This window comes from Camelus bactrianus, chromosome 24 (genome assembly GCF_048773025.1).
Source record: "Camelus bactrianus isolate YW-2024 breed Bactrian camel chromosome 24, ASM4877302v1, whole genome shotgun sequence".
NCBI classification, from domain to species: Eukaryota; Metazoa; Chordata; class Mammalia; order Artiodactyla; family Camelidae; genus Camelus; species Camelus bactrianus.
In genome coordinates this window covers 14,645,640-14,778,668 of record NC_133562.1, presented here as the reverse complement: position 1 = coordinate 14,778,668, position 133,029 = coordinate 14,645,640, and the positions used below count along the sequence as shown (strand labels likewise).

Below are 133,029 nucleotides of genomic sequence, written 5' to 3'. Positions count from 1 at the left end.
GCTGAAAATTAAAATAAAACAAACAGAGGACTGCAGATTGTTCAAATTAGGCTACACGAAAGCCAGAGGAACAGCCTGTCATTTAGCTGTTAAATAAGATTGCAGCTGCCCCTGACCTGGGATGTCGGATGACTGAATGACAAGTGTTAACAAACGCAGGAAAAGGTGCAAACGAAGCCACCGGGAAGCAAGGAGCGCAGAGCAATTGGATTTGAACAGAAGGAGAAAAACGGAATTTGGGGGTTGAGTGTCTTTTTAAAAGATCGCAGTAACGCCTATTTCTACAGATGTGCTTACTCCTTTTCTTTCTGGAAGATCTTTCAGGCTCTCTCATTCCATTTGCTATCAGAAAAGAAGGGATGAGGCTGCTGGTGAAATGATACAGATAAGAATCCTGGATGTTTTCCATAAATCTCAGAAAGCATTTGTCACTTGGTACATTGAGTTACAATACAATACATCAGCATTTTATCAGACTCTCCACCCAAATCCATGTCAATGAGATTAGTCCATTTACAAGCCTACCTTGGGTGTATTGTAACACGAAAGAACGATTCATTCTCTGCCATTTGGAAATGAATTACCTAGGTGGCAAATGGTGTCATTTTAAGAACCAAAACTTGCCCGTTTGAAACTATTTGTCGAACGAATGTAGGAATGAACAAAGGGATGGATGAGATGGGTTGTGTGGTTGCGTTCAGAGGCAGACATTGAAAATAACTGCAGAGCGGGGGAGGGTATAGCTCAAGTGGTAGAGCGCATGCCTAGCATCACACAAGGTGCTGGGTTCAATTCCCAGTATCTCCTCTAAAAAATAAAGAAACTTGATTACCTCCCCCCAATCCCCGAGAAGAAAAGAACACAAAATAAACAAAAACTAATAATAATGACTTCTGGGAGTTACACTGCAGTGTTACAAAAAGGATCATATCCTCTGCAAACATAGACAGTTTTGCTGCTTCCTTTCCAGTCTGAACGCTGTTTATTTCTCTCCCTTGCCTGGTTGCTCTGGCTGTGACTTCTAGCGCTATGCTGAATAGGAGTGGCTGGAGTGAGCATCCTTGTCTTGTTCCCTGTGTTAGGGGAAAAGCTTTCAACCCTTCACCCCTGAGTATGATGTTAGCTGTGGCCTTGTCATAACATAGCTTTCATTATGTTGAGGTTACTGTTAACGAGACCTTAATTTTACTGTCCAGGCCAGGGAAATGCATGTTTCATAGGCTATTCTGTTTTCTTCATATGTTTGTTAATGGTTCAGCCTCTGAACAGTTTCAGATTCATTGCAGTATATAGAATACGTATAAATCTAAATTAATTTTCCCTATCCTAATATCCAGTTACCACAATCATCTTTATTTGGGAATGACTCGGGAAGAATTTATACTGGGTTTATATTGTAGTAGAGTGGGGGGGGGGCAGGAATTCCCAAATCCACCTGTCAGCCATATCCACCCAAGACTTCCCTTCAGGCTCCCAAAAACTCTACTGTAAGAAACAGCAAATAAGAAAGCATCACTTTGACAGAACTGAGTTAGTAGCTGATACTAACAGGGTTTCCCTGTGATGACACCGGACTGCAGCAGACAACTTGGACCTCCCAGCTGAAGTCTGCACCAAAAACCTGAGATAATGCCACTCGCTAGCCAGATATAGGGGACAGGAACATAGTGATCTGCACCTTCAGACGTGTGTGCAGAGAAGCGACAGGCCTGGCAGGCCCTGAGTCCACCCAGCCAAGTGCGTGGAAGATGCTCAGACCTGGGAAAGGGAGGAAGAGAAGCAGCTGAGGACAGAATTACCCTCCAGTCGTCATACTGCATCCGTCCTGTCAGACGTTAATTTTATAATACATGAGCAATGGAATAGAATCCCCTGGGCAATTTATCTTCTTTTAACTCAGTACCATGGTGTTTTGGTTTTCATTACTTTCTAAAGTGTTTCAGATTTGATCAAACAATTTCATGTAAATATGTACATATTTATAAATTCTTACTGAGTCCTTTAGTCCTCCATGTGACCGCCAAATTGTCCAGTGCTGTTTTCTGTTCTAACACCCCTCCATGATGTATCAATGATGCATAAACCCCTGTATGATATTTAGTTAGGAAATTATTGTCTCCTTTATTTAAAATTCTCCGCAGGGAATATTATCTATCTGTCCATTTAGCCTTGTCCTCTTTTATTTTTCATGTTAAGATTTTATGATTTTCTTAAATGCTATGTGCCCTGAGTTAATTCTCAGTAATTCAATATTTGCACAAACAAAAAAAATTTCATTATTATTGTATGTTTTAGCCTTGTGGCACACATACAATAATGAATCTTCTGTATTTATTTTATTGTATTTTTAAAAATTATTATTCATTATTATTTTATTTATTATTTAATGGAGGTACTGAGGATCAAACCCAGGACCTTGTGCATGCTAAGCATGCACTCTACCATTGAGCTATACCCTCCCTCCTATTATATATATACAATTAGGAAAACTTATTACCTCTGACAATTTTTGAAAGATTCTTTTGAATTTTCCAACAATTGACTGATAAAACCTACACAATTAAAACGTTTATTTCTTTATTTCCATTATTTATAATTATCTTTTCCTTGTTAACTATCATCAGAATTTTTAAATGGTAACTGAGGCTTTTTTCTGTCTAATCAGACTATCTCTACGGCTAAACTCAGCAACTCTTTTCATTTCTACAAATCTTAAAATATGTGATTTTTAAAGCCAGATGGAAAGAACAACATGGGATTAAGTGTAAGAAATTCAAGTGGCAGTCTTTTAATGAATTAGAAAATGATCTTGTCTTGTGGTGGCTCACAGCAAAAAAAAAAATGTGACAATGAATATATGTATGTTCATGTATAACTGAAAAATTGTGCTCTACAGTGGAATTTGACACAATGCTGTAAAATGACTATAACTCAGTAGAAAAATGTTTAAAAAAGAAAAAGAAAATGATCTTGAAAGAATAACAATTTGGGGTACGAATCACCAACCTGGTGGAGCCATCAGCTACTTTCTTTTTACCTGAAGTCTTCCAGAATAATGCAGCCTGTGAATGAGGGTGAGGTTAAGAGTGCTGGGGTGGGAGGAAGGCAGAACTTGGTGGAAAGAGGGATTCTGACAGCCAGGGCTGATCGGGTCCAGCAGAAGGGTATGGAGCAGGAAGTCTCCCTCTCGACTGCCTCCCCGGAACCTGTGTGTGGTTTTTTGTTTTTTTTTTTTTCTCTTTTACTGTACAATTGGATAAATCATTTTTAAGGGGTTTGTTTGTTTAAGTATAAATGACATATAAGGCTGTATTAGAAGCTTCTTCAAGTAGAAAAGAGGATAATTAGTGAGTCTACTTCCATGGTCAGCTGCTTAAGGAATGAAAACTGGCCTGAAGTGTAATTGTGTAAAACAGAATCGTACCCTTTTTTTTTTTTTTTTTTGGTCATCCCAACAGCCGTCACTTGTAGCAGGCACAAAATAGAGTGGGCATCCAATCCACAGAGATTTCCCAGCAGCCATTTCACCACCCCCCAGGCCACTAGGCTGGGCACCGAGCCAAACCGGGCCAAACAGGACTCTTCCCCACTGTCCACCAGAAAGCACCACATCCCGTCTGTGGCAGAGCTGTCAGGACCTGCGTCTGGCAGCACCTGCATCACATCCCCTTCACAGAGGAGCTGGGTTGGTAGAACGAAGCCAGCACACACACAGAGGTGGAAACGGGACAGCTGCGGATGAGGCTCGGCGGCACGCTTGTTTCTGATTCCTGTCATGCCTGGAGCCACCTCCAGCCCCAGCCAGCCTTCGCAAAATCAGAATTTGCAAGCCAACAATGTCCCTGTTTGCTTAAACAAACTTGTCACTTCTCTTATCAGCCAAGGAATCCAGAATTATACAACCCAAAGTCAAGTGTCAACTCAGCTGTTTCTGGAGTTTATCTTTCTCACTTCTCTGCAATTCCATTGGGATGTCTGTGACTACATAGCAGTGATGGTGCTTCCTTAAAGCCAGCTGCAGTTTCCTTCTCATTTCTCAGACTCTGCCGGGTAGCGGTGTCTAAATGCCTGGGCTCTTGATTCGGAAGGTCCTGGACAAATTGTTACCAGAAAACTGATTCAATCCTTGGTGGCTGTCAAGCCAAAAGACATAGCCAAGCCGAAGATTGGGTGAAGGAAGGATTTATTACTTGCAGCAAGTAAGGAGAACACCAGGAATCTTTCCCAAAGCAGGGTCTCCCTGAGCAGCAGAACTGGGGAAGTTTTAAGGCGAAGGTATATGCATATTCATGAAGGAGGTTGGTCTGTGTATGCATATTCATGAAGGTGCTCAAGCAGAAAAGAATTCAGCATAGAATTGGGGCAAAGATTACCAGAGTCCACGCTTTAGTTGACTAAAGTCAAGAGGGTCAGAAAAGGTCAACACCATCATCTCTTAAGTTACAGTCATTCTGGGGTCTCAGCCTGAAGTTACCATTTTCGACCTGGTTGGGGCTTTAGTCCCTGCAGAGCTCTTGCTAGCTAAGGGATCAAAGCCTAGTGGTGACACCTGGAGGAAGCAGTCTGTTTCAGTGGGTTCTACTAATGGGGAGTCTATTTTGTGGGCTACTGGCAGGCTGGCATATCACAGAGTTTATGAAAGTCACTAGTCAGTGGACACTCATAGCATTATCTCAAGAAGACATTCCCATCTGTCACTTGGCGCCATCATTCTTTAACTTCTCCTTCCTCCCCTGTTCCTTCTTATATTGTTCTTACAAGTGATCCAAGAAATTATAACCAGAGGCAGCAGCAGCCAAAAGAAGACACAAATTGGAGGGAGACTAAAAAGGTTAAGAATAGAAAATAGATAAGTTTCCTGGGACTGTTAGCGTTTCCAAGGAAAGAAATGTGTTCAGTTCTTTTCTGATATTAACTACCTCTTTTAGAGTTACCTTAACATTAGCTTTGGAGCTTTTAGACTCTGAAAATTAATCCATGAACTACGGCCAAACTATGGAAGCCGAGAACACCCTCGTGAGTAGGGTGCCCCTGTGGCCAAGGTTTACAGATAAGCGAGTGTTTGCTGTATGTGGTGATAGTGCAGCTGTCAGTAATGCGTTCTTACACCATCCTGACAAGTCCATGTGCTCCTTACACGTGACAGTTTTCCAGGGCTCCACGTAAAAGGAAATGTTTCCTAATCGTTGATGCTTTGGGGGTGTGGGTGGGGAGGGGTACCACTTTTTATTAAGGTTTATGATGACTGAGTCATTCCCCAGAAACGGAACGCCTATGACCTAAAGCTACTCATCCAGAAAAGGTAAGTTCTTGAAGACTTTGGTTTTATTTGTTATACAATTATCAGAAAATGATGACAAAGAATTCAATCTTTTGATGGTGACCATTAGAGAGTCAACCTGAAAAGAACATGTAATATTTGCAAATACTTGGAAAAGGAAAAAAACAAAAACAAAACCCAGATATCTAATTCAACAGGTTATCTGAACTATACACACCTGTGGTAGTTATGTAAAAGATGTACAAATAAGATTCCTTTTTAAAAAATTCTCAGTTTAGATAGAATACAAACTTGTGGTTGCCAAGGGGGCGGGGGGTGGGAAGGGATAGACTGGGATTTCAAAATTGTAGAATAGATAAACAAGATTATACTGCATAGCACAGGGAAATATACACAAGATATTATGGTAGCTCACAGAGAAAAAAATGTGACAATGAATATATATATGTTCAGGTATAACTGAAAAATTGTGCTCTACACTGGAATTTGACAAACATTGTAAAATGATTATAAATCAATAAAAAATGTTAAAAAAAAATTCTCAGTTTAGGAGGAGGGTAATAGCACCCTGTCCGTGCTTAGCATGTATGAGGTCCTGGGTTCAATCCCCAGGGCCTCTGCTAAAATAAATTATTTAATTTAATTTAATAAAAAAAAAAAAATTCTCAGCTTAGATGTCCAAATGTAGTGGCCGGAAACCTATAAGCAATTTAACCACTTACAAAGTTAAAAAGAAAAATATTGTCCTCTGCCTCTCCTTCCGTTCCTGCCAGTGCTTCTGTTTGTGTGGGGGTCCACATGCGTGGCTGGAAAGGGAGCAGGGAGAGGATCTCAAGATATTCTTGGACCCTGTTATGGCCACCAGCTCTGGAACAGAAGGGCTTCCTGAATTTCAGAACCTGGAACCCAGGCCTTAAGTGTTAGGGAGGCCAAGAGCCGTGAAAAGCAGAGATGAGGAAAGGCCTTAGGTCTGAAGCCTGGTCTGTGGATTTGGCAGGTCAAATAATAAGTTCCTCTCTCTCTCATCTCTCTCTCTCTCTCTCTGGGCAAAATAAAAATAAAGTGAAACACATTAAATTTAAAATTCTTTAAGAATCTCATAATTTTAAAGCTAGTGACCCACATGAACTGAAATCTGTGATTACGCTGTAACCCCAGGGTAGTGTCATTTTAGCTGGCTTCCAGAAATACCCCGTGTCCCTTGCCAGTCAAAACTGGTAGAAGCAAATGGCATCACAAACTTGCAATCACAGGCCTCCCATGTGGGACTTGACGGCCGTGCCGCACGGCGCCGTGGAACCACAGAATGATGGTTCTTCAGATGATCACATCCAATCCCCCCGTTTCATAGGGTTGAAACATTCCATTAAAGGGACCTCCTCTCTGCCCTCAACATTCTTGAACTCCACCCACCGGAGAAGTAGTAGGTTAATTATTACCTCAGGACTTGTATCTAAAATAACCACAGGGAACAGGGGCCATAGAAAAAGTAATTAAAGAAAAATGCCCTGCTGTGAGAATCATGGCAGGTACTGGATCATGACAGACTGGTTCCATTTCCCCTCTCACTTTAAAGAAAACTGGGTGTGGGCAGGGAGTTTTTATATCACTGAAGAAGAGGAAACATTTATGTAAACTCTTATGTGCTCCAGTTATAATCTTTGGAAACCACCATAAAACAAAAATCCATTTACTATTAAAAAGCCTAACGTCTGAGACTAACAAGTGCCAAAATTTGGACCCAGGATGGCTACATGATACCAATGAATGACGTTTTACTGAAGTGTAGACATACCTGCTCATTCCCTTGTTCTTACGATCTATGTTCATGTACGACATATGAGTAATTCGTATATAGGAAACTGGAGAGGTTCGTGTCTACTGGTTCTAGAATTAAAAATATAAAATTCTCAAAAATGTATCTCAACCTCCATTTGGGGATTCCTGATTATCAAGCAGTAAAAGCTTGTCCATCACTTGGCGGTGTTAATCATCCAAGAACCACCCTGTGGGGCACTAATAACGTTTGCAACACAAATGGTCATGACCCTGCACCGAAAATAAGGGTGAGATCAGCTTCTGAAGGGCGGAATTTTCTTCACCGGGGTCTTTATTGCAAACCGCCATGAGCACGTGTTGCGGGGAGACACACATATGCTGTTACAAAATACCTGCTTTAAACTAATGCCCCGATCCTACCCCTGCCAGTTGGGAGCTCCTCCTCCTGCTTTCTTACCCTCCCTTTCTATCTCCCCTTTGTATTTCCTCTTACAACAGTCGCAGCTGTAACTTACACAGTGGTTGTGATGGCCCAGGCACTGTTCTAAGCACTTTGCATATATTATGTAGTTTGCCCTTGCAACACCGTTACGAGCTAAGTGTTGTTGCTGCTCACTATAGAGATGAGGAGATTAAGGTTTAGAGAGATTAAGTAAGTGGGTGGCGGGTTGGAACCTGCAGTCTGGCTCCAGGGTCTACACTCTTAACCACCAGAGTGTGGAAAACAGCTTCTCTTTGGTCACTAAAGTGACTTACTTCCTACAACTTCCTTTTAGTAGACTGACCACACATCCAGGTTTGCCTGGGACAGGCAAATCCTGTAGTCATTAACAATTTGGGGGGGGGGGGGGTCAGGAGAGGGAGGCAATTGGTTTATTTTTATTTATTTATTTTTAACAGAGGCACTGGGGATTGAACCCAGAACCTTGTGCATGCTAAGCATGCAGTCTACCACTGAGCTATACCCTCCCCCTCATCTAGAATCATTTTTGACAGCACTCTTTTCACCTTGAAAATTATCCTTTGTTTAGAGAATAAATGAGGTCACACTTATAATACTACTTCCTTTTCATAGCTACCATGTGTTGAATGCTCACTATGTTTATGCTCCCAACAACTTACACTAATTATCTTATTAAACCTCATAAGAATTCCATGAGGTAGTGATTGTCCCATTTTATAGCTGAGGACACTGAGGCTCAGATATGTTAGGAAACTTGGCCAAAATTACCAACTAGTACTTACTGAGGAAAGATTCAAATCCAGGTCTGTCTGACACAAAAGTTCACGGCCTTAATCACTACACCACCTTTGCCCTTATGAGAGGCAAGCATCCAAGAAAACTCATCTGAAATGTTACTAACTGGGTAAAGAAAAGTTTACCCTTACTGCTTGCATCCAGTTCAAGTAGGGCAGCTATTCTCAAAGGGTGGTCCACAGACCCCTAGCAATCTCCAAGCTCCTTTCATGGGGCTCACTGAGATAAAAATATTTTCACATTCATACTACGATATTATTTGCCTCTTTCTATGGTGACGTTTGAACTTACAGTGCAAAAGTATTGGTGAGCCTATGATGAGATGCTATTTCACACCCACTAGGATGATTTTAATTTTTTTTAAATGGAAATTAACATGTTTAGGGGAGGGTGTGGAGAAACTGTTACCCACATTTATTGCTGGTGGGAATATAAAATGATGTAGCTTCCATGCAAAGCAGTTTGGCAGTTCCTCAAAACGTTAAGCAGAGAATTACTATGTGACCCAGCAATTCTACTCCTAGTTATTTTCCCAAAAGAATTGAAAATAGGTATTCAAACAAAAACTTGTACATAGTAGCGCTATTCACAATAACCAAATGGTGGAAACTACCCAAATACCCATCAACTCTTGAATGGATAAACAAAGTGTGGTATATTCATTCGGTGGAATATTATTCGGCTTTGAAAAGGAATGATGTACTACAAAATAGATGAATCTTGAAAATCTCATCTTAAGTGAAAGAAGCCAGATATAACAGCCAGACATTATACAGAATGTCCATCATAGGCAAACCCCTCGGGACAGAAAGCAAATAAGTGATTGCCAGGGGCCAGTGGGTGGGGTGAGAAGGGTGGGCAATAACTGCTTAATGGATAGAGAATTTTCTTTTGGGGCTGATGAAAATGATCCAGCACTAGATGGTGGTGGTAATTATATAACATTGTGATGTCCTAAATGCCACTTTAAAATGATTAAAATCATGAGTTTTATACTTTTAAAATGTTTACCACAATTAAAAAAAATTAGAAAAAAAAAGTAATGGTGGTTAGAACTGTGGATGTCAGCACAAATCAAGGTGGTGTTACCAAACTGTACGAGTAGGCATTGTAACCTTCACTGTCACATACTTGCAGTAAATAAATGAGTGAATAATTTTAAAGCCGGTTTTATTTATGAATATCCTTAGTGAAGCAGTAAACATTATTAACTTTATGAAATCTCAACCCTTGAGTATACATTTTTTTTACATTCTGTGTGATAAAAGGGAAAGTCCTAATAAAGCACTTCTACTGCGTAATGAAGTACGATTAACTTAAGGAAAAGCACCTGTGAGATGTTTGAGTTGTGAGATGAAGTGGCTGCTTTTTTCATAGAACACCATTTTTATTTTATTTGTTTTATATTTTTGTTTAGAACACTATTTTTACTTTAAAAAGAACAATCGAAGGATAAATAATGGTTATTCAGACTTAGCTATTCAGCAGATTTTTTTCAAAATTAAATGAAGACTATGATTTTATATACACATATAATGTAATATATAATATATATAAAGTTTGATGTTATAGATGATTTTTAGTGTGTCTGTATGGCTTTTATAGTGGCTGCTCTATATATTAACATTAGATACATGATTGTAAATTAATAGATTATTACAGTATATATAAATTACTCATAATTATATATATAATAATGTGATACAACTCAATAGAGGAAATATAACCTCTTCAACACATAGTGCTGGAGCAATGGACATCCACAGCCAAAAATTTAACTTCAACCTAAACCTCATGCCTTTTATAAAAGTTAACTCAAAATGTATCACTGAGTTAAATACAAAACAAAAAATACCCCCAAAAAAATTTCTTAAAAGAGGAGGAAATATTCAGGATCTAGGGCTAGGCTCAGTTCTTAGACTTGACACCAAAAGCACAATCCATTAAAAGGAAAAATTGATAAATTGGACTTTATCAAAATTAAAAACTTTTGCTCTGCAAGAATACCCTTTTAAAAGAATGAAAAGACAACCTGTGGAGTTGGGAAATATGTTTCCAAACCACATATTCAGAAAAGGAATAGATTTAGAAATACACAAAGAAATCTCAAAACACAACAGTATAAGAGCAAAAAAATCCATTTAGAGCACACATAAAAGATATAAAGAGACAGACCATTGAAAAGGACATACAGATAGCAAATAAGCACATGAAAAGGTGTTCAATATCATGAGTCATTAGGGATCTGCAATTAAAACCACAATGAGATATCATTATATACCTAATCAGAATGGCTAAAGTAAAAAACAGTGACAAGTGAAAGACGCCAATCTGGAAAGGTTACTTACTGGATGATTACAACTAAATGACATTCTGGAAAAGGCAAAATCATGGAGACAGTAAAAAGATTAGTGGTTGTGGGGCGGGGGGAGAACGGGCAGAGCAGAGGATTTTTAGGGCAGTAAAACTATTCTGCAGGACGCTGTTGTAGTAGATACATGTCATTATACATTTGTCAAAACCTACAGAATGGATGGGTGAACCCTAATATAGACTGTGGGCTTTCATTGATAATAACATATCAATGTAGATTCATCAGTTTAAACAGTAAAAAACAAATTTACCACTCGGGTGGTATGTTGATGGTTGATGGGGATGGAGAGGCTGTGTGTATGTGGGCACAAGGGATATTTGGGAAATCTCTCTAAGATCTGCTCAATTTTGCTGTGAACTAGAACTACTCTATACAATAGAGTCCATCACACACACACACACACACACACACACACACACACACACACACACACACAAAATGACAACACCAAAAGTTAGCAAGGATGCAGAGAAACTGTATCACCACTGCTGGTGGGGATGCAAAATGGTACAGCCACACTGCAGATCAGTTTGGCGGTTTCTTAAAAAACAAAACATGCAACTACTATATAACCCAGGGCTATCCTGGTCATATATCTCAGAGAAATAAAGACTTAACGTTTATATGAAAACCTGTACCTGAATGTTTATAGCAGATTTGTCTGTAATAACCAAAATCTGGAAATAACCCAAATGTCCTGCAGCAAGTGAATGATGAAACAAACTATGTGCATGAATACCACAGAGTCCTATTCAGCTGTCAAAAAGGAACAAACTGTTGTACACACAACGAGAGCCTTTTTAAATGAGACCAGTGGTGATATTAACCAGCGTTACGTTTTGATACCGTATAATGAAATTTGCCAAAATTTTTAAAGCTACGTAACTCAGGGAACCAATATTTTCTAAATAACCCATGCACAAGATGACAAAATCATGCATAAGCATTAAGATCCATTCAAAATATAAGATAGACCAATGGATTTACTGGATGGAGTACCCAAATTCATTGATATGGTTTCAGACTCCAATTGAATCTAACGTTTAAGAAATTACCATTTGTCGACTTTTAACAAAGGATTCAAAAAGAAAATCCACAATCACTTGGAAAGCTATTCAGCTATGCCTCCCTTTCCAGCTATGTATCTGGGTAAGGTTAGATTTTCTTCATATTTTTCTACAAAAATAATATATCACAACAGGTTGAATGCAGACACGTATGTGAGAATTCAGCTGTTTTCTATGAAGCCAGACATTAGAGATTTGCAAAAAATATAAAACAACACCCCCCTTATTGCTAAATTTTCTTTTGGTTTGGAAAACAGTTATTTTTCATTTAAAAATTGCATTTATAAGATGAATAGGTTTATTATTTTTAAATGATTGATAAAAACATAGTTTTACATTTTCTTTCTTTTTTTTTAGTGAGGGGAGGTATTGAGGGTTACTCATTGATTTATCCTTAGAGAAGGTACTGGGGACTGAACCCAGGACCTCATTCGTGGTGAGCATGTGCTCTACCACTTGAGCTATACTCTCCCCCTACACTTTCTTGGTTTGAATTTCTAATTCAGTAAGAATTGGTCAATGTAACATCCATAAACAAAAGCTCTCAGGGCCCTCAATAATTTCTAAGAGTTTTAAAGGCTCCTGAAACCCAGAACTCTGAGAACTGTTCTCGGAATTTAAAGTTTTCTTGTTCACTGTAGTTGCATGTTCTAACAAACTCTAAAGCAAACCCACATATCCAAGGACTTCTGTAAGAAAACAAGAGAGTGGCCACTTTTGGGGGGAGGAATACATGCCCCCAGGGAGAAAAGGGGTGGTCCTCTGCTCCTCCCTACATCAGGACAGGACAGCCTGGAAATGCTGAGATTCCACATGGAAGCTCGTTCCCACTGGCTGTTTCCAGTGAGAGTCTAGGGAATCACTTGAGAGGCCACTAAGCTTGGCCCCCAGAGAGAAAGATCAGTAATTTGGGAAGCTAGCCCTAGTTTTTGCTCTCCATCTTATAGACAATATTATGCTTCCAGAAGAATCTGAATTGCCTGCCCTCCTTTATATATTTTTATCTTTAATTCCCCTCCTTTAAAAACAAAAACACAAGCACCATTTCACCAATCAGACTTTTACCAAAATAATGATTTCCAGTATATCCAGCTATTTAGAGAAGACCCACGGAGAGAAGGATGAGGTGGTTGTAATATTTTGCAGGTGAAACCACGATGAAGACTCTTTCGTTTCTTTTGCCGGCCGTATTGCTGAGTTAATCTTCAAAGTGCATATTGCTAAAAGGGGGAAGGACAATTGATGACTTAATTTCTAAATTTAAAAACTGTCATTGAAATGAATCACAATAAAACAGTCTGATTTTTAAATGAAGTGCCATTTGCGGTCTCCTGGCATTCCTCCCAGCTGGCAGGCAGCCCCAGCCTCCGTCTCCAGGAAGATGCACTCAACTATCCAGTTATTCAGATGCTAAAACATTAGGGTGAACACACGTGTCAGCCTCAGAAAGAAGGTCATTCTGGCTTAAGATCTAAACGCGATCTGAAGGTTCTGCTATCAGTGAGTTAGCTGTAGAAATGCCTCAACTAAGGAAAATGTAAGTTGATTCCTTGCTCTTGGGAATGTGTTTAAACGACCCAGAGGCGAACAGTTATGTTGTGATATTACAGTGGGTGTGGGTGTGGGTGGCTGTTTCCACTTAATGGCCCTACCATGTCTAACAGTGCACTCCTTTATTAAATTAACTGCCTTCTCTTCTCTTAGTTTTATCATTTTCTTTAACTCCAATTTTAGCTCGCTAAGTCAGCCTTTGTAATAGCACTTACATCTTCCAGTTTCCAGGAATATCCTGGCAGTCCCATCCACCAGCTAACTGGTCCTCTCTTCCCTAACTACTCCTTCATCTTCCCTACCCCAGCCAGATATTAAATACAGTCCCCTGTGCTATACAGTAGGACCTTGTTGTTTATCTATTTTATATATAGTAGTGTATATCTGCAAATCCCAAACTTCCAGTTTATCCCTCCTCCCCTTCCCTCCTTGGTAACCACAGATTTGTTTTCTATGTCTGTGAGTCTATTTCTGTTTTGTGAGTAAGTTCATTTGTGTCATTTTTTTAGATTCCACACATAAGTGACATCATATGGTATTTGTCTTTTTCTGTCTGGCTTACTTCACTTAGTACAATAATCTCCAGATCCAACCATGGTGCTGCAAATGGCATTATTTCGTTCTTTTTTATGGCTGAGTAGTGTTCCATTGTGTATATATACCACAAGATCTTTATCCAGTCATCTATGAATGGACATTTAGGTTGCTTCCATGCCTTGGCTATTGGGCATGGGTTTTTTTGTTTGTTTATTCTCTCTCTCTCTTTTTTTTTTTTTTTTTTTTGGGGGGGGTGGTTATTAGTTTTATTTGTTTGTTTGTTTAATGATGGTACTGGGGATTGAACCCAGGACCCTGTGCATGCTAAGCATACGCTCTACTACTGAGCTATACACTCCCCCCAGGCATGTTTTTTCTTCAGTTTTGCTAGTAATTTTCAGAGACTCTATTTTGAATGAAATAGAACTGAAAGGATTTTTAAGTTTCACTTTTAAGTAATCAGATTTTATGCTGTTTTCTTCATGCTCTTTTGTGAGTGAGAATATGAATCTGCTTGTGGAACTGCGCTCTGAGACTGGGGTATGCAGTGCACCCTGGGGCTCTCTGCTTAGTCCTGCCCTTCAGGATGAAGGCTTTCCTGTAGGACATGCCCTTCCCACACAGCCTGCTGCCTTGCTTAATCTTCTCCTCCCTCTCTGGGGATAGCCCCAATCCAGTGGCTGTTGATGTGGGAAGCCCCCTTGCTTCAATTCAGGACACCTAAGGGACCATCCCAGCCCCAGAGCTCCCTTAGGGGGTGCCGAAGTGTCAGCTACAGCCATATCACAGTCCAGTCTCACCCTCTGCCTGCCAGCTTCCCTCACTCCATCACAGGTGTTCCCAAGAGCACGTCCAGGTAAACATCTTGCATGCAAATATTCATCTCAGAGTCTGCCTCCCAAACCCATCTGAGATAGAGTACTTTCAAGAGTCTGTTGCTGTTGTGGGGGAGGGTATAGTTCAGTGGTATGTTCTTAGCATGCACGAGGTCCTGGGTTCAATCCAATAAACAAACAAACAAACCTAATTACCTCCCCCAACAAAAACTCAAGAAAAAAAAAAAGTCTATTGCCATTATACAGAACTTCTGAGGCAAGACTAAACCTTCTACTTGAAAATCTTGCCTTAGATAGCTACCACGCCTGCAGCCAGAATAGGTTGGAATCTTCTTTAATGGAAAAGCCCTACACGTGCCTAGCACTCCCTTCCTACAAGCCTGAGCCCGACCTTTAGAACCAAAACATTTACAGGTCACCTCTCTCCTTAACCAGGAAGGTTGAAACGTGTAGGCAAAATCAGGTTAGACTTCAGGAGGGTCAGGGACCCCTACCCCAGAAAAAAGTGCACACTATACACAATTCTGGATTCAGTTCCAAGAGGATAATAAACTTTCCCCCCAAAGCCTCCATGGACCCCAATTTAAGAACCATTGATTTGTAGTAAGGGTTACAGGCACTCATAGTCTCAAAGCCATTGTCCCCAGCATAAGAAATAAAGAGTTTGTTTTTGTTTTAATGGAGGTACTGGGAATTGAACCAAGGTCCTCAAGCATGCTAAGCATGGGCTCTACCAATGAACTATACCCACCCCTCCTCACAAGAGTTTTTGTTTTTTTTTTAAGATATAAAAAAAATCCTGGAGGATGGGAAGGGACAGACTGGGATTTCAAAATGTAGAATAGATAAACAAGATTATACTGTGTAGCACAGGGAAACATATCCAGGATCTTGTGGTGGTTCACAGTGAAAGAGAATGTGACAATGAATGTATGTATGTTCATGTATAACTGAAAAATTGTGCTCTACACTGGAATTTGACACAACATTGTAAAATGACTATAACTCAGTAAAATAAAAAAGTTTAGAAAAATAAAATACATAAATAAATATAACAGAAAAAAAACTTTTTAAGTCCTGATTTTTCATCAATAGGTATTGAATAACCAGATATCAAATTCAACTTACATTTTCCAGAGTCGTATTTGCTGTGTTTGAACTTGTCTTTGTATGATACTTCTTCCGGGTAAAGTAGACACTGATGAGGGTGATTATCAGCATCAGGGCAAACATAGCAGCCGTGGAAGAAACAGCAATAATGATGGTGTCTCGTCTGGAGCCTCTCTGTTCACACCTTTCTCCCATGTACCACCAGTCTTCCCCCGACGGACACCTGCACATTCAGAATGTGACCCACAGTTATGCGTTGATATTTAAACCTGAAAATCTCCACAGCTGAAGGGGTGGGTCAACACTCAGGTCATGAACAGATGGGATTATTTGTCACCGACTCTGGACTAGAGGGGTTGATTAGTCTAGCACAGGAGGCCAGGCAGGGCCAACAGGAAGGAACAATGGAATTGCTCCAATTCTGGGACTTAAAACTGCAGCTCCAAGCTGGGACAGGAACGGAGCGTCGGTAGTGGAGAAAATTTGGTCCTCAGTGTCCCAGTCCCTCCATGTCCCAGCTATGACCGTGGCCAAGCTCTTCTCAAAGCTTAGGCATCTCCTTCTAGAAGATGGGGACAGTCCCACTTAACCGCACTAGACCTTTGTGAGGACTTAATAAAACAGGTAACTCATGAGGACTGTTTCAAGCAATTAGAATATGACATGCTACCTGTGCATAAATAATTTCATTGTTCTGTGGCTACCCGAAGTCTCACATGGAGAGCAAAAAATAAATATCCTATGAATGGTTTTGAGATGAAAATCAACTGATTTCATTCAAGTGGAATATCAGTACTGAATCCTACATTGTGGGAATGGCAAAAAGTCGAGCAAGTCTGATCCTTACCTGCACTCAGCATTGCCTTCTCGGACAATGCAGATACCGTCATTCTCACATCGGAAGCTTGCACAAAGATCATCGCTGCTGAAGGTTGGGACTGGCTGGCTTTGTGTAGAATTAAGGTGGGATATGTCTACAGAGGGCGGGAGGAGAGCATGAAGGGAGATCAGTTTGGACGTTAACAAGCATTTGATCTTTAAGTTTCAAAATAGATGCCCAGGATTCAGGCTTGTGAGAAACTCAAGTCATCTTAAAGCATCATTCGGCAACATTCATAGGCAGTGAAATAATAAATAGGCAGGTTGAAATCTCGACACAGTTGGGAGCTGGGTGAGCCCAGGGGGCTACAAAGGAACACATGCTTGCCTGGGCCTGGGCTTGCCTCAGCTTGCAGAAGGGGTCCACACCCACATTCCCAGCCCTAAGAGACCGACAGGGAAACCAAAGCTCAGAAATGCGAGGCACCCGAGGGGCTTGCCCAAGGTCACGGGTCTCTTGCCTGGTGGAGCCGGTTGGTGGATATTTGGTCCCTTAACAACCAGGGTTGCACTCTTGGTGGTGTTTTCTGTTACTTCTGGTCCAAACACAGTCCAAAAGACTTGATGAGTATATGACTTTGTCCCTGATACATTTTTTCCTCCCTTGGCAAAAGTTATTTCTGAATAATTTTTTCCAAGATGTATCGCCTAGATTTACTCTCATTGACACTGACGTCAAAATTTCATGGGTTTTATTCACACCATCTTTCATCACAAAAAAGATTCTGATTTACTGAGATGCAAGTGGGTCTCTAATAGGAAATGAGTTAAAATCCTACCACATAAAAGATGAAAAGCCACCAGCATTCCTGGAAAATGTGTTTTGCGGTTGCCACGGCTAAGAAATTTTAGAAGGCAATAGATTAATGTTATTACAGGCAAGATATATGTGTGTGCACATCTGTGTATGTATACATATTTGATAAAGACTATCCATTTCCAGTTTAATTTTATGTGCTTGTGCGATATTTTTACTTCTGGAATCCTAAATTCTAGGGTAAAATGGCGATACTTTTTTCCCTTTTGTTTTGGGTTTTTTTGTTGTTGTTTTGCTTTTGTCTTTTGTCAGGGAGGTGGGGGAGGGAGGTAATTAGGTTTATTTCTTTTTAGAGGAGGTACTAGGGATTGAACCCAGGACCTTGTGCACGCTAGGCATGGGCTCTACCACTTGAGCTATATCCATCCTCCCCCACAAAATGGCTATACTTTAACTTATTTCTAAAGAAGTTTTCTGGGCTAAAGGTTTCCACTATTGCTCTATGTAGTGATAATTAAATTCCTTTTCCTGGAGCTGTCACTGTTTCCATTTAAATTATTTTCATATTGTTAATGATTCATACCCAAAAAAAAACAAAACCCACTCATACCCATTTCTTCCCACATCGCTAATATATCTAAAAATAGAATCCAGAAAAACACAGAAAATAATCAAGGGTCACCAAAAAAATAGCTTAGATAAAACTATTTTTATTGACATACCTTCCACTGTCAGTAGGATATAAACATCATTTCCTTTTATAAAATCTCTGCTTTTCAGCTGCTCCAGGGTCATAAAGGTGCTGGATCCATAGCCCCCACCTCTTCGAAACTGAGTTCCATTAGAGAAAAAAGCTTTTCCTCCCACTTTGGAAGGCCTGTCCCAAAAATAGTTTCCATTACCTGAAAAGGCAATTTATATTAATGGATTGTATTTAACGTCATCATAGCTTTTGGTGGTAGGAAAGCACAGGCAATGTGAAACACAATTAGGATGGAGCGCAAAATAATTAAATGATGCTATGGACCTGTGATGTATTCCCTGGCCAGTCACAGGAGCTTGTTCACATGTTCTGTCCTAAAGGAAATGAGACTGTGTGGCAGCGAGGACCACATTCTGGAATACGAGTGGAGTGGTACCAGAAGTTTCCTAGGTGGTGACCGACCAGTGTAGAAACTCTTCTGCCCATTAGAATCATTCTTTAGTGGCCTTCTGAGTTACAGAGAGTCTTTGCAACTGAGTTAAATCAATGTGTTACTGAGAGAGTTTTTAATATTAGTGTAGAACAATCTATCTCATTAACTGAATTACTAACCTCATAGAGCAAAGTCCTTCAGGGGTAGAAACAGTGAGAAGCAGTGCTTCTGAGAAAAGGGGCGACCCACCCAACCCTGAGCGCTTCTCAATGTCATTCAGGGAGAAATGTTTTGGAAAAAAGTAAAGAAATTCTGAACATCAAGTCCCTACAGTCCTCTTTGTCAATATATATATATATTTTCCTATCAGATTAGGGCTTTTTTTTTTTTTTGCCCATGTCACTTAGGTCCATTCTTTTCATATACAGAATTCAGATTTGGCAATAATGTTCACCTTGCCATAATTCTATTTTTTCCTTTATTAGGTGCCCAGAGGGCAAAGGATTATTACAGTTAGAAATGTAATCATTGCTTTCTGTTTTGAGACTGGAAAGACGGGGAGTGACGTCATCATCAGCAAGCCCTCCAGAGCTTTTTAATAAGAAGTTATGGCCCATTCTCACACCCTTCCCAGCACTACAGAGCATCTATTCAACATCTTCCTTCTGATCACAATCCACCCCGCATGACAAAAGCTGAACTGTTTCTGACCATTCCAGGGGCAAGACCAGGACATTATGGGTTAGGAAAACTCAACATCTGAGGGTCTCTTCACATCAGACCCTTGCACAAGCTTCCATACTTGATCTGAAGAGATATTTAAAACACATCTGTGGGGTTATTACTACTGCCTCAATTTTACTGCTGAGGACACTGAGGTTCCACGGGATTATCTGCTCAAGTTCACAGAGCTAATGAGACACCAAACTTGGACTTGATCCAGGTGTGTCTCTTTAGAGCCTTGATCAGGCTCTAAAGCCAACCCTCCTTGCAAACCCTGGGAATTCAGGTACCGCATCAATCCCCAGGAGTACAGTCAATATCTTCCCAGTGTGTTGGCATCCCTGCTGGCTTTCCTGACAGTCTCCTGCCTGGGAGACGCTGTCCACAGCTGCTGAAGCCTTTCCCCTAGCTATCTTCTGATCCTAAGATTTGGAGCTCAGAGTTCCCTAGGTACTGACTATGCAGCCTTCCATGCCCAAATCACGCATCCCTCTTAGAGCAATGATTGTGTGTGAGCAATTAAGAAGATGAGTCACGAACCGCTGATCATAAATGGGTCTGTCGTGATACTCAGCTCCCTGGACATACACCGTCGAATGTCAGGGTTTTGATCCAAGATTGTCATCGTGGCTTGTTGCCAAGGACATGGCCACTGTAACTGATCATCGTTGGCTCCAGAGATCAAGTGGAAATATATTCCTACGTTAGTCAAATTCGTTAGTTTCAGGGAAACCTGAAAGGCATAACCTTTAGAAGAATAAAATGGAGGGCTGAAGAGAGAGCTATTGGAACTGTCGAGGAGCTGAGTGAAATTCCTTATATGCCAGGTGTGATGGGGGCACTGTGTTTCCGAAAGATTGATGTCATCAATAGACAGGCCACCCAGTGAGGCCCCAGCACCTCTGACCCCTCCGAACACCACTCGAAATTTGTTGGTCACGTTCAGAGTTACGTGGCGAAGTTGCCAGCTCCCAATGGGTATATCTGCAAAAGAGACATAATTATTTCAAAGAAGGCAAAGGATGATGAATCATGTGCCAATCAACAGGCTCTAACTTCACGGACAAATGACCTTCCTGGGGCTACTGCTTCCTGCAGGTGCGAGGGGTGGATTTCTCACTCCTCCAGCCCAGGCCTATTTACTTCGAGGTACTTCTGTGAGGCGGGGCCGCTCCCTGGAATATCTGGATGTTGTTTCTCAGAGAGGTCACCCTTTCCCAGAGAAGGGTGAGCAAACAAGAACACCTAACTCATGAATACTCCGTGCCCTCCTGACCAGTTACCTCCCATTCAGTTAGTTAAACAGACAAGCAAGCTCAATACTCTACCCTTGTGGCCCAGATTCCTGTAATTCTCAGCCAAAGCCGCCTTTAAACGATTTATACTTTGATGGCAACACTTCCTTCACATGCAAAATTCTCAATCAGCTTTTGGGCAGTATTAAGCAGGAATTCATCAAACCCTAGAAAGTCCACATCCTCCAATTTACTCTTCACGCCTCTGGCCAGGGACTCAACATTACAAATATTTATCTGATATTTGGTACCACCTCCTTTCTCCCCAAACCACACTTCCCCCTCCACTATGATCCCCTACCCCTAGCTAGCAGCACGTGGCGTGCCACCTTGTGGTATTTTCTTATACCATGTACTGTGGGAGCCCATGACTGGGTTAATAAATTGTAACAGACCCCAGCCACTTGTGACCTTTAGGAAAAACGAATGTGCTTTGCTAGCCGGCGCCTGTGTGTCCGCACTCCTGTCTCCTTGCTGTAAAAAGCAGAAGCAATACCTTGCTTGTATAGTTGAGGTTCTAGCTTAGGGCTGCTTCCAGTGACAAAACCCACAATGTACCTCAACAAGAAGCAGTCCATTTAAAATTTTTCAAAAGCCCCCCACTCTGGTAGAGAATAGCTCAGGAATCCATGTCAAACTAGTAGTTAACACAAGGGCTTAAACATACTGGTGCTCAATGAGAAATGCAATTGCTTTTGAAAATAAGTTAGAAATATCCAAATTACAAAAAATGCTGTTATTGTCCATGGAAGGACTCTAGATTGAACAAGAACCTTTCATGAGAGCTTCAACTTCATCTTATCGGTACTTTCAGTTTAAATTCTGAGCTCCTCAGTAAGTTTCTTAAGTACCTTTTGTGCCACTGTCAATCAGTAATAACACCCACAGATTGCTAATGCAAAAGGTTACACATGGTGGGGAGGGTATAGCTCAGTGGTAGAGTGCAGGCTTAGCATGCACGAGGTCCTAGGTTCAATCCCTGGTACCTCTGTTAAAAAAATTAATTATCTAAAAAATATAGTTAATTATTTTAAAAAGAGAAAAATTAAGTTATTTTAAAGAATAATAAAAAGATTATATGTGTATAATCATATATGTGTATATGTAATAATTTAAAATACAGTCTTATAATCATATATATTATATGCATTAGATACATATAACGCTAGTATATAATGTGTGGTATTTTATAAATGTATATATAAAACAAGATTAAGAGCCTCAGCTTGTAGGTTTTCATGAAGGAAACTATCTATGTTTCTCATTGTTAAACGGGGGGAAATGGCAGGACATATGGCATAAAGTGGATGGGCTTTATAACAGGTTTTAGTCAATTCATTCAAACCAAGAGGACCATATGTGCAGCAGACAGTGATACAGTTGCCACCTCACAGCCCCTCCCTTCCTCGGGGAACCTTCTGAACCAGCTGCTTGAATCAGTGGTCAGCCTGAGCCACCTCCCTGACACGTGACTGGAAGGAAGGACACGCGTCGTCCAGTCGCAGTGGTGCCCTCTCTCCACTCAGCACCTTCTCCAGAGCCTGCATTTGACCCAAGTCACAGCAATGAGAATCCTTCACTGGGGTTTTTTTTTTTTAAGCCAAATATTAGAAGAGTCCCTTCTCCAGTCGGATGGCACATTCGGTAAAATGTAAGCTAGGAAGTGAAGCAGCCAGAGCATCAGTTTCATGGACCAAGCCCATCTGAGATAACAGGGAAGGTCCTGCCTGAGGCCACGTCCTTTCTTATCTTTTCTACAATTTAGTTACATTCAGCCAGTAACTCTTCCAATTTTGCCTAAGCTAGTTTCCATTGTATATTTTTTTAAATTGAAGTACAGTCAGTTATAATGTGTCAATTTCTGGTGTGCAGCACAATGTCTCAGTCACACGTATACATACATATATTTGTTTTCATATTCTTTTTCATTAAAGTTAATACAAGACATTGAACATAGTTCCCTGTGCTGTACAGAAGAAATTTTTTTAAATCTATTTTTATATATACTGGCTAACATTTGTAAATCTCAAATCCCATTGTATTTTTATTACTCTCCAAGAACTGACCTCCTCAGTGCCAGAGACTGATCTAAAGTTTCTTCAGCGAGTGTCACATATTATGTAGCACAGAAGGGACTCTCATTTTAGCTTCCTAAACACAGCATAAAACAAGGAGGATCAAGTTTTAAGTTGAAAAGCGTAAGTCCATAGCCCCTACCCTGTCGTAAGTTGTTGCATTAAGTAAAGCGTTAAGACTGCCTTGCTCTGAGCCCAACAATAAGAATGTTGACATTGCACCTTTTATTTCTTCCACGAGGGTTAGAGTGCCGTTCACACTGGCTGCAGAATACTCCCTGACATAGATGTTCAGCTGGTCACCTTCACTCCCACTGTTATACACATAAAATTGCAAGCACTGAAACCCTCGTTTGGGGTATAGGATCCTGCTTTCCAGCAGTGCTCTGGCCCCCTCATTTACGGAGCTCCTGTTGAAATGCATGAAGAAGCCAGCACCTGTCAGGAAGACAAAAGCAGACCTGAGAAAACAGAGACTGGCTGTAGGAGAGCGTGTCTTTGGACACTGTATTTCCACTTACTCCCCACTGTCTGCAGGGCACTGTGTGCAGGGCATTTAAATGCAGTTCTTGGAGTAGGCAGTTTATGAAAAAAGCAACACTAGATAACCGTTTTCTTACTATAGACGTTAGTTTTCAAGCATGGAAAAAAGTGTCACCTGTCTATCCTCTCCCTCTCTCTCTTTCTCTCTCCCCTCCCTCCTTCCCTCCAGCCTTTCCTCCTTCCTTCAGGACCACTATCCCCTATTCAAATCTACATTTAAAAATATATATTTTATTGAAATATATTTGACATGTACCACTGTGCAAACTTAAGGTACATAACATGTTCATTTGATGCATTTACATAATGACATGATTGTCATCTAGTAATGATTCGCATTTCTATCACGTTACATAATTATTTCTTTTGTCAGTGGGATTAATTAAGTCTAGTCTCTTAGCAAGTTTGATGATTATAATACAGTATTGTTGTCTATGTTCACTGTGCTGTACATTAGATCTCTAGGGCTTATTTACTGCTTGTTGCAAGTTTGTACTTTTAAACATCTGTCCTGTCCCCTCAACCCCCCAAAAAATGAAAAAGGAAAATCGTACCTCCTTGCTATTAGAGACTTCAGCTCCTGCCCAGACCATCTGAGCTGTTAAGCAAAAGCCCTGAGTTCTGAAGTCCTGTTTTACATATTTGCTGCCACAAATGTGCATATAAATAAACATTTGGCCCTTGTAGCAAAATAGATGACTATTTAATTCAAAACAAAATTCCAGTGGAAAAGGATACTCCTCTGAATAAAATTAAATAAATTGTACTTTCTACCTTCCTTTTTAAGCATTTTTGTGACAAGAGCAACCAGCTGAAATTCTGAAACTGATTAAGTCACAGCCTGGTGCTGTTCACTGGCAAGTCTCTGGGATTCCACAAGCTTCCAGAAAACCACCCCACTGCTCCAGAGACAAGAATCCTTCAGGGAGGGGCAGTCCCCTCCTGCTGTGGGCACCTACTATGGGTGGAGGCTTCACACAGCCCAGTTCTGATTTGTAGGAAAAAAGCAAACTCAGAGAGTAAAAGCAGAGAAATGAACCACATCCTTCTAACACACAGAACTGATTCCTGAGTAGCGCCGGATGGGTTAACCTTAATACTTCTGATAGAAATGAGCACTAACATCCCAGGATTTCACAGGGGAAAAAACAAAATGCCAGAGCCACTGACAGTAAGATCTGGAAGTATGTCGTTCCTGTTACCTTTGCACTGGCCCATGTTGGAATAATCACTCTCTGGGCCCCCAGGAGCCTCGGAGACCCTTCGCCAGTCAGCACTGTCTTCTGAACTTTGAATCATACCACACACGTTTTCCAGTTCAAAATCACACGAGTCCATAAAGCTCAGGGAAGAGGCTGCGAAAGCAAAAATACAATCATCGACGTTCTAGATAAAAGCATGATAATCGAAGTAACAAAAACGGAGCTCATCTAGAGGAACTGGGAATTTCAGGCTGACAATACAGGGGACACCTCGCTGATTCTGGGTGGCGGTGGCTTGAAGACCTCTTGATCCCTGCGGAGCCAAGACACTGAGCAAGATTCTGTAGCTCTGAATAAGCTGCCTGCCCCAGGTCTTTTTTTTTTTTTTAAACAAATTAACTAATTATTGAAACCTAAATTTACACAGTGATTCAGACTAGTAAACCACAACCCACATTATCTGATCCCATTTATATTACGACTGTACCCCTCGTTTTGGGTGAATTAGTAATAGCTTCAAAAGTTTGAATGGGCATGGAGCTACAGGACTCAATCTGTTTGCATATCTGAAGGCCAGAACTTGTAAGAAAAACCCCTGTCATAGATTGGAATCAGGTGTGATTCTGCGTTGTTTTTATTTTTTCCTGAATATCAAACTATGATGATGAACCTATAATTTCAGAAAACCCAGCAAGGCTAGGCAAAAATGGCACAGAGCAGAATTTCTTCCCACATAGCAGAGAGAAACAGAAGTCATTTCAAAGAAGTCATTGTCACATACTACAGTTATACAGTCGATTCAACTTCAAGATATCCAAGTCACTGAAGTCCATTCGTTGGCCGATCACATCCATGAAGTCCGGGATTCTCGTTACAATTGTTGGCTCTGATCCATTTTTGAAGGCAGTTTTACTGTAGTGCATTACTGAATTGTAATCGTAGGGAACATTCAGGAAGTCCGATTCTTGGTCATTACGGATGATAAAATTGTGTTTTCTGTCTAAATGATAGAAAAAAATCTCTAATTACTTGAGGTTCACAAAATTTAGTTTATTTTAACATCAAAACCTCTTAACTTAGAAATAAAGACTATACTAACCATAGTGCAAACTTGCTACCAATGAGCTATGGTATTTCAAGAGTGTTTCATACATTTTTATCTTAGTTGTAATATTCAAGCTTAGAATTGTGATACCAGCCGTCATGCTAAACTTATCTAAGGTTTCATTACAGCCCGAAGTTGGACTTTAGAATTTGGCTGAAGGTTCTAAGAACTGCTAATGGAGAGAAGCATTCTGAAAGGTGTTGTTGAAATAGTCACTGTCATTGGCAGGCAGTGATGGAAGGTGGGGGCATCCACAGCAAATGGACATGAAGGCAAGAGGACCTTGGCAGATGTGCTGGGATGGGACCAGGGAACCACTGACAGTAAGAGTGAGTTTTTTCGTTGTCATACATACATGAACAGTCATTAGAAAGGATTGACATCATCAGCAATTTTATGGTTACTGGAGTATGTGTAGATGTATGTAAATAAAGACATTCAGAGAAGATTCCTGACCACTGAGCCTCATACTAATGGGCAACTGGTTGCAACTTGAAATCGAATGATTTTTGTGGACACAATAAGGTGGATTTGATCGTTAAAGGAATCAATGAGTTATCAAATCTAGGCAGAAGTTTCCAACAAAAATAAGATGTTGGGACGTCTAAAGAGTGAGTTTAAAGCTAAATATTTCTCTTGTTCTAGAAATCTTTTAGTCTGCTTCAGAGCTTCACCCCAGCTGACATCACCAGACTGAGTGTGGGCGGGGGTGGGGGCAGGTAAGGAGCATGAGCAGTGCTGTTGAGATTGTGACGTCAGGGGGCCTCCGCACCTAGCAGCCCTCCCATGACAGCAATGCCACGCCTCCTCCCCCAGACCCTGCAGAGGCAGGAGAGATGGGGAAACTAAGTGTCTCTCTGGAAAAAGTACACAAAACATGGTTATTAAAACCTTTCTGACTTGGAGCACAAAGTCACAAAGAGTTTGGAGCCCTTCAGCCACTGCAGTGTTTCTCAATATGAGCTCTATGGAATAACAAATCTCAATACTCTACAAAAAGGGGGGGAAAAAAAAGACCATGATCAAGTCACATTGGGAAATGTTTCTCTTCTTGCAGATTCACAATTCACGTTAGTCTAGCAAAGGCGTCAAATGGTACAGCAGTGTAAATAATGCTAATTTCTTTTAACCTAGGATTTCCCAAACTGATTTGACCGTGGATTCCTTTCCACACATCTGTGAACAAACTGTGGGACGGAGCTCCACAAATCATTCTCTGGGAAACACTGGTTTGTAAGCTCACCTCCAGCTCCCACTGGGGCTCTGGAACACCCCAGCAACCTTCAGGCACTTCAACTCACACTGAGTTAGAGCCAACAGAAGTAAGGAATCAAAACATCAGCGTTTTCCCACTAGTAAGAGTCGGCGCAGATGGCAGAAGAGGGCACGCATTTAGAAATTCAGTATTTAAACCTAACAATCGTGTAAGAAAACAAGAGAAGTGTACTTGTCATAATTCTGTCCCAAATTATGCTGATGTAGTCATCCCGATCGGAACGCGACTGTTCGTGCCAGAATCCCAGCGCATGGAGAAACTCATGTTGAACTGTTCCTATTTTGTCACAGTTCTTCCCGATGGAGAGTTTTTGCATCCCAACACGCTGATTTCCCACTGAAGACGAGCAGCTTCCAGGAGAGTTTACAGGAGAAGGGGGAGAAGGGATTATAATGATGCAGGTTGAGGTCTTTGCGCAAAATCCCTAAAGCCTAATTCACTGAGTTAGCACCTAGATCCTTCACTTATGTCTGGACACCATGCATTTCTCTCATAACCCCGGTGAGGTATGAAAACAACCTTCCAGACCAGATCATCTTTGGAGAACTTGGGCTGACACCAAACATTACAGAGGTGTAAGTCATCCTCCAGTCAGCCAGTTCCTGATTTTTTTCTGGAAATTTCAAAAGTTTCCATATGGTCCTTGGTATGCTGATGAACATTAATAAGAGTCTTAGAGATACGGCAACCTCTCAGAATTGCTAAACTTGAGTCAAGTAACTATCATCTCCTTAACCCAAATAGTCAGAGTTCTGACATTAAAATAAATCTAAATACATTCACACGCACACGTGTGCACTCATGTTTTACTTGAAACAAGGAGTCTGTAAACTACAGACAGGCTGAAGTTCACAGAGTCGTGGGATGGATGGCACATGATCCCACCTTCCTTGTCTTACCATTGGCAGTCTGGTTGCATGTGAGAAAACACTCTGTTTTATGGCTAGAGAAACTAGACCCAGCAAACAGCCCTGGAAGCCCTCACTCCCCTCAAGGTCAGGGTCTCAGGCAGTTGCTGGCCTATCACGCCCCAACCGCAACAGGTCTCATCGGGACACAGAAGACGAACTCTTCCATTTACCCACTGCCGTTGTACACTGATACATAGTTGGCTTCTCCAGACCAAGGCTTGAAGTCAATGCATGTTTTCAGGCGATAGCGTTCAAACGCTTTGAGGATAACTCCCTTGGCATTCATTCCTGAAGGAAGAAAGCAAACACAAATACACTCATTAAAATTCTCACCATTGAACTCTTCACCATGGAAACAGGCCATGCCATATATTACTTATTATGAGTCAGTCTCTTCATGAATGTTTAGTGTTTTATTTTTATAAAATGTAGTATTCAGCTCCAATTAAGTATCACGTGCAAGTCGTTCTTTAGATGTCTTATTTCCTCCATATTTATTTCTTCAGAGCCATTAGAGGTGCTTTACCAAACAGCCAAAGGGAGTTTCCCTACCTCAGAGAACAAATATATTGGTTTACAGGCAACCAAAATGAACATCAAAACATCCAAGCTTTCCCATTATTAATAGTCAGCTAGTCAGCTTCACCTAAGAAGCTCACAGTAGAGTTCTCAGTCTGAGGAACTTGAGATGAGACGGCCCTTGAATGGGCTAAAATAGTATACACAATGTTATGTCTGTATCTATCCCTGCGGAGTGCATTTTCTGGGGAGAGTGTTCATAAGATTTGCAAGTGAGTTCAGTGTCCAATATAGGAATAAGAACCATTACTTTGAAATTGAGTGATGCTAACAGGTTAGATAGACATGGAGCTCAAAAAAGGCAGAGGCATGAGAGCAACAGAGACGTGCAGGAAAAGAAGCTCAGAGAGCGACCTCTAGAGGAAGGGGCTGTATCAGATGCCTGTGGAAAGATGGTCACAAATGCAGTCAGGTACCCGTGAAGTGAAGGATGGTGGGAGACAGTATGGCAGAGTAGTAGGCGTGTGGACTTTGGAGCCAGACACACCTAAGTTGTCCCCTATCCTCACCACTTACTTTTGATGTACAACCTTTGCCAATTTAAGTCACCTTTGGAGCTTTAGTATTATCATCAGATCCATTGCGAGGGGAATCGAGATCAGCTTTGCAGGGATGTTGTGAGAAGCAGAGAAAGTAGAGGTGAAGTCCCCAGGACCGTAGTCCCCCTTATCTGTGGTTTCACTTTGTGCAGATTCAATTACTCACAGTCACTGAGGTCCGAAAGTATTAAATGGAAAACTCCAGAAATAAACAATTCATAATTATTTAGTTGCACACTGTTCTCAGCAGCCTGATGAAATCTCATGCCATCCTGATTGATCCCACCAGGGACACCCAACCGTGAACATCTGTCATCTGCTCCTCATACCCAACCATCAACATTGTCACGGCTCCATGACCGGGTGTCACCCGAAGCAGATGGTCCCCCTCCTGACACTTCGTCAGGTCAGTGTAGTCCTAACGCTTTACATCCCAATGCCTACGTCATTCACCTCATTTGAGTTCATGATGTGGGCATTTTATCGTCTCATATCATCACAGGAAAAGGGGTGAGTATAGTACAGTAAGATATTCTGAGAGAGAGGCCACCTTCACATAACTTTAGTTACAGTTTATTGTTATAATTTTTCTATTTTATTAATTACCGTTGTTAATCTCTCACTGTGCCTTTATCCCTTTCCTCCTCTCCCCATCCCTCACCTCAAATCCGGCACCCAGGCAAAGAATTGTAATTCATTCACAGGAAGCTATTCATGGACACTTCTAGTGTTATGCCTCTCAGGTAGGTTGCATCTAACAGCCAAATGACATCCAAGGCTTAAGCTAAAAGTCTAAAGTCCTGCTGGTGGAATTTCACATGTTGGCTCACCAGAATCTGAGTAACAGTGATCTCTGATCTTTCATGGAACACAGTATGAAAATAAAGCTGATCTATGGATCACCTGTTAAATGCAAGGCACTGAGTGAGAAGTTCATCCGTACCCATGGCTTCAACCATCTCCTCTATCTTGAATAACTCCCTGTTAGATTTCATCGTGAATGGCCACACCAGACGCCAAGCTGTTATATATTCCCGCCACAGTGAGCTTGCTGCTTTTCAAATTCTGCGTGGCACATACTTCTCTAACCCACCGTCTTCCAGACACATCCCCTGTTCCTGTTAAAGGCACTACCGTCCACCCATTTGTCTAAGACAGAACCTTGGGCGCTAGCAGCTCTTTCCCCAGACCCACCTTCTTCCTGACCTCTTGCAGTCAATCACCAAATCTAATCACCTCCTGAGTCTCTTTTAGCATTATCCACTCTGTCTATCCTCACTGAGAGAGCCTTGGTTCAGAAACTTTTCAGTCCTTCCCTGAATTTCTTCGAGAGTCTAACTGATCTCCCTGCTTTCTTGTTGCCCCACTGACAACACATCTTCTGTACTGCAGCCAGAGGGGTAGCAATGCCATTTCTGCATTAAAACTTTTGGTGGCTCCACATTACCACCCGTATACACACCAAGTTCTTTAACATGGGAAACACTCGAGTCTTTCCCAGTCTGGATTCTGCCTGCTTGTTCAACTTCATTATCTCCTCACTCTCAACCTAAGTCCAGCCAGAGGGTTTCTCCCTTCCCCGAGCCTTTGCACATAGCGATCCATCTGCCTAGAGCACCCTTCCCCTGCTGTCCGAGGCTGCACTAGCCCACGTGGTACCTTCTGTGAGTCAGAAAGAGCCACCTCAACTGGCAGACACTGCAAGTGCTGGCTTGGCAGGTGGATAAATAGAATTTCATGCAAAGAAATGAATGTCTCCTGATGAACAGAATGCAAACTTCATTTCAGTCCCACTTGTCCCCCTCCCAGGCACCTATGTGTGGTATACAATTTACACAGCCTCATGGCAGCCCTACCATATAGTATCCCCTGCTCCCTAAGGCATGTGACTTTATATCTAGGCTGAGTTAAATGTCCTCCACCACGCTCCCATAGCTCTTCGAACATATCATGAATCATATCGTTTATATAATTCTATTATAATTAGATTTTTAAATTAAATTTTTAATTTTATTTTGGGTGGCTGGGGGAGGTAATTTGGTTTATTTTTTTTTTTACTTATTATTTATAACAGAGGTACTGGGGATTGAACTGACATTGGTCAGTGATATCGTTTCTGTCAATCCACAGGTAAAACGAGGGCCATATTTAGAGTTTTCTGTTACAAAAAATTCCTAATATAGAAAAGCTGTCCTTTCTTTTGGATGAGATTTTTCTGACTTTTTAGAATTAAAAAGATCATTTATTCTATGAAAAGAAGATGATAAAAGATAATGTATTCTTGTTTAAGTTCCTGACTTGGTAAAGTAAAATGCTAGTAAAACAACGCCAGTTTCTAAAGTTTTGTTTGGTTGTTCTTTGTTTTTACCTCATGTGTAAAATCTGAAAATATGTGAAATTACTGCTTTAAAATAAAGACCAGCTCCCTAGTCTTTATGTCCCACGCATCCAATACAGAGTAGGCTCTCTCCCATAAATGTTGGTTGAATTAATCCTTTTATTGGTCAAAACTCAGCAAATATTTCAGACGAAATAATTTAGATTCTTTTCATTGTTCATTTTGCTTTTTTTTTTTTTTTAAGGAAGTGTATATAGCCACACAAAGCAACACACAAATAAAACCCTTAGAGACCGTATGAGTCTACCCTTGGAAAGACTGTCATCACATTCTGCCAGGACATACATGAGTTGTGGATATTCCAAAGTGCATACGAACCCAAGCTGTCATCCAGGACATATGGAATAGTATGAGGCCACCTGTAGTTTTCTCCGATGATGGAATTTCTTTCTTGCACCTGTCAAAAACATATGAGAAAGGGTTACCTGAATGAATCAGGCAAAAATTTATGAAACAATCAATAGTTATTCTAGAAATCAAGAAAGTAAAGCTCTCCTAGCCAGCATGTGTGCATCCATGTACACATTGCGTACCCCTACTTTTATATTATAACAAAGGTTTTGTGAGGAAATCACCAATTTCTATCATTAATTTTGTTGCTAACGTTGAAGAAGGAATCATGCAGAATCATGTACAGAATGACTGTTGGAAAACTGAACCATAGACATGGTAGAAAATATACAAGAAGAAAGTGATACCAAACCTCAGTGACATTGGTCTCATAACATCCGAAAAAAATCACACATGAGCTAGGCCAAAGGTTTCAAAAATTTTTTAAGTATTTGAAATTTGTATAATAGAAAACTAATAATATTTCATTAATGCATTCATCCAGCCAATGCAATGAACATTGTTCAGGAGAACAGAGAGCCACTGCTAACAAAAGGACCAAGGCCTGTACATTCCTGGAGCTCATGTCTAGTGGAAGAGACAAACAGCATGCAAGAAGCAAATACGATTAAACAGAGTACATGTAATAATAGTACAGGAAATTTAAAAAGGGAGATGTGGACAAGAATAAAGGGACGGGGGAGTGCATTAGATCAAGGGGTCAGGACAGGACTCTGAAAGATGACATTTAATGTGAAATGGTATATTCAATATCTTGTAGTAACTTATGGTGAAAAAGACTATGAAAACAAATATACGTATGTTCATGTATGACTATAATGCATTGTGCTGTGCACCAGAAATTGACACAACATTGTAAACTGAGTATACTTCAGTAAAAATATATAGAGAGAGAAATTTAAAATTTGAGAATTGAAAAAAAAAATAGTCTTTCTAATGGAAATTAAAATGCAAAATAAAAACCTTTCATACAAAAATAAATACATAAATAAAGCGAAATGGGAGTGATAAGAAAGAGTCAGGACTGAAAGGGGCCCTGGAAGGGTCATTCCAGACAGAAAAAAAACAGTAGTTGTTCACCTCTGAGGTGGGACTATGCTTGGTCTGTTTTGAGCATGTTTTGAGGCCAGTGGCCTTGTGAGTTGGGAGAGAACAGAGATGACATAAAAGGAAAGAGGACCTGGGAGGAGAGGTAGGCAGGAGTTAAATGGTGCAAGGTCTTGAAGGCTAAGGGTAAATCTGGATATTATTCCAAATGCAATAGGAAGCTGTTGAAGAGCTTCAAGCCAAGAAGTGAAACGGTGGCATTGCCTCAGTTGAGGACATGTTATACTTGATGTATCTCGTAAACATTCCAAGGAAACTAACAGACTGGCATCGGGCTAGACCAGCCGGGAGCTCAGAGTTCCACTTTGGCGTCATCAGTATAGAGATGATATTTAAAGCCCTGGCACAAGGTAGGATCAGAAGGAGATGTTCATAACAGCACTAGTTACAGTAGCCAGTACATGCGAGAACCTAGATGTCCATTGATAGGTGACTGGATAAAGAAGTTGTTTTATATATATATATATTTATATTCACAATGGAATACTACTCGGCCATAAAAAAGAATGAAATAATGCTATTTGCAGCAATGTGGATGGACCTAAATATGATCATACTAAGTGAAGTAAGTCAGACAGAGAAAAACAAATATTATATGATATCAGTTATATGTGGAATGTAAAAAATTATACAAAAGAACTTATTTACAAAACAGAAACAGACTCACCAACATGGAAAATGAACTTATGGTTACCAAAGGGGAAAGGGGGTCAGGGGAAGGGTAAATTAGGAGTTTGGGATTGGCTGATACAAACTACTAGATATAAAATAGATAAACAACAAGGTCCTTTTGTGTAACACAGGAAACTACATTCAACATCTTATAACTACTTATAATAAAAAAGAATATGAAAAAGAATATATATATATATATGTATAACTGAATCATTATGCTGTATACCAGAAATGAACACAACACTGTAAATCAACCATATTTCAGTAAAAAAATAAATAAATAAAAATTTTTTAAAAGAAGGAGAGAAGAACAGACTTAGGACTAAGTCTCAGACAGTGCAGTTTTGTTTCTTGAGTTGAAGTTCACAGTGGGGGTTTAGAGGTGTTTAAGCTCATTTAAGCTATATGAAACGTACCGGTGTTCACCTGCGTGCCACGATGGCTAGGTAAGAACCGGTACTCTTTATGAATAGTTTGGGACAATCTTTACTTGGCAACACTATTTTCAGCTGTCAGGATAGAAGTCACAAAATCTATCTCTTATGGTGAAAACCCGGATTCGCTGAATTTGCAAATTCAGTTTAATTTTGCTTCAAGTAGATTTAATCAGTGAGGTTCTATCTAAAAATGAGAATATCATATTGTTCCAATAATGGAAATCAATCAGATCAGTAAGACCAAAGCCTACAAGGTGAGTGACAATGGCTTTAACCACACAGACATCTGAGTAATGGCTGGAAAACATTATTATATGAGTCCCTTAGTGTATAATGTACTCATTGAATAAATGTGTCAACCAGGATTCTACACCCTTAGAGACAGTTGAGCTTAAGAAAGCCCATGCTGTCTGATCGTTTTCAGATACTCTGTATTTTCACTTGCAATCGTTAATAGAAAGTTCTTCCTTGCATTATTTCTCACCTCATCAAGGCTGATGTCTCCCTCAAAAAGATCCAGTCCCAGCTCTGAGAGGGAAGGTAAGAATTTATATTAGCAAATTGGATTCAATCTTCCCACTTAAAAAAGAATGTAAAAAAAAATCCACAAACCTTCATTGATATCAAATATATCCCGGTCCATTCCACCATCTATATCTTTAATAAAAATAACAAAGAAAAACACATTGAACATTGTGTTTATGCAAGAAGGAAATCTTTATCAATTACTGATTAGAAGTAAGCAAAGTTCTTTTGCCTCAGAAAGTGAGTACCAGGTTGATTCAATATACACTGATTGATTGATCGATCAACCAATCGATCGATTGATTGATTGAGCACCTCCCATAAGCCAGGCGTGGGTCTCTGGGACTTTTGCATACATTCTCTTGTTTTATCCATGTCCCTTGAATGCCAAATGACTTCAGGGATAAGAAACTGATCACCCCATATAATATTAAGATTAATTTGAAAGACTAGATTAAATAAGAAGAAAATATTTAAATCTGGTTAAACCAGCCCGATCTACCCATATATGTATATCCCTTGCTAATAGCGTACCTTGGACATCTCAAGGAAAATTCCTCATCTATATTTGAGTTACTCTTTTAAATTGCAAAGGGGTGGATAATATGGCCAAGTCTCTAAGTGAACAACTGAATAGGACAGACATCAGGTCCATCTGATTTGGCACAAAATAGCAAAAATAATAATAATAATAGTAGGCATTTATGGGATGCCAACGTGTCAGTCACTGTTTGGACTTTCTTACACTGCCATCTATTGTTTTTTTGCTGAGTATGTGGAATCCTAGGGCAGAAACAATAAAACACTCCTCAAGAAATCGAAGGAAGCCAGTGTTTGATCAAAGTTCAATGCAATTATGCAATTATGCATTGTGCTTAGCATTAAATGTATCCTAAGTTCTTCTGTTCTGTTGTTCTACTCTTCATGTAACTTTCTTTCACTATGACATAGGGCAAAACTCAAAGTAGACTCACCAAAGTTTTCCGGAGTTGGCTGGGAAACAAACACATAAAAAAAAAATTATTAAGATGCCCATGACATAAATGTTCTTATTGGTTCCAATTTATATCTAACCATTTGAGGGGGCTTCTTTTTTTCATTAATATTATGGGTTACATCCTGGCATATATTCAAGAGAGCTAAATTGGAGTCTAAGATAACTTTTTGATCCAAGGGTCTTCTCACTTCATATTAAAAAAATGAAACCCTGTTGTATGAATTCGAAGAAACAAAAAACCAAATTCACAGATTTGAAAAGAAGGCAGAACCTAAGACTCATACGTTCAAATAAGTCATCCCTTTAAACTTGATTTTCTAACGGATTCATGGTTTTGTGTTTGAAAAACCTAATTTATTCTCAACCTTGAAATAATATTGTAATTTATAATTTATTATTGTAATGTATAATAATATTTATAATCATTTTAAATATTATTGAAGACCTCATGAACCATGGTTTACTTTCATATTTCCCTCAAGGCTCTGCCTTCAAAGACAACAGCAAATGTTTAAAAAAAAATCAATGGCAATTAAAAAAAAACTTCTGAAAATAGATTCTCTATAGGTGACCAAATGAAACTCAGACCACATGCACAATGGAAAACATTAAGTAAACCTGAGATTTCTTAGTAAAGTCTAGTTTCAAAGCCCACGGGACTGACAGTTGGTCTGGGTTATATTCCTGGTTCCACCAGCAGACAGCAAGTCGGTCTCCTTCCTGATAATCTGAGTGTCTGTGCCATATGGTCAGTGCCTGCTTTGCCTGAGTGTTGTGAGGGTTACGTGACGTAACCTGAAAGAACTTGGTTAACTATTAAAAAAAATGTCATACAAATGTAGGATACAGTCCTACTAAAATATAGCTTACGTCTCTAAATGCTGGAGTCAGCTGGAGTGTTTGGCAAGCAGTGGGAACAAACTGGTTGGATGGCTACCATCCTGTTTGATGTTAATCAGTGCCATGATTGTCTCACACTCCAGCCACACACAGCCACACACTCACAGAGGAATGCCGAGGCTCCTCCTGAAGAAAGTTGTCGTGTATTTGTTCACAATTACAGTTTCAATACGTCTTAAATGGTATTCCCCTTCTCACTGCTCTAGCTCTGTTCACACATGACCAGCTCACCATGATAATTGTTATTTTAAAAATTCACAACTAAAGGTTCCCCCCAAGTATTTGAAACTTCATTTAAAACCTCGGGTTGGTGTGTGATCCAAGCTGCCTGTCCCTGTAGAAAGGTTGATCTAACCTGATGAGGAAGCAGAAGGGAAAGCCCCCGCTACAAAACTTGGTGTTTGCTGTGCCCGACATTCACCCCTCACTCCCCTACACCTCATGCTACGGTAACAGCAGTATGCATCACATTTCGCAGTAAAAATGGAATGATTTTTCAATTTCACGTTTTCCATCTTATCCAGAGAAAACTTGGGGGGAGAGTACAGCTCAGGGGCAGAGTGCGTGCTTAGCATGCACGAGGTCCTGGGTTCAATCCCCAGTACCTCCATTAAAAGTAATAATAACAAATAATTCTAATTACCCCCCCCCAAAAAAAAAACAGAAAAAAAAAGAAACGGAAAAAACAAATTAAAAAAAAAAAAAAGAAAACTTGCTACACAACAATGAAACTGAAGGAAAAACATGACCTCATGTCACTGTCCCTGACTTTTCCTCTGGTGGGACTTCTCACGCCCCGTGCCCTGCCTGTCCCTGTCTGCCCCTACTCGCCAAAAAGAAACGCTTCTGTCATTAACATTATTCCTTAAAAAACAAAAATCATACATTATTTTCCATACATTGTTTCCTTACCAAGCCAGAAACCAGGAGGAGAACACCAAAGAACAGAAATGAAGACAGACCCCAAGAATCCATGCTGTCCCTTCCAGCTGAAAGTTGCAAACTAGGAAATTCAGAGGCGCATTTACTTCTTAAAAGGCAAACATCATAACGTATAGCCTTTGATCTCAGCCATCCACCTGGCACATCAGCTCCCTGCAGCAGTAAAACCTCCAATCAAAAAGTTAAAGTCCAGGATCCCCAACACATTCTGCAGAGTTCATTGGCTAGTTTTTGTGTGGATCTTTTTTTTTTTTCTTTCCTGTGTCAACATTCAATTGCCAAGTGCCTGGTTGAGACTTGTTCATGAAATAAGTTCTCTAATGTATAATACTGGTCCCCAACATTATTAAATGACACTTAATAATAAATAATAAATAATGTAAATATTTGGGAAGCTCCTTCTGCTCATCTAGCCCTGAGCTGCTTTAATATATCCACTTATGTCCCTGGCTGTTTATTGTTCATTCATTTAATAAAAATGTATTGAGTTACAAAATCCAATAATGTCCTAGAAATCTGGCCTACTTGATAGTCACATACAAAGTAGCAAAGCTGCAATGTATGTCACTCCTGAAAACTCCCGCCAAGCAAAGTCGAGTGAGAGTTAAAGGCGAGGCATGGTCACTGATTTTTCCGAAACATTCGTCTATCTGTTCCCAATCCATCTCTCAATTTTTTCTCACTTTATCTTTCTTTCCTTAGGATAATTTCTCTTTAGAAACAGCCTATTCTCTCACTTCCTAGGGTTTCACCCTCAACTTAAGTGTGATTGATCCAGGATTGTGTTTTTGAAAGACTCATTTTTGCCCCCAGTATTTCCTTCCCCACCCTGGACGGGTCTTGGTCCCATTCCATGCTAATGGGAAGATTGAAAAGACACGTCGCACAGACCGAGGACTTGGGAGGATGCTTCGTGAAGATAAGCAAGTCAATCCTGCCCTCTGAGGACAGAATGAGAGTTAAAAGGGAAAGTTAAAAATGGCAGGGGTGATGGATTTCTCACCTGCTCCCTGGGACCCCACAGATAGTTTATAGGATCCAAAAGCAAACACACCTATTTCCTGGCAAGAGATCCAGGGAAACAACCACACTCTACAAAGGAAAGCATGTCTTCGGAGGAGGAGAAAATCTCCTATGAGGCCGGGAGTGGCCCGGAAGTATCACAGAAAGCCACCAGGCCTGAGGGGCCATGTGGATAGTGATCTTCTCCACAGCAGTTGCACAGACTGACAACCACGGGCCAGACAGAGGGATGGACGTTTCCGAGGATGCTTGTGAGGACAGATGACACTGGGATGAGCTAGGGCCTCGGGCTATTAAGCTAGGGCACGAGCCTAAGGGTAAAAGATGGAAATCCTGAATTGGCTGCAGTTAAGTTTCTCTGACTTCTGTGGATAGGGACCCAAAATAATAATTACGGTCACAAAGGTATTTATGCTGTACAGTGGCTTTTGTGAGCTGAGATGTGGAACTGAGACTCCGGACTGCATTCGATGTGCCAGGACAAACAGCTCACATTCGAAGTTAGGGAATTGGAAGCAGGGAGAGAGGAAGTACCAGTTCCTAGGACAGGCGGAGCCTGTTTGGAACCCTAATTACAGCATACGGACAGAGCCTCACTCGGAATCTCACGGGGAGGCACTGAGGCACGGCTGAAATCCAACCATAATGTGTTCTGACTACAGTTAATAGAGAGCTTGACACGTCCTTCTTTCCTGGTTGTCAACGAAGCTCTTTAAGGCAGAAGATACACTGGGCTGGTCTAACATATCCCTAGGCCCCGTCACTGTACCCCAGCCCTAGGAAACTTTTTCAAGCCTCATCGTGGAACCTGGAGCTGGATCCTAGGAAAATGTCTCTGCCTCTAGTTGCTGGTCCTCCTCTGGTCGTCCTTTCTCCCAAGAATTCATGAACAGGAAACCCAGTGCTTGAGATTCTAAGCCTTAGGGATTGCTCTGAAAGCCCTTAAACCATCAGGAAAGCACAGTTCACTTAGGAATGTGACTCTCAAGATCTCCATGGAATAAGCACATTGTAGAGCTGAGCGTAGCAGATCATGAGTGTAAAAAACTTTCTAACAGGAAACAGTACAGAGATTGCAATAAAGATCTGAAAGACTTTGCATCTTCCTTCTTGTAGTGCCTGTTTCCTTCGCCTCATTCTCCTTCCAAAAAAAGGTTTCAGAAACAGAGTTATAGGTACAGAGAACAAACAGGTGGTTCCTAGAGGGGAGTGGGTAGGGGAAGAAAGAAATACGGGAGAGAGATTAAGAGGTGCAAACTTGCGGTTGCAAAATAAATGAGTCATAGGTATGATGCACAGAGCTCAGGGAACACAGTCAGTAACCATGTGATCCCTTTGTATGGTGACACATGGTTAGACTGATAGTGATGATCACGCTGAAATATATAGAAGCATTGAATCACTATGTTGTGTAACAGGAACTAACTCAGTGTTGTACGTCAATTATATTTTAAAAACAAACAAACAAGCTCATAGAAAAAGAGATCAGATTTGTGGTTACCAGAAGCAGCGGGTGGTGGGGAGGGGGAATTGGATGAAGGCTGTCAAAAGGTACAAACTTCCAGTTATAAGATAAATAAGTACTCAGGATGAAGTGGACAACATGATAAAGATAAATAACACGCTGTATGTTATATATGGAAGTTGTTAAGAGACCATATTCTAAGAGTTCTCATCACAAGAAAAAAAATTTTTGCTACTTCTTTAGTTTTGTATCTATATGAGAGGATGCATACTGTGATAATCATTTCATGATATATGTAAGTCACATCATCATGGATGTAGTCAAATCACCTTAAACTTACACAGAGCCGCGTACCAATTATGTCTGAATAAAACTGGAAGGAAAAAGAACTTTTGTAAGTTATTTCATTAGTTTCCCAGTACTAGCTTTTTATGAAATCTTATAAGCTCTTCTATAACATATTGGGGAGGCACATATATTTAAATTAAAATTAAATTAAATGGATCTATGAAAAAGGGAAAATGAGGGGTGTGTGATAACTAAAGGGATCCCTGAGCAGCTAGGGGAACACAAATTCAATAGGGGTCCAGCCAAGTGAAGGGCAAAAAGAGCCCCTGAGACATCTGCTTCCCTGGCATTGAGCAGATTAAATCACATTCTTCACACAGATCGTATAAGCCTCTTTTCCAAATTACCATCTATTACCCCATTTTTCAAAATTGTGGTATGTTACTGTATCATTCAGAGTTCTCCAGAGTAGCAGAACCAATAGGACGTGTATATAGATAGAGAAAGAAATTTCTTTTCAGGAATTGGCTCATGTCATTATAGAGGCTGACCAGTCCAAACCTGGGCCAGCAGGTTGGAGACCCAGAGAAAAGCTGAGGCTGCAGCTTGAGTCCAAAGGCAGTCTGCTGGCAGAATTTCCTTTCCTTTTGGGGAGCTCGGTCTTTTGGCTCATAAACCCTTCAGCTGATTAGATGCGGCCCACCCACATTCAGGAGGGTAGTCTGCTTTACTCAAAGTCTACTGATTTAAATGTTAATATCATCTAAAAAGTACCTTCACAGGGACATTTAGACTTGTGTCTAGATGTCTAGATACTGTGGCTTAGCCAAGTTGACACGTAAAATGAACCATCACAATTAACTTTTTTGCTCTTCTTTTATCTGCAAGACTCTTCACGGTCACCTGTTTATGGGATGGTCACAATAGAGGTGGCTGCTGTTGCCACTTCATGCAACTGGCTTGACTGTCAGCCACACCCCTGGCTGAAGACAAAGATGCAATCTATTATAGTTCTCAGATACCGGGAAAATATCAAAGGACCCAGAGTAACCCTCCACATTTCAAGAAGCCAATTGGCTGAATCAGTGAGGAGCAACTCTAGTCCCACATAGGATGATCTGCAAAGCTCTTCTGCAAAGAGGCAGCCCACAAAGAAACAGTAGGGGGGAAACTGCTGCAGCATGATGAGATAAACATCTTCCTCCCACCACGACAAAAGGATCTCCTGGTAGCTCCCAAAGTTTTGCAACCCTACTCTAGCTCCACTGGCGATGAATGAAGAATTCACTCCAAGCTAGGACAGGTCCAGAGTGGGCATCTGCTGACTCTGTGATGGAAATGGTCACATTTGAGACGGTACCTAAGTTGATATCTGTACATCTACTTCATGGGCCTGTTCAAGAGTTTTAATGCCCTCAGACTCAAGTCCAGTTTACGACCCCTGTAGTTCAGCCTACAAACACCTGGAAGAAGGGATTAATCACTATTCTGTGCTTTGGTTACTCTTCTTATGGTACTCATCACCCCAGCTTATAGTTATTTTTTCTACATCTTCCTCTCCCAAGTAACTAACAGAAACCATGGGAATTTGTAACTCTAGTTGTCATGGGAATTGGTAACTCCAGTTCTTGGCACTTAATAGGTGCTTGGTAAACGTTCGTTGGAAGAAATGGAAATGAACTATTGAAAACCAGTATCTCGAAACGGCTCCAGTTGCTATAAGCCTACCCCATCTATCCACTAGGCACATAGCTTTTCTTTTTTTTTTTTTTGGCACAGAGTCCAATAAAACCACATGGTTGTGTCCTGCATATTTTTGTCCAGTAAGAACTAACATTTCCCACTGGAAAGTAACGCAAGGCTTTGTTGTGCTCTATTGTTCTGGGTTTCCCGTGTGCACATCAGTGCTTCAAGGTTTCTTTGGGCCAAATCAGACTTACGTGCAGTGACAAAGGAGACTTTCCAGAGGGTGGGCTCATGTACACCCAATACTAACATGGTTTAAAAAGTCACTCACTGATATGAACATATTCAGCATATGCTCACTCCATTCATTTTCAGGAAAATTTCTGCCAAATGCCTAATAACCATAGTTTGTCGGTTGTTCTTTAAGTAAATATGGTGTTGTTTTGTTTTGTTTTTTTTCACGGAATGAGAAAAGCAGCTAGTTCACTTCGCATCTCAAACAATCACATAAGTGCTTTTCCTGAAAGACGTGTAAGTTGAGAGCATGCATCAGTGGCTCTCTGGGTCAGTTAAGGTGACACTGTTAGAGGCCCTTACATGCAATCACTGAAGCTTAATTAATCTCGTTTAACAGCAAGCAGGTGGCCCCTTCTAGGTGCCCAATACAACGTGCGTCATCCAGCCTGTTTTCCCGGCGTTGGCTTTTTGCTTCACTTTGTTTTATAATGTGCCTGCGGAGGTAAGCCACCCAGACGTGTGCTCCAGTGACAGATACTTTACAAAGACTGTGTCAGCGACACTACCTGCCGCAACAACGGGAAGAAAGCGAAAGGTAAACAGGGTCCCGCGCATCACACAAGACTGGGCTGGCGCCTCCGGGGATGAACTTGACTTTGCTGTGGCGTCGCTGAAGTGTCTGGGCACCAGTGGCCCTGTTTAAGCATTTGCTGCTTCTGGGAGGGGAAAATCTGCTTGACAGAAGCAGATTTGAGAAGTTATTCTTTTCCTTTCCTTCTGTTTTCTGGGCTCCAGGTTTTTTGTTTTTTTTTTTTAATTGAAGTATAATTGAGTTTACAATGTTAGTTTCTGATGTACAGCGAGGTGATTCAGTTTTACATGTATATATTCTTTTTCACGTTCTTTTCCATTATGGTTTATGACAATATATTAAATACAGTTCCCTGTGCTATATGGTGGGACCTTGTTGTTTATCTATTTGATATATGGTAGTTTGTATCTGCTAATCTCAAACTCCTAATTTATCCCTCCACCCCCTTTCCTCTTTGGTAACCATAAATTTGTTTTCTATGTCTGTGAGTCTCTTTCTGTTCTGTAAATAAGTTCATTTGTATCATATTTTAGATTACACATATGTGATAGCATATGATATTTGTCTTTCTCTAGCTGACTTCCATTAGTATGATAATCTCTAGGTCCATCAGAACTTTGGGTTCCAGCTTTTCACTCTCAGTAACATTCAGCCTGGGCCACATTAATCACGGAAATTGTTGAGAAAGAAAAGACTGAGTGTAGGATTCACTTCATTGTTGTCAACTGTGAATAGAGAAGTTCTCCGAAGCACTCGGGTGTGTGTCTGGGTCTCGCTCCTTCCCGTAATGTATGTGTTCCTCCGCAGCTGTCACCAAACTTTTTGCCTTGAACCCCTTTTCATTCTGAAAAATGACTGAGGGACCCCCCACAAAGAAATTTTATTGTTCTGAGTTATCTATCAACATTGACCTTATTAAAAATTAAAACTGAGAAAAAATTTAAATAAACATAATTCATTTAAACATAACAATTTAAAACCTAGCACATGTTAACATAGATGATACACTAATGAAAGATTAGTACATATTAAAAAACAAAAATAAATTGGTGAGAAGGGTGGTATTGTTTTATATTTTTGCGGGTCCCTCAATGACTGGCTTAATAGCAGACAGGTGGATCCTCAGATGTGCTTCTGCACTCAATTTGTTGCAAATATTGTTATGATTAAAGTATAAGAAGAAAATCTGGCCTCAAACAGAAATGTGGTTGAAAGAGGAAGGAGTGTTCTCATAGCTTTTTTGGATCATTCTAGCTGTTCTTTTCAAATACTGCACCCACTTGACAAGCTGTAGTTTCTTAAACCACGTCAGTGAACTTTTCGCACTCTCTCGTACTAAAATCCATTGCTCTATCTTGCATTTCAAATGGGTCCTTTATCTGTATGTGATTTGTAATGTCATTCGTCTTTAAGAAAATCTAGATCTTCCAAATGTTAACACTTTTCATTTTACCTTATTAGATGAATCTCTCTGTTAATGTCACCATCAATCTCATCAGAAACGTTTATAAGAATTTGGGAAACTGTCAAATTCATGATGGCAAGTTAGGGGTTTACCGCAATTCTAAATTTCTCTTGAAAGCTCAATTTTTTATCATTGGCAATAAATACTGTTAGCTGGTTTTCTGGACATTTTAGGCTTGTCCCATTCATTTTCCAACAAATTCCATAACCACACTTTTGTCTGTCAGTTGTTCTTTAAGTAAGTATGGTGTTCCAGGAAAAAAGCAAGCTTGCTCAGCTCACAGTACAAACAATCACACAAGTGCTTTTCCTCCAGACAAAGATCATGTTTGAAATGGAGCAGAAGTGCTCTGTGTGAACCTCCGTTTTTGTCACACATAATATTAAAAAGATGTGCACTCAAGGGTCTAGACTGAATGAAGTTACTTTTTATAGCTTCATCAGGACATTTTACAGGGAGACTGTTTTGTTGAGGCACATGGTTTTTATAAAACAAAACAATACAGAAAGGTTTTCTACTCAGTTCTGCTGTGAACCTGAAACTGCTCTGAAAAATAGTCCATTAATAAAAAAAAAAAAATAAAGAAAGGAATGGAAAGCAAAAATATTCCTTAAAATTTTTTTTTTAAATAAACAATTAAAAAATTATATATAGGAAGCCACAGTCTGGAATATAAACCAAACTAGAGTACATACTGGAGACAAGTATGTAAGGAAGTTCATGAACAGAGGAAATAACTGAAGAAAACTAAAGTATTCTTTCATTAACACATCCATGCATCTGTTTCAAAATATCAACAGAGAGCCACAGCCAGACACTGTGCTAGATGTTGGAAATATAGAAACAAATGACATGATCTCTGCTCTTAAATAGTTTACAGGGGCACTTAAATCAACTGTAAGGATTCAATCTAATGACGGTTATAAAAGAATGCACGTACCAAGTGCCAAGGTCACGCAGCGAAGTACTTGCTTAGAGCCGACACCTGGATTTAGGAAGCCAGTTTAAGAGCTAGCGGAGATGGGCTCTTGGGCCAGTCCTAGTGGAGAAGACTAGAGAGAGCCCGGTTTTACAGGGTTTACTGGTCTCCAAAGTCACACTAAGAGGGGGAGAAGGAGCCCCATCATTCTGAACTACAGACTACGCCCTCGGGTGGGGAAGAGAGTCACGGCGACAGCGTCTGAGCACCGGATGCTCAGGTCCCTGGTGATGTCATCACACCGATTCCTCACACACACACGTCGTGGGAACCTTCGGATGTGGGTCCGTAATGCTCCGCTGTTCTATGAGCAAGGACTTTGGCTTTGACAGCTGTCGCTGTGGGTTCCAGGCCCTTGTGTTGTTGCGAAAGGGGCCAGAAGGGGAAGATGTGCCTGGAGTAGGGGAGAGGCGATTCATTGCAGGTTTGGGTCAGAATAAAAGGAAAGAACAACATTTGCTTCAAGTGTCACAATTCAAGTGTTATAGTGGAAGCTGCTGGTCAGCGTTTCCATGGAGATGGCTCCTCGGATGAGAGTTCTGAAGGGTTGTGCCCAGACCAGGGACACGAATGAGTGACACCTCACAGACGCAGCAGGTTAAGTCATCGTGGTTTTCCCACAAAGCAGATGGGATGTACAGGCTACTGTTCCATCTTCATTGGAGGAAAGAGAGAGGAAAAAGAGAATGAGCTTAGTTGTGGGAAGAAGTGTCATCTTATCGAGTTGTCACCCTCCAGATCCACAAAATCTCCCAACCCTTGGGAACCCTAATCTCCTTTCTGCCTCTATGGATTTGCCTATTCTGAACTTTTCATATAAATGGAATCATACAATACGTGGTCTCTCGTGTCTGGCTAACTGGCCCTTCAATTCCCAGTCACAGTGCATTGCAAACCACTGCCCTGCTGGTCGCAAAGAGCCCCTTTCAAAACCCAGACTCTGCCCTCAGCACTCTAGGTGGGGTTTGGAATGTGACTTCTAGATAAAGTCAGGGTCCTTTTTCCTCTTCACTCCTGATCCACTCCCCAGTAACATCTTAGTTAAAAAATAGTGTATTTAAAATAGCATGGGAAGACTCTCAAGTTTATTTTGTCATCCCATTGTAATTGTGCCATAAATCAATTTGCTGTAATATGTTTGAACATTTATATATGCATGAGAGCTACAGATTGTATTTTACGGTATTGGCATGATCTAAAAAAATAAATAAAATGCCATCTCAATCTCTCATAACCAAACCAATATACACTACACGGTATTTCAAAAGTTCAGCCTCCACCAGACCTTCAGTGCTTTGAGCCTGTCTCCTAGATTAGACTCTTTGAGGCGGAAAGAACAGACTCCGTGAGCTTGGCTCCCAGGAAGGCTCCCACTTCCCCATTGGAGTCCTTGTCTTATCACCTGCCACACCCTCCATAAACTGCTCTGTCTACTCTGCTCTCCTCACCTCCTCCGGAACACACCTTCCTACGCCTGTTTCCTGGCACTCTGCCCTGGGAATACTGCCCCCCTCCTATTACAATCGAGGTATAACTCACCTCCAAAGACCAAGTCAATGTCTGTCTGCTCTTCCTTGACTTCCACAAGGTGATCTCTCCCTCCTCTGAGACGCATCAGAATTTATTTTGCCATACACCTCTGGAGATGTTTTTGTGGAAGTCTGCCCCTTCCTCTTCCTGGTAACTTTATCTCGGTTTCCCTTCAGTTCAGCTCAGCAAACGTTTATTGAACATCTACTGTATTTGAGGCAGGATGGGACGCACTGGTTCCTGATTTATCAGTATATGTTTTATGTCTTTATAATATATGAGATAAATGTTATGTAAAACATATAGACATTTATATGTGTATATTTTTATAAACAGAGTAGAGTAGCCTTTATTAAGAGGATTAGGTTCAAAAGTAAATAGGTGAAAAACCAAATAAAAGAAAATTACCCCCCGGAAGTGCTCAAATAGTCTATAAACCCCACAGTAAGAGGTACAAAGCCCACCTGAGAAAACAGCCAACTTGTGCTTGAAACACCTCAGACTCCGTGGGGTTTCTTGAGTGACCCATGTGAAGTGTGAAGGTGATGAGACTTTGCTGTGTATGAGCATGCACTTGCATGTGCCTGTCCTTTTTTCTAGGAAAAACAACATTAGAAAGATGTGTGCAGCAAGTACTACAAATCACAGCCTCCTTCTCCCTTCCCTGTTCGAATTGCCCCAATATGACTGTCTGGCCACATATATCCCAAGCAACTGGTCTGTCAAGGTTCTATCCATAATGTCATGGTTCTAGGCTGCCACCTCGTGGCTGTTACAGGTATGTGTTTTCACCAGCCTTATTGTGCCTCTTGTAATTTGATGCCATTTCCAACACCTTCTACATTTTCATCCCTACCACTAACTCCACCCTGCTTTTAGGAACAGCGTGTTCCTTATGTGACAGATGAAGAGTAGAAATATGTCCTTCCTTCCCCAGAGCTGCCAGTCTTCCTGTCATAGACTCATAAAAATGGATTACAACACTTTACATCTTTCAGTGTCCCAAGGGCTTAAAATCATGGCAAGGTTGCATGTTACATTAGAGTCTGGTTATAATTATGGTTTTCTCCCCCAAATTTCCATGTCATTTTTTATTTTAGAACTCCAGTATCCCACGAGCCATAACAAATTCCTTCCATGAGAATTTCTGGAGCGCCAGTTAGCCACTGCCTGGAGGACCCCAGCCCCATGAGGAGACATGAGGGATCGCAGGACAGTGCTGTGATGCGATCTTCTTACATTGAAGATCTTCATCCACTGGGAGCCTGGGAAAGAGCATTTGAATCTCTCTGAAGGAGTAAGGGATGTCTTAAGGCTGAGGCTTACGCCAGAAGGTCAAAGGACCCAAGGTCAGGCGGAGGTTAGACATTCCAGGCAGAAGGAAGAGCAGCACTGTTTTGATGCGAAGCACTGGGACTGTATTCCCAGCGTCTCCAGCCCAGGCAGCACTCCAGGATTTTGTTTTTAGCAGACTTGTTCAAGCATTCCTAGGAGAACCTTACATATTTTTATTCTTTTCTAAACAGAATCTCACACTGAACCATAGGGTATTCCTGAGATACAGTTTGACCAACCACCGCATCACCCGATGTTTGTTCTCTCTTTCCTTTACGCGAGCATCCCATTTCACAGTCACTTATTCAAAGGTCTTTTTACAGCTCATTCATCCCTTGAAACTGGACCGGAAACTGGCTGAGACTGACATCTCCAAGAAGTTACCAAAAAATCACCTTCACTACCTAGTAGGGGATGGAAAATGGGGAAAGAAAGTCCTGCTTTCTCTTCTCCCAGTAGAAGTGTAAGCAGATAGGTCCCCGGAGAAAGAGAACCAGGCATGGCCCTCTTGACATGAGAAGCCATTTTTGGCCTAAGCCATCTTGGGATCTTTGCCTGCCTTTGAACAGGTTTCATCATCAATGGTCTTACAGGAGTGAGGGAATGCAGGAACAAAGGAAAAGCAGTCAAGAAATGATATTTCAGCATTCTAGCTCCTCCTCGAGGGATCTACCTCACAAGCTGATGCAGTCTTTGAGTTGCAGGGAGTAAGGCCCCCACTCAGACGGAGGATGGACTCATGATGTTGACTTTCCTAACTTTAGTCAACTAAAACTTGGACTCTCTTGACCTTGGGCCCTATTCTATGCTGTGTTCTCCTCTGCTCAAGCCCCTTCATGAATATGCATATATCCTTAGCTTACAACTTCCTCAATTTTGCTGTTCAGAGGCACAGTGTCTAGGGAAAGAGCCCCAGTGTTCTTCTTACTTGCTGCAGGTAAATAAATCCTTCCTTCTCCCAGTCTTTGCCTTGGTTGTCTTTTGGCTCGACACCCACCAAGAGGTGAACCTAGTTTTTGGGTGAACAGCAGATGCCCACTAATTAGCTCAGAGATGGACAATCCACAGTGAGACAGGAAGGGGGCAGGGCACAGTCATTCATGGAATAACACAGCAATTAGCACCGAGATGGCGAAAAAGTCAACACCCAACAGACCCTGAGGCCCAAGACGGCGGGAGATTCGACCTGCAGGGGACCTGGGGCTTCATTACACACATTATAATGTACTAGCATGGTGAGTGACACACCCAGACATCATTACAGTTCCAGGCGAACCATGACAAGTCGGAGAGGGTGGTGGCCTAATTCCTGGGAATCCCTGCCCCTTCCCCAGGGTAGTTGGAATAATCCTCTCACTTGTTAGCATATAAAAACCAGCAACACAGCACCTTGAGGCCTCCAGGTTGCTCTCTTGCCTTCTGAGAAGACCTATGGAGTGTGCCTCTCTCTAAATAAATCTACTTTTACTCAACTATGGCTCTCTCTTGAATTCTTTCCTGCATGAAGCCAAGGACCCTCATTTGGTGGGGTGCATCCCAGGGACTCGACACAGACCTGGGACACAGCCATCCTCTCACGCCCCATTTTCCTGTATCAATGAGACAAGCCCTTAGGAGCCTTAGGAGATATATAATTAAATCTCTATCAAAAGAATTTAGGCTTCTAGGTCATTTCATTCACTATTGGGCTAGCTTCCTGTATATAAAAGACCTAAAGGAATCATGAGAAAGATTTTCTGAAGTACATTTCACGGTCTAAAGGTAAATCCTTTAGAGAAAAACGGTGGATCCCTGTGAAGTTCATTGGGTTATAAGCCAAGGCAATGTTATTTATTGAAGAGGAAACAAAAGTAGGAGAGAGAATTATTGAGCACAAAAAGCTAATCAAGTCTACCTTTAAACTGTCATTGGGGAAAGAGGGTACAGCTCAGTGGTAGAGTGGGTGCTCAGCATGCATGAGGTCCTGGGTTCAATCCCCAGTGCCTCCACTACATACATACATACATAAACCTAATTATCCCCCTCAAAAATAAACTGTCGTTAATTTATTTAGAATTTGGGGGAAGAGTGGGCGCAAATATCTTGTCCTTTGCAGTGAACACTGAAAAAGGTAAATGAATGAGTTAATGATTAGTCAAAAATAGACCTGAATGAATCATAGATTTATAATAAATCAAATTAATATATTTTCTTTCAAAATAGGCATAAATGGGATGTGATTATTCATTGATATTAAAAAAATTTTTTAAATGAGGAACCAGGTAAGAAAACAGAATTGATTGAAAAAATGCAAAATTCAATACTGTAATGGTGCAGGTACACGCAAGATTAGTGGGGGCAGGTCTGTATTTTACCAAGAAAGGACTTATTAAAGTGACCTATTTTAAAAAGCATTTGAATATTAACACAACAGTGTTCAAACGTTGTAAAAATAACTACTTTTTCAAAGCAAAACATGCCAACACAAATAAGCAAAAAGTGGATTTCCTGGGAACTTAAATCCACCTAAAGTAGTGTGAAGTATTTACTTATCTGCAGAATTCTTAAAGCACCTTTTGAAGTATCAAAAAAAATCTAAACCACCAGCTAGCACACAAAAATAAAGTTTCTCACAACAAACAGGTAGCTAGCTAGAGAGAATGGACAGATTTATGGATGAAAAGATCAAGAGAAAAAGACTTCTTTAAGTACGGAGTTTTTAAAAGAAACTGCATACAGTGTTGCTTAGGGATGTAACCTTTGTAGGAAGTTTGTTAGCAGTCTTTTTTACAGGAATAGATTTGCTAGGAAACAGTGCAAGAACTTGTTCATATTCTAGGTGAGCAATAAGCAACCCATACGTGGGAAGTGTGCTGATTCTTCAATAGTATTTTCTATGAATATTTTTCTTAATATAGCCCAACTATGTAAATGTTTAGAAAATTATTTTCTTACATTTAGTATTATATGCTGACAGTATATTTTTAATACCATACCATATTCATTATGGGCTCATTAAATGTTATATGAGATTGCTTTTTAAAAGAAGTTCTATATTTAAGAATGTACCACACTTTTGAGGGATAAAAATCATATAATCATTTCAATAGATGCAGGAAAAACATGTGACAAAATTCAACATTCATCAATGATAAAAACTCTCAACAAAGTGGGTACAGAGACGACATACTTGAACATAATAAAGGTCATAAATGACAAATCCACAGCTAACATCGCACTCAGTAGTGAAAAGCTGAAGGTTTTTCCTCTAAGATCAGGAACAAGACAAGGATGCCCACTCTTCCCACTTGTATTCAACAAGTAACAGCCTCTTCAATAAATGGTGTTTAAAAAAAAACTGGGCAGCTACATGCAAAAAAAAAAAAAACAAACTAGGTCATGATCTTACACTATACACAAAAATTAACACTAAGTGGATTAAAGATTTGAATTTAAGACCTGAAACCATAAAATTTCTAAAAGAAAACATAGGTTTTCTTGGCATGGGTCTTAGCAATTTTTTAAAAAAACCTGACTCAAAAGGTAAAGGAAACAAAAGCAAAAATAAGTAAGACTACATCAAACTAAAAAGCTTCTGCACAGCAAAGGAAACCATCAACAAAAGGAAAAGGCAACCCAAGGAATGAGAGACGGTATTAGCAAACCATATATCTAAAGAGGTTAATATCAAAAATATACAAAGAACTCACACAACTCAACAACAAAATAATTAAAAAGCAGGCAGAGGATCTGAATAGATATTTTTCTAAAGACGTACAAATGGCCAACAGGCACATGGAAAGATGTTCAACATCACAATCACGGAAATGAAAATAAAAAGCCGTAAGATACCTACCACCTCAGGACTGTTTATACTATAGCCAAGATATCAAAACAGCCTAAGTGTCCACCAGTAAATGAATGGATAAAGATGTGTTACATACATACATTGGAATACTGGCCATAAAAGACACACAATCTGAGACACGGATGGACCTTGAGGGTATTTTGCTAGGTGACAGACAAATACTGTATAATTTCACTTATATGTGCAATCTAAAAAAACAAACAAAATAAAAGCAAACTCATAGAACAGAGAACAGACTGCTGGTTACCAGAGGGAAAAGGAATGTGGGGGAAGGTGAAATGGGTGAAGGGGATCAACTGCATGGTGATGGAGTAACTAGATTTATGGTGGTGATCACTTTTGTAGTGTATACAAACATCGATTTTCAATGTCATAAACCTAAAATTTATATGGTGTTACATACCAATCTTACCTCAATAAATAAAAAAGAATGTACCAAAGGTTTTGCAGAAGCCAACAAGTAGATCCTAAAATTTATATGGAAACGCAAACAACTAAGAGTTTTGACAAAGAACAAAGTTGGAGGACTTTCTTATGGATTTCAATACTTACCATAAATTTATAATTATCAAGACAGTGTAGTGCTGGCGTAGGGACAGATACAGTTCAATAGAACAGAATTCTGAGTCCTAAAACCCTTCTACTAAGGTCAATAAACTGTTATCAAAGGTGCCGAGGCAATTATCTGGGGAAAGGCTGGCCAGGTGCTGGGTATCCTCGTAACTCTGTCCCATTTCCCATCTTCGTTCAGAATTGTACTGCATAATTACACTGCATCCCCAATGGTATCACAGAATGAGTACTTTGCTCTTATTTCTAAGTTTTATACTACATGTATTTACATGTATTCTAGGCGGCACCTTTTCTACACATTTCACTGCCTCCACAAAGGGTTTATTCTTTGAGTAGCCGCCTAAAGAGGTTCCTATAAAGTTATGATTCACTGAAGACTAGTCATTAATAGTTATTAAGCATGCAACAGGTGTTATGACACTGTATTTGGCAATATATTCTTCTAACCCTAATATCTTATTTAAGGGTAATACTTCCACTTTAAAATGTCTGTTAAACAGTTAACTAGCTTTCTGCCTGGCTGCTAGCAAGGCTTAAAAATCCTGCTGCGTGAACATTTGACAAAACAACTTTGTAAGTTGATTAACATTTGAAATAAAGATAAAATAGGTTTATAAAGTTAAACCCAACATACAGCATCAGCATGTGGTAGCTTTCGCCTACCTACTTTTTCAAGTGCAAGATAATGGGTTATCTCCTACATGTCTTTCAGGGTGAGTTACATGAGTTAAATGTTACCATGTTTGCCTCTAGACAAAATTTTAATTAGACACACAAGTAGGAGAAAACCACGTTTAATTGAAAAATAAAGCAATACATCTCAAATAAGATTCTGTTTAACAACATAAACTGTAATTTGTTGAGGGTAATAGCTTTCCTAAAAGTATTATGAAATTTAGGTAGAGTTATCAATACAGTTTCCCTCCCTTATCCTAACTCAGCTATATGCATATTAAAAACAAGGAATTTCTCATGAATTTAAACTATCTGTAAAGGCAATCCCTACTCCTAATTCATTGACAAAAGGATGGGAGGTTTTAAACAAACATTTGCATACTGAGGAGTTCCCAAATAACAGCAAATAAAGTCAGTATTTTCCTTATGAAAAAACATCTATGAAAGACACACGACTATTAATGATATTTAACTAATCCACAAACTTCAAAACACAATTTCATCAAGATGATCCCTACAAATTTCCTTTAAAGGAGTTCTCAGATCTCAGAATGGTTTTAACTTGACATACTGGAAGTACTAAATTTTGAAAGAAAGTACTAAAGTTATTGCTTTAAACTGGAAAACCTATGGTCAAGTCTTTAAAAAGAGTTTGTTAAACAGCTATCCTTACAATTACACTCACGTAACTGCAGAGAAATGTTCAAGCACATAGTAAACATCACTATTTTGAATGACAGAACCAAGGCATATGTTCACATGTATGGCTTTTTTGGTGACTGTTATTACTACCCATAAATAAAGTCATTACTGTTTGACTGAAAAAGGTTTTTACAAAACTCCACTTCCAAAATTAACATTTTTTATTAAATCAAGTTTAAAAAATGTTCACTGTAAAAAAGTCAACAAGGGTTTTAACAAAACCAAAATATACCTTTTTATACAATATATGTATATATTAGCAGCAAACTACTTCTGAGATTTTCTTTTGTTTAGTTATTTATTTCAAAGAAAGAATAAACATTGTATATTAGTATGGAATGTCAGCTAATCCACCTTTCATCTTTTATTCTGGGATTTGGACCTTCTAGTACAAGTTATTTTGTTTTTCAATGAATACTAAGAACAAACCCAGTTTTGACTAAAAAGCAGTGAGACAGAATGGCTGGTAGAACCTGTCCCATTACTGCAGTCATACATTATCTCTAAGATAACAAGTGAGCACCATATGAACAGGTAATTGTGTCGGTGTGTAAACTCAATTTTTAAGGTATAACAGTAGCCAACTGGACGACTTAGCGTGTTACTATACTTCTTAAAAATTTGGTGATATACAAAATTTTAATCCAACCAGATAATTACTTCAATCCTATATTGCTTGTCCATTTAAAAAATCTTACTAGAAATTCTGTATATGACCTCACAGCTGCATGCATACTTGTGTGTGTGTGTATACACATACAAAAGTGTATGTGTATACACATACATCTTTAGCTTCGAATGAATTTCTAAACTGAGATGAAGTCAAATCTCTCATCTAAATATATATGTAGAATGTAATATCACTAACTGAAAGCTTAGTTTCATCTTAGCTAACCAGAAATTCTAGCAACTGAAAATTCTGAGGCCAAAGAGCTGTAACTCAGCTCACTGTACTTTAGGCTTAAAAATTCTTTAGCCAAACAAAAAAGTTTTGAAATTATCTACTGCCCATCAAAGTAAAATTTTTCTCGATACTTCCTTCTAATAGCAAAAAGGAAATATCTATACAATGAGCTTTTACTTTTTAAAGAGTTAAAATTATTAAAGAAATCTCACTAGTCTTCAAAAATACTAAACGTTATATAAATACAATTTTCTTATAGTTCAATTCTTCGGCTAGAATCTGTATTAAAAAAGTTTCCTTTGGATTGTTTTGTTTAGCACTTCAAGTCTCCATTCTGCAACTCAGAAAACTGGCTCAGATTTGTTAGGTTTATATCCAACGCATCTTTCAGAATTTGGTATTGTGTTACCTGTGCACAATAATGTCAGTGGGAGGACCTGCACCAAATTTCAAAAGCAACGTAAGGTAAAATTCAAGAATATGTAATACAGAAAAGGCTAAGTACAACAACGATTCCCTTTCACCATTACATTAATGAAATATAATCCTTTTACTGCTTTTAAAGATAATGTCCTAACTTTCATTTCTTAACTTATCAAGAGGATGAAGTTTTTAGATGGCCCACCTTTATTTTTCAATTAAAAAACTAAAACAACACACTGAATTACTTTTATTAATATACATATCAAGTTACTGAAACGGTGACTTCATGTAGTTTTCTCCTTAAAGATGGCACTTGCAGGTACAAAGATGCAGAGATGTTTACAGCCTTCAGATGTTTACTTGAAAAGATTCTTCAACAGCAGTTTGATATTGGGTTTCCTCATCTAGCTGAAGATTCTAAAAACAGTAACATTAACATGTCAATAGGAAAAACATACTCAATTACTCAATACTTTGCCCAATAACTTACATATCTTGATCCACATTACATATACTTCAATTTGTTGCATTATATACTATCCTTTAAAATACAAGAAATTAAAGACCTGAACTTTAATAAAAAATTAAGCTCAGCTATAATTATTTAGCAATAACTGATAAACCAGAAAGGTCAGCAGAGAATGAAATGTGAGAGTTACAGTGCCTCATGATAAATCATTAGCTGGAAGTAGTATAGTGAAGGGTAACCCACAATCAGAAATGATAAATTTTGTGTCATCTCTAGAAAAGAATGCCAAATGTCTGAAGGTAAATTCATTTTAAAGAAAATAAGCATTTATTACATTAAAAGAGTTGAATTAACAATGTCTTAATCACAATATAAAGCTACAAACTAAAGCTCACTCAATCCGGTTGTACTACTACTCCTTAGCTTAAAAAATTCTATTTTCTTTCAATTAGGTCCATGGATTTGCTTTAAGATAGGCCTCCACTGGACAATCTCAAATAATTAAAATTATATATTCATCTATGGCAAGGTAAAACAATCTGACAATTGGATTAAAAGTGGTTCACAAAATATGTTTTATTTTTCCAAACACATAGTTCTGTTCTTACAATGAGAATTTAAGAATAACCTACAATTATGTCACAAAAATGATAAAATTATGAGTAAATCTGAATTTTACATACATATGAACTATTTTTAAATAGCATGACTAAAAATGCAAATTACACTATCAAGAATGATATAATTTCAACACCGGAGAGCAAAGAAAATGTAAATTGTTTATGCTGTTGTTAGATTTGCCTGTGCTAACTTAAACTGGGAAACAAGTATGAACCACTCTTTGTCAGGATTAATCTTGAATTAGACAAGGTTTTAATTCACTGAAGATAAATAAAAAGATGCAATTTCCCAGTTAATAAAACAGAAGTCATCTTTTTAATTATCATGACACATTTGGGAAGTAGGTATTAATTTAAGCTCATGCTTTGCCAAAGATAACCTATATTATACAAACAATAGAACATGCTCTGTAACCATCCAGTGTGATACAGTATCTCTCCTCAAAACTCAACTGTAGATTGAAAAAGTTAGTTTAACTTTAATATTTAAATGGTATTTTCTTACTTAATCTTGAAAAATTCACTTACCACAAATTCTCCATAATCAAACTGATGCCTTTGATTTAGATGACTAACGAAATTTCTGGTAATCTGGCTAGGATCTCCCCAAGGAAGAGACACACAAATAGGACATGTCTATGAGAAACAGAATGTTTTAAATAGAAGATAATGAAAATAATCAAACACTGTAATTATTGAAAGTATTAAAATAACATGGGTTTATGTTACTGAAAACATCTACATAAATGCATTTTCTAAGGGCCAAATTTCATGACTAGAGAATTTCTAGACCAAATTACCTTAGAGAAATCACACTAATAAAACACAACACAATAAAAAGAGCGATCTTACATATTCTTCTACTTAAATCTGATTATTATATTGTTTCAACAGAAACATCACATCCAGCCTTTACCAACTATAATGATAATTATCATTAACCAGTATGTAATCTCATTAGAGCCACACAATAACTGTAGCTTAATTTCATTTAGAAGTAAAATAAAAGTAAAAGAAGCTTTAAATTGTGTCCTTAAGGTTTCAAATGAAGTATATATTAAAAAGTAAATGGATTACAGACTAAAATGAAATAACAGAACTTTAGTGACTATAGCAGAAGTCTGTGCTATGCTGAATAATGCCATGTAACAAATGAAATCTCTTAAATATGAGATTTCTCCTGGAGATGTCTCTGGCACTGCATATATTTATTTAACAGTAAATGACCCTCTCCCAATGAGCAAGGTATACGAGAATTTAAGGGCATACTGAGGCACATTCTTCCATGACTTTTTCTAGCACATCCACTTAAACTGCTTAGATTTATCCACAATCCTTATTTTATCTGCAACATATGCCTTCTAATTTCTGAAGAAAATATTTATACATCAAAATGGGAAGTATCTTGGGTGGAGGGTATAGCTCAGTGGTAGAGCACATGCTTAGCATGCATGAGGTCGTGGGTTCAATCCCCAGTGCCTCCACATTCAAAAAAATGGGGGGGGGGGGGAGTATCTCTACCAGCTCAGTTTCTCCTGTGCCATCCACAGTTGAAATTGGAACCCATGTTCCAAAATAGGAGTTGTAGGACCATTAACCAATCTTGGAATCCTGAACTCTGCTCTATCTTCCTCAATCATCCAACAAATCTTACCACTTTCGTACACACCCTCAAACTGGCATCAAAAATAAAAGTAAGATTCTTTTCCTTCCTTGCTTTATGCACTCATATACTAGATTCTGCAAGAATGTAATTTAAAATATCTACTGACTTTATTCTTACTCACAGGTGTTTTCACCTGCTGCAGATTCACCTGACCAGATACAGGCTACCTGCATCCTACAGACCAAGAAACTAAGAGGCCCCAAGAGAGTCCGGTGTTCTCCCACTCCTCAGAAAGGAGTCCCCAGTCCAGCTTTTCTTACTTCACTCTTTTCCAGGATATTCTCTTACTTTACTCTCACAAAAAGCATCTCCGTTTTTATAAGTTAGTTACTGGAATTTTAAACACCTTATTTTGCTGCACAGTTACCAGTCTTTTGTTGACAAAATCTACTTTACTGATAATGCCCCATCCAAACTTAAATCAACTACTTTCCCTTGTACACATGAAGTGAAAAAATGGAACAGCATACCTTAAACAGAATCTTAAAACATATGTACTTACCACAGGGACTATCTGAAACAGGTGGTTACTGTTACAGTGATCCAGTAAACGCTGTCTGGTAAAATTTGACTCTTGACACAAGGGACACTTAAAGGTGGGATGTCCAGAAGAACTACAGAACAATTTTAAATGAAGCATACTGAATTTGAAATCGTAACATGAAAATGATGCTCTCCTATTTTTTGAACTATTACTTTTAAAAAGTTATAATTATTAGACTAATCAAAGATTCTCTCATTTGAAAAAAAAACATGTTTTCAATAAATAATCTACAACAGACGTTCCCAAACAGCATCCTTAGTGTCAGTAAATTTTTTCATGGTGTTCCTAGGCCTAAACAAACAAAAAAACCTAGTTGTTCCATTCATTAAGTAATTAGGGTCAAACAACTTAATTTAGTCATTTCTGTAACCAACAGATGTCAGTGTATGTTCCTTGAAATTTTTAAATATCCCGTGGTGTCCCAGTTTGCAAACGGCATATCTAGAAAATTAAAACTTTTAAAAAATTCCCATCAATATGGTATCTTTAATTATCCTAGTTACTAAGAATCTAACATACAAAATTCATAGGAAAAGTGAAAAACAAAAGTACCAATCATCAGAATGATCAACATCTCAAAACATTTTGAGGATCATGCATCACTGAGATTTAATACCTCTGAGTTCCAGCAAGGGACAGTTCAATACTGACAATTCTACCTAAATTATTTATGGAAGAAACCCGACCACAGTGAAAGAGGAGAGCTAAACTCCTCTAATTTAATGTGATCTGTAAAAGCAGCAACTGCATCATTTAGTTCTAAACTGCTAACTTCTAGTTTGTCTGATGATTTAACTGAATTTTAAAAATTTAATTTAAAAATCCATTATTATAATGTGATAGGTATTATTTACTAAAGTAGAAGAATTTTCAAAAGCTTACCTTGTATTCTCTTGATAAGCTTCTGTGTTATCAGATGTGGATGTTTCACTCCTATTACTTAAGAAGCACGGGGTAGGGGGTACAAGTTAATACCTCAAGTAATAAAGCACAATACAGATTCATTAACTCAAATTGTAATGAAGAAAACTAGTCTGAATTTGTTTAAAAAGCCTGAACTTCAAGTAGTTCTGAACTATGATGTAATTATGACATTAACTTTTCAAATAAATTCTGATAAGAAGATTGTTTATGAGGTCCTTATTCACAGCCTTTAAAATTAATTTATGCCCAGTAACAAAAGTATAGAGAATACAGAATTTTGTAGAACTATCTTAAATCCATAGCATGAATATTTCCCCAGGTCTTTCAGACTTTCAAATTAAGAGACTACTTTGCTCCTAACCAGACTACTAAGTTTTTGAATGCTGGGGTAGAACCAAGAACTTGTGAACTTTTTGACTTCTAACTAGGATACAGTTAAAGGTTGTAGCCTCCAAAATGGAGTAGGTTAAGAAAATATTTGAATGTTCATTATGTTTATATTTCCCCAAAAGGAACTAGGCTTTCCAACATTTAATATACAGAATAACTTGATGTCCTCCCTAGAACCCCATGCCAAAATCATATGTCATATGCAGTATTAGAGGAATCCTGAGGGAAAAGTGGGCATTCCATATGGGGACTGTCACTTATGCATTACAGAATTTCATCAATGTAGTCAATTTTATAACAAGGCCTTCCAATAGCAGAAACATTAAAATAAAAATGAGATAGGCAATGGACAAAAAGTTTGTACCACACAGAGCTTTGCTCTTACATCTCAATACCAGAGTTAAAAGAGCTGTGAAACTTAAAAACCAATTATTCATTTTTCTTTTACAAAAATCGATTATTCATTTCTTTTACAGACAAGCAGTACTGTATCGTCTACCTAACAGATGTGCACCAATGACACTCATTTCCCTTCTATGACAATGTTACGTCTCCACACCTAATTTTATGCAAGTAAGCTTTCCTTATTCCATACCCAAAGAGGAGACTATTAAACCATTATTTTGCACATTTTTGTCAGATAATAACTTGTCTCTGCAAGTAAAGTGATATTTTAACAATGTAGAGACTAAAAACTGCTTTTTAAAATAAATTCAAACAATGGAGAGTGCATTTATTAAAGGGATATTATGACTATTACCAAAACAGTATCATCTGTTTTTTAAAATTTCTTATCTATACACTGAAACATGGTAACAGATTTTTCTAATCAGTTTTTAAATCTTCCAAATAAATACAACCATTGGGTTTTGAACATGCCCTTATAAAGCAGTATAACAACTTCCAGTTGGTTTGTAAGAACAACTAAAACATCATCAGGGAGGATGACAATTTTAACAAAAGTCTTTTTGATATTTATTGAATGGGACTGAAAAATTTAGGAATCTCAACCTCTGACAGCTTCCATTTCGATCTATATTTTGTATACTATGTAGGTATCTTTTTCAGCCATGACAGTCATCAAGACCAAGTATCAAAGTAAAGTGAATTTAGATCCAAATCTTTAAATTACTGTCACTGTGTTAAACCAAGATTTTAAGAAACTTTAGAAACCACAGTCAACAATATTGTTTTCAATGAAAACAGTGATAAAAGTTAAAGAATGAAAATATTTTATACCACCAAGTACAGCAAAAAAATTTTTTGGTCTGCATCCATTTTATGTAAGCCAAATCTTTTTAAGACTGACAAAGTTCATAACATTTTGTAACAAAGACAAAAGAATACCATTGACTGACAGCACAATCATAAGGCATTTTTTTTTTAATGGAAGAGATACCATATTTCTAGGTGGGAAAAATCAGAATCATATGATAGCAATTTTCTCCAAATTAATTTATGATTTCAAAAAATTCAACTTTTAAAATGCTTCTGATCAAAAGCTCTACAGGAATTTTTGGGAAAGTCAAAAGTCTGATACTAAAATTCATATGGAATAGCAAAGGGCCAAGAATAGAAGAAACAATTTTTGAAGTAAAACAAGAGGGAGAATTTTCCCTAATATTAAGACCTATTGTTAAAGTCACAGTAATTAAAACAGCATGGTACTAGAGAATAAATGAAGCAATAGAACAGAATAGAGACATATAGGACCAAAATGGCATTATAAATCAGTGGGGAAAGAATGGACACCTCAATGAATGGAACTGAGACAAATGCTTATCACATGGGGGAAACTCCTCCCACCTCACATTATACATCCAAAATAAATGTGAAAAGAACAGCTTTAAAATGTTAAAGAAAATATCTTCTGTAACTTTATAATGTGGGAAAGAATTTCTCAAGCATGACAGAAAAAGCAAAAAGCATAAATAAAAAAAAAATATATATATAATACCGCTGTATGTCAAAAGACACAGTAAGACTAGCCAAAGACTGATCAAAGATATTTGCAATCAGGCAATGAAAGCAAAAACAGGAGGGACTGCATCAAACTAAAAAGCTTCTGCACAGCAATGGAAACAATCAATAGAGTGAAAAGGCAACACATGGGATGGAAGAATGTATTTGCAAACCATAAGATCTCTGAAATACATACGGAACTCCTACAACTCAACAGCAAAGAAACTAATGACCCAACTACAAAATGGGCTAAAAATTTGAATAGACACTTCTCCAAAGATGATACACAAATGGCCAACAGGTATATAAAAAGACTCTGAATGCCACTACATCAGGAAAATGTAAATCAAAATGACAACGAAATATCAACTCACATCTATTATGATAGCTATTATTAAAAAAACAAAATGAGGATGTGGGGAAACTGGAACCTTTGTACGCTGTTGGTGAGAATGCAAAATGATGCAGCCGCTATGGAAAATAGTCGTAGGAAAGTTCCTCTAAAAAATAGAACTACCATATGATCTAACAATTCCACTTTTGCATATTTATCAAAAATAACTGAACTTCGGATCTTGAAGAAATAGCACTTCCATGTTCACTGCAGCACTATTCACAATGGCCAAAATACAGAAACAATCTTGTGAGTGGATAAAGAAAAAGGTGTGAATGAACAAAGAAAATGTGCAAAAAGAAAACATACATGCAATGGAATATTATTCAATCTTAAAAGAAAATCCGCAAACGTGATAACATAAATGAACCCTGAAGACATTATGCTAAGTTGAATAAGCCAGTTACAGGACAAACATACTGCATGATTCCACTTACATGAGGTATCTAATAGTCAAGCTCACAGAATCAAAGCATAGAATGGTGGCTTCCAGGGGCTGGGGAGAGGGAAATGGGAGTTGCTAATCAACATGTACAAAATTTCAGTTACACAAGGTAAGTTCTAGAGATCCGCTGTACAACACTGTGCCTATAAACAACAATACTATATACTTAAAAATCTGTTAAGAGGGGAGATCTCATGTTAAATATCCTTACCACAATTTAAAAAAAAAAAGAAAAAAAACAACTGTGCATGACTATGTCATTTTATGCTGTGGTATTATAGAAAGCAGTTTTTAAAATACTAGCATATCTCATTTCTAGTTTTTTTTAAAATATGAAGAAAAAACTCAAGTTCTATGTTTACATGTTTCACAAAACAGCAAAAAAAATTGTTTTTAATTCTTTGGGAAAAAATGTAAATATATTTGTACTGTACATAATAAAGAATTATTATCCAGAATATATCACGAATGCCTGTAAGTAAGGAAAAGAACATTTTATCTAATACTTATACCAGACTTCTTAATAAACAGTTACTTAGCCACTTAAAATGTTCAACATCTTGGAGAAACTGTTAGGAACATAAAACTATTTGCAACTTTCATTCTTTCAGTCTTTCAGTCTTTGTGAAGAGTTGTATTTGGACTAAACTGTTACGAGCCTACTGACATCCAGTTATTAATGTTTATAAAGAGTCAAGATTACATGAAAAGCCTGCAAACAGATCAAATAATTTCCAAGGAAGGTAAAACAGACGTGGGCTCTGGTATCTTAATGATTACATGCAACCTCCCTCTCCTCCTCCTCCTCTTTCCTAGTAGCTAAACAGAAAGATACAGTCTTATATGTTAAAAGCAGGATTTTAATTGTTATGAACTAGAAATGGCCTCAGTAAAATAACCAGCACTGCTACATAATTTTTATAAAAAACTACCCCATACCAGTTTCATTAAACATCCACCAACATTTATTAGTTTACTGTAAATAGTTTTACCCTGACTGATCTGACTGAAACTAGTGCTGGTTTATTTCGGATGACTCAACTGGAAGTTACAGTGCTTACAGATGGAAAAGGGGACTGCATATGCCTTACCCATTCCTGTATATTCATTAACATGTAGAGTGTGCCCAGTAGTTCAGAAGGCGCAATAAATGTATGTTGAATTAATGAAATGATCTAAGGGTTTTAATCTGATTTTTTTTTTTTTTACTACTGATAGGGGCATGCAAATACCATTTTAAGAATTTCCATAGCCACAGAGTTCAGAATTTAAATCACCCATTTGTATTTATAAGGGAATACTGTGAACTGTATTCTAAGAAAACATGGGCTCTACTCTGAGGTAGTCCCTTGACTTTAATAAAGCAATGAATTTTCATAAAATGCCACCAAATCCTGCTCAGCTAACTATTATTAACTATATGGACCTGCTTTCTTTTTTAACATTTTTTTTATTGAGTTATATATGGACCTGCTCTTAATAAGCAATATAAAATAAATCTGCTCCCCAGATACATGACAAAGAGTAGAACCCTAAATTCTCCCAACTGAATGCTTATTAAAAGCTTAACTGCCAGAAATAATATTCACGGAGAACTGCCCGAATGTACAGAACCACCATACCTAGATTAAGCCAGATTATCAGAGAAAAGCCCCTGGAAGAAAAGCTTTAATAAACTGCAATAAGACACTGCGATAGCCTACACAGAAAGTCTTTGAAGTACAGCCCTATGTAACTCGTTCTGTGTTTACCACAGGAAAGATGACGTTTTTACTGTGTTCATTTCTTCCTTTAAGGACCTATGGGCAAAGCTTCAGTACCCTCTCTTTTAGTATCAGGAATAGCTGTGTCTCTCTTTAGGAACTATTTGGTTTACAGTATCACAGACACTGTTAATAACAGTGGGTGTTTTCTTCTCTGTACTAACTACTTGGAAGCTGTGAAGCACAGTGTCTGGAATATTACAGTACATCTGGGTATCTTTTGCCCCTCTAGATCTTCTCTTGGCCTTTTATTTTTCACCATGCTCTGTGTACTGAGAAACTAACCTTCATCAACAGGTTCCCTTCTCTGCTTCCTAGACGGGTTCAGCCCAGCAGGAAATTTAGAGGAAGAAACAAGAGGGAGGTCAGGATACTTATTTCCCAGACTCATTCCCAGCAAGACTGCCTTGACTGGTTGCATCGCTCTTCAACTGTCCTCTCCACACAGCTTTCTTTCTCCAAGTTCTGGTGTCTACTTTCTCCCCTCCCCTCCTTTACACAGACCAGACTGTATCACTATTCCTTGTGACTTTCTATACCCTGCTTACATAGTGCACCCAATACTCTACTCTTTAAAAATAGTCCCTTCACTAAGTTCTCGTCAAATTATCTAATTTGAGCACAGTATCTGTTTCCTCCCAAGATCCTGACTATACTCTGCCTTCATATCTTATATTTCCTACTCTTTTTAAAAAAATCTTCTTTTCCTCCTTCAACAATTTCCTTACCAGAAATTCATATACCAACTCAATTTTTCCATCGCAATTAGAATTTTGCATAGGATATAAACATGATCAAGACTAGGGAGCCTATTCTAGATAAAAAAGACAAGTAAACAGAAAAGATTTCAGAATAGCTAGTACTTGGTCTAAGTCTTCAAAGAGAAGGAAAAATCCACTAGCTGCCAAAGTGTGGGTTGGAATGGTGGAGAAAATATGCAGGTGAGGAAACGATGATGATGATGATGATAATTAAAAACTAACATTTACCAAGTAAGGTACTATTCAATATGCTTTACCTGTATTTACCTATATATTGACTCCCAACCCAATGAGGTATTAATAGTATTATCACTATCCCCTCCTTCCTTTTAAATAAAGGAGAAAACTAAAGTACAGTTTTTGCCAAAGTCATACAATTAGTAAATGAAAGAGCCTGGTACCCAGGCAGTCTGGCTCCAAGCCTTCATTTTTAACAACTAAGCTATATTGCTTCTCTAGGATGGCAAGGATATGGTGGGAATAATTCAACATGGCTAAGACATACGATCCAACAATGGGTAGCCAAGAAATACAATGGCTAAAAAGAAAGGCAACTGCCAGATCAGAAAAGGCTTTATAATTAAGTAATTTTGTCTTATTAAGCTGGTTGTTCAATTAGAGCATGGAACTCCTTGAGAATCTTGACATCCTCTCTCCAGAAAAATGCACATATAGTATACACAAAAAAATCAGGCAGTTTAGGTAGTTCACAGAACCCTGACTGGCCCAACTCAGAATGAGAAACACTGCTCTGGAGCAATAGAAAGTCACTGACAAGATACAAAAAGGAAGGTATAAGGACAAGGAGAAAGAGGTCAAAATTGCACTTCTGAAATATCACTTTGGAAATCGTATATAGGACAGATTAAAGGAGGACCACCAACTAAAAGAATACTGCAATAATTCAAGTCAGAGAAGATGGCGACTTGAGCGAGGAAGTGACAACAGGGATAGAAGAAAGCACAGATGAGGAATACTGCTATTGGGAACAACAGTACCTATGACCTATGGAAGAAGGCACGTCTCATGAGAAGAAACTGAGTCATTTAAAAAGCAGTGATTGCCCAAATCATATATACTAGGAACTTTGCTAAGAGCTGGAGACACAATTGTTGAACAAGACAAACATCATCCCTGCACTTAAGAATAATCTGTTGGGTTAATAACAAATTGTTGAGTAATTTCAATACAGTACAATAATGAAAAAAAAAAAAAAGCACAAGGGATGAATCTAAGAGAACTTAAAAAAATCACAAGATAGGAGTAACCAATTTTATCCAATAACAGAGTCAAATAAAACAAGAACTTAAAAGAATTTTGCAGGCTAGGCAATCAGAAAATTACTAAAGACCTTTACCAGACAAATTCAACTGAAGAGTAGAGAAGATGCCTGACTGCAGTATACGTGCTTAAGAGTGGTTAAATTACTGAAAATTAGCAACATGTGAAATGAAATGCTACTAAAACAAAATCTTAAGAGACTGCTTAACATATTGTCTCCCGGGAGCCATTCTATATTACTGCCACTGCTGCCTTTCTTTACACAATTTTGTGTGTGCTTCCTATCAACTTTTTAAAAATTAAACATTTCATTTTTTAGAGATACATGTATTGGTGGTAATACTATAAAGAAAAGCTAAAGAATGAATAATCCAAAAAAGAGGGTAATGGCTACTTCTGGGAACCTGGGGTTCAAATGGGCATGAGCTCACGAGGAGATTCTGAGGTCCTGAAAAATATTCTATTTTTTGACCTGGTTGGTGGGAACTGGGTATTTGTTTTATCACTATTTTTTAAGCCACACATATGTACTCTGGCCATTCTTCTGTGTAAAATACATTTAATAAAAACATTTAATATATATAAGCCTGAGATAAAAAGATACAAACCAAGCCAAAATCTAGCTTTAAAAGAACCGAGACTAAAACAGAACTAAGAATTTAGTAGTACCAAGTCTCACTTTTACATGACATTTTATCAAAATAAAAATTTCAAACAATTATCTCTTACAGAGTAAAAAAGGTTCTAGTTTGCAAATACATTATGGGAAGGGATTTTCTCTAGTTTTTCAAGTAATTTCAGCTGCAAAAGAAAATGCCTTCAACTCACAAATCTATTTTTTTATTCGGACATGTAAATTTTCTTAGAATGATTTTTACATAACATCAATCTCCCAGATTCAATTTTACATGCATCAAACAAACTTAGGAAGATAAATGAAGGCAATTTACTTTAAAAACACAAACACACATAAACAAAACAAAAACACCTTATCATACAGTCCCTCCAGAATTTCCATTTCAACTATAAAAACTTTCTTTTTAAGAATAAATATTGCTTACCTGTTCCCTACTGAATCTTGAGAGATCTGAAAGTTTGGAATGATAGAGGAAACACCATACTCATCTTGATACTTCTTACAAGATTTGTAATGATGTCTCATGCGATAAAATTTAATCTGTAAATTATTGATTAAAATGTAATGTGACTTTCAAAAGAACAAATATTACATGATTCTATTTATATGAGGTACACAGAGTAGGGAAACTCATAGAGACAGAAAGTAGAATATAGGTTACTAGAGAGGACATGGTAACGGGAAGTTACAGTTTAACCAGTAGTACACTTTCTGTCTGGGATGATGAAAAAACTCTGGAAATGGATAGTGGTGATTATTACACAATGTTGTGAATGTACTTAACGCCACTGTATTGTTATTGTGTACTTAAAAACAGTTAAAATGGTACATTTTATAGTATATATATTTTATCATAATAAAAATAGTCATAAAAATATATTAAAATTTTTTTAACTTTTAATTTAAAATGGAACTCATAAGTCTTGAAATATTGTCAACAAAAGAAAAAATAAGATAAATAAATATTCCATTTAAATAAGAGTTTTTTTAAGTAAATGATTTAGTTCTTGAGTAGGAGCTGAAAATAAGTGGTAAATTTCTATTCATTAAATGCAGAGACAATGGAGATGAGTCCAGCTATCTGTAAACTCACTGAAAATTAACAAATAATTTTACACTTAGAACAAAAAATACTAATAACAGACAAAAAATAAAAGTATTAAGAGGTTGTCCCATGGCACTAGACATCCTTTTATTCCTCAACTATGGGAACCTGACAAATTTAGGAAGTGCTTAAAAACACTAAGTTCCCAAATTAACACTTGAACATTTTTCAGTTTCTCTCTGAGGGGCAGAGCCGGAATCTCTCAAGTGTATTTTCCAGTTTCACTTCATTGCCCTGTCAGTTAACATCACCCTCAAAGAGATGGAAAAGCAGGCATGCCTCGTGTGAATACATGAAATAGCAATTGGTTTTGCTCATTGACTCTATGATGTTTGAAAGCCTAACGACTTCTCACCATTTCACTCCCTCTCCAAGTGATAGAATAAAATCCAGATTGGAGAATTAATGCCAGTTATTTGCCAATACATAATTTTCCCACTTGTTCCTTAAAAAGTAAGCAAAGTCTTCTTCAAATATTTTGTAATTTCTGAGATAAACACATAAAGCACAGCAGGCAGTTAGAAAAGTCCTCGTGGCTACATAAATCCACCTGGTCCATTTCTACATGCAGAATTGCAACGATGCTACCACAAGAAAAAACTACTTGGGGGTTGAATCTGTACCAGGATAGGGTTTAAGTGAGTTAAATGCCAGTTTGTTCATTTAGTTCATTTAGTAGGTAATCAATGAGCAATTATTTTGAAAAAAAATACTACACTAAAATTTATGGCTAAATCAGACACTGTATCTTCCAGTCTCTGTTCTCAATAAGTTTATAATCTAGTAAGATCTACAGCCACAGCTTTTCTGGCCTTTTCTACCCAGTTCCCAACCTAAATATAGTACCCGTCAAGAAAATTCAAACAGGAATTTCAGAGTAAAAACTTGACTTTCAAAGAAGAACGATGTCACATTTACTCTACCTGTTTTGCACAGCATCTGCAGCTACCAGAAAACTTCCTCATGATATTCTCAAGGTCTAAGGCCCGTTCAGGACACGCTCTCTCTCTTCTAGTCACATTTCCACGACAGAGGGGACAATGTATTCCACTTTCTCTCATTGCAGTCAGGAAACATTTTCTACAGAAACTAAACCAAACATTTGTGACATGTTAACTACTGAAAAAAATATTCTTTTCATTTTGGTGATTAAACACAAGCAGTTATGCATATGTAATCATGCTAAACGAGTTAGGCTATTTCTATGTCCATGAGGCTAGAATTTTAAAAAAGCATAATGTATTTCTCAGCAGAAGACTAATGATTGGACTAGATCGGAATATAAAAGACTGTTTTACAACTTTTAACATAATATAAGAAAAATAAATAATATGTAACATTATCAGAGGAAGCATGGTACAAAGGAATGACTGGATCTCATCCTGACCGTGTTGTTTAGCAGCTGTGTGATGTCAGGCAACACACTTAACCACAATGGACTTCCATTTCCTCCCTTTATAAAATGAGAGAATGGATCACACATCGGCTTTTGTCTCAAATTGATGTACTTCAAGATGTTGTTCCGTAAGATATGAACAGGTCTCCTACAGAACAGCATCCAAATTGATTTTGAAAATTTAAGGATTATTCCAAGTTACTAAAGTTTCTCTGATAAAGAAAACAAGTGTTGCCCAAACTTCTGTAATTCTCCCAACAGTGTGCAGTGGAACATAATGAGAAATACTTAAGAATCCGTCCAGCTTTAAATACCTATAACCAACATTCTAATTGCAACCAAACTCACCAAAGTCTTTATTTTTCTCCCCTAACCCAAACAAATACCAAATTTGATCACCCAGCTTTCAGAAAAATTGGATAAATCATAGCCATCTATACCTGTAATCTAGAATAAAAATACATTTAATACAAACTCCTATAAATATACCAATCTTCCACATCTATACTAACAAAAATTGAGCAGTAATAATGTAATAACAGATCACAGAATCTGAGTTTCCTATCTGTGTAGCACTGAACAAGTCACTTTTCTCCTTTAAATCAGTTTCCTCACCCATATGATAATAAAAGTATCTATACTTGATAGGGTTGTTCAGAGAATTAAAATAAGTAATGTAGTAAAATGCTTATCACAGTATTTTTGACAGGAAAGTGCCCAATAAATAGTAGCTAGTATCACTAAAGTAGCATTAGAAGTGATTACCAATACATTAAAACATTAAAAATATTCAGGGGAGGGGACAGCTCAAGCAGTAGAGCGCATGCTTAGCATGCACGGGGCCCTGGGTTCAATCCCCATTACCTCGTCTAAATAAACAAACAAACAAACCTAGTTACCTCTCCTCCACCAAAAGAAAAAAACACACCTAAAAAAAAAAAGCTAAAAAAAAAAAAAGATTTTCTAAAAAAAAAAAATAACCCACAAAAAAACATTAAAAATATTCATCATAACCAAGAGTTGAAGAAATGCAAAGTAAACAAGACATAGATACCTTTTTCCATTGTCAAAAAACTAATTTAAAATAATAATAGTAATAATAATAATAATAATAATAATAATAACAACTAGTGCTAAAGGATATAAAGAAGTGAGTACACTACATTTCTGAATAGCAATCAGTCAACACGTAACAAAATCCTTAGCGTCCCAAAATTCTGAATACCATTTTGAGTTTTAATAACTTTAGAAGTATAAATACTACAAAGTTACAAAAACCATCATCTATAAGTTTAATTGTTTAAATTAAAAACTGAAATTCGGGGGTGGGGTATAGCTCAGTTGTTAAATGTAAAACATTTTGGAAAAACTTTTAGAAAAATATAGTAGAAAATATTTACAACACAGAACCATACAGAGTTCTCAGACAACATTAAAAGCACATTCCATAAAAGGAAAATTTGATAAGGAGGACTTCATAAAAATTTTAAATGTTTGCCATGCAAAAGACTGTTAAAAAGACAAAAAGACAAATCAAAGACTGGAAAAAAGTATGTGTAAATCATGTATCTAACAAAGTAGCTAGAATACATAAAGACATCTCAAAGCTCAATAGTTAAAAAGCAAATAATCAATTAAAACATAGGCAAAAGACATTAAAGAGACATTATTTTACCTAAGAAGACATACCGACATGAAATACGCACATGAAAAGATGTTCAACATCACTAGCCATTAGTAAACTACAAATTAAAATCATGAGGTATCACTACACAAATTGAAATGGCTTAAATTTTAAAATAACAACATGAAATGCTGGTAAGGATGCAAAGAAATAATCACTCATACACTGCTGGTGGGAATATAAAATGGTACAGATACTGTGGAAAATAGTTTGGCATTTTCTTAAAAAACAAATCAAGCAACCATCATATGACCCAATAATTGATTCTTGGGCATTTATCCTAGAGGAACAAAGGCTTAAGTTCACACAAAAACCTGTACATGAATATTTAAGGCAACTCTATTTGTAATAGTCAGAAACTGGCTATTCCAGATACCCTTCAATGGATGGATAATGAAAATGTGGTACATTCATACCACGTATGGATGTATATTTAGCAATAAAAGGAACTAACAGACAACTCGAATCTCCAGAGGATTATGCTGAAGGAAAAAAGAAATCCCAGAAAGTTACATATTGTTTAATTCTATTTATGTAACATTATATAACATTCCTTTTTTGGTAACAGCTGTATTGAGATATAATTCACATACCATACAACTTACCCATTTAAAGTGTACATTTCCGTAGTTTTTATTGTATTTACAGAGTTCTGCAATACTTAACATTCTTGAAACGACAAAATTACAGAAATACAGAACAGGAGAACATTAGTGCTTGCCAAGGGCTAAGGAGGGGTGGGGTAGGATGTAGAGGAAAGTGGGTGTGGCTATTAAAGAGCTATGAGAAGGACCTTTGTGGTGATGGAAATGTTCTGTATCTTTATCCATGTAGATATCTTGGTTATATTTACAAGATATTACCAGTAGGGGAAATTGGGTTAGGGTACATAGAATTTCTGTATTATTTCTTACAACTATATGTGAATCTACAATGATCTCAAAATTAAAAGTTTAACTTATCCATATATTATAATGCATATTCTCTTGATAAATATACGATAAGTACTTACTACATAACAGATACTAGGAATATAACAAGGAACTAAAGTGACAAAAAACCCTACTCCAATTATAGCATTGTGTGCATGCATCTTGTGGCAGGTCTGTGTGTATATACTATATCCAAAAACATTTAACAAGTCATATTATACTGTGCTAAGAATAGCAAAAGTAGTTTATGAAAGTGAAGATTCTTCAAAGAATCAAATTATTTTAACAATTCAAAAATAATATAGAGGGAGGGTATAGCTCAAGTGGTAGAGTGTCATGCTTAGCATGCACAGGGTCTTGGGTTCAATCCCCAGTACCAGAGTAAGTGTCTACTCACTCTAACAGTAAGTAAACAAATAAACCTGGTTATCCCCCTGACTAAAATCCAAAAATACTAAAAAGATTTTTGAAACAATGGAAGAATGCCCTCTAAGAAATGTTGAGTCAACTAAGTAAGACTGGTAAATTAATTAAGATTCAAAAGCACAATCATATATCTCAGTAGATTCCAGGTAGGTCTAATAATAGACAATTATTTTTCTAAAGATTCAACAAATTAAAAAAATGAGTAGCATTATAAATTTAGATAAAGAGAATCAAATATGTCAAATCTGAATGTATAAGATGTAATAATATTAAAACCAAAGAAACTGATAGGAAAATAATGTAAAGTAAGTAATAAATTTTAAAGGACTATTATTAAAACATAATCATAGAAATGATTACAAACGTACCTAGAGCATACTCTTAATAGTAAAATTATAAATTAATATATAAAAGTTTAGTATGGAAAATGCACACAGCCTTGCTAGTAACTGAAGAAACAGATTTTAAAGTGACTTCTAGACACTATTATGAACTGTATTAAGCTAACAAAACACTGCTAAAAAAAAAGCTGGCAAAAAAAGATGATGGAATACAGATATGCTTTTATAGTATTAATGTCATTGTGTAAGTTAGCCCAATTTTGTGGAAAGCAACGTGACACTTATATAAAAAGCTGTAATTATTTATTGAGCACTTAATATGTGCTAGGCAGGGTTCCAGAAACTACATTCATTATCTTGAGTTCTTAATAAATAAATGTTTTAAAAGTTCCTTTATTTTATAGATGAAGCAACTAAGGCTTAAAAAATAAATAAACCTTTGGGGGGGGGGAGGGTAATAGCTCAATGGTAGAACCCAAGCTGGGTTCTATCCCTGTACCTCCATTAAAAAACAAACCTCTAAGAGGCTGAAGGCAAGATGCTTCTTACTCGAAAAACAAGGCCTTGTATGCTCCCTCTACCTCAGGGTCTTTGCCCAGAATGTTTCCTCTCCCCAAAATATTCTATGCACAAACATAGCCCTCCACAAATTAACACCTACCATCACTTAAATTTCAGCAACAATTTCATTTCCTCAGGAAAGGTCTTTGACTAATTAGCCATCCACCCACCAACCCACCATAGATCTGGTCCCCTTCTTATACTCTCTCTCTTTGAACCTATGAGTTTTTAAACTTTTTTAAAATTTTAATTTTTTTTACTCCATGACATCTGTTTTGTTTTGGGTTTTTTGAGGGGGAGAGGGGCAGTAACTGGATTGACTGATTGAGATACAGGGGATTGAACCCAGGACCTCATGCATGCTAAGCACACACTCTACCACTGAACCTATGAGTTTATAACTGCACACTTATCTGAGTGTTTATTTGAATTAAAATGTCTCTCACCAATGCCAGCTCTGATGGCAGAGAACATATCTAACTGGACATCACTGCATGCACAGCACTGTTAACACAGAGCTGGACGCCTAGTAGGCATTCATTAATATTTGTTAAAACAATGAATGCTAATCTACCTTAATCTAATCAAAAATCTTAACCCAAAGATATAATCCACAATCCTCAAATCAAAACCATGAGCACCTTCCATGTACAAAACACTTCAACAGAGCTATAATCCTCCTCATGACACAACTGACAAATTGTATTCACTCTTTGACCCAGCAATTCCACTTGTGAGAATTTATCTTACAGGAAATACTCTGACATGTGAAATGGTATTTATACAAGTTTAACCATTGTGGCATTATTTGTAACAGCAAAAGATTAGAAACAACCTAAATGTTCATCAATATGAGACTGGATAAATAAATACTGATACATCAAACAATGGAATACTGTAATATCAAACATGTTCCATGGGTCAGAAATTGCTGTCTGGTTTGTTGAATGCTAGAGCCCTAGAATCCTCGACAGTATTGTTGGCACATAATGGACAGTCAGTGTTGGTTGAATGAATGAAAAATCTACAACCGCGCGTACACACACACGAGTAAGAAAGCCATTTATGTACTGATATACAATAACCTCCAATACAGTAACATGAAAATAGTAAGGTATGCTATTTGCTATATGGTAAAGAATGCATACAGTATGCTGTTCCTTACATGAAAAACAAGAAAATTCTATTTACAACTTTTATACATATACCTCTGGAGGAATATGTAAGGTAACGGTAATTGTGGAAGAAAATCGTATTATTTCCTTTTGTACTTTTAATATTGTGAATCACAATAATAATACCTTTGATATTAAATAGCTGGACAAAAAACTTGACATAGATTCCTTTCTGTTTACAATAATAATCTAGTTTTTGTGTTATATGCTGTAGTTATTAAACTAAATACAGTTGTATATTTTATGGATTTCGAAAACTATAAAACACATAATACAAATTATTACTCTTATTCACAACTATCACCTCATTTAGTCCTTGCAAGAACCCTGTAAAATAGGTTGTTCCTACCCATTTCATGGATAATAAAACAGGCTGGAAGGAGTTAAACGACTTGACCAAGTGATACAGCTAGTAAGCTGTAGTCACCCAACACAGACTCATCATTACTTTATTCAATACCAAATGCATACAGTAGGCTCAGGTAAGAAGCAGATCTAGGTTGCTGCATTTTAAGACTTACAGTCTACCCAGTGAGAATGACATCAGTCAAATCACCTGATTCCAAAAATATTATGATTACAAACTGTCATAAGAGGTACAAAGCAAAGTTATTCAGGTCTTTTAACTTCAATTCTTTCCTTCCTCTGTACCAACAAGCACATTTCTTATTCCTTATCTTCCTTTTGCTAGACTAGTTGAATCTGCTAGATAGAGCTTTTTTCAAAACAAAGTAGAAGGGGGAGGAAAAAAGGGGCAAATCAAGATTACTAACTATTTTGATGTATCAAAGGAGACTGCATCTCTCAGATGGTGTACTACTCTGAAACAATTGTAAAGGTTATCTTTAAGTTTCTCCCAACTTTAAACTAGCAAATGCCAGATGAATTTCTCTTCTTACCCATTCTCCAAACAGGCTGATCAACAGACACGGGGAGAGTAAAGCAACCTTCCCATCCATCAAGCTCCTGCTTTTAGTATTAATTTAAAATCTGGTAACTTTAATCTTCTTAGTCTGTAATCAAAATCATTTCCCCCCAAAACTTAAAATATCTGATTTTTAAAAAACTTTAAGTTAGTCTTCAAGACAAAATCAAATCAATCTTGTTACATAATTAAATTAAAAAATTGTACCACTTTATAAATAACCATTTTTCAAAAGGATTTAGATAAGGTCTTAAAAATCTTAAGAAAAAAGATGGCCTAGAGCAGCATCTTTAAATCAGCAAGAGCCCATAGGAGCCTGGCTTCAGAATTACAAGTCTGTAGGAAAAAAGAAATTTTGAAACTATATATTTAAAGCACAACTGCCCAAACAAGATATCAATAAAGTTGCTAAAATTATAAGAAACATTAAGTGAAAATTCAAGGACTGGATAATCCAAAGCAGGTCAATAAAGAATCACACATAGATGTCCAAAAGCAAACAGATTAGATACCCATTTTTAACATCTGGCAAGGCATCAACTTGTCATTACATGTAACTTTCATTGTGATGGAGCTTACTTCTAACAGTGTACAGTTACCCCCTTAACCATTCAAAACAGAGAAGGGAGGTTTGGCTCAAAGAGCCTCTGAAGATTACAAAGGGGGAAAAAAAGACATAAATACCTTACCACTATGCCAGTCTGTACCTTCTGAAACATTACTTTGAATACCTGCTCAACTTTAATATTCTTAATTCATTTTGACATGTTTTTCAAAACATTACATCTGACCACTCTAAGGTATCTGATGCTGCTGACTACAGTTCCTTAAAATTTTTTTCAGTTTGACCTGTCACATTCTATCCTGGTTTTCTTCCTATCTTGTCTATTCCTTCTCAGGCTGAACTTTTCTCCACTGCACATTTAAATATAAATTCTCCAGCACTCTGTACTACCTAGACAGCCCTCTGCTATCTTTCAATTTCTTATATACCTCCCTCAGAAGCTACATTCACACTCACAGCTTTAGCTCCATGTATTCCAGATCTAAGTACATACACTTAACTATTGGACATACAATCATCAAATCTTACACAATCTCCTCAAAATGCCAGGAATCTCTTCTCTCCATTCCCACTATCATTACCTTGGTTCAGGTTCTAATCCATTTCCCTCTCTGACACAGCAATGAATGACCTCTTCACTAGTCTCACCACTACCAAGCTAGACAAGACTACTAAAGTAAATTTTAAAATTTAAATGTGACCATGCTACTCCGATGCCAAAATTATTCAACAGATGAGGAAAAAGTTCAAATTGGCTTACACAGTAAATTCCTGCCGACATCTCTAAGCTCCATCTCCACTACACTCATCCTTTGGCTCCAGCCAAACTTTGTAGTCCAGATACAGTCATCCTCTGTAACCCTTCCTCGCCTCTGCATATGCTGTAAACCTAATCAGGGTATTCCCCAGCAAACCCTGCATACCAATTCTGATTACTTCATCCAAAACAGCTTTCCTATACTCACAGGCTGATTTAGGCACTTGCTCTCAATGCTTACATAAAAATTTCCTCCTCAATTTCCTGCATACCCATCACATTCATGTACAGGTCTTTTCCATTAGACTATTAATGGTCTCCAGAGAAACAGAACTCTGTATTCCCTCTACACAGCACAGAGAAAGCATTCAACAATTGCTGTTTGAAGGGATGAACGAGGATTAAATGAAAATTTCTATTTTGGTAAAGTTATTCTAGTGATCATGAACTTGCTCCTTTTACTAGAATGGGCAAATCCTTCACTGTTGCTGAACTGGCAAAGAAAACTTTATTTTCTAACACACCAATAGGAGCACAAAGCTCTTATCACCTCATCTCTCACTCCTCTTGAACAAAACACTGATTTTGTAGCCAAATATAAATTTGTTTAAAGGCACAGGTTTGTCTTTTGTAAAAAGGAAAGAGCAAGTGACATTCTAAACTAGATTATTTTTTTTAAAATTCTATTTCCCCACCAAACTCCTTCTAATCAAGACCCTGTTCCACCATTACCACCCCTTCCAAATAAAACTTTTCCTCCCTCTGCCTTAATTCATTGCTCAGCCAGAACCTTAGAGAAACTGTGTGTGTTTGAGAGGGAGCAGTGCTGGTAAAGGAGAGGATGGATGGAGGAGAGTAATTTGAGTAGTAGAGTAGTAAGTGTCCATTCCTCTTTAAAAAATCTACTCTATATTTCATTTCCACATTCCAGCCCAGTGAGTTGTTTTGAGAAAAGCCCTCAACAATCATCACTACTCTCTTTTCCATAGCCTTGAGGTCAAGCCAAACTACAGCCTGGTTTAATAAAATGTCCCACAGCAGAAGTGAACTAGAGCAAACTGCATGGAATTCTGAAGGGAACTAGAGATTACAATGAGTTCTGTGAGGTCAATGACCCAAATGGCAACTGAAATGATTCTATCCAGAAAAGACCTACTTCTTCACTTTGACCTCCTTGCCTCCCTTCTTCCACCCACCGCCATCCCAAGCACATCAAGTCATAATAATGAACACTGACAGACTAAAGACCAAAAAGTATACATTGTGCCCAGAACATCTCAAAATATTTTTCTAACAATCCGCACTTGTTGTACCAAATAATAAAGGAATTCCAGATTGTCATTCATCTCCCATAAGCAGCAAAAACATAACTGGCTTAACTTCTATTATAAAAAGTTACATACTCTTTGGGCTTGCACAATCACGACAGAATAAAGACAGACAGTGTAGTTAAGACGGGATCTGAAGCAGGGGGAGGGTATAGCTCAAGTGGTAGAGCACATGCCAAGGTCCTAGGTTCAATCCCCAGTACTTCCATTAAGAAAAAAAAAATTAAATAAGTAAGCCTAATCACCTATGCCCCCCTCAAAAAAAGACTAGGGAATCAGAGTGAGAAGAGTGGGTATCAAGAAACAACTATAAGGAAGTTTGTGATTAAGAACCCCAAACTCAATAACCCATTCTTTACAAAATTACAGAACCTACCGCCAAGTCGAAGGAGAAACTGATCCTCTTCAGCTATTTGCGCACAGAACTTTCAAGCCTGAGTGTATTTTTTCAAATAGAGATTTCTAGGCCTCACCTGCCAGAAATTCTTTCATAAGTTTGGAATGGAGCCTGGGAATTGGTATGTTTACTCTGAAAGTTCCCCAGGGATTCTGATCAGCAGCCAGGTTTGTCAGAAGTGCTACATCTTCACAAGAAGGGTTCCTTCTAACCCTTACTGACAGCTTAGCAGTCTATAAAATTATCGAAGTTCTTCCTACAAATATTCCAAATCGAACAGCACCAGGCCACCTCACCGACTCCTTCTGCGGTCTCCATCACCCCTAGAGTTATTGTCTTCATTTCAGTTCATGCCTCACAAGCGCAGTCTTTCTCATCACCACCCTTATAGTAACCAAGTAATAAGCAAAAGGGTAAAACAAAGGGAACCTATCACTTCAATACCCGGAAATCCTGTCAGTTCTAACATTTGAGGGAAGCAAACCCGTTCTAGGTCATTCTAATCTGCGCTGAATTTTGCACGCGTCGAAAATACTTTCAAGGATGGTCTGTGAAGCAGGGATGAAAGGTGAAGTGAGATAAGAGCTCCAGGATCGGGAAAGGGTGGGCCACGGTTCTGAAAGGAAAAGGAAAACTTGGGAGCGGGGCGGGTCGCGGAGCGGGGGGAGCGGGCCGGTGCGAGCACCTCGGCCGGTTTTGACACTCGACACCCCAGCCTTCGCTCAGGTTGCTAGGAAACAAAAAGGCTCCACGTTCCCAGCAATTCCTCCCGGGCCTGCAGGAGAGGAGAGGGGCCTCGGGGCCCGAGGACGCCCCGGGGACAGGCCTGGGCATGGCCCGGGGGCGCGGAAACAAGGGAGACCCGAGGTCCGGGAGCTCGGGCTGAGGCGCCGGGCGCAGGGAGCCGGCCGCGAGTTCGCAGGGCGGGCGGCCAGGGCTCCGACCGGCCGGGGATGGGCCCTCGGCGCCGAGCGGCGCTCCAGGAGGCCGCGGCGGGCTCGGCCCCCGCCAGGCCGCAGCCCAGGGTCCGGGTCGGGATGTGGGGCCTAAACGACCACCCGGCTCCGCGCGGGGGAGGGGGCGTCTACTCACACGTGCTGACAGGCCGCGGTCCGCACGGGCGTTTTGAGCACCTCCTGACAGACGGGGCAGTAGAAATCGTCTTCCGTGTAGGACGTGGCCGCGGAGAGCTCCTCGGCCATGGCGGGAGATGCGGGATCAAGGCGATGGCGGCGGCGGCGGCAGCGGCCGAGGTGGCGGTAGCGGCCAGGGGCCCGACTCCCTGCGCGAACCCGGAGGGGGCGGGGAATCACCTCAGGAAGCGGCTCGCGCCAGGAAGGGGGCGGGGCCCGGGAGGGGCGGGGCTGAACGCCGAGACGCCGCGGCCGCACGCGCCGGGCGAGGGTCGAGCCCAGGGCTGCTCCTCCCGCAGGGGCAGGGCGGGAAGGCGGTGCCTGGCGGGAGGCCGCGGCCGAGAGGCCGGTGATTGGCCTCACTGTCGCTTCCATCGAAGCCGGGAGCCGCCCCTCTGGCCCGGGAAGGGCGTCCCCAGCCCGCCCTCAGCCCACAGCCAGCCCGCCCCAGGCCACCCCCTTACCTGGCTCCGCGACGCAGCCGCGGCTCCGCCCTCAGCCTTTTTCGGTGCCTCCGGCCTCCCTTTTCCTGGTTTTTCCGTTCCTTCCCCCACCCCCGCCACCCCCACCCCACCCCACCCCCACCCCCGCGCAGCCGTTTTGCGCCCCGCGGCAGCCTACTCTTCTCAGGGGCTGGGCGCCCCGCCCTGCCCCGCCCTGCCCCGCCCCTGTACTCCGACTGCGTAGGCGCTCACTTAGGAGCCCCGGAGCCTCGCGGCTGGTGAAGCAGCTTCCCCGGTGAGCGCAGGTAGAGAAGCCCGGCGCCGCCCTCAGGCTTCTGGTCTTCCGCTGCTGCCTTCGCAGCCGAGGCCGGGAGGGGGGTGGCGGTGGGAGTGCGCAGTGCTCCTCGGCCCGAAACCGGGCCGGGCCCGAGGCTCATGGTGCTCCGGGATCCCACCGCCCCCTCCAGCAGCTCTCCCGTGGCATCGCGCTGCGTGCAGCCGGCGCGGCCGGTCACCGAACGTAAGGGGCTGCGAGCGCAGGGCCGAGGAGTGGGGGAGGGTGGCCTCCGTAGCAACCGGCGCGTGGCACCTGTCCCAGGTTGTGACATAAACAGCTGGGTGCCCACCTGTACACCCACAGCATCCCTACTGCAGGAATTCCTACTTCTATCAAATATATTGGGTTTTTCAGGAACTTTTCTTCAGAAAATGGCACTAACGTTAAAAATTTGGTCCCTACTGTTTGCCCTTGTCAGTATGTTTTGACCATGTCAAGATGTGTTATAAACCAAGTACTGTTACGGGATTTTAATCCTTTAGAGAGGAGAAATTAAAAATAAGCTCCTTGAGAGGGTTTCAGCTTTCGCCCTTAACACAATGTGACTGACGAGTTACAGTCACAGATGCGTTTTTCCACCAATACCTTTGCTTTGTTGTTTGACGGCTTTGAAGAAAAATGAGATAGAAGCATGGATCTAGGCGTTTCACCAACATTATTCACCAATTTAAACTTTTTTTTTCAATGGGCCCTTAATTCTCAGTTATGTCCACACAATTGATAAATCTGTAAGTTGAGATCACAACCACCTGAAAGGAGCCAGAGAAATATGGAACATGATAAAGCATTCTCCGTTCACTTCAGAAAAGAAAAAAAGGTTTCATTACCATGCTTTGTTAAAGCTTTCCACTATGGACTAAAAGATTCATAAATAGAAGCCACTGAAGGGCCTAGTTAATTCAATTCCATCACTTATTGTCCATATTGTCCGCGACACTAGGTTAGATGTCATGCATGTATCATGAACTTTGAGTTCTAAATTCATTTACACTCTTGGGTGTCTAACAAAATGAAGGGACAAAAAATGGTGTCTGCCAAAGTATTAAATTTTTCTTTAGCGGTGACTATCGTCAGGATAGGAAGTAGAATGATTGGATTTGTATGGACTTAGAAAACTTTATGGAGGAAACGACAATTCCTTCTTAAAATGACAATTCCTAGAATAATACCAAGTTATTTTCCCAGTGAGCAGCGAATTCCCTCCACCAAAGTACATTTTGTATTTTTGTCCCATTTCCTCCCTTAGCAAAAACAGTAGAAGCAGAGCAGAAATGCTAATTTTAGCTTCAGAATTCTTGGGAGGAGGAAGAGCACTTGATGGGAAGGAAGGGTACCTAATAGCAATAGTTCAGGTGCTTTTCAAATTCTCTTGTAAAATACTTCTTGGATTCCAAGTTTCACATCTTTGATAATATATTCCCAATCGTATTTTACTTACTTTTACCACTTGAGGAAGTAAAGCATATTTTCTACTCAATAGAATCTTTCCCTTTACTTAGTGAGAATCCTTAACCAGAAAATTAATTTTGTGACTTTAATTTTATTTGCTTCATTTTTTTCTCTGTAATGGCAGCCTTACTCATACCCTAATCCAAACATGTTTGTATTACTTCCTCACATACTCTAGGAAGTTACTTGGCATACATGTAAGCATATAGTTGGCCATATGTGGAAATCCATCAAAAATGTGGGTGTAAGGAAAATGCAGTTACCCTCTGAGAGCTAAGCTTAGAAAAATAAACCTTAAATGCCAAAAGACACAGTCTTCTGTCTTGGCAGCATTTCATGTGAAAAACTACTTGATATTTTTATGGCAATGTCACAGATTTACTTAAAATACATTCAGCTGAGTAAATAAGACGTCCTCAGCCTTGGGGCAGTTGGGTGAAAACTCTAAATGTTAGTCCAGTTTGACAAACTTAGTCTGTTGCAATAATTTAAACATTTAAGTTTAGATTTAAAGTCTCTTAATATTCCATCTCAGTTGATTCCCCTCAAAATGATATTGGAGAAGATAAGAAGGAGGTCGGGGATAGCTGGTATGAACTTGAGATACCACTGGGGAATCTTTGGTCCAGAGATCTGCAAGATCTCCTTTGAATTCTTGATGAACTTTTCTGCCGAAAGGATCATTTTGGCTGCTCTCTGAGATGCAGTGAGTCCTGGACATTCTGCTTCTGGTACCTGCTGGTGAGGGCTTCTCTGGCCTCTCAGCTGGGTGAAGGTCCTGTGGTGTGCCCTGGTTGACTCAGTCTCACCAATACCGTGAACCATGTGAATCTCTGCTACAATCATCTTCCAATTCCTTGACCCTCAACATGGCAGGCTTCTCATTCTCTCAGCATAACTAGTGTCCATGGCATCCCTTGGGGCCCTCCCCTCTGTAACTCTGGAAGACCCATTCCTCCTAAACATTCCATGTCACTGAATTTGCGTGAAGTGCTGACCCCTAAGTTGGTTCTACACAGCCCAAATTCAGAGGCAGCGGTGCTTTCAGCCCCTGAGCCCTGGGCACTCCTCTCAACCTGCCTAACACACCTTTCTTATACTCTGTCTCTCTTTACCAACCACAGTCCCTTGGCCAGGAAAAAATGGACCTTTGCCCTCACCTTTTAGGGCAGACTGGGCGCTCCCATATGCAAAACTCTTCAGTCAAGTCCGCTAGGCCAGGAATTGATATTCAAAAAGGGGAGAGAAATGAATTTAGAAAATTAATTTCTTTCTTGACAAAGCCTGGCTTTGTCTCACTACAGAACCTTAAAAGCCTGCTTGGCTGGTAAAAGAGCTTGCCTTTGAGGAAGTGGACAGGGAAGCTGGGAGATGGAATGGGAGACAGGCTCGTGTTTGGTTTCCCTGTACACCCTTTGGTATCTCTTTAAATTGGTACCATGTGCAGTGTTGACATCCATCGTCTGTCCTGGCTGGCCAGTGCCATTTGATTTCAGCTGTTAAATATTTTCGGTATTACTCCTGACCATGCACATAAATAACCTATTCACTGAAGGCATGTAGTTTAATTGTTTAAGCCTGTTTTGGAAATGCTCTCAAAAAAAAAAAAAAAGCAACATTCCTGTTGAATTAATACTGATTTCTTCTTTTCCCCACCTCACCACAACACGTGCATACACGCAGGCAGATGGATGCCTCAGGCTGAGCAGGAAGGAGTCCAAGTGAACAAAATGTGAAAGGAAAACCATAATAGACACCATGTTCCTATCAACAGGCATTCACAAACCCCACTTCCATCCGCCACTCTAACAAATGATTTTTGTTTAGGTATCTCCTCTTTTTCTCCGAACCGTGTCTTTTGGGAGGCAACCCACAGTCTTGACTGAAGCGGAAAAACCATGATGGAAATGAGCCAATCTGGATGGGCCATTGCCTCTTGCCAGTGGCTTAGACCCAGGCTTGTGACTCAATTAAGATCAAAGAAATGTGACAAGAATTCTTCTGAGGGACTTCACCAAGTGCTTTTCTTTGCTGATCGAAAAAAACCAAATAGGAATAAAAAACTCCGTGCTGCTGCAGGATGTTCTCTGATCTATCTGGGCTGCCTGGAACTCTGCAACCATCGTGGAATCATGAAAAGAAGGAGCGGGAGGATAAGCCAATGTGCTGAAGAGGTCAGAGCTGAAAATGGAAGGAACTAGGTCCTTTATATAGGTGAGCCATTCGATTAATCTAATCAATTCTGCAACTACCTTACCTCCTGTCTGTTAAACCTTAAGCCATTCTCAGTTGGCTTTTTTGTTATTTGTAACTCAAGTATCTGAGCTAGGCATTTGCTTAATGCCTGTCAGATCCATTTCCCCCAGTGGTCCCCTGTTCTGTTCTGTGTTGCTGGAGCTGACCCTGCAAACTGTTTCCCATTTTCCCTTGCCAGCTGACTTCTGGCTATATTCAGCCAATGGGAGGCACTGACGAGACACTGGAAAGAGAAAGGAAGGAAGAAGCCAAGATATTTCTCCCTTTGTAATTTATCATAAGAAATATATATTTGGTCTTTGACCCAGTTTGGGGCGCAGACCTCCTAAAAATCTTGGAATTTCCTAATTGATAAGAGAGCAGTAAAGGTGTCTTTTGTTATGTTAATAAAGTGACTTTTGGAAAGCCCCAGAGGGTGGAGCCTGGTCCCCAGGCAAACCAACAGTGTAATTAAAGGCTTGGAACTTTCAGTACCACTCCCAGACCTCCTTCCAGGGGGCCGAGGGTTGGAGGTGGGTGGTGAAGATTGTGTCCAGTCACCAACAGCTGATGATTTAATCAATGATGCCTATGCAAAGAAGCCTCTAAAAACCCCAAAGGATAGGTTTTAGAGCTTCCCGCTTGGTGACCACATGGAGATTGAGGATAGTGGCATACTTAGAGAGCATGGACACTCCACACCATTTGCCCCGTTCTTGATGTACACATCTCTTCATCTGGCTATTCCTGAGTTCTATCCTTTGATAATAAACCAGTAATCTAGTGCGTAAACTGGTTTCCCAAGTTCCGTGAGCCACTCCGTGTAGCAAATTAATTCTGACATCTTTGTCATTAGTTTGCCACGTTTAACATCCTCTTTTGAGCTACTTATGAGAGCTTTCTTTCCTGATTGGACACTGACCCATTTTCCTAACTGAATCAACACTTCAGAAGGATGAGGGGAAAGCAGAGGAGAAAGAAACACTGCAAAAGCAGTTCTCTTCCCAGAAGAGTAGGAGTTGAGTTACTTTCCATTGCCAAGTTTAAATTCTCTCCTCACACCTCCGCAAATTAGCACAAAACGGAAACTCAAAAGTGAGATCTAATTAAGTATAGAAAATAAAAGAATTTACCCTTTTTTAGTCCACCCCAGGTTGGGACAAATTTCAGCTCCTTCATAAAAGTCATTATACATATGCATTTTCATGCTACTTACATGACATTTAATGTCATATCAGCAGTATTTTTATGTACTATTATAGAGCTATATTTTAAATAATATTCCTGTTAGTAGCCCATTGGTCCTGTTTTATCTAGTGGAATACAGCCTTCATGTTACAACTGATTCACATAAAGGTGTGTATAGTCCCAACTTGTGACTGTCACACTTTTAAGAACATGCAACTGAGACCCCTATATTCCAGTCAGTCTCCATTAAGTGCATTCACTTGGAAGGGATGTTATCAAGAGAGATGGGGCAGCCGTCTCCTTCCTTCCCCAAGCAGAGAATGCCAGCCAGAAGAGAGCAAACCAATAGTGAAACAGACGTTCTGAACGCAGCTACAGTTGTTTCACTGCATAAGCTTTGCTGTCCTCAGAGGCAGAGCCATGGACTAGACCAGAAATGGCAGTAGATTTCAACCAATCAACTCACATTCCATCTTTTTTTTGATGTTTTTTTATTCACTTTTGAGAGAAAGATTTGAATTTGAGGGTAACAGATCCCTCTTCCCGTCCTTTCCCCTCGCCCCTTCTCACTTCCTCCTCCTTTTTCCTTTTTCCTTTTTTTCTTGCATTGACTTCACACGTGTATAGACATCTTCTGGACCTTGTTCTGTCCTGGGCTCAAGGCCAGGACAAAGGCAACTATTACAAGATGAGTTCTAGTGTAACAGTGTAGGCGGAAGTTTTTAAAAGCAAACAAAGCCTAATTTTTAGAGAACCCTCCAGCACATAAACACTCTTCTTCCTGTTCATGAAGTTAGTTATTCCAGCCATTATCCCCTCAATACATATGCATATTATGTCTCAAAGGGAAACAATCTAAAGCCCCCTCTAGCCATGTTTCTAGAGGCAATGTCATGACTACTATTTTTCCAGTCCAGTAGCTCCTACTTCTTCCTTTAGTTGAGTCTTATGTGGTCCAGTTTTAATATCTCATGATCCTGCAGTCTTAGACTAAACCATAAGTGTAATTCCTATCAACCACCTCTTACGTACCGCAAAGTGGAACAAATACAACAACAATAAGAACTTCCATTTAGAACGTGGAGAAAGGAGAAGAAACCATAGGATATGTATGTACTGTCTGCTGTTGGACAGAGTTAATGAAGCAGAGCAGAAAACCACTGAGTCTCGTGGGCATCATTTGGTTGACTTGACAGTGGTGAGAATTCCATTATCAACGAATCTGCCTTTCTGATATTGCCCGCTGGGATCATTGCTATTGCCAGGGGAACACCTCAGAGGACATCAGAGTAGACTGCCCTGTCTAAGGAGAAGGGAGGGGTGTATCTCATGTGCAATTCACTTTTTGTTGCAGGTATTAAGGTACAAAAATGAGACTCTTCCTGAGACTCTTGAGGAATTAGGACATCCTGCCACATTGATTCCAGTGACTCCCAGGCCTGTCACACAGGTTGGGTTTTTGCTGGTGCTATGGTTCTGATAAAACTTTAGTCACCTGTCTGTCAGCTTCATTTTAGGGAAACTTTCTAAAAGTAAACAGCAAAAACTTTGCCAGGGCTGCTAAATTGAAGAGATAAGGCTGGGCTATACTCGTGAGCAGTGTCTCTGGGGAGAACACATACCCAGTGCACCCTGTTTGACAAACTGTCTCTCAGGACAGTGTGAAGGGAGAAACTGGCTGGGCTGTCAGAGACCTCTTCTTCTCTATCTTCTAGAATATCACTCTGCCCCAAACTGAACTCTGGTCCAGTATACTTGCCATGGCACTGTCATCCTGTTCTTCAGCAGGGGAGCCAGCGTGAGGCTTCGTGGGGTGGCTCAGGGAGTCATGGTACCCCACATCCTCCATTAATTCCTCCCCAGTTGCCAAGATCTCACACTTTCTCAGTCAACATTTTAATCTTATACACAGAAAGGGAAGTGAATCAGGGAACTCGACTTCTTCACTTTAGTCCAGCAAATGATTACTTTCTTTTTTTAAAAAAATAATTAATTTATTTAATTTTTTAAAGGTTTTTTTTTTTTTTTTTTTTTTTTTGGTGAGGGTAAAATAATTAGGTTTGTTTACGTACTTTTTTTTTTTTTAATGGTGGTACTGGGGATTGAACTCAGAACCTCATGCATGCTAAGCACACAGTCGACCACTAAGCTATGGTCCTGCCTCTCTGATTACTTTCTTGATTTAGGCCTCAGCATTCTCACTTCCCAACCCTTCTTTTTCTCCTGTTCACATCCAGGAACATCTTAGGGAGCATCCAAGTTTCTTTTGTACTCTATTGAAGGTAAACAGGAAAATGTAACATTATCTGATTTGTCAGTCTGGATCTAATCTGGAGAGAGATTTGAACAGAAAAAGTTTAATATAAGGAATTTGTAACTCTCTACTAGGGGTTGATCTAGGAAGTAAAGGGAACTCTGTGGAATATAGGTTTGAGTACTTACATCGGCAGCACCTGTACCAAAATCAGAATGATACAGAGAAGATGAGCATGGCCCCTGTGCGAGGATGATACTCAAATTCATGATGCAGTCCATATTTAAAAGAAAAAAAAAATATGAGATTGAGATAGAATACCCAAAGAAGGACGCTGCCTCCACCACCTCTAGGGCTGAGATCCAGGTCTTGCTGGAGAGGGCCCTGCTGTGGCTCACTGGATAGCAGAGAAGTTACTGTGGTGCCATGCTGTTGGAACTTGCTAGAAATCTGTCCTCTAGGGTGCCAGGGGAAGCTATTTTTCACACAGAAGTGTCTCATGGGAGGCATCCAGGGGGATGTTGGAGGAAGCTTCTGTCTCTGGGTGCTGCTGGCCCTGTGAGCTACTGGACGTGTGCGCACCAGAACTTGGAAACAGAGCTCCTTTCCTCCCGCAAGGTGTCTCAAGTGCCCCCTATTGACAAAACTTCTTTTGTCAACTGGCAAAGGAGAGATATTTGGAAGGCCCAGATTCATTTTCATGCCGCGGGCAAAAAAAGGATTCAGTTTGAAGCTGAAAATTAATGGATTCATAACTGGCATACTGATACTAACCCATTATTGACATTTTGCTACTAAGTCCTCTAAAGTTTCACCCTCCATGGCCATATGCCAGCAGTTTTACATCTGTACACAAAAACTTAAGTTTCTAATCCTGCAACGGAGGAATCTTTACTGCCCCATGACCCCAGCCTAGCCACAGCTCAGCTAGTTCTACACTGTCTCTTATGATCTAAAGTAAGAATTCCACTTTGGGTGCTGATTTTTATATCACTTAGGACTCTTACATTGAAAATTGCAGAACCCAGGTTGAACGAGGTAAGGGGGGAAACAAATTTTAAGGATGCAGAGATAATGCATGGAGCGCGTATTCGTCAAATTTCTTTTGGTTGCAAGTGATGGAAATCCAAATTAAAATGGCTTCAGGAACGAATAGAATTCTCTAGCTCCCATCATTCTGGTGGGGAAGCTGAGATAATGCTTGTTTGAAACCAGAGGCTCAAAAGATAAGGATTTAGTTTCTCACTTTCTCTTGGGTCTGCTTTCCTTGCGTTGACTTTAGTGTCAGGCAAACTCTCCCCTCCTTGTGGTCCCCAAACACTAAATTATTTGAGCTCAAGATATTCAGTGTGAAAAACAACAACAACAACAACAACAGTAATAGTACTCATTACAAAAACAAGAACTGCCTTCCCTTCCTAAGAGTTCCATCAGGAATCTTACAATTAAGTGGTACTGACTCAGACTGGTGACTCAAATCAATAAATATCTGAGAGAATGTACAACCACTGCAAATGGGGACAAAAACCAGTAAGCAAAGCTGTGTGTTTTAAATTTCATCAGATGTCTGGAGAGAGACCTGTGAGAGGAAATAGCAACAGGGAAGAGCTTTGTTCAGTCTCTATATTTAAATACTTTATTTTTGAAACCTGAAGGGCTTCACCAGTGACAGGATACTTGTTACCTAAATTTCACCAACAATTATAATTTCCCAAACTGGGTGGCATAAAACTATATATACACCAGGTTATTTTGTATGCCCACATACTAATTTTGTTTGTTTGTTTATTGTGGTACAAAATATATAATACGAAATTTACCATTTTAACCATTTTTAACTGTACAATTCAGTAGTGTTAACTACGTGTACCGTATGCAGCAGGTCTCCAGAACTTTTTCATCTTGCAAAACTGAAAGTCTATATGCCTTGGACAACTTCTCTTTCCCCCTTCCTCTATTCCCTGACAACTACCATTCTATTTTCTGTTTCTAAGAGTTGGACTACTTTATGAAAAAAAAATTCTTATTAGAAAGTTATTGTTTCTCTCTTTAAGGTAGTTTTAATACTACAGTGCCTCAAGGTTGAAATTTCTGGAGAACACACCCTTGAAATACTATGAAAGGATAGTATGATTTTATATATAAGACTTTGACCTTCTTGGCATACATTATTAAGAATGCATCAAAAGGACAAAGTGAAATACGCTTAGAAGCATATCAAAATATAGTGGATATTGGGGGAGAGATAAATTGAGAGTATGGGATTCACAGATAACACTATTATATATGAAACAGATCAACAACAAAAAAAAGGATTTACTATGTAGCACAGGGAATTATATTGAGTATCTTGTAATAAAAACTCTGATGGAAAAGAACCTGAAAAAGAATATATATGTGTATAACTGAATCACTTTGCTATACACCTAAAACTAACACAATATTGTAAATCAACCATACTTCAATAAAACTAAAAAATATATAGTGGATATAAGTACTGAACATTTTCCTCATTTTATCTGATTACCTGGGCCAGCCGATTTTACTCAGTTGCCTGGGTTAACTCTGTAGCAAATTACTACACTGTATAATCTGGAGCAAGTTAAACTCAGCAACTCTAATATATAATGTACTGCTGTCCCTCATCTGTCTTGACTAGTCTTTCGCTGTGTTTCACCCTCATTGGGTCTTTTAAATGGCTGCTTTGGGGCAATGATTAGCCCTAAGCAACCTTCTCTGAAGCCTGCAGGATTAAAATACCAGATGATTCTCCAGACGTAAGATAAAAACTTAAATATTTCTTAGCCTCAAGGATCTTAGACATCGGTGTCTCTCTTTAATGTTTTACCTTATTTACTTCAATAACTATAACCCAAGTCTTCTCAAGCCATCCTGGGTTCCTGCTATTTTTTAGGATGTCACTCAGCAGTCATCAGAGGTCATGCCAATAACACCTGTGCTCTGGCCTGTGCCTCTTCTTGTGAAAAATCCAAAACACTTCCATATGTTCGAGCATATTCTGAACTGGAGTACCCATGACAGCAAGAGCCACCCAAAACTTAATACGTATTTAGCAGAGAGTAAGATGTACAAAATTCATCTTCATTTTGCCTTTTACATTTCAGTGGAGCCCCTGGGAAGCAGAACCAATAGTAACTCCATGGTGCTCACCATTACCTTGGTGTAAGTCGGGGTTTCTAAACCTCATCACTGCTGACATTTGGGCAGCATTAATTCTTTGTTGTGAGGGGCTGTTCTGTTCACTGTAGAATGTTGAGTTGCATCCCTTGCCTTGACCCACATCCCTGGGCCATACCATATCTCAGTTATGACATTGTGACTATGTCAAATGTCCTCTGGGTGGCAGAACTGTCCCCGATTGAGAACTGCTGGCCTAAATGAAGGTAAATTTTTCACGATAGATATTGCTGGATGATGACAATTTAAAAAGTATATTAGGTTTAAGAGCATAAAAAGTAATATATTTAATGTAAAAAATTATCAAGATCCATATTTAAGAACAGACACAGTAGATATTTTAATGAAAGCAATGGTCCTGCCATTCTTTATTTCTCACAATAATACATATTTACAGAAGGAAAAGAATTGTACATTTTAACTTCTGATCATTATACAGATTTATTTTTTGCAGTTGAATAATAAAAGGATGAATCTTTTAGTGACTTTTCAAAAAACTTCAATGCTGGAAGGTAGTAATTACATGTTAAATATTTAATGACTGGAGTAAGCCCACTTCAAAACAAAAGACACTTAGCACCCAGTAAAAGTAATAAGCAACATTATTAGAGCCGAATCTTTTAGGAGATCTGACCCGGAACTATCTTTACTGTAAATTCACAATCCAATTTTTCAACCTACATTTTAGAAAGTTAGGTGAAAAAAAATACGTAAAAGAAAAAAATCTCCGTGGGTTTTTGTAGGATTAGAAGTATTTAGCTTTTAAAGAATAACACGTGAATCAGTTTTCCCCTCATAAGGCCTTGAAAAAGTGGCAGTTGGCGCTATAAAGAAAATGAGCGAAATTTTTTTGTTAGTAGTCCACAGCTTCAAATAGTGATTTTCATTTTTTGAAAACAATGAATTATAAATTCCTTTTTATAAAAGGTTAAAGGCACAGTGAAATAATGAGTAGTAGTTGCACTTCACTATTTTAGAACTCAATTCAAAAGGCAAAATGATTCAGGTGCCAGCACCTAATTTGTCCTCTAGGGGGCGAAATTATCATAAAGGGAATCCAGGGATGGGCTGGAGAATTGCTGCCCTGAGGTTAATAGTAGCAGGTGACTTAAACCTTCACTTAAAATACAGTTTTTGAAGTTTTTTTTTCAAGTTTTACAGATTTTAAAGATGCCTTCTGTATTGCTCTGAATTTACAAAAGTTTGTTTTCTGGATAGCACTAGTGCTAAGAAACATGTTCTTTTATTCTTAAGGGACTAGATTTTCAGTCTAACAATTACCTCTGAAAAGCTTCTCTCCTTTTGCTCTTGTTGTCCAATAGATTTCTTTTCTTTTGTACTTTTTTAACGGAGGCACAGAGGCTTGAACCCAGGACCTGGTGCATGCTAAGCACACGCTTTACCACTGAGCTATGCCCTGCTCCCCAGTAGGTTTTGCTTTATTGGATGGTCCAACCAAATTGCAGGAAGACAGGTCGTGAGACTAAAAATCTGCTGTTACTTGTTGGCAGCCGTGAAAAGCAAGCCTGAAACCAACATCTAAAAGGGAGGAAATACAGCCCTCTGGATTCCATCCAACTTCACTAATCACGTTTTTCTAATCACCTTGCAGGGGATGGCAGAACAATAAGCAAGGCTTTTAAGAAGTAATGAATAATTTATTATAGAAGATTTGGGGGAACAAGATTATGACTACATTTATGTGTAAGGAACAAAGAAGTTTACAAAAGATTATAGTTAAAAAGTTAACTACAGCCAAATAACCTTTTATCCCCGAGAGTTGAAATCAATAGTCTTCATAGCTTCTTTGCTTGCTTTCAAGATGGGACTGTTATTCTATATCCTGAATTTGTCATTAAAGAGCCAGATACAAAAAACAGAGCCATCAAATAAGGAGTGGTGGCAAGCAGTGAATATACAGTTACTTGGAGAACTAAGGCTAAATGGGGGATAAAAGGGAGAGAGTACTGTATGTTTTATTAATATGTTCTGAAAATGTTGATAAAGCACAACTTCAAAAAATTAAGAGAAGATTGGGGAGAACAAATGAAAAAAATTTTAATTGTTCCAGTTATCATAGTGGTGGTGGTTTATTAATATTATTATTCTGAGACTGTTGCGTGTGTAAAGTAGATAAAGGAAAAGAATAATTGTGGGATATTCTAATTCTGCCATGCCCTGTGTCCCTGAAAACCAGGATTCTCATGCAGAAAAATAAAAGGTACAACTGTAATAGTAGGGATGAGGTAAAAATCCTAAATACTCAATTTGATTTAGACTATCAAAATAAACTCATTAAGTTTTTACCTTAAAAAAAAAAAAGATTCTTACTTAGCTCTCTCCTAGAAACAATGACCGATCTAGTCTGTGAACTTAACAGCCCCAATTATGGTTTTGAAGCACTGTTTCTCACTGAAAGTAACCAGGCTTCTTAAAGAAATGGCAGATTCCAGGTCTGGGACAGGAAACATTACAGGTTGAAAGTGGAAAAAATATCTTGTCGTATGAGACCACAAGGAAGCTATTAAAGACAGCTAGACTTTAATAGTCCTTGTCAAAAGAACTCAAAGCCGACTTAATGAGGTTCCCAGTGACCAAAGATAGGACAGTTTTAACTTTAATAAGGTAATATTTGAAATGGATTAAAGCCTATCAAAAAGTTTGAATCCATGCATTCACAACACTTAAAAAAAGTGATCTATAGAAGATGATAAAAAACAAGTTTATTACCTTGAAAGTTGGTAAGTAAAGGGGAAAATTCAAATGTTTATTTCCCCTTTCCTATGTGAACTTTACCACTGGTTAACCAAATAGTAGATGCGGGGAAACACCTCTTTATAAAAATGTTCCAACTTATAAAAGAAAAAGAAATGATAGCATATTCTCCAACCTACAACAAATCAATGGATCTCAAAGGCACTGAGTATCGATTTCAGCTGACCTCACAAAAAGAGGGAACCAGACATGCTCTGTGCCCTCTGATGAAAGAATACACCATGACCTATGGTCTGGCCAAAGGCTGGACCTGAGTCTGAGCAAAGCTCTGGACCCATGTGTCAATATCAAGGACAGAGGAACATGCTGAATTGTGCCATGAGTATGCAATTAACAAAATACAGGGAGTGAGACCAGATTAATTTTAAGGAAAAGAAAGAAGGGGGAAACCTGTAAGTTAAAAAGAGATGTAAGAGATATATCTAATAAAATAATTTTAAATGGATGATGCTAAAATCTAGTGTGTAGAGATACACACTTGGGTGATAAAATAATAAAGAAACACAAGGAAGTGAGTACTATTGAAGTCAACGTAGTGGTTACTTCTGTGGAGTTGGGGAAGAGGGTTGTTAACTGTGACAGGACACACAGAGGACATCCAAGGTGGCTGGCAGAGTTCTAAAAGAGTGTTTCCTTATAATAATGTAATAAGCTACACATTTTCTATTTGGTTTTCAGTATTTATAGTTTTTCTAAAGGTTAAAATTTAAAAAAAAATCAAAGCCCTTAGGATTCTCCACTAAAAATTATGGATGTGAATACTTGTACTGTAAATATCAGCTGATGGTTCTTAAGAAATTGCCTGTATTATAGAATATTTCTAAATAATAAGCTACAAATATTTGAAAATATAATATTAAATTCTTGTGTGCATAGTTAAAAAAGTCAAAGAATTAAGTATACATTCCTATCATGAAATTTATTTTGTTACAGTATGATGTTATACAACTTGGTTAAATGGATGTCTTTAACTTCCAAAATCTTCTTTCCCTACTCCCATACAAGGTTATTCATGTTATTCCATCAGAGATTAGAACAAGAGCATTGGGACAGATTTCATATTCCCTTGAATGACCACACTCTGTTTCACCGTCAGTCTTTTCACATACAACAACAATTCATTATCTTGCCCAACCATGAGATTAGCCTATGTAGCATAACACACAGTGTCATCCGATTTGCAAATAAAGATCCTTCACCCACATACTCAGCCATCTGTTTCTCTTCCATATATTAATGGCTGACGGAGGGTACTTGATGCCGTTAAGTGTCTAAGAAACTCAAGAATGTAAAACGGACCTAAACCATCAAAATGAAAGCAGTTTTACAATGCAATATAACGATAAATATGGACAAACATACAACTGTGTTGTACACCTTTTTTGCCCAACAAGCACTGGGTTTTCCTCCAATTCTTCAAGCAGCATCTTAGAAAATGGTGCAATTGTATGGTCTCTTTCCTTTTCCTTTTAATAAAATTATGTGGTGTTCGAGTGATTCACATATTCCAGAAGTGACCGGTCTAAGACCCTTTGGATAAGAGCTTCCTCAATTATATTAAAATCCTACAATAAAGAAAAATAATTAGAAACATACAGTCAGAAAAAAAAAAGAAAGAAACATAGTCAGAGATGACCATTTTCAGATACTGGGGGCATGAGAGTTAGAGGAATGCCTCATTTTGCAAAGTCATGCCCTGCATTTAGTGACCTGTCCAAGTTCCCACAAAAACTCACAGAACCCAGGACTTTTGCTTTCTATTTCATTTTATTGCCTATCAATTAACTAGTTATTGTCCCAGTGAAATAGTCTTGATCTGGAATTTTAAGGTTTTTGTCTGATCTAACTAGTAGTTTTTAGCCAACATTACAAATCCTGGTCAGAGTGCTGTGCTCCACATAAACATGTAATATGGAGTAAAGTTAAGATATTCCCGTAGGGTTCACCAGTCCCAGCAGTACTACTGAATATCTGGTTCTGAAAAAAAAAAAAAAATGTCGAAAACAAAACTCTCTTTCTCCTTGCCTTGCTACAGTCAAAACGGAATTCAGAACTTTAGGTCAGCACATTCTATAAATAAAACAAAAACTATTAAGAACTCCATCCTCTGCAATTCATCTCTTCTTTGCCAATAAACTAAAAAAACAAAATAAATTATTGGAAGTCCATTCTAAAACATAAAAGCCAATAAATAAAATCCAAATGAAAGACATAAAGCACCAGATTTGGACTCAATACAAGGTTTGTTCTGAGGCAACTTACTAACCTTTGAGCATCAGCTATTTCATAGCTAAGTAAGGATAATGATATAGTGCTCACTTCACAGAAGCTGCTGCAAGGAATAAAATGAGATAATTTGCATAATGTGCCTAGCATGGTACTTGGTAGTTTAGGAAACAAAAAAATCAAAACAACACTATTTCAACCTCCCTTCCACATCCGATAATACGGTTTTGAGTGGGTGGAAAGTATTCCCATCCAAGTGGCTTCTTCCTGACCAATCCTGGATCATATTCTGAAAGATCTTGAGAAGAATGAATGGAGATGAAGAGCCAGAACAGATATGGAATCAACCTGGCTTTTAGAACATCTTATGGAGGCAAGCTAGAGAGGAACCTCTAGGCGTTACAAGAAATGAGAACACGTAGACCAGAATGAGGCTCTGCTGGGGGCTTGTGGGCTTCAGTGGCCAGAAAAGAGATTATCTGAGAAACAGACTAGAGCATATGAAGCCTCTAGTGCCATCTGTTCAATTCTTCCTGTGGTCCTGATACTCCCATTTACTCTCTCCCCATCTCCAGATGCACAGCTCTCTACGTGGGTTATCTCATTTATTCCTAGTGCAAGCTTTTGGAAGCTGTTCATGCTCTCATCACTTAACAAATGATCAAACAGAAGCTCCAAAGTTAAACACCATGCCCAAGGTCACAGAGCTCCTACTGAAACCCAGGTCAGAACCCAAGTTCCTTGTGTTGAATCTGGGTAATCTGGGTGGGCAGATCAGAATGCATGCGGAAGATTGTCAAATGACAATCCTCAACAGTTATTAAATTCCATTTTGAAATTGCATAAGAAGAAAACAGTCAAAATTATATGCAAATTCAAATTTAACCCTTAACATTTCACATACTGAGATAAAAGTAACAATCGAATGTACTATTTCGGAACACGGATATGAGTGATTTTCCCTCCATAACAGGCAATACCCGTTCGCTGAGAGGGACTCAGGGGACAACATATTCCCCTCACGCGGCAATGGCAATGCAGGGACCAAAGTAGAACAGGCTGTGTTAATCTTTTGCTTGTTACTATCATTTCTGATAATGGGAAACACAGTCATAAGTATTAGAACGACTCATATCATATACCATATCAGACTTTTCTTTCATCTTAAAAAAATTCTTAACATAATGAGATTGGCCATGAATTCGAAGTTATTGATGGGTACCCCCTGATGGGTATACAGGTGTTCATCATATTATTCTGTCATCATCTACTTTTATATCTGTTTAAAATTTTTTTAAGTTTTAAAAAGTCCAATAAACATGAGTTTTATAGATTTTAAATGAAAAATGGAGCCCATGTGCCTCACTACACTGATGATGTGGTATCTGTCATTAGTCATCCAACGTATTATAAAAGGAACGCAAATTCTCTGAGCCATTTCATTACTGGTATGATTTCTTCTCAGCTATATAAGATTTTAACCTCATAAAAATTTAACTATATATAGGGAGGCACTACAGTAGAAATTAAAATAATTTGAAAGTAAAAGCTGGGTCTTTATACAAATGGCTAATTACATTACAAAGAAAATAATTTTGTCTAAGGCAGATTACCATTAATAGTCAATTTATAAAACACCATGTTTTTACAGTTTCCTACTTAATGCTAATACTTAACATTTCAGCTATACATATATGTTTCCTCTGTAATCTTATTTGCGTGGATTAAGAAAGGTAAGCTTAACACAGCATAAAAATATAATGTAAAAGTAAGAAAATATACTTACTATGAAATCGTCGTAAAACAGAGTGTGACTGACTTGCAAATGTCTTATTAAGCTGCCATTGAAGCCGCTTGGATTCTCATTAGGTATTAAACGGCAAAGTGGACAGAACTAGAAATAAACAAGAAAGAGTTTTAAATAATCATTAGTAGTAGAATTAGAAAATTAAATAACCATTCAACAAAGTGAATTTTAATTTTATGAATCTATTAGCCATACCTTGGTATTACATTTTAGAATTGCATAAATATTAAAGCAACATAAAAAAACTGCATTTATTTCTTCATATGCATTTTTTAAGAGCATAGCTATTTTTTCATATTTATCAATTTATTATTTAAACAAGATTAGAGTCAGTAGATGGACCATAACTCAATTGGTTACCTGCCTCTTGAAACACGTTTTTCTTGGTATGTGGATATTTTGTTATTACACATTACATTATCCATATTGTTTACTTTGGGGGGATTATTTTCTTAGGATAAATGACCATAAATGGATTCAAAGATCAAAGTTATGAACATTTATGGTCCATAATATATCTTGCTCTATAATTTAATATTGCCACCAGTAAAATAGATTATAACACACCAGCATCAAGCATTAGTATTTACACATATTTTCCTAATTTAATAGCCATTAATGGGTCTCTAAGAAAACTTTCCCATTTTGAAACATGTATAACTCACAAAGAATTGCAAAAAGAATACCAGAGAAGTGCCATGTCGCCATCACCCAGCTTCCCCAAATGGTAACTTCTTATGTAACTATGGTACATTATCGAAACCAGGAAGTTGGCAATTCACTAGAGAACACCTGACTTAGATTTCACCAGTTTTCACGTGAACTCATTTTCTGGGGGGTGGGGGGTGGGGGGGTGTAGTCCTATGAAATTTCATAACTTGTATAAATTCATATAACCATCAGCACAATCAAGATACAGAACTGTTCTCTCACTGCAAAGAACTCCCTTGTGCTAACCTTTAAATCTTCCCTTCTGAACCCTGGCAACCACTGGCTAGAGAATTTTTCAGATTGGCTTTTTCCACTGAGCATAATGACCTTGGGATTCATCCACATTGTTGTTGTCAAGAGTGCTGTCCTTTTCATTGCTGAGTAGTGTCGCGTGGCATGGGTGTACCACAGTTCATCCACTTACCTCTGAAGGTCATTTGTTGTTTTGGGCTGTTACAAATACAGCTGCAATGAACATTTGTGTAGAGTTTGTTCTGCATAAACATGTTTTCATTTCTTTAGGATAACTTTCCAGGAGTGTGATTGCTGGGTCATATGGTTAGTATTATGGTTAACTTTGTAAAAAATCTGCCAAACTATTTTCTTTTTTTTAATTGAAGTATAGTCAGTTACAATGTGTGAATTTCTGGTGTACAGCATAATGTCCCAGTCATGCATATGTACAGATACGTTTGTTTTCATATTCTTTTTCCAAACTTTTCCAGAATGGCTGTATCATTTTACATTCCCACAAGCAATGTGTAAATTATCCACATTCTTGCCAGCGTTTGGTACTGTCAGCATTTTTTATTTTATTCATTCTGATAGGCGTGTAGTGGCATCTTAATCATGGTTCTAATTTGCATTTCTCAAATGGCTAATATAAATGACTCTTTTTACGTATACTGCTTTATTATATCTTAACGTATGTTTTTTTTAAAAATTCTATTTTTTCTCCTGGATTCAATCCCCAGTACATCCAATGAAATAAATATATAAATACATAAACCTAATTACCTCTCCCACCAAAAAACCAAAACAAACAAATGCCATGTATTTACTACTATTTGATCCCTGTCTTTGAGTAACTGGGGCTCCCTGCAGGAAGAAACTACATGTGTCTTGTTAACCCATGTGTTCCCAGTGGCTGGAAAATAGTTTTCAGTTTTATCCCAGCCTCTCACTAACTTAACCTTGGCAATTCATTAATCTTCACCTGTAAAAGGTGAATTATCTGTTTTGCAGGGCTCTTGGTAGATTTAGAATAACATGTCATTTAACATTTTGAAGCTCAGTCCTTGGCCACTATTCTTATCACTCAAGCAGATACTTCCAATGCAGCACAGCAAGGGCTACATTCAACATATGAAAAGGCACTATGTCCTACTCTGTGCTAGGTTCTCTGCCAAGGGCTGGGCATGCAGTGGTGAACAAAGAAATTAAGTTCCATGGCTTCATAATAATTTGGACAGAGAGACAGACACAAACTACATACACAATTGATGAATCCTGATAACTGAGAAAAAAAGAGGGGAGAAAAGCAAGAGCTGAAATTAATTTGCATGTCAGGGAACTGAGAAAGGAAGATTTAAACTGAGCTCTACAAGATAAATAAGAGGTAATCAGTGAAAGAAAACACTGGGCAGAGAGAAGAGCCAGAAAGTGTGGCTCTTGCTGAAACATCTTCCCTTGACAAGATAAAATACTGAATTTCTCTCAAAAGTGGACTCATAACTCAATCTGAAGCATGCTGTTTGTGTCATTTGCCTCTTTTGAGTTCAATATTCCATAGATACCATTTTTCAAAAAATAAAACATGGCAGAATTACTGTGTGACAAAAAGGAGCTGGTGTCTTCTTTTTAATTTTTATTTTTTATTGAAGTATAGTCGATGAACTGTTGACTTCTTAAGGCTGCATATGAGAAAAATCAAAATGTCTTGATGTTCTTAACCTACTACCCCAGGCTTGAGCAACTCAGAAAGAAAAGATTAGTCGCTTGCGGTTTGATCTCTGAATTATCTAATTATATCTGGAAGGCAGAATCATTTGCCCAAATCTCTAACTGCCAAGAAATTTCTTACACGTTGTTAGTCAGATGATGTCACTGATCTTATCTGCAGACAAACCCAGCGCAGTCCTTTGAAGCAAAAATTCCTTGTTAACTTCCACACCAATCCAGAATCAGCCATCCTCCAAGATCTCCCCCCAGGCTGTTTTCGCCCACGTGTCCTCACTGGGGATCTGTAAACACATGAACCCCAGCCCTGTTACAGTACTACCCCCAACCTTTTCATGACCACAGTGTTTACCCTGACTTCCAGCGGCACTAGATTCTTCAGTGACGTGTGTCTTCAGCTTCTACACTTAGGCAAACACTAACACAGGAAACCTGAAGGTCTTCTGTTCCAGTGACACCTTCAGACAGCTCTAGTGTATCACAGAACTGTGGCTTTTCTGAACAATCTGCTTCTCTCCTGCCTCAAGGCCATGACAGCATCCTGGTCTTACAGTAAAATTTTAACACTTCACTGCCCCCACCCCTCCCAGCTTGGGTTCCTCAACTGTGAGAGTACATGGCTTCTTCTGAGAAATCTTTAGTCTTGATTTTATATAGTTCCGGAAGTGGTAGTAACACACCGTCACCACCTGACTCATTTACTGCCACCCTGTGAAAAAGGCATCATCAGTATCATCACCCCCATTTTATAAACAATGAAACAGAGGCAAAGAGGTTCATGGGGTTTTCAAAGCGTATCTCCTCCAAAGCAAATTCCATGGGCAATCTGATCTCACTATTCCTGGCTTATTTCTGTCCTTATGCCGGCTCTTTAATGACTTCTATGACCTCTAAATCCTTGAAGACTCAGCATCCAAGGGCCACCTTCAGTCTGATGGCAACCTGAGCAGCACGTGGACTGGATTTCTGCAGGAGTAGGTACACAGTACCAAAGCCCTGGATTGCTGCTATGATGCAGCCCATGGTCCAGAGTGCCCAGAGTTCCTCCAGCCAGAGCAGCACCCCGGGCACTACTGGTCAGGGCTCAGGCTGTGTCACTAACACCTCCTTTATCATCCTTCCTAGGGTTGCTAGGAGACGGCAAAGAGCTCAGTAAATGGTAGTCATTATTATGCCATCCTAATGCTTTCTTCAAACTTCCTCTAGTTCTCCAGGTACCTGTCATAAAACACCTGAGTCCAGTTCCTCCCCCAGAGCACCCTGAGCAGGAAAAGCCCTTGACAATCTCCCCTGCTTCTCCCAGACATGCCAAGCTCCCATCTAGCCATTCCAAGAACCAAACCTCTGGGCCATCAGGTTGAGTAACAAATACTTTTGCCGGCACTCTGGGGCTTTTCTCCTTAACTTGCTGGTAGAGCACAGATGTTTATGCCCTGCAGCTAGACTATTAGGTTCAAATGATAGGTCTGCTTACTGACCAGCTGTAAGACTTACTTCTCTGAGCCTCCATTTCTCGTCTGCAAAATGGGGACAATAATTATATCTATCTCACTGGATTGTGAGGACTATCTATCAATCCTCTATCTTCTTAAGGCTGCTTGCTCCATCTGCTTAAAGATTACTTACATTTCAATCTCATCCACTTTCTAAAAGATTTTTATGAAAAACAACCCCTTAAAACTCAAATAAAAAACCCCCCAAAACTCATATATATAAAGCCCACACACACATATATACATACACACATGTACACACATATAACATACAACTAAAATAAAATTCAAAATAATCTTCAAGGTATCATTCTACATCTGTTAGGCTTGGGTAATTTGGGGGGGGGGGGAGGAGGTAATTAGGTTTATTTATTTTAACGGAGGTACGACGGGTTGAACCCAGGACCTTGTGCATGTTAAGCATGTGCTCTACCACTGAGCTGTCCCCTCCCCTCTAGGCCTAGGTAATTGTAAAATAAATGTACCCAATCATGGTCAAGTTAAGGTGAAAGTGATTTACTTCTGAACTGCCGACACAAATACAAGTCAACTCAAACTTTCCAGAATGCATTTCAGGAGTTAATGAAAATTGGCACTCTCAGTCCCAGAAATACCGATCTAAGGAACTTCCTCTTAGGAAAAAAATCCTATAGAAGAAAAAGTTTAAACGTACAAGAATGTCAATTCAAATCCCCCAAATCGGCAATAATCCATGTTCGAAAACAGTAAAATGGCTAAGTTAACAATGATACACCACTCATCAACTACACAAAAATGAAAATTGTAAGTCACACGGCACAGTAGAACTAAAATGCCAAGTTGAAAAGAAAAAAGGTAGCATTCATAATGGATCTAGGAAATGATAAGCAATATGTGTGTTTAATGTGGATGAAAATTCAAACCATGAAATAAAACAACAGATTAATTTAAAAAGATGAATGACTTCTACTTTTCATTTCTAGTGTATTCTCATCATAACCTTATTTGCATTATCAAAAAATGTGTTTAACTGAGGATGTGACCACAGTTAGCATCTTAAAGTTAGATCTTAACTGTGCATTTTGCAGAAAGGTTTTATGCTGTTTTTTTGTTTGGTTTTATTTTTTAATGGAAGTACTAGGGATTGACCCCAGGTAGAGCTATGCAAGCACTCTACCACTGAGCTACACCCTCCCCGCTTAACTATGCATTTTGGATCTACTTAGTTGATTATGCTTACGATTATCTGTAAGAGAGAATGTTGTCTAATTTCATAAACGGAAGAGTGATTTTCACATTGGTAATTCATCAGTTTCAACTCAACACTTTCATATCTTGTTAACATAGAATCACCATAACCTTGACATAAATTATTTGTTATGATATATCTATAAATAGAAGCCCACTAAATGGATTTTCTAGTGTATACTGAGTTTAAGCATTGCAGAAATGCATAGTAACACAAATCCTCACCACGGTTCTCCTTTCTGATCTGTGATGAGTAATACAATGATCCAGCAGGCTCTCTTCATCCAATTCCCACTGACAAAATGGACATACACACCTGGGAAATGTGTAGAAAACAAAATATTACTGAAATTGCTGTCGATAATTAGTAGTCACTGAACTAGAGGTAATAAACAGAATGCAGGTGGATCTAGTTTCTAGTCCTCATTCTTCTCGACTTGATATTCTTTTTCCTATCCTGATGATAATCTTGGTGCCTCAGTTTTTTCTCATGAGGAGTATAAATATGTAACCTCACGGGGACAGGATGGAGATACAGTCACAGTTTACTTGCAGCACTTTATTGTCTTTGGAATAGAAGTACCATCTGAACTTCCATTCACTAGAAACAGGATCACACCACCCAGCCACACCTGCGTTACTTTTCCTGTCCCTTGAACTTCCTGCCTTCCCTAATTCAGAATTGGGTGCTACTTGTTCTCCAACCAGCATATCTAATGACACCAGCATATATAACTACAGGGGTCAACTCACAGTATTAGCAGCCAGTGAAGAATGAAAAGTGGCCTGCAACTGCCTTGCTAAGTCCTTATGCACACCTAGGAGTATCTGTCCCTTGCATCTGTGCGATCCAGTGGAATAGCCACTAGCCGTGTGTGTCTACTAAGCACTTGAAATGAGGCTAGTCCAAATTGAGATATGCTGGAAGTACAAAATACACACTGCATTTTAAAGGCTATATATATATAGTGAAATATCTCAATAATTTATATGTTGATTACATGTTCAAAGGATAGTATTTTGGCTACATTCGGTTAAAGAAAATATATTAAAATTTAATTTCACTTCTTTCTTTTTACTTTTTGAGTATGGCTACTACAGAACTTAAAATTACATATGTGTTCTGCATTATATTTCCACCGCACAGAGCTGCCTTAAATTCTTAGGGACAATATAAAGGCTTGGAATATTCTTCTCATTTTCCATTATAGACAGAGATTCCTGTTCTCCAGGACTTGTATTCTGGACAAGCTCCCTATGTAAGGATTTTTTAAAATCTGAATTATGTAATAAGTTCTTCTATAAAGCAAAGATTTCTATCTTCAATGCAACTATTAATCTATCCTGTAAGACTGATTAATCAACAATCCTTCTCATTTTCTATTATTTTAATTCGTGATTATTTAATTCTAACCAGCAGGAAAAATTTGTATTTAAACTAGCTTTTGTATATTTTAAAATTTTCATAAAGCCTATCAACCTTACAATCAAACCTTCACACGTTCTCTACTCATTTGTTATCCTTCTTTCCTATTGGTTCTGGTGGCCAATCTAACAGAATTCATACTCTGCTTAGAGTTAAGACACTCATTTACAATTTATAACAGAATGGTATAAATCTAATTCTATAATAAAAGGTACATTTGCAAAGTAATCTCCAGTAAAACCAGAGGAAGGGGGTGGTCATTTTGACTTTCGGGTTAGGAAATTTAAGCTATATTTTGAGCCGTATACTTCCTTAAAATAAGCAGAACTAAAATTTATCTTCAAGAGAAAAAAAAGAAATTACATTCATACCGAACACCTCTGTTGGACAGCTGAGTTCGTAAGAAAATTTAATGGTTTCGAGGAGAGGGTACAGCTCAGCAGTAGAGTGGGTGCTTAGCATGCATGAGGTCCTGGGTTCAATCCCCAGTACCGCCATTTAAATAAATCAAACAAACAAACAAATAAACATAATTAACCCCCCTCAAAATTAACGGTTTCAAGCCATCATCCTTATGCAGGAGAACACAAATCAATTCTTAATTTCTTTAGCAGAGGCAGATGACAACCTTCGTAATTACTCTGCCCATCAGAATAGTTATGACCCTGATTTGTTCCTTTTTTTTAAAGAAAAAAAAATCGTTAGTGATCAATATTCTCTACTATACCTACTAGCCCTACCCCACCCTCTTCCTCCAGCCCCATGTAGGATGATGACCCAGCAAACAGGTATAAGATTCAGAATGCCTGGTCCTGGCCTGTTCTTTTTTTCTTTTTCTTTTGGAGGGTGGGGATGGGGGATAGTTAGGTTTATTTCTTTCTTTTTTTTTTTTTTTTAATGGAGGTACTGGGGATTGAACCCAGGACCTCATGTGTGCTAAGCATGGGTTCTACCACTGAGCTATACTCTGCCTTCTGATCTTTCTTGTTAGAACATGTACTGACATGTCACTTCCTACCTTCTAAAGAGAAACCAGCAAAATGGGACGGAAGAAGCTGGGGAACTGTGGTGATGGCAAAGTAAAGACAAATAACCTCTTAACCGTGATCCACTTCAAGGATCTGTTAGTCACAAAGCAAGAGCCTAGCAGAAATCCAACAGTTCTGCTTTCTATTTTTGTCTCCTCCTTCATAGAAGTTCATCTGAGGAAGTTTCCCCAATGTCTCCAGTGTTTGGTTAGTTCTCGCAATACAAAGTTTTTGAAGCAGAGAGAGCAAAATTCTTTCATAATTATTGCTGTTAACAATTGATTATGAATAACAGGTATTATGGTTAGAAGCCTAAACATAACTACCTACATATTTTCACGATGAAAATGTTAAACTTTCCAGCCCATTAAATTCCTTACAGGCATATCAAATTTAGCATTAAACTGTATGGTACTGAAACAAACCTTGTTGTTGTCTCCCCAAGTTCTTGGAGCGGTCCATACTTATCTATGTACTTCTGACATGTTCTTATGTGTGCCCTCATTTCACTGAGGCAAACCTACGTAAAAGCAAATGAAAATAAGCTCACTGTTGAAAAGGGGCTCACTTAAAAGGCAATGAAGTCTTTTGTGACCCAGCTTTATTGCTTTCCTTATTTCAAATAAGGTCATAGTGTAAAGTCAGTTGATTAAAAGGACACATTCATGATAATAACACAACAAATTTAAGGCATTATCATGAATAACACTATTTAAAAACATTTTTTTAAATACTTAGAAGACTCAAAAGTTGAGTTCTTGAATTTGGTTCTCCTAGAAGTGTATGTTTTTTAAAGTGGAAAGATGCATATTAAATCAAATTTACCTTTTTGGGGTGCCATTACCTAAATCGGTGATGGAAAGAAGGACATAAGAAAGAAAAAGGGGAGAGGAAAAAAAGAGCAAAAGGAAGGGGAAAAAAAAAGAAGTAAAAGAAGAGACAGAAAGAAAGAAAAACAAAGAGAGATAAAAAGAATACATAGATGGATTTTAGAGATGTCCAGAGTAAGTAAAAAGAAACCCTGTGCTTCAGGGAAAGATATAAATCCCATGGCTCTATAACACGTCCAGTCATATTACATGAATTCACAATACACAGTATACTTAATGGCCCCATTAAGAGCAAACATAAAAGACAGCTCTCGCAGTCCATTTTTATGAAGGCAGAAGAATAAAGAGCCCTTGTTCTTCCAGATATACATCCAGGGATCCTAACCATGAGGGGTCTGTTGCTAAATAACACATGTTCTACTAAATGTATCATTAGAAACTCTGATAAGATCTGGTGCTAAAGGAAGCGGTACAGCTGTGGCAAGGTGGCCGACACACCCTGCTTCTTTCTGCCCAAGCTACGGATGCTGAACCTCAACCATCTACCACATCAAGATGAGCAGTTATAATTGCTTCACGAAAGACAAAAATAAAAGCAAATGCAAAAGTAAGAACAAACCCTTGCTTTATACATATCCATCTAGAAAGATGTAAAAACTAGGACCAAGATCTAGTCAGCTGTCTTAAAACAGACTGTCTTACAACCTTTAACATCCAACTTTGCACAGCAGCACTCTCTCAACTCTTCAGTTCTTGGGCTTAAGGTTTCTTCCTCTTTGTATTCCTTGATCAACGAAGAGACGCAGTCCTCATATAAGTTAGCAATTTGAGGACTATATCCTGACAAATGAATTGATAAATTCATAGAGCGTCTAGTCTAGACACAAAGCTATGTAAACCATTGTCAGCGGTGGCAGAAGGAACATAAACCACTGTGCTTGCTCTAAAGGTGCTTATAATCCAGTGGAGGAAAAAGAGACAAACCGGAGATGTGTAGACAAGTAGACAGGAAACGGTTTGATATTGGGGACTGGAATACTAAAGCCAGGCTTCATGGAGTAGAGATCAGGCCTGGACTCGAAAGCATAAGCAGAGTTGAAAACGGCTAGAGAAGACCTAGAGATTATCACCTAGTGAAGTAAGTCAGAGAAAGAAAGATAAATATCATATAATAGCACTTACATGTGCAATCTACAAAATGTGATACAAATGAGCTTATTTACAAAACAGAAACAGGCTCACAGACATAGAAAACAAACCACAAAAGGGAAGGCAGGAGAGGGATAAATTAGGAGTTTGAGATTAGCAGATACACACTATTATATATAAAATAGATAAACAACAAGGACCTACTGTACAGCACAGGGAACTATATTCAATGCCTTGTAATAACCTATAATGAAAAAGAATATATATATTTGTATAACTGAATCATTTTGCTGTACACCAGAAACTAATACAACATCATAAATCAACTATACTTCAATCAAAAAAAAAAAAAGAAATGGGGGGTTGGTGAAAAAAGGCAGGGGACCTCCACCCAGAGGATTTTCTTGTTTCTGTCAGACACCAAAGCTGGGATAAAGAACTAGATGACAGAATAATATCCAAGTTTGATTTTGTGCATGTTGAATTTTACATGATGACAAAATATCAAAGTAAAAATAAGCAACAATTATTATTAAGAATGAAAGAAGCCATTGATTTCAAGGATGTACTACATTCCACAGTGCTAACAGCCACTTATGTTTTATCACTTACCTTTATAACCACCCTGTGACACTAACATTATCTTTTCCCTCAATTTACAAAGAGGCAAACAAAAACTTAGATTAATAACTTGCACCAAATTATAAAGAGTAAGTGAGAGGATGAGTGTTTGATCCCAGGATGTCGGACTCCAAAAACCCTGCAAAGACTCTGCAGTCAGGCAGCCGTGAATAGATTTTTTTGAGTCTTACATAAATATTAAAAAATGCACTGAGCATTTATTACGCACCAGTCCTTTTCCAAAGTGCTGGGTACACAGTTGTCAATAAAACAGACACAGTCCTTACCCTCCTGGAATCTGGTGGGGATAATGGATATTAAATTTAAAAAATCACTAAAGCATAATTATAAATGGTGACAAGTGCTGTAAAGAGAAAGCACAGAGTGCTAAGAGGAAGTACACAGGCTACAATTTAGATGAACGATCAAGAAAGGCTCTCTAAAGAAGTTAAGATCTTCAGTACACGAGCTCTCTTTTGAGCTCTAGACGGGTAATATCTAAATATCTCCCCCTTAACAGTCCAAATTGAATATATCTAAAGCTCAACTCTGGGTTGTTCTCCAAATCTGCTTCCCTGTATTGGCACTTTCACCCACTCGTCTCAGAAACTCGGGAGGCATTTTTGACACCTCACCCTCACTCACCCCCACATCCATCCGTTACCAGTTTCCTGCAACCCCTCTCCTGAATACACCTGGGAACAACCTCTTATTCCACACCTAACGCTGTTACCCGAACCCAGCTCCCTTACCACCTATCCTGAAGGCCACTAACTGGCTTCACCAGTCCCGCTTCCACCTCCTCCAAACCACTTTCCACACACATGCTAGAGTGAGATCTTAAAAATATAAACCCGATCAAAAGCTTACACTTTTCCTATGACTCAGTGTTGCATTTGAGATAAAATCTAGACTCTTTTACACAGCCTCCAAGACCTCACATGATCTAACCAGGCTAATATAGCATCAACAGAGGAGAACTGCGACAAGGAGGAAGTGGTCGAGAGAGAGAAATACTGCAAAGCCCAGAATAATATAGGTGGAATTATGCCACCAGATTTGAAAATAAAGCTATTCATTGGGTGGGCGGCAACAGGGTAGAAGGAAAGGAGGCCACAGAATAGGGGGATCACAGGAGTAATGGGGAGAGAGGAAGCAGAGGTGGTCCATGAAAGCATTTGTTTGAAAAATTAGGTGATGGTACGGTCAGGTGTCCTCTGTCCATGCATATGGACAGTGTCGTGGAGGGAAGAAGAGGGGAAGCTGAGACAATAAACTCTGAAAAATCGGGGTAGGATGAGGTCAAAGGCATAGATGAAATGATTAGATGCATCACAACTTCCTCAGAGGTCTAAGCCAGTAACTGAGCAAAGGCAGGGTCCCATACCAGGGTGTCACACTCGGTGCAGTTCTGGAACTCGGATTTCATTCTCTTGGCCACATCAGTTGCTGGAACTCCTTCTGAGGGAAGGTACGCCCGGCAGTAAGGACAAGTCCACTTATTGTTCTTCAGACTGGTAGCGATGCAGGAACGGCAGAATCTACAGGAGACAGACCAAGAATGCATCATTTTCCTTAGCAGGTACAAAGGAGCCACCCCTAGGTGTTCACTTGTGGAAACTGTATTTTAACGACACCTTGTACATTGAGAGCTGTCCTGCCAAATGAAAGGTCCGCCTGAATCCCACGCTTGCCAGAGAGGCTCTTACCTTCCCAGTAAGACTTCTCTGGGGTCATGTGGGTCACATGTTTCCCCCATCCCCATGCCCACCTCTGCCCATTTAAACAAAAGATGGCAGACAAGGTGGAGAAACAGCATATAAACAGAATTAAAACTATAACTCAAATATTACTTAGCGATAAAAATGAATGAAATAATGCCATTTGCAGCAACATGGATGGACCTAGAGATTGTCATACTAAGCAAAGTTAAGTCAGACAAAGACAAATATCCCATGATATCACTTACATGTGGAATCTTAACAAAAAAAATGATGCAAATGAACTTATTTACAAAACAGAAACAGACTCACAAACGTAGAAAACAAATTTATGATTACGAAAGGGGAAAGGCAGGGAGGAGGGATATACTGAGAGTTTGGGATTAACAGATACACACTACTATATATAAAACAGGTAAATAACAAGGTCCTACTGTATAGCACAGGGGAACTATATTCAGTATCTTGCAATAGCCTATAATGGAAAAAAAAATCTGAAAAAGAATATATATAATGGGTATGTATAACTGAATGACTTTAATGTACACCTGAAACACAACATTGTAAACCAACTATACTTAAATAAAAAAAAAAAACCCATTACTCAAAGGATATCTAATGTGTTTTTTCTCCTCTTTAATCCTACTTTACCTTACAATTTACGGGAGGAGGGTTGGAAATAGGTCTTTGCTCTGTGGGGTTTTGTGTGTTAGGTGAGAAAATAGTAGCATGTTGAGGAGGTAAAAATTATCTAATCAAAATTAAGAATGTCCTCCAAGTCAAAAAATACAGTCTCTGGTTTACTTAAAGATGATCATGATAAAAAAAAAAAAAAAAAGCCATGATCAACAAAATACACAGAAAATCTTGACCTATTTATAGGAGCTGTTGAAGTAAAAGTGAGCGTTTAGATAGACAGGTTGTCCACATCAGCATGATCTGATAGCTTTAACTCGGCACATAATATCTATTTGAGAATACTAATTTGTGGCAAAAGTTAAGCATTTTAAAGTTTAAGTATACTATACATACTGAAAAGTTCATATATCACAGGTATACTGTTCAATGAAATTTCACAAACGAGATTCTCAAGCCTACCAGCCGTTACTGATTCTTAAAAGCACTCTCTTCTGCCTCTGTTATAAAAGTCTTACGCTCACACAGGGGATGCTGACGTCTGCATTGTTCTTGAGGCATCTGCTTGATGTTTATGCCTGCCCAGCATCCACTTCCCCTTTTTCTTGCAATAGCATGATTTCACTCTGCAGGAACTGCGTCTCTTATTATATTAGATACAGTCTGGTGAGACCTGAGTCAAAGTGCCCACAAATCCCGTGCTGAAGGCGGAGCACCTGATGCTGGCTGGCCTGAGGAAGCAAACCTTCTCTCTGGGAGATGAACACTAAACAGAGTGACATAAAGATCGGCTCTGCTCTTTATTTAGGACCCCAGATCTGCCTGGGTTCCTGCCCTTTTCTTTCTAGGTGTTTTTGTTATTTATGGTGTTTGGTAACTTTCTATTTTAATATAATTTCAAGCTTGATACAAGGCTTTTTTTAAACAAAATTTTAAAACACTTCCACATATCTTAATTCATTTGACCTTAACAAACCCCTAAGATCATTATTTCCTTTAGATATGAGGAAACTGAGAGACATAAAGGTTAGGTTACGTCTGCAAGGTCACACCTACAGGAAATCCTGAACTTGGTTGGTCTTAAGCTGGGGTTTTCTGACTCACGATTCAATAACCTGTCTTTCCACAACATCAGCTGCCCCAGTTGGAAAGAACACTACTTTTGGAATCAAAAGACCTAAGTCTTAGTCTGTATTTACTTCTCTCTGCCTCAGGCGATTAACTGTAAAGTTCTAAGGCACAATCTGCCCTTGCATTTCTTTGAGTCCCTAAGAACTGGTTCTCAGGGTGTAGGCTTTGAAGAGTATTTATTACCAATGATCCAAATGCTTAACTCACAATTATCATTTCTAATACAACACCTATGGTTCTGACATGAATTCTTTATATAATTTAGGAGTAAGCAGATAACACGGTGTTCTTGTCAACCAGAAGTCTGTCTTCCCCCTTTTCTCACAAAATTTATTTGAATTTTATGCCAATACACACAACAGACTAATATATTGGTGCCAAGCCCCGCAGTAGCTCTCAGCTCTCACAGGAACCCTCAGTGCTGCTCCGCTTTCTCCTTTACCCTGACTGATGGCACACTGAGGTTCAGAGAGGTGTAGCAACTTGCTGAGGTCACACAGCCAGAGGACAGTAGTGTTTGAGGATAAACCTCAAACAGTTTGGGGACAAGCTCAAAGTTGGCAGTCTTTTACAAGACACTTTTAATTCCTCCCAAGACATGCAGAAGCAGCAAAGGTGTGACATCACTGATGGACCTGGATAAGCCCATGGGCTTTACCTAGGACACTTCTGTTGCTACTTTGTAAATGCCTTGCACAGGTTTTTGTAACAATTGATGACCATGACCATGAAAATTCCTAGTAGACACACATGAAAAGTCACACACTTAAGGCATTTTTTAAAATGCAGTCCCTCACTATGACTGTGCTGTCTGTACAGTGGTGTTGCCTGTGGCATGAACCTCTCAAGTGAGCACTATGTAGGTGATGCTGTGTTATGTGACAATATTAACTGCAAATCTGGTAGATGAGTCAACTAGCTGTGCTCCTTTTAATAAAAGTGATTATTAACCTGAGAAAACACATCAAGACCAAGGTGTTTTGGAACAGACTGAATTTACTGATTATGAGTACATAAAAACCACAACCTTTGTAAGCGTTATCGTGAAAAGGTACTGGATGCTACTGCTGCGCAAGTCTCACTTTCTGGGGTGCAGAACTGCTTCCTTCAAAAGGTCTGAGGTGAACATTCTCTCCTTAAAGGTGTAGTTACCAAATGCAAATCATGAGAGCGGGAGCATCTAACATCCCTACCCCAGAACCTTGGTATGAAAAGTATACACGCGATCCAACGTTTTATGAATTGTCTAATCAGAATTCACACAGGGCTCTTCAGGGTTAGGTAATGCATAGCAGGGCACAGAGACAGGATGACTCAAAACTCAAACCTCTTACAAAGCAGGAAAGTGTAGAAGTGAATATATAGTGTGAGCTACTTGCAGGTTTGCAGATGTACGAAAACACCTGGGGTGAAGAAAATAAGAACATTTACCTCCCTGATGGAGAAGTGGGAGCTGGAAAGAAAGGGGTATTTGGCAGAAGAAGGGTATTTTCCTTGTCGAATTTTAGGTTTGAACAATGTGACCATAATGTATTACCTATACCATAACTGATTCTTTTAAAAAGTTAAACACTTACAACCACTTGGCATAAGTGATCTGGTAGTTTCTTAGAAAACAAAACTTAGAGGTGCCCCATGAGCCTGCAATGCCAAGCCCAAGTATTTACTCCAGAGAAATGAAAAATATGTCCATCTGTACGAGAATATTCCCAAGGAAGGTTTTCATAATTGCCCCAAGCTGGAAATAATCCATCAAGAAGCAAATGAATAAAGAAACTGCAGCAATGGATGGAATACTACACAGCAATAAAAAAGAGAGAAGTACTAATACAAACAATAACGTGAATGACCCTCAAAGACACAGTGAGTAAAGAAGCCAGACACAAGTGAGTACATCCTGTATAATTCCACTTACATGAAGATCATGAATAGGCAAAACCAATTATGATAGAAAAAAATAACAACAATGACTGTATGTGGAGGCGGACCAGGTAGCAAGGGGCATGGGGGAACCATCTAGGGGCAATGGGACTATTCTGTATCTCGATAGGGCTTAGGGTCAAAACTCAGCGAATAGTATACCTAGATGTATACATTTCATAATATGTGTAATTTACATTAAAAAAGCCCATAAACAAATACTGAACACTGGTTAATATTATGCATGCTGATATGAAAAGGATAGAGCATGCTGATATTTGTAACCTACTCTGAAATGCATCAAAAAATACAATGGATTGATGGATGGATAGGTATGTGATAAAGTGAGGGAGAAAAGCAAATATGGCAAAATCAGCAGTTGCAGAATACAAGTATGGATATTTGGGTGTTCACTGGACAGTTCTGTAACTTAGCTGTATGTTTGAAACTTTTCGTAATAAAATATTAGGGGAAATCAATCACCTTACTATAACTTAAATTTTCTTTACTCCTGAGAAAAATTCACTTGGAAAATTAGGAAGGGAAATGTTTGGAGGATGAGAGGCCCGAAATTTTTAACGGAATGTGATTTGAAGAGAGAAACATTTTAAAAAAAATTTATTTTGAAGAGCATCCAAATTCAGTGTGAAGAAAAGATTATTTTGCATTCTTGATTATTTAAATAAATTTAAAGAGTTCAAGGGGGGAGGGATATAGCTTAGTGGTAGAGCGCATGCTTAGCATGCGTAAGGTCCTGGGTTCGATCCCCAGTACCTCCACTAAGAATAAATAAATAAACCTAATTACCTCCCCCACACCAAAAAAAAAAAAAAAAATTAAAAAAAAAAAAGGCTGAAGGGGGAAAAATACAGAAAATGAATTTGTATGGCTTTTAGAAAGAACAGTTATTCCAAGGTTGAAATGAAGACTTTATAAGAGAACGCATAAATCTGCACACACCTCCACAGCACGCATTCACTGGCGAAATTTGTAGTAATAGCTTGTGATTGCCAGACAGTGTTCAACATGCCCGAGATGCAACTATGGCAGCGCCCAAAGTGCCTGCCCTCAGAGTTCTAGAAAGCAGAGAGAGGAAATAAACAGGTAAACAAACAGCGCGGCAAATGATAAACGCCCCAAGAAGAATAAAACTGTTGACAATAAAAACAGAGTGGGTGGGGCACAGAGAGCATCAATCAGGAACTAGATAGTGTCTAAGAACTCTGAAACCAGCTGGAAACTTAATTATTCCATCACTATTGTTTATTTTATTAACCCCTTTCTGTTTCTCTAATTAAGTGATTCGCCATAAAATTGGTATAATGTAAAGGGTCGGCTTGGTATTGGAGGCAAATGGGGAAAGGGTCGCTGAGGACACTGGGTAAAATTATGTACATGATTTTAAGAGGGAAACCTGCACCCTAAGTATAGTAGGTTTCAAGAGGAAAGGGATGCATTAGGGCCTCGGAGGGGCTTAGGGCTAGACCGGCAAAATATGTATCCAGAGGTGGTCCCCACATGAGGTTCTGGAAGAAGCCCTTGGCAACATGTGCTGGGTCTGACATTTGCCTCATGTCCTCAACACTGAGTGGCCTCACTAGGGAGGCCAACGTGAAGCTGAAGGAGAATCCTGAGCTGGCCTGAGGGGCTTGAATGTAGAAATAGAGTAAGGGGAGTTGCTATTGTCATTCAAAGTGAGAATGCACGTCTCAGGCTAAAATATTCCAGCACAGGGCAATAGGGCAATAAACACACACACACAGACACTCTGGCACCAGTCTCCCTCTTCACCAGTGATGGAGCAGCCTGGACAGGCCCAAGTGCAGCTGTTCTTGGAGCACAGGCCTTCCAGCCAAGCGCTGAGCCTATATGGTCCCTTCGATGCTTTTATGTCTCCAATCAGGTGACACTCAAAGTCCATCCTAGGACCATCCAGCCTCCAAAAATGGACTCTGCATATCTCTACCCTCCATCGCATGCTGATTTTTATACTCATCCCCATAAGGAAAATTTTATTTCCTTTAATCTACAATCTTAGAGGGCTGACTACAACCCTCAAACACTGTCCTCAGCTTGCTGTAAACAACTGTCAATTAAATAGGATTATCTTAAGGCTGTACTTCTCACACTTTAAAATGGATATAAATCCCATGGGCATCTTGTTAAAATGCAGATTCTGATTCAGCAGACCTGACAGGGGCTGAGATTCTGCAGTGCTGCTGGTCCTCGGACCAGGAGTCAGGTTCTAAAGAGAATCACGGATAAAACTCAATCTGCGACATTATTTGGGTTTTGTTTGTTAGAGAATAAATACATCATGAATAGATCACTAATATTTAATTTGCCTATGTCAACACTAACGTTGCTAAGTAAACACAGAGCAGTTTAACTACCAGATGAGGCAAATTTCAGCTTAATTACATCTTTCTGAAATTTTCAGTAATACAGGCACAGATGAATAACCCTGTAAAAGGAAGAGAGTTCAAAACCTGTCATGAAACTCCTGTCTGTTGCACAGATTACACAGCATCTGTTGGCTGGCTCTGTGAAGTGCTTGTCCCAGAGTAGTATCTACCAAAGTATCCAAACTTTGTCTTAGAGTCGTTCATTAATTCAAAATATTTAACACCTACTAAGTGCCAGATCTTAAAGGAGTGGCAACATGGAAAATAGCATTCCTTTCTTAGAGCAAAGGCGCTCAAGAGTTTTGAGGCCTTGATGGTACAAAAGACTTCAATCATCCTGTTTTAAGTGATGCTTACCCAAGCACATTGGAAGGAGGAGACATTCTATACACACTTGTTTTAGCATCAGAGGCCTGAATGGCTCATAATTAAACTGCAAAATTTATCTTAAAGTCAAATCACAGGCCAACAGGCACATGAAAAGATGTTCAACCTCGCACATCATCAAGGAAATGCAAATCAAAACTACGATGAGGTATCACCGACCACTCGTGAGAGTGGCTATCATCAAAATGATCACAAACAACAAACATCGGTGAGGATGTGAAGAAAAAGGAAGCCTCGTACACTGTTGGTAGGAATGTAAGCTGGTGCAGCCACTGTGGAAACAGTATGGAGGTTTCTCAAAAAGCTAAAAATAGAACTACCATATGACCCAGCAATCCCACTTCTGGGTATATATCCGAGAAAAACAAAAACACTAATTTGAAAAGATATATGCACCCCAATGTTCACAGCAGCATTATTTTCAATTACCAAGATATGGAAGCAACCTAAGTGTCCATCAACAGATGAATGGATAAAGAAGATGCAGTATACGTATCTACAATAGAATACTACTCAGCCATAAAAAAGAACGAGGTTTTGACACTTGTTAGCAACATGGATGGACTTGGAGGGTATTATGCTAAGTGAAATAAGTCAGAGAGAGACAAATACTATATCATATCATTTATATGTGGAATCTAAAAAATACAACAAACTAGTGAATATAACAAAAAAAAAAAAAAGCAGACTCAGATATAGACAGCAAACTAGTGGTTACCAGTGGGAGAGGAAAGGTGGGAGGGGCAATATAGGGGTAGGGGAGTAAGAGATACAAACTGTTAGGTATAAAATTAGCTACAAGAATATATTGTACAACACAGGGAATATAGCCAATATTTTAGAATAACTATAAATGGAGTATAACCTTTAAAAATTGTAAATCATATTGTACACTTGTAACATATAATATTGTACAGCAACTATACTTCAATAAAAAAATCAAATCACAAGTCAAGTATTCTATCAATGATGATCTGCAAACAGATGGGAAACTTCTACAAACTCCCACTACTTCAACTACCTGCTTCTGTGCCCATTTAACACTCAACATCCTCTTCAATGGACAAACTGTCCATTCTCCTAGTTAAGGCCAGGGCCCCACTGTAAATCCTAGCCCTGCAATTCTCTCTTCTCCCCTGTGCATCAAAATCTCCCTTACTATGGGTTCATTGCTATCAGCATACAAAATATTCCATTCTCCTTCTTTTAAAAGAAAATTCTCTTGATACCACTTCATTTTCCAGCTATGGTCCCAATTTCTCTCCTTCCCTTTGCCTCCCAACTCCATGAAAGGGCTTGCTACCTCCCTGTCTCTAACTTGCTTCTCTGATCCCTTGTGAATCCACTCCAGTTAGGCTTTGGAGCCCAGTTCCACTGAAAGTTCTCTTTCCAAGGCCACAAATGGCGTCTATGTCACTAAATCCAGTGGCCAATTCCCAGTCTTCACCCACTTGACCTTTAAAGCAGCACTGGATTCAGTGGGTCCCTCTTCCCTCAAAAATACTTCTTGCACTCACTCAGCCTGCGGGACACCATGTGGTTTCCTTCTTTCCCCGTCGGCTGCTGCTTTTCTAGTTTTCATGTCTCAGCTTCTAAATACTGGTGGGCATCTCAGCCATCTATTCTTTTCTAATTATACTTAATCCTTGATGAGCTCATCCAGTCCCAGGGATTTACAATGGGTGTACATTTATGATTCCCAATTATATCTACCTCCAGCCCAGCTCAGATCCTCTGATCTCCAGATTCACATATCCAACTGTGCACTCAGCATCTCCACTTGGTTGTCTCAAACGTGGCTTGTCCGTAACTGAACTCCTGACTTAACCCTGACTCTCATCCTGTCCTCTTAGTCTCTCGCAGCTCAGTTAAGAGCCACACCAACCTCTGTTCAGGCCAAGGGCTTTGCAGCCACCCTTGAAGTCACACTCCGCGCTGAACCCATCTTGCTAGTTGCGCCTTCAAAAATATCTCACATCCTTCTATTCTCACCACCTCCACTGTTCTCTCTCACCTGCATCATCACAGTGGCCTCCTAACTCACGCTCTCATCTTGTTCCTCCCACTACAGACTATTCTCAGCAGCCAGAGCAATCCTTTCAAATCAGCTCAAGCCATGACTCTGCTTAAAATCCTCACTCAGAGAAAAAGCCAAACTTCTTACAAATGCCCCCACCGCTTAAAACTGCCCTTCACTTACTTTTGCTCCAAACCAGCTTCCTCACCTCCTGCTTTCCTTTAGACCAACTGCACAAAATAAGGTCCTGTTTGTCAGTAGTCCATGCTCAGTAAGTATAGAAATTGAGAGAAATATTTAGAAACTTGTATAGAAATCTGACAGTTATGTCTGTCGAATCTAATAATTTTTCAAATGAGAGCTTGTATTTGATACATTTTTGTATTTTTAAATTCCATTTTTTGATAATACATTTTTTATTTTATAAAAGTATTGGTCTGTGACGGGCTGGAAACTAAAACAAAACAAAACAACCTCACTAGTTCTTTACAACAGATAATTTAAGAAGCATTGCTCTAAATATCCTAAAATTGCTACTGCCCCACATAATTCCTTTGTCTCGCTTCTTTGTCTTATTTTTTTAACCCACTGGCACCATCACTATGTAACAAACTACATACTTAACACTCCTTTCTTGTTTACTGTCCATCTTCCTCATAAGAATGCAAGCTCCAAGAGGACAAGCTTTTGTGTCTGTGTGCTCAGCACAGAACAAGACAGGCTGGCTGGATCAGAAAATGAATGCACGCCATACAACGGTAGATCTAACCAAACAACCCACAGCAGACCAAAGCAATAATGATGACGCTAAATGAACAATGATATGATTTTAATCTACAGGAAACTGGATTCCCACTGTCTGCTGAGCAACGTGTACCGGTATGCATGGCTGCCTGCCAGGAGAATTCTGAAGGGTCTTCAGGTCAGCCTGATACTGATCTCACTTTTGTTTTGATAACCAGATTTTAATAACCCTTAAAAACTTGTTGAATGGATGTGATGGTTAGCCTTATGTATCAACTTAGCCAGCCTACAGTACTCAGTTGTTTAATCCAACATTTATCTAGGTGTTGCTGTAAAAGTATTTTGTACATGGAGCTAATATTTATAATCAGTTGACTTTAATTAGATTATCCTCAATCAACTCCCTAAAATCAATCTCTCTTTCTCTCTCTCTCCATGTATTTATATATAATGTATTGGTTGTTTCTCTGGACAACCCTCACTAATAGAAAATACATAAGTAAGTAATAAAGATCTATAATAAATCATAGGATAGGTAGCTTTAATCTAAGGTTAAAAAGGAAATCTTTGGGATCGCGCATCTGTAAGAATGAAAGCACTGTGGGGACTGCAAGTGAAACAGGTGAAGGGGGCCAAAAGGTATAAACTTCGATTTATAAAATGCATATGTATGACCAGGACATTATGCTGTCCACCAGAAACTGACATGGTAAACTGACTATACTTCAATTTAAAAAAAAGCATCAGGAAACTCTCAGACTCCACTTAGAGAACCACTAATTTGGTGCTCGTACTTGACCACAAATGGAATGTTTTAATCCATTTACCTGAAAGCACTTCAGAATTATCCTCAACAGTTTCATATTAAAAAATTAGGCAAATTCTGCGACGTGGAGCAGCTCATCCCAACTCAGTTCAACGGCGATGTGGTTCTTTGTACCGCGTGGTCTGCTCCAGTTTGTACAGACATCTCTTAGGCCTGTTCTCAACCTCTTGCCCCTTTCCAGTAAGTCCCTTAGCTCCAGCTCCTCCCTCTTTCCCCTAACCCTCTTTCCCAGTATCTTTTGGATATTTCAATTTAGATATCTTCCTATCAGACATTCAACAGGCCTAATGATGAGTTCATTAACTTCCTTCCTGAGCTAAACTCTGCCTCCCTTTATCTCTGTCCTCCACTTTTTCCTCCCTCTGTATCTACCATAGCCAATTGGACACCATATTTCTTTGAATATTTCTTTTGACTGCAAATCAGATTCCTTTTTAGTTTCACTTACAGTTTCAACTCATCTACTCCCTCTTTCCCCAGCTCACTGATAACAGAAGATAAGGCAGAGGTAGGAAACCTTTCCCCCAAATCTATTTTTACAATTGATACGTTATGAATAACATCAGTTCAAAAGGACAGAACATTAGAATGGAACTTCTTAAAGTTCACCAAAGGAAAAAAGAACTAAGCTAAGGGTAAGGCTATCCGGGACATCTTGGAAATGTCACAGATCTATCTTTTGTGGCCCAGTTTTATTCTGAAAGGAATACAGAGATCAGAAATAACACCCGTTCACAGGTTTTTGTTTGCTTTATGGAATAACTCAAGGAACTAGAAACCATGTTTTGAGCTTTATTATGGGCTACTTTTACATTTTAAATAGTCATAAAAATTCCATGACTCACCCTAATACAAATGAAAAAACTGAGAGTCAAAAAGTTTAAGCAATGGGGTGGTTATACAGGTGGTCAGTGTCAGAGCTGAATCTCAAATTCTGCTCTCTATCAAGCCCAGGGTTTTACTGCATCATAACACAGGACACACATTCATTCAAGGTATTGTTGCCATTGCTATACTCGCCTGACTTTGAAATAGGTTTACAAACAGAAATTAGCATAAACAACCGAGTTCACCAAGTTTGGAAATTGGTTTCAAATGGGATAATATTATAGAAGTTTCATTTGCATTTCCTCATTTTTCCAATTTAAAGTTCAATGGAAGAGAGTAATTCATTTAGGAAGTACAAATGATATTAAGAGTGCTCACCAATCTCCAGTGCAGAAGGGACTCTAGTTAACATTCATAAAGTGGAAGGGGCCCCAGTAAATTTGCCAAAAGGAGGAGTGTGGAAATTCTGCCCACAGCCAGAACAATGGACATAGATTTGTCAAAACAAAGAACAGTGAAGTGAGGGAAGGCAATTTGTCCAGCCCTTGTTGTGTTACTTCATGACTATTTTTCCAGCTGCTGGTTTCCTATTCACTCCAACAAAGAAAAAGATTACACAACGGATTTAACATTTTATATTATCCTTTAGCACAAGTAAAACACGGCAAACAGTAAGTTATAGCATTCAAAACGCAAACCAGGGAAAACAATCTCCAATCAGATAACCATCTCCAATAGCAAAGCTGCCCAATTCAGTTCTACGAAAGGAAATCTTCAAGGCTTGATGTCCACTTTGTGTTGTGTCTTTGGTACACCTTAAAAGTTTTAATGCAAATATAGACAAAATTTAAATGTGGTTATCCTGAGGTGGTTACTGCCCTGAACTAATCAATAGATTTCATATATTACACAATAACATCTTGCCTTCCATCTTGGCCTTGGGGAATTATGTCAATGTGCAGCTGGGAAGCAACATCAGTAACCAGACAGGAGGTAAATTAGCCTTGAGTTTAAAATACAAAGCTGAAACAACAGGCCCTGAAAATATAGCCACAAAACACATTGTGTGGGCTGCAGATTTTTCTCCCTGGCTCATTGCTGGGTTTTTCAGTATTGAAAACTGCATCTCAGTTACTAGGTTATAGGTGTCAAGGACCACCTAAGTCCTCTTTACAAGGTTTTGTGCACTTGAATTTACAATATGATACTTCTTTTTTCCTGGTAAGCCATTAGGAACCTCATCAAACTAGTTAGTTGGTGGTCCAAAGAAGAGATTAAGTGGGCTTCCACTCTTGTTCCATGTAATCCCCTCTTCCCCGGGGCCCCAGCCCCCCCCCCAATTATCCACAGTCACACCCCCAAACACTCACAGGAAGAAAGCTTCAAACTAAACAGAGAACACAAATTCACAGCTCCAACTCCCACTACTAGCTACTCAGGCACACATTAAGGACGTGCCAATTTTATTTAGGGATTTGTTTTTAAACTCTTCCTAGAAACCACCACTGCTGTACGCCAACAGCGAGTTTTAGTTAAACAGTAGGTACGTGGTTTTTAAGACAGTTATTTTTATCTGTACTTCCTACCCACGTGGGGAGGCGGTGCGTAAGGCAGGTAGTCTGCAACCTCCGTCACTTGGTCGGCTGGGTTTTAAACCGCTCCATTCAAGGGCTTGGGGGTAACGTTCAAGCCCCAGACCCCACCCTGACGAGTTGTCAAACTCTAACGACTACAGAAAGCCACTAGGACGGCCCAGCTTGTCTTGATCTCTGAGGGGTTTGGTCGTCTGTGTTGGGAAAAGGAGTTGGGGATGGAAAGACAGTTTGTACAGATCCTTCTTTGCTCAAGAGACCGGCCTTAGCGGGTGTTCTGGAAACACGTGCACAGAGCCAGCAAAGCAAAGCCGACCCGGTTTCCGGGAGGAGAGGGAAGCACCTCTGAGTGGAATAACTGTGCTCTGCGGGAGCCCCCTGCCTTGGGCCGAGGCGGGTGCTGCTTCTCCAGCCAAGCGCACCCTCCTCAGCTGGCAAGCCCCGGCTTCCCGCGACTCGCGCGCCCGGAATCCCCTTCCCGGGGGCGCCACACCTGGGCTTCCGGACGAGGATGCCGGGCCCGCTTGATGCTCTTTTCTCCCCCTGAAATCCTGTGTCACCTTCAGGCTGGGCACTTTCCCCGTGGCCCCCACTCGACGGGTCCAGGTTTCTCCCTGTAGCAGTTCCTTCAAACACTGGCTTCTGAAACCTCCATCCCCAAGGCTCCCCCGACATCGTCCTCCCCAGGGGGTGGGCACGCAAACCCACCTCCCCTGGCACTTACACGTGGCCGCAGCGGGTCCGGACCGGGTGGTGCAACACCTCTAGGCACACGGAACAGTCGAAGGACGTGACGGGCAGCTCCGGGTCCCTCTTGCGCTCCAGGGCCCGCTGGGTGGCCGAGGCGGGCGCGGATTTTCCGCTATCGCTGCTCAGCAGGGAGCCCATCGCTGTGCCTCCCGCCCAGACGGCGGCCAAGAGCTCGGTGGCTGCTGCCGGATTGTTTTGTTGTCCTGCGGTGAAGGAAGGAAGTCCCAGCCCAGCTGCGATCGCCGCCTCCCAGCGCGCCCAGCTAGCGCAGCCCAGAAGCTGCCTCCGCCGAGGCGCCCAACCGCGGTCTGGGGCGGGCCGAGCGCGCGGCCGCGCGTCTGAAACGATCTTTGGGGCGCTGCCTTACTTGAGGCGTGGAGGCGCCGGCGGCCGCCGCCCCTTGCACGCTGCGACGTCCCGTGGCCCTGGGAGGATTGAAACCTGAAACCTCAACTGCAGAGCTGAGGACCTGGGCGGGCAGTGAACCTTCCTGGCTATCGCTTGCATCCTCCTTCTCAACCACTGTAGCAAGTGAATGTGAAAGTGCGGGCGTGGTCGTGCGTGGTCGTGCTTTAAGGGAATCAGAGAACACCCACTTGTAAGGTGATGGTCCTATCAGTCCTGCTCTGTTGTAATCATAATAGGCTACAAAGATGATCTATGCGCGTCTACTCAGGTCATCTAATCAACACTCCATTAATGGAGAGGTAGCATGCGCAGTGGGAAGTGTTCTGAGACCTGGATGCGTATCCCAATTCTAGGACGGGGGTTCTAGTGCTAAATCCTAGGACACTCCCCCGCCCCCGCGCCCCCGCCCAGTTTCTTCACTTTAGGATTTCCTGCTGTTGTTTGTACTCCCCTCTCCCTCCTCTTTTTAATATTTATGACCAAATATATCATTTAATTCACACAGTTAGTAAGACTTCTTTAGTGCCTGCTGCATGCCAGACTCCTTTCTGGTGATGGGGACACAGTTCCGAACAGGCAAACAAAATCCCAGTTCTCACAGAACTTATTCAAAAAAAATTGTTTGGAGATAATTATAGATTGACACTCTTATTATTAAAAATAATCCACAGTAATGCCTAATATGCACATGCAATCCACACAAGAATACATAATAATTCTATAAACTTCATCCAGTTTCCCCCAGACTTTACTTTTATTTTTTAATTGAAATATAGTTGATTTACAATGTTGTGTTAGTTTCTGGTGTACAGCATAGTAAGTTATACAAATATATATATTTTTTTCATTATAGGTTATCACAAGATATTGAATATAATTCCCTGTGCTACACAGTGAGACCTTGTTGTTTATCTATTTTATATATAGTAGTTACCCCAGACTTTACTTTTAATGAGAAGATGTAAATAATCAACAAATAAATAAATGAACAAGTTCACTTCAGACAATAAGAGCCATGAAGATGGTAAAACAGAGAGTGAGGATGTGGGGGAGGATAAGAAGATCAGGGAAGACTTTTTGGATGAAATGACATTTGAGAAGAGTCATGAATAATGAAAAAGAGTCAGCCATTCAAAGATCTAGGTTAAAGTTGGCTAAGCAGCGGGAACAATGAGTGAGGCAAGAACAACAACAACAAAAAAAAAACAGAAGGGTGTGGAGCCGGAGCACAGGGGATCAGGGGTGTAAATGGGATGAGATGAGGTAGGAGACAGGCCTGATCATACCCAATCTATGGGCCAGGACCAAGGGTTTGGGTTTTATTCCAGGTACCATGATTTGATTTACTCTGACTGCTGTGTGGTTTGGGAAAGACAGGAACAAAATAAGAACAGAAGCAGAGAAGCCAAGTAAGAGGCTACAGAATTGGTCCAAGTGAGGATAATAATGGCCTGAATCAGGGAGTTATCTGGGTAGTATTAAGAGATGGACAGGTTTGTGGTATATTTAGGACAAAGACCTAAAAGAGCTTGCAAATGAATTGGATATAGGAGTGAAGGAAAGACAGCTATTCCTCCTTTTAAAAGAAAAACAGAAACCCTCTCTTGATCCCACAGGTCCCTCAGCTCCTGCCTTATGTTTTCTTTAAGGCCAAATTTCTTGACCTGATTCTCTACTTTTCATGTCTTCATTTCTTTTTTTTAAGTCTTTATTTCTTAATTATTCCCTCCTTCTGCAGTCCAACCTGGGTTCTGAACTAACCACTCTACCTCCTTCTGTCCAAAAACTGCCTCATCACCAGTGTCACTGGTGGGTGGCCTTTATGTGGCTAAATCCAATAGACTCTTTTAAGTCCTTTTCTTGCTTGACCTCTCAACTATATTTGTCAGTATTGACCACTCCCTCCTTGTGAAATACAGTTTGGCTTTCCTCCTCTCTTCCTGACTGTTCTTTCTCAGTCTCCTTCTCTGGCCTCCCCTGCTCCATGGAAAAGGTAGGTACTGGAGATCGTAGGATTGTCTTGGGAACTTTTCCCTCCTGGCCACTCATTCCCTACCTATCAATCTCAAAAATCACATAGATTCTGTTACCATCAAGATTCCAAAGTCTTTATCTTTATCTCTAGTCACTCAAATGCCCACTTACTTGATATAATCACCTGGTTGCTTCAGGAACCTTCAGTTCAACATGTCCAATAGTGAACTCATTAACTTTCCACCTGTTCCACCTCCAGTTGTTTATCTCCCTCTTAGTAAATGGCACTGTAATCTACCTCATACCTCAGTCCAGACACCTGAGAGCCACCTTTGATTTCTTCCTCTTCTTCATTCACGTTGAATCAATCCCAATCATGATCACAATTCTGCCTCCCATACATCTCTCAGTAGTTCTTGAATTGTTTAGTTTTTCCTCTATTCCCACGGCCAGCTACCACTTACTTTAAGTCATTGCATCCTCTTGTGTGACTTGTTGCAGTAGTTCCTATCTGCTCCACCTACATCCACTGTTGCCGCTGTTCAATCTATTATTCACTTGGCAACGAGAGTGACCTTTTGAAAAGCAAATGTCTTACATCATTCCATGCTCAAAATACTCTAATGGCTCTCCATAATCCTCAGGATTAAATTCCAGATCCTTAGCGTGATCTATGAAGCACTGCATGATCTTAGTCCTTCAATAACTATAATTAAGTTAGGATACCTTCAGCAGCCAGGAATAGAAATTCAACTGGAAGTGCCTTAATCAACAAGGATGTTCATGATCTAATATGGTAAATTAGTCCAGAGGTAAACAGTTCCAGAGTTGGCTCAGCAGTTCAGTGATGTCCTCCAGGTCTCAGCCCTTTGCTATCTCGTTTGTCAATAGTGTCTTCCTCATGGCAGAAAGATGGCAGAACTGCCCCAATAATCACATGTAAAACCATCTCCAAAAACAGGTAAGACAGAATTTTCTTCTTCAAGCTCCTTTTTCTTTTAGTGCTTCTCATGGGCCTTTTTTCTGCAGACTTCCCCTTCTATCTTATTGGTCCAAGCTGGGCCCCATGACCATTCTTAATGCAGTCGCTAGCAGAAGACAACGAGGGTATGCTCTAACTGGCTGAAACTCATTATGTACTCCATAGAGCTTGGCACTTCAGTTATCTGAGCAATATAATTAGGGGTTCTTTTATCAAGAAAGAAGGTGAGGAAATTGGATCGGCCAACAATAGGGCCTCCTACAATAACCCCACTTTGGATCCCATCTGCTATCACTCTCTCCCTTACTCTGCATGGTCCTAAATTTCTCTGCGTCTTTCAATTCCTTGACTGTACTAAGCTCCTTCTGATTGCAGGGCCTTTATACCTGCTTTTTCGCTCTGCTTAAACACTTCCTACCAACACTCACCACTCCCAACTGTATTTCAAATTTCAAGCCTGTTTGGTGACTTTCTATACCACATCTGTCTCATACCATCTCCTCGATCGTCTCATAGTCTGCTGTATTTGCCATCCTATTTATCCTGCTGTGGCTACTCTAAGAGTTAGACATAATGAATGTGTGGGAGGTGATATGTGTTGTCTGTTTTTTTATCTTAAAAAAATTTTTTAACTATTTTTTAATGTCTATTTTCTCTGTTCTTATTTTCTTTTATTTTTCCTTTTTTCAACAGGTAGTGGGGTTATTTATTTTATTTATTTATTTTTAGAGGTGGTACCAGGATCGAACCCAGGACCTTGTACATGCTAAGCGCATGCCCTACCGCTGAGCTATACGCTCCCCCCCATGCTATCTATTTTTGTATATGTAATTTAATACTAATACAAGGTATTTATTATTTGTTCCATTTTTATAGGCTCAGAGAATTTAACTTAGCAAAGGTCACATAGCAAATACATGGTAGGACCAAGTTTTAATTCTAGATCTTTTGTTTTAAAATCCACATGCTTCTCACTAAGGCACCTGTGTAGCAATGAGAAGCAATAAGAATCTTAGAAAAGAATAAGACAAAATTAGGTAAATGAAGGCATGAAATTGGGACCTAGGAGGACAGATGAACATGAAGCTTCTGATATTATTTATAAGGTTTTTAGTAAACTTATAAAATTGACAATGATGATGATGATGATGGTATTAGCCAGAGAATAAATTTATGTTCTAGACTCTAGGCGCTAAAGGACATCAGAAGTATAGATTAGTATGAAAGAAGTTCGAAAGCCCTATAGTCAACATCTCCAGTATGAAGAAAGCTAGTGAATCTCTTAGTGAACCAAAAGGAGAATACAATTGTCAGGAAAAAAAAGGAACATACTTTACTTACTTATTTCCTTGTAGGACTCAAAAAAGAAACAAACTTATAATTTCAGTTAGTGTTGAAATTAAGAGAAAGACATCTTTATATTCTTTGAAGTTTATTGTTAGTATCCCAAACTTAGAGGAAACTTAAATGTCCATAATAGGAAAATGTTTTTGTAAACTAAGGTAAATTTGCTTAACAAACAGATAAAGCAACATTTAAAAATGTACAGCTTGCCTTTTTTAGGCCCATTTGCAGTATTTCACTTAAAAAATGCACATAGGTGAAATGACATGGGTGTTTATTATAGTATTGTTTGCAACAGCAAGATACAGAAATTTTTTAAATGCCACCTAATAAAGGACTGATTAAATACATTACAGTACAGTTTTAGTAGGGAATACTATGTAGTCATTAAAAAGAAAGGCAACTCTATAACTCTCCTCAAGGGAAGCTCTCCAACATATATTACTGTGTGAAAAAGGTTTTCGGAGCACAAGTGTATGTATTGAATACTTTCATGTATATTTTTAAAAGCCTGTATGCTTACACACACACATATATGTACCTGGCATATACATATTAGTATCCTTAAAAATATACACAAGGAATGAATAATGTGGTTGCCTCGAGGGAAGGGAACTAGTTGCTGGGGAACAAGAGTGGGAGGAATTTTACTGAATGACCTTTTGCATACTTTGACCTTTGTACTGTGTGTATGCACTGCAATAGATAAAAATTAATAATTTTAACATACAAATACCCTTTAACTCAACAATTCAAATCCTTGTACCAACGTGTGGACAAACTTGCACAAGGAGGCACAAACAGGAATGTCCTTTGAAACACTGTCTGTAGTACCAAAAATATGCAACCAACAAAATTTCCATGGGGAATGATAGAATCTATTATGGAACATACATTCTGTGGAAGACAATGCAGTAATAAAAAGAAACAAGCAACATCTCTTATCATTTAACTATGTATCAAGTATTAGTCTAAGTGCTTTATATGTGTTACCTAATTTAATCTTCATATTAACCCTATGACATAGGTAACTAATTTTGTCATCTTGATTTTCCAGAGAGGTGCAAATAGGGTAAAAACTTGCCTCGGATCACATTTATGCCAAAGCAGAGCTTAGAGTCCAACCTAGGAAATCTCTCTCTCAATACCTGTGAACTTAACCATTGTTCAATACTGGTCTTCCCTGTGATAACATGGTGATCTCTCTAAGACACTGCTAACTAAACAGGGATGTTACTGAAAAAGGGGAAGTTACTTCTTATGGAGAAAAAGCTTTGTATATGTCTCACTGAGGGAAGTACAGTGCAGTACATGTTCAAGATTCTAGCTCTTTCTCTTGCTGAGTGAACTTGGTAAGTTACTTCTTTGGTTTTTGTTTCCTCATTTGGAAAACACAGATAATGTTTACTCGTAGAACTGTTGTGAGTGGTTGAATGCAATAACATTGAAACCCTTGCTCATTGCCTGACAGTGTTAAATAAATGTTAGTTCTCTCTGGCTTTGTTTATTCGGCAAACATCCAATGAGAGCTTACCACGTGTCAAGCTCCTCACTAGACACTGGGGACGCAATCTGGAGCAAGACTCAATGGAGTGGACAGCTGTTGTTTTTGTCTGCCAAGCATCTCACCTTTTCCAGCAATAGCACCGCATACTCTTCCTTTGGGGGAATTGTCCTTTCTTCATCTCATGTGACCTTGGTGGGGCTGCCAATCATGTGTCTATTTTTAACCCCTCACTGACCCCCCCTGGCCTGAGGAGGAGTTCCTAATGCTGGGATCTGCCGTTTTCCTGGTGTCTGTCCTTCCTAAGTATAGTTGATACACTTCCTTTTTTTTCTTCATTTTTTCAGTTTTATTATGTAGAATTGTTACAATTTGACTGCCCGTATACCGTACATTGCATATAATACATATATACAATATACTGAACATTTTTTTTAGTTTACATATATGTACTGATCATTATTTCTAAGAATAGCTTAGAGCTTTAGCTTTTTAAACTTACATATTTATCAAAGGAATAAAGCCAACCACAAAATAAGAATCAACAGAATGTGGTAATCTAATCATAAGGGACAGTCAAATGTGCTTACACATACTCAAGAAATCAATCATCTAAATTATAAATAATAAGCAGTTCATTTGTGTCTTTTTTTTTTTTTAGGATTCCACATATAAGTGATACCATATGGCATTTTTCTTTCTCTTTCTGGCCCACATCACTTAGAATGACGATCTCCAGGTCCACCCATATTGCTGCAAATGGCATTATTTTATTCCTTTTTATGGCTGAGTAGTATTTCACCATATATATATATATATATATATATAAACACACCTTCTTTATCCAGTCATCTGTTAAAGGACATTTGGGTTGTTTCCATGTCTTGGCTGATATAGTTCCTTTTTTATCTCCTAGCTATGCAGTATCTTACCAACTTCCTTTTGTTCTTGATTATTGTATTCAGAGTTGAATTCTGTTGCTAGCAACCGAACTCACTCACAATTTATCCTGTGTTCTCAAGGCCTTTCAATGGCCTGGTAGGTAAGATAGACAGAAATACAGCATTACCTTTTATAATTCAATATGAGACCAATGATGGAGATCTATACAGAGAAAGAGTGTTATTGTTGCTTCTTAGCCCGGGTGGAATGTAATGAAGGGTAAGAGAAAGAAAGAACATTCCGGATAGAAGGGACCTGGTGAGTACAGATAAGAGGGCAAGAAGCAACATGCTCTGTTCTGAGAGTCTACAAGCAGTTCTTTGCTCCTGTAATTTTAAGCACCCAACAGGTGGTAAGAAGAGTAAAAACTGAAGGTCTAGGCAGAGGCAAGATCATGGAAGCTGTATTTGACAGGTGAAAGGTTTTCAACTTGCTTCTGTGGCTTTGCGGAGCCAATTAAGAGTTTAGGTAGAGGAGTGACATGGCCATACTGCAACTTTGACAAGTCATCATTCAGGTCAAGGGCTCTCAGAGTTTATCTAGCATCAGAATCACCTGAGGAGCTTATTAAAATGACCTCCTTTTAAGATATTTCAATTCAGGGAGCCAGGAGTGAGCTATGGAAGCTGCATTTTTAATAGTCCACCAGTGCATTCTGATGCAGGAGTCAAGGGACCATTCCTTGAGAAATGTGTTTCCATGTGATGGAGCAGCAGATCCTTCAGGTTACTTTGACAACAGCAGAGATGTCAGGTGCCAGAAGAGAGTTACTCACATGCATTCCTACTGTAATCTGTCCACCATCTTGACCGTGCCTCCTCAATACTGGAAGACGTTATGCCAGTAAATACCCTGGCACTGAAACATACATATCTCTTCCTCACACTATACACAAAAATAAACTCAAAATGGCCTAAAGACTTAAACATAAGGAAGGACACCATAAAACTCCTCAAAGGGAACATAGGCAAAACATTCTCTGACATAAATTGTAGCAGTGTTCTCCTAGGTCAGTCTATCAAGGCAATAAAAATAAAAGCAAAAATAAACAAATGGGACCTGATCAAACTTAGACACTTTTGCATGGCAAAGGAAACTTTGCCATAAAAAAATGAAAAAACATACATAAAAGATGAAAAGACAACCTATGGAATGGGAGAAAAGATTTGCAAATGATGCAACTGAAAAGGGCTTAATTTCCAAAATACACAAGTAGCTCATACAACTCAATGACAAAAAACCAAACAACCCAATCAAAAAACAGGCAGAAGACCTAAATAGACGTTCCTCCAAAGAAGACATACAGATGGCCAACAGTCATATGAAAAATGCTCAACATTGTTAATTATCAGAGAAATGCAAATCAAACCTACAGTGAGGTATCACCCATACTGGTCAGAATGGCCATCATTAAAAAGTCCATAAACAATAAATTCTGGAGAGGGTGTGAAGAAAAGGGAACCCTCCTACACTGTTGGTGGGAGTATAAATTGGTGCAGCCACTATGGAAACAGTCTGGAGCTTCCTTAAAAAACTAGAGTTATCATATGATCCAGCAATCCTACTCCTTGGCACATATCCAGAGAAAACTCTAATTTGAAAAGATAATGCACCCCAATGTTCATAGCAACACTATTTACAATAGCAAGGACATGGAAGCAACCTAAATGTATGAATGGATAAAGAAGATGTGGTGTATATATAAATGGAATATTACTCAGCTGTAAAAAAGAATGAAATAATACTATTTTCAGCAATATGGATGGACTTAGAGATTATCGTACTAAGTGAAGTAAGTCAGACAAAGACAAATATACGATATCATGCATATATGGAATTTTTTAAAAAAGATACAAATGAACTTATTTATAAAACAGATAGACTCACAGACACAGAAAACAAACTTATGGTTGGTTACCAAAGGGGGAAGGAGGAGGAGGGATAAACTGGGAGTTTGGGATTAGCAGACAACTATTTATAAAATAGCAGATACTATTTACAAAATAGATAAACAATGAGGTCCTACTGGAGAGCACAGGGAACTATAGTCAATATCTTGTAATATCCTATTAGGAAAAAATATATATATATTTTTGTGTAACTGAATCACTATGCTGTACACCAGAAACTAATACAACATCGTAAGTCAACTAGACTTCAGTAAAAAATAAAATAAAAAATAAAAAAGAAACATAGCTCTATATTAACAAAGATAATTTTTAAAAATTCCTATCTATAAACCTATGGAGAGTAATAAAGGTGCATAGTGTTCTACAGAAAACAAGCACCTGAGATGTGATCTGAATAGTGTTAGCACACCTCATCAGTCTGAGGTATTATTTGATGATAAAATGAGGCACCAGCCTCTCCTTAAAGAAAGAAGAGCAACATCATAGATGAAGTTCTGCTGAATGCAAGACTTACGAGCTCCCCCCTCCCCACTCCCTCACCCCAAGTAAGGACCTGGATCTTCTGTTCTGGTTTCTGCATAATTGGTTTTTCACACTTGAATACTGTCCTCGTTTTCATGCTAACCAATCTCAGTGCTGTTTGTTGCTAGATTTCCCAGCTGGCATTTAGCTAGGGACAGCTGTCCCTGTGCCATTCTGGCCATTGCAGTTTTCTGCAACCATGGACAGTCGTGTTATAGCAAATCTCAAAACATGCTGTCTGACTCCAGGAATAACTCAGTGAAATATTTCTGTAGCTTGAAGTGGGCAGCGCAACTGGCCAACGTTTGAACCAAATTCACATTTAGTGTGTTCTCCTTCAATGAACAGGAAACCATGGCATGGTTAGAATGGGGAAGGATCACAGAGGGCATCTGACCCACTGCTCTCATTTGGCAGATTAGTAAACTGCCAGGGAGGTGAAAGCATTCACGTTGCATCCTTCAGCATTTCAAATGGACACATTTGAAAGAAAAATTAAGTTTAAATATTTGGAAAGTATTGGCCTATTTTAAGAATTATAATCTATTTGGGGAGGCAAGGTCACAAATGATGAAAAGGTAAGTAACAATAAATGATTTAAACAGTAGTTTAAAACAAAATTAGAAGCAACATTACAAAGCAGTCCATGATTAACTGCATACAAATATACGATCTTTTTG

General features: G+C 39.0%; 3 protein-coding genes, 1 long non-coding RNA gene and 1 other non-coding gene across 6 annotated transcripts; 2 read left to right on the top strand and 3 right to left on the bottom strand.

Annotated features, from left to right (window-relative positions):
* Nucleotides 1-11,894: 11,894 nt before the first annotated feature.
* MEP1B (meprin A subunit beta) lies at nt 11,895-37,284 on the bottom strand. Its single transcript, XM_010946939.2, has 15 exons — nt 37,116-37,284; nt 35,281-35,299; nt 34,394-34,438; nt 34,266-34,309; nt 31,530-31,608; nt 27,866-27,983; nt 26,956-27,134; nt 25,185-25,403; nt 24,404-24,556; nt 22,881-23,096; nt 19,829-20,272; nt 18,152-18,331; nt 16,641-16,767; nt 15,812-16,016; nt 11,895-12,979 (listed from the first exon to the last, which is right to left on the bottom strand). The coding sequence occupies exons 1-15, from the start codon at nt 37,176-37,178 to the stop codon at nt 12,965-12,967; spliced, it is 2,106 nt and encodes a 701-aa protein (XP_010945241.2). The 5' UTR covers nt 37,179-37,284; the 3' UTR covers nt 11,895-12,964.
* A 15,659-nt stretch (nt 37,285-52,943) lies between these two features.
* On the bottom strand, nt 52,944-80,393 carry RNF138 (ring finger protein 138). Of its 2 annotated transcripts, none has more exons than XM_074352214.1 (8): nt 80,146-80,393; nt 79,410-79,599; nt 68,754-68,919; nt 67,150-67,265; nt 59,051-59,107; nt 58,127-58,238; nt 56,487-56,594; nt 52,944-55,286 (listed from the first exon to the last, which is right to left on the bottom strand). In XM_074352214.1, exons 2-8 carry the CDS (start codon nt 79,517-79,519, stop codon nt 55,218-55,220), a joined length of 738 nt encoding a protein of 245 aa, XP_074208315.1. In that variant the 5' UTR covers nt 79,520-79,599; nt 80,146-80,393; the 3' UTR covers nt 52,944-55,217. The 2 variants fall into 2 exon arrangements, with proteins under 2 accessions (XP_074208315.1, XP_074208314.1); XM_074352213.1 differs by lacking the exon at nt 80,146-80,393 and adding an exon at nt 79,915-80,001.
* LOC123614506 (uncharacterized) lies at nt 80,067-90,780 on the top strand. Its single transcript, XR_012502037.1, has 3 exons — nt 80,067-80,198; nt 83,507-83,893; nt 84,114-90,780. It is a non-coding gene; the product is annotated as an uncharacterized LOC123614506 (long non-coding RNA).
* On the top strand, nt 87,537-87,643 carry LOC123614534 (U6 spliceosomal RNA). Its single transcript, XR_006721939.1, has one exon. It is a non-coding gene; the product is annotated as a U6 spliceosomal RNA (small nuclear RNA).
* Nucleotides 90,781-90,892: 112 nt separating the features above from the next.
* On the bottom strand, nt 90,893-123,313 carry RNF125 (ring finger protein 125). Its single transcript, XM_010946823.3, has 6 exons — nt 122,738-123,313; nt 109,194-109,347; nt 105,632-105,726; nt 102,978-103,068; nt 97,342-97,449; nt 90,893-94,894 (listed from the first exon to the last, which is right to left on the bottom strand). Exons 1-6 carry the CDS (start codon nt 122,899-122,901, stop codon nt 94,808-94,810), a joined length of 699 nt encoding a protein of 232 aa, XP_010945125.1. The 5' UTR covers nt 122,902-123,313; the 3' UTR covers nt 90,893-94,807.
* Nucleotides 123,314-133,029: the final 9,716 nt, after the last annotated feature.

Excerpts from the sequence above, each read along its gene's own strand:
- MEP1B (XM_010946939.2), bottom strand. The coding sequence starts at position 37,178 with ATGGATTCTTGGGGTCTGTCTTCATTTCTGTTCTTTGGTGTTCTCCTC. Across the intron at positions 34,310-34,393 it reads TATATTTGATATCAATGAAG|AGCTGGGACTGGATCTTTTT; the intron begins GTTTGTGGATTT and ends CTTCCCTCTCAG. Across the intron at positions 27,984-31,529 it reads TGTCCTGGATGACAGCTTGG|GAATGAATGCCAAGGGAGTT; the intron begins GTTCGTATGCAC and ends TTCTTCCTTCAG.
- RNF138 (XM_074352214.1), bottom strand. The coding sequence starts at position 79,519 with ATGGCCGAGGAGCTCTCCGCGGCCACGTCCTACACGGAAGACGATTTC. Across the intron at positions 67,266-68,753 it reads GCAGATGCTGTGCAAAACAG|ATTAAATTTTATCGCATGAG; the intron begins GTAGAGTAAATG and ends AATAATTTACAG. Across the intron at positions 58,239-59,050 it reads GCTTATCAAGAGAATACAAG|TTCTTCTGGACATCCCACCT; the intron begins GTAAGCTTTTGA and ends ATTGTTCTGTAG.
- RNF125 (XM_010946823.3), bottom strand. The coding sequence starts at position 122,901 with ATGGGCTCCCTGCTGAGCAGCGATAGCGGAAAATCCGCGCCCGCCTCG. Across the intron at positions 109,348-122,737 it reads CGGACCCGCTGCGGCCACGT|ATTCTGCCGTTCCTGCATCG; the intron begins GTAAGTGCCAGG and ends TGTCTCCTGTAG. Across the intron at positions 103,069-105,631 it reads CTTGGGGAGACAACAACAAG|GTGTGTATGTCCATTTTGTC; the intron begins GTTTGTTTCAGT and ends CACATTTCCCAG.